At 45.6% G+C, this 114,079-nt stretch overlaps 2 protein-coding genes and 1 pseudogene across 4 annotated transcripts in view; 1 reads left to right on the top strand and 2 right to left on the bottom strand.

Annotated features, from left to right (window-relative positions):
- Positions 1-10,208: 10,208 nt before the first annotated feature.
- LOC140207017 (uncharacterized) lies at positions 10,209-50,677 on the bottom strand (annotated as a pseudogene).
- A 14,871-nt stretch (positions 50,678-65,548) lies between these two features.
- LOC140207014 (uncharacterized) lies at positions 65,549-82,299 on the bottom strand. Of its 3 annotated transcripts, none has more exons than XR_011888455.1 (4): positions 81,961-82,299; positions 76,639-76,882; positions 73,831-75,466; positions 65,549-69,243 (listed from the first exon to the last, which is right to left on the bottom strand). XR_011888455.1 is itself a non-coding variant. In XM_072275335.1 (3 exons), exon 3 carries the CDS (start codon positions 75,058-75,060, stop codon positions 74,038-74,040), a length of 1,023 nt encoding a protein of 340 aa, XP_072131436.1. In that variant the 5' UTR covers positions 75,061-75,466; positions 76,639-76,882; positions 81,961-82,299; the 3' UTR covers positions 71,081-74,037. The 3 variants fall into 3 exon arrangements, 1 of the variants encoding a protein (XP_072131436.1); XR_011888456.1 differs by having other exon boundaries at positions 65,549-66,797; XM_072275335.1 differs by lacking the exon at positions 65,549-69,243 and having other exon boundaries at positions 71,081-75,466.
- A 29,218-nt stretch (positions 82,300-111,517) lies between these two features.
- Positions 111,518-114,079, top strand: part of LOC140207012 (uncharacterized) — a 4,984-nt gene continuing 2,422 nt past the window's right edge. Inside the window, exons 1-2 of the mRNA XM_072275333.1 lie at positions 111,518-111,573; positions 113,065-114,079. The exon at positions 113,065-114,079 is cut by the window's right edge and continues 2,422 nt beyond it. Coding sequence (XP_072131434.1) covers positions 113,624-114,079 — 456 coding nt within the window. The 5' untranslated portion in view covers positions 111,518-111,573; positions 113,065-113,623. The remainder of the gene's footprint in view (positions 111,574-113,064) is intronic.

The raw sequence follows: 114,079 nt of genomic DNA, 5'->3' as shown, positions 1-114,079 counted from the left end.
TGGTCCGGGCCCTGGGGGAAAGCGGCACTAAAAGCCGCCCAATCTGCATGGCCCCCTTGGGCCTAACGCCATTTCTCCTGTTCAACAGGATTAAGGGCCATGTAACAGAGGCAATAAAGGTCCTGGGGAGTAGCCTGATAGATTCAGATTACGCGTAATCGGTGATCTATGAACCCTTCGGGATCGGTCTTTTTGTCAGGGGCCCCTTGCATTATCATGGCCATTTCCCGAGGCTTCCAAGGAGTGTATACCTCAATAGTTGGTCCCTGATTATGCTGGCCTGCCTGGGGATTAGGCACAGTCCTAAATGGGAACTGTCGGGTCAACGGAGGCCAGTCATTCTCGGACTCATGATCAAAATTAGAGTTGGGGTCTGGATCATCAGGGTCCTGGGGATCTAGGGTGGGACCATGGCCCAACAGTCCGTCAGTTGGGTGAGCCACCGCATTGCGCTTCGGCTGGGGCTTTGGGACTGGAAGCTGTGTGGTCCGCCAGTGAGTTCGGGTAGCAATATAGTCCGAAAATTGTGGGGTACCTGATCCACCATCAGTAATAGTCCTGGGAAGTATGGAGGATGCCGGGACGGGGGCCGTCACGGGGGCTGATGTGGGGGTAGGAGAATAGGGGGTGGTTTCGAGACCTGACCTGAAGGATTTGGTAAACCGGGTGGGGGAGGGAGTGGGATTCCTGCAGGGGCTGAAGGAACTATTACATCCTCATTGTCGGTTTCTTCGACGGTGTCAAATAAAATCAGCAGTCCTGACATATCCAAAGGTGCATCTTTCCCGGTTGATTTAATTTGTTGTTTATCAAATAATTCACATAAGGCTTTTAAAACCACATACGGTCGGACCTGGCCCTGATCATCGGTAATAGGGATGTTTCGTTTTTTGGCATTTTCTTCCCAGGATGTCTGTCTGGAACGCTCATTTAATCTGTCCGCTACTTTTACCCACATTGTAATCAAATCTTTCCATTATTGAGAGCAATTTTGCTTCCAGACTTCAGTCTCTGTTTTTTTGCATTTGTCCAGGTCCCAAGTTCCCCCCAATGGCCAATTTCCACCCCCACCACCAATCTTTTATTTAAGCGCGCACTAACACGTCTTAGGTTCTTTTCTAGCTCCGGATTTTCCTTACACATCCTTCCGAGTGGGGTGGTAATGTCCTCCGTATCCAAAGTCTGACCCAAGTTTATCACCTTACTCCCGAATCCACTTCAAGGTCCTGACCTTCGCGTGGGAGATTTCTCCTCTTGACAACCGGTCTAAGGCTGGATGCAGTTTCAGTGAAATATCACCCGTCCCTCCCCGAATCTTTTACTGCAGTACTCGTGAGCGAGGCGACCCCAACTCAGTCAGTCGTAGAAAAGCGAGATTTCCACTAGTTCACAAGTGTACCTAAAACGTTGCTACAGCATCCGGATGGACTGCAGGGGAGAGCCACTTCCCCTGTGTTTGGCCAAACGTCTGCTCTGCCCTGTGCTAATCAATTTAATCTACACACCCCGTCCCCTCCTACGCCAATTAGAATGGTTACCAGCTTCAAAATGTAATAGGATATTGCCACGAACCCGCTGACCAATTTGCTGTAACACACTCAAAGAAAAATGTAATAGGTCACTACCAATGATCCGCTGCCCAATTTATTAGCACCGGCAGGCTTTAATACTCATAATACTTCATCGGGGATTGTAACCCCTCATTGAGGTCCTGGACCTCCAAAACAAATCGTGCGCGTCGGCCCCTGGTCTCGGAGTCCCGGACTTCCTGTTTCTCAGACACTATTTCACTACGTGTCGGCCCCTGGCCCCGGAGTCCCCGACTCCCTGTTTCTCAGACACTATTTCACTACGCGTCGGCCCCTGGTCTCGGAGTTCCGGACTCCCTGTTTCTCAGACACTATTTCACTGCGCGTCGGCCCCTGGTCTCGGAGTCCCGGACTCCCCGTTTCTCAGACACTATTTCACTGCGTGTCGGCCCCTGGTCTCGGAGTTCCGGACTCCCCGTTTCTCAGACACTATTTCACTGCGTGTCGGCCCCTGGTCTCGGAGTCCCGGACTCCCTGTTTCTCAGACACTATTTCACTGCGTGTCGGCCCCTGGTCTCGGAGTCCCCGACTCTCCGTTTCTCAGACACTGTTTCACTGCGTGTCGGCCCCTGGTCTCGGAGTCCCCGACTCTCCGTTTCTCAGACACTGTTTCACTGCGTGTCGGCCCCTGGTCTCGGAGTTCCGGACTCCCTGTTTCTCAGACACTATTTCACTGCGTGTCGGCCCCTGGTCTCGGAGTCCCGGACTCCCTGTTTCTCAGACACTATTTCACTACGTGTCGGCCCCTGGTCTCGGACTCCCTGTTTCTCAGACACTATTTCACTACGTGCCGGCCCCTGGTCTCGGAGTCCCGGACTCCCTGTTTCTCAGACACGATTTCACTGCGTGTTGGCCCCTGGTCTCGGAGTCCCCGACTCCCCGTTTCCCAGACACTATTTCACTGCGTGTCGGCCCCTGGTCTCGGAGTCCCGGACTCCCCGTTTCTCAGACACTATTTCACTGCGTGTCGGCCCCTGGTCTCGGAGTCCCGGACTCCCTGTTTCTCATACACTATTTCACTGCGTGTCGGCCCCTGGCCCCGGAGTCCCGGACTCCCTGTTTCTCAGACACTATTTCACTGCGTGACGGCCCCTGGTCTCGGAGTCCCCGACTCTCCGTTTCTCAGACACTATTTCACTGCGTGACGGCCCCTGGTCTCGGAGTCCCGGACTCCCCGTTTCTCAGACACTATTTCACTGCGTGTCGGCCCCTGGTCTCGGAGTTCCCGACTCCCTGTTTCTCAGACACTATTTCACTGCGTGTCGGCCCCTGGTCTCGGAGTTCCCGACTCCCTGTTTCTCAGACAGATTCTCATACAGAAATCCGTCAACGTTAAAACCACTTCCCCTCGTGGCCTCTACCGACTGTGGTCCGTGGAGTCCGCTGAGCAGCTCAGCAGGAACCCTGAGGGGAACAAGCAACCAAAGGAGACCGTGAGAGGACCGGAGGAAAGTCACCCCGTGGGCCCGCCCGTCTCAGCGGCGTCCAGTGGATCGCTAGTTCACTAACACCAGGGCCGCTGGAGGCTCCCGTTGGGACTCCTGGCTGGCTCGCCAAGTTGTCCTTATCAATTCACCATTCACTCAGAGACCACGATCAATTCTTTATTCAACCTGATCCGAGCAGAGGTAACCACCATACGCTTCTACAGCGTCTGGCAGTCAGCTCTGCCCAGCACGAGTACAAGGTTACATTTATATCCAAAAGAAAGGTTTCAGTTAGCAGCTGTTTCCCCTGTCCACGCTTATGACGGTTTAGTGGTCAGCAATTTCATCAGGGTCACAACAGCTTCAGGTGCAGAGGTACAGGTCAGTCAGCGCTTCTGTTCTGAGAGATGAGCATGCAGTTGCAACACCCTAACCGTGCCCGGTTCTGTTGTCTAGTTCCCGCCGCTGCTATATTTTCCAGGTCACATACACCATTTAACCCTTCCTATCCCATACTCCAACCCCCTTTTCACTTACACAAAGAAGGTTGAAAAGTTTGTCTGGACCGAGCCTTGTCAGGATGCATTTGATCGATTGAAAGTTATTATTTGAGATTAGGCCAATCAATGTAGGGTCGTCAGTGAATTTAATTAGCAGATTGGATCTGTGGGTGGCGACATAAGTCATGGGTGCAGAGAGAGTAAAGGAGGGGCCAGGAGACAGCCCTGTGGGGTATGTGTGCTGAGGGTCAGAGAGACAGAGGTGAGGGAGCCCACTCTTACCACCTGCCGGCAATCTGACAGGAGGTCCAGGATCCAGCTACACAAGGCAGGGTGAGGGCCGAGGTCTCTGAGCTTCTTGTCGATACTTCACGCCTTCGTATGGCTACTGCTCTGCCCATGACTGCAAGGAACTGCAGAGAACTTTGGAGAGCAGAGAACATCAGAGAAACAAGCCTCCCCTCCATGGACTCTTCCTACACTTCCCCTGTCTCGGAAAAGCAGGCCATGTTCTCAAAGATCCTCACAACCCGGACATTCTTGCTGCCAACCCGCTCCCCCATCGGGAAAGAGATACAAAAGCCTTAAAGCGCGTACCACCAGGCTCAAGGACGGCTTCCTGTCTGTGGTTATAAGCCAAATGAATGATAAAATGGGCTCGACCTCACAATGTAACTCGATGTGACCCTGCACCATATGTCTATCTGCACTGCACTTTCTCTGCAGCCATAATGCTTTGTTACAGTTACTGTTTTGTCGTATATTAGCTTAATGTACTGTAGTAATGTATCGATCTGTGTGGATGGTACGTCAGGCAAGATTTACACTGTAGCTCAGTACGTGATGATAATAAACAAATTCCCATTTTAATTGTGTGGAAATATTAGACAGACTGAGCTCCTGCTCTGGAACCACAGAAGGAAACTTAACTGTTGTCATTTCTGAGGAATGCAGATAAATGGAAAAGGCTTCAATCTCGCTTTACGATCTGCGGTGACTGGGATCAGGTGACCGGTGTGGGTCTCCCATATCAATATCAGAATCAGGTTTAATAGCACCAGCATATATCATGAAATTCATTGTCTCTGCAGCAGCAGTAGAACCTAATTCATAACAATAGATTTTAACAATTGTGATTTAAAATAAGAACATACATATTAAGCAGTTAAATTATGTAAGTAGTACAACATAAAAATAAACTATTTTAATTGTGTGGAACTATTTGACTGACTGGGTTGTTGCATTGCAAATTCTGGAGTGAAGCTTAACTAAACTGTACACATTTATGAGAAGCTCAGATAAATAGATAAATGAGCTAAATTCTCACATAAATGGGTCATAGACCCAGAAACATTGGCTGCACTTCAGCAGGTAAAAACAGTGGAATGAAACATGCTGAAAATATTGCAGATAAAAACATATTGCCCACCCACGACGAGAGGACGTGACAGATCCGGATCTCACTGCCTTGTTTGAATGGGCAGAAGATGAAGCTACACGGACACGTAGAGCAGTGACCGGCAGATGCTGCAGATCTGCGGGGAAATGTGAACAGGAAACGGGATCAGGTGACGGGTGGAGGGTCTCCCACCTGAACAGGTGACTCTGCTCCTCGCCCCTCACCCGCTGCCCGACCCATCCGCCGCATTTCCCACATTATTGCATAGTTACATATCCCTCCATATCTTTCCCGTCTCTTTCCCTCCACCTCCAGGTCACAGAGTTACGGGGTCGATTCCCATCCCGATCAAACACACTTTTCAGACACAAACTGGAAATGTGCAGGTTTCATTTAAATCAGTCTGTGTTTATAAACACTAATTTCTATTCACATTCCTCCGGCCTCACTGGACAGGAACACTGAAACATCAAGTGAGAAACAGCAGGAGGTGGCCATTCAGCCCCTCTAACCATCAACAAGATGGCGGCTGCTCTCCCATCTCAGCCACATGTTTCTGCCTGATCCTCATTTCCTCGATCCCTTCAGTCTCCACACATCTGTCAGCCTCTGTTTTATGTGAGGACGATCACTGAGTCTTCACCGCCCTCTGTGGTGGGGATTTACAGACATTCACCACCTTCGGAGTGGAGATATTTCCCCTCATCTCAGTCCCGGACAGTCCACCCCCTTTTTCAGAGACTGGGATCCCTGGTTCAACCGGTAATGATGTTGTGCATTTCAATGTGTTCACCTCTCAGTCCTCGATTCTCCAAATGAAAGGGCTATCACATTTGATCTTTCTTCATATGATGACCCTACCACTCCAGGGATCAGTCTGGTGAATCTTCATTGCACTCTCTATAACAAATACTCTCTAACCTCTCTGTTAATCCTCTACGGAATTAGTTTCCATCTTCTGCAGCCCCGTGTTGCCCCAACCACTCACCTCCCACCCCTGTCACTATTTCCACCTTCCCACCTCCCCCTCACCTGGACCCACCTCTCACTCCCCAGCTCTTGCCCCATCCCCACCCCTCACCTCTTTTCTCGGACTATTTCCCGTCCACTCTCAGTCCAGAGGGAGGGTCTCGGCCCGAAATGTTGACGGTCCATTTCCCTCCACAGATGCTGCCCGACCCACTGAGTTCCTCCGGCAGTTTGTTCTTTGGTCTGTGTGACCCGTGTTAGTGTGGGGAGCGGGATTTTACACCATATTCCCGGTACAGTCTCAACAAAACACAAATAATTGTCACTTTGCCCGGACCATTGGCCCCGCTTGCAGGGCAACAGTCTGCCGGTGTTTGCACCCCAATGTGGTGAATCGCCACCACCGTGGGCTCAGACATTTCCACAGATGAGCCCCTCCTGTCCCCACCGGGACAAACATCCTGTCCGCCCCCTCTCTCACCGTCTTCATCCTCTCCCTCCCCGGGGAACCGGCATCAAACCGACGGGCCGAGCGGTCTCCTCCTACCTCTCAGCGATACATCAGACTCCGGCCGCAGGAGGCGCTTCACAAACGCCCCAACTTCCCTCGGAGGGAAATGGAAATAAATCAGAAAGCGGACATTTACTTTGGGATTTGCTCTGCTTTGAAGCCATAACTGCAGCAGGAGACGGGGTAACGCCCTCTCGGCTGGTCCGCCTCCACTATTGGGTGTAACCAGTGATTGACATCGCTTCGCACCAATGGGAATAGCGCAGCTCTGCAATCAGTTCAATTCCTCTGTTGACTATTCGGGTGGTGGGCGTGCCTCGCGCTCAGTAGCTCAGCCGTTAAACCGAAAAAGCTCGAGCACAGCAGCGCGTGTGTGACGTAAGGCACCGTGCTCGTGACAGCAGATGCAGATACGGGGTGACCACGGGTGACGTCAGGCGCGTGGGGGGTGCTGCTGTGTGACGTCACGTGAGGGGAAGCGCTTCAATTTTAAAACACCTTTTGTTGGGTCCGATCTGGAACAACAAAATAAAATTCGGGTTTCATCGGGAGCGGATCCGGTGTTGTGAGATGTGTCCGGCTGTGCCGTGTTGTTGGTGGAGTGGGCAGCGGAGTGTTTGTCTCCGGGCTCTCCTCAGCCCCGGTTTTCACTTTGCGACCGAGCCCGGGCCGTGGATCAATTCCTTGTGGTTCTGCAGGGGGTTTGGGGCGAAGGGACAGTCTGTCTGTCTGTCTGTCTGTCTGTGTGGGTCGGGGTTATGAGTGGGTCCCGGGACACATTAACTTGTAAACACCGGACCATCTGGTGAATTGGATCAGACAGCTTCGCTCGCCTGTCCTTTCAGGAAACAACAATTCTCTCTTCATATTAATGACTGTCTAAACTTGCTGTGAACAAGATTCTGTGTTACAAGATTGTGAGTTACAGAGTCTAGGACAGCTGTCACCGTCATGGGCTGCGAGTGCAGACAGGGATTGGGGTCACTGAGCTGTGCATCAGAGAAGGACACGGGTTTGTACAGCCTCCTGTGGGGTAGAAATGTCCACACGGTGAATTCGGATCTGCTGGCACATCGGGAGTCTGAAAGGGAAAGGGAATAGGGAAGGGGCTGAGCAGAGAGTTTTAACAGGGGTGGAGGGGTACAGGAGCTGTCTGATAGATCGTTTTAATTGTTTTTTTATAATCTGACAGATGGTGACTGAGGAAGAAGCTTGTTGACGGAGAATACCCGGAGGCGAGCAGCTCAGACACGGAATCAGGAATTGAATTGAATTGACTTTATTTCTTACATCCATCAGGAGTAAAAATCTTTACGTTACGTCTCCATCTAAATGTGCAACGTGCAATCATAGTAATTTATATTAGTTTATAATAAATAAAACAGACAATGTAATATAGAGCACACTCAAGTCAGCGTGAGTTCATCAGTCTGACGGCCTGGTGGAAGAAGCTGTCCCGGAGCCTGTTGGTCCTGGCTTTTATGTTGCGGTACCGCTTCCCGGATGGTATCAGGAGAGTGACAGTGATGTGATTTCCTGTGTCACGGGTACAGACAGTCGTCTCAAGTGAGGAGTTTGTGTGGAGATGCAGCTTCCCTGGAGATGGAGGAAAGAGGACACACCAACAGGTGGAACCAGCTGTGGGAAGACATGGTTTGTCAGGTCTGACGAACAGCTGAATGTACCATAACCTTCAGACTGAATCAGAAAACCATTCTGAGGGTATTTGAAATGTCAGAAGCAGGGGAGATGTGATCACATGTGCAGAGGGCAGGAGTTGTGTCTCCATCAGACCCTCAGTGAGATGGTTCAAGTTACAATGTGCAGGGATGAAAGCACAATGTTTGGGGCCGGATTTAATCACTGATTCTGACAGTGAAAGGGTTAGTTTTGCTGTAAGGAAGCAACATTAATGGAAGACGACACAGGGACTTCATCAATTGCCAGTTGTTTAGCAGAAGTGACCAATTTGTACGTTACCTTGACAGAAACAGATATTCACAGTGGTGACAAAGGGGTTCAGTCTGATTTATTTCAGGTTGGAGAGGGGTGTGGAGTTTTGAAATCAATGCTTTGCAGTGCCACCATCGTTAATTTGTCATGTCCGGAGTGGTGGATCACACAGCACGGAAACAGACCTTTGGCCGGCCATACCTGTTCTGACCATCCACTCACTGTCCATACTGGTCCCATTTATCAGCACTCGGTTCATAGCTGACTGTATCTCGGCAGTTTCAATGCTCATCCACTTCGTAATGTTGTGAAGGGACCTGCCTTCACCACTACCTCGGACAGTGTGTTCCAGATTTCAGCTGCCCTCGGAGTGAAAAATCACTTCCTCAGATCCCTGTAAACCTCTTCGTCCTCTGTTTAAATCTGTGCCCTCTGATCAGTGACACCTCTGTCCCAGGATCGTGGCCGACATGGGCATCAGTGAGGCCTTTGACAAGGTTCAGCATGGTAAGATGCTGTGGAAAGTTAGATCACATGGGATCCAGGGAGAGCTGGCTAACTGGATGCACAGTTGTCTTGATGGTAGGAAGCAGAGAGTGATAGTGGGAGGCTGTTTAGTGGACTCAAGGCCTGGCCCAGTGGGGTTCCCCAGGGTTACAACCATTGCTCTCGTTATTTATTGACATTTAATTATATTTGCAGTTACACAGTTTGTTGAATTATATGCAAACAACAGGAATTCTGCAGATGCTGGAAATTCAAGCAACACACATCAAAGTTGCTGGTGAACGCAGCAGGCCAGGCAGCATCTCTAGGAAGAGGTGCAGTCAACGTTTCAGGCCGAGACCCTTCGTCAGGACTAACTGAAGGAACAGTGAGTAAGGGATTTGAAAGTTGGAGGGGGAGGGGGAGATCCAAAATTATAGAAGACAGGAGGGGGAGGGATGGAGCCAAGAGCTGGACAGGTGATAGGCAAAAGGGGATACGAGAGGATCATGGGACTGGAGGTCCGGGAAGAAAGACGGGGGGGGGGGACCCTGAGGATGGGCAAGAGGTATATTCAGAGGGACAGAGGGAGAAAAAGGAGAGTGAGAGAAAGAATGTGTGTATATAAATAAGTAACAGATGGGGTACAAGGGGGAGGTGGGGCATTAGCGGAAGTTAGAGAAGTCGATGTTCATGCCATCAGGTTAGAGGCTACCCAGACAGAATATAAGTTGTTGTTCCTCCAACCTGAGTGTGGCTTCATCTTTACAGTAGAGGAGGCCGTGGATAGACATGTCAGAATGGGAATGAGATGTGGAATTAAAAGGTGTGGCCACTGGGAGATCCTGCTTTCTCTGGCGGACAGAGCGTAGATGTTCAGCAAAGCGGTCTCTCAGTCTGCGTTGGGTCTCGCCAATATATAAAAGGCCACATCGGGAGCACCGGACGCAGTATATCACCCCAGTCGACTCACAGGTGAAATGTTGCCTCACCTGGAAGGACTGTTTGGGGCCCTGAACTCCCTTCCGCCACTATCAACTCTGCTCTTAAACGCATCTCCCCCATTTCACGTACATCTGCTCTCACTCCATCCTCCTGCCACCCCACTAGGAATAGGGTTCCCCTGGTCCTCATCTACCACCCCACCAGCCTCCGGGTCCAACATATTATTCTCCGTAACTTCCGCCACCTCCAACGGGATCCCACCACTAAGCACATCTTTCCCTCCCCCCCTCTCTCTGCATTCCGCAGGGATCGCTCCCTACACGACTCCCTTGTCCATTCATCCCCCCCATCCCTCCCCACTGATCTCCCTCCTGGCACTTATCCGTGTAAGCGGAACAAGTGCTACACATGCCCTTACACTTCCTCCCTTACCACCATTCAGGACTCACAAGTGAAGTGTTGAATTATATGCTCCACTTGATCTTTCATTGATCCTGTTGCTATTCTATAGATTTGCTAAGTGTTCCTGTAGAAAAAAAGAATCTCACGGTTATATGTGGTGACATATATGTACTTTAATGAAGGCAATGTGCAGGTATTCGCAAATAGGCAGTAAAAACAAAAGCAGGTCAGCATTGACTAGAAGGGCCGAAGGGCCTGCTTCAGTGCTGCTGGACTATGTGACTCCAATAATATTCTGATTTGTAATTTCCACAGTCAGTGCTTTGCTACTAAACACTGAACCCAGAAATTTACCCAAACAAGAATTGAAAGTCTCTTAGCTGGCGACAAAAAGCGTTTACAAGCTGTGATACTTGCCAAAGGGGGTGTTACTAAGTACTGACCATGCAGGGTGCCTAAACTTTTACTTCGGGCCCTTTTCCTTTTTTGCTATTTTGAAACTGTAAAAGATGGAAATAAAAATGTAATCCTGCTTAAAATATTAAAGAAATGTGCCATGTTTGACTTTGTGCCTTTTGGAAATCAGGTAATCTTTTACTCGCTTAACTATTCACAGTAACGGAAATTTAACCAGGGGCACCCAAGCATTTGCATGCCACTGTATATATCCTGTCCCTTCCGAATTGCTTCCAGAAATTCCTGCCATTGCTGCTATGTTTTCATCCTGCCCATGTTCTTTTCAAATCAATTTTGACCAATTTTTCTCTCATCCCTCTCTAATTCTCTTTATTCCACATCTGACTTTAGATTCTCCTTCTCTAATGTCAGGGTGAATTTGATCATATTAAGATCACTTGCCCTTAAGGGTTCTTTGAACTTAAGTGACCTAATTAATTCTGGATCATTACAACACCCAGTCCAGAATAGCTGATCCCCAAGTGGGTTCAACCACGAGCTGCTCTAAAAACGCATCTTGTAGGAATTCTAGGAATTCCTCCTCTGAGACCAACACCATCCTAATTTTCCTAATCACCTGCATGACAATCCCCCATGAGTATTGTAACATTACCATTTCCGCACGCATTTTCTATCTCCCATTGTAATTTGTGGACTACATACTCACTGCTGTTTGGAGATCTCTATACAAGTCCTATCAGGGATTTTTTTTACATTTGCTGTTCCTTAATTCTACCCACGGATTGTACACCTTCCAACCCTATGCCAACTCTTTCTAATGATTTTATTTAATATTTTACCAACAGAGCCACACAACCCCACTACCAGCTTGTTCTTTCAAGAAGCATGTAAGTATCTGATAAGCAGTCGTGATAAGAAAGACAGGCCAGAAAACTTAAATGAGATACTCAGAAAAATGAATCATCACTATGAAAGAAAACATTAACCAGTGGAACGAGTATGACCCTCCGTGATCTGGGCCGTCAATTATGTGTCGGGCAGCACCTAATTAATTAGCATGTTTATTTCCGCTTTTTTCTTAAAGATGTGCTGTGTGCCCCCCCGGCTACCGCTGCATTCTCCGCGAATCACTATCTGTCTGTGATCTGGGGGTTGGGGTGGTGGGACACTGGGGTGTCGTCTGTTTCCATCAGGCAGGCAGCTCATCTTCTCCTATGTCTGCCCACCTCGATGTCGAAGGTCGAGGTTCGTTGTCTGCTGTGGCTGATGTGGAAGGCTTGCTTGACTGCTGAGCCTCGCACCTTTTTAGATCATACAGTTCTTTGTAAGCACTCAAATCATCCTGCAAATATTCCCTAAACCGACGTACCCTTTCAAAATTAAAGTCGTACTTTATCATTGCAGCGAAAATCTCACGCAGTTGCTTCACGTTTATTTCACTGATGAATTCGGTTTTGATTGTGATCCTTTCCTCTTCCAATTGCATCAGCTCTTCATCTATCAGTTCTTGGTCATGGGATGCCAAAACCTCTTCAACATCATCTTCGTCAGCTTCCACAAACCAAACTCATGTTGTCCTTACTTCGTTCACGATGATCAAAACGCTTAATTATGTCTAATTTTACGCTAAGTGTAACACCCTTACGAGCTCTTTCAGGCTTTTCCAACACCTTAGAACTCATCTCGCTAACGGCTGCTCAATGCAACGTGTTTAAGCAATGCCAGCGAGAATGCCATTCCGAATCCGGAGGGAAAGCGGCCGCTCGGGGCGCGCGCTGCCTTTTATGGCTCGCTGATTTTTTCGTGCACTGATTTTTCTGTAACAGTGAAAACACCTTCTGTTAGAGAAAACAGGGAACTAATGTAGGTCTTTTGTAACAGTGAGGTTTCATAAAGCGAACGTTTGAAAAGTGGGGTACACCTGTACAGGACAGGATGGTTAACAAAAGGAAAAAAAAAATCAAAAGTAAATGAAGTACAAACAAACAAGGCAGTAAGTGCAGAAAATGCCAAGAAAAACCAGAAACAATCCAACACATTTCAGAATCCTGCAGCAGTTTAACTCAATGTGATAACTTACAGAGGTACAATCAAGTGGCAAATATCACTCACCAAAATCTTGCTTTAAAATTCAAACTCATGAATGCCCTCCATCACTTCATAAAGGCACCATAAATTCAAGCCTGATCCAGTTTTATAGTCAAAATCTTACAAATTATTTGATAATCAATACATTATTACAGATAGGATAATCCATAATAACCATCTGGATATAATTTTACAGGATAAACAAGCAGGAACAAATCCCTCAATAAATAAAACCATTCCCAACACACATGTTCCTCGACCAGTGGAGCACCTCACCACAGGTATTGTTTGTGTCATCAGTCGGACAACCGAAAGATTTTCTCCATCAATCAGCTTCCAAATGTTGCTAGTCTGACATTCGTTGCCATGCCCCGCTGCTGATTCCCTTCTCCTCGACTTATTCAGTCTACAGAAAGTTCAAGGGAAACCTCTTCACCCACAGAGTGGTGACTGGAACCTATCCCATAGGGAGAGCCAGAGGTGAACAACAGGGGAGGATTTAAAAGGACTGTTGTGGAACTGAATCACTGGCAGAGTCCTGCCGGTCTGAGTTGACTCTCTACTGTACACTAGTCATGTTATGAATTCACTAAGTACCATAGACAGAGTTTAAAATAGAACTGATTTATTTGTCTCAGATCCAGAATATTAAACTCCAGTCCCATTAAAGGTGAATATGCAGCAGAAGAAACTCCTTCCATGCCCAGTGACCAGGGTGCAGAACTGCGTGTGGTGAGCAGCAGCAATAATTGCAGAGTTCAGCACCGACAGTCACTCTCGAAATTGCATTCAGCAACCGTGATGGCCAAACATTCAGCATGCAGCTTATTGAAACTTTCTCCCCAGTGTGAACCCGGTAGCGTGTCACAAGTGTAACATACTGTAAGGTTTCACTGCTCATGTAATGGCCTCTCTGCAATGTTTCACTGCTGAGGTAATGGTTTCTCTGTCGCAGCAATGTTTAGGTTACGACTAGAGATAACAGGGTTTTGGAGTGCAGGGCTATCCACTGACAGAAATGTTCTTCCTTGTGAGTCTGGAAGAGAGATTTTCATGGTCTTTTGTCGGAGAGAGATGAGAAGACACGAATGGAGAGAGTGGGCCCTTTTATCTTTTTTTGTTTACTTCACTAACCACATAGTCAGAGTAAGAATTATAAAGCTCAATCACTTAATCACATATTGTGTACTGTTTGTTATTTTGGGGTACTGATTTGTAACAGGGGACACATCACGAAGCATCCACCCAAATGAGATTTCTTAAGTTTGGCCAGGCTGAGGGGCTATCACCCTCTATATTAAGCAGCTAGCCGAAGCGGGGGTTATATAAGGTTAGATGACTAAGCGAATCGCTTCCCACGGTCAGAGCAGGTGAACGGCCTCTCTCCACTGTGAACTCGCTGGTGTCTCTGTAGTTGACATGACCGAGTGAATCCCTTCCCACAGACTGAGCAGGTGAAAGGCCTCTCCCCTGTGTGAACTCTCTGATGAGTCACCAGTTGAAATGATGAAGCAAATCCCTTCCCACAGTCTGAGCAGGTGAATGGCCGCTCCCCAGTGTGAACTCTCTGATGGACCTTCAGTTGAGATGACGAAATGAATCCCTTCCCACAGTCTGAGCAGGTGAATGGCCATTCCCCTGTGTGGGCTGACTGGTGTGTCACGAGGTGAGATGACCGATTGAATCCCTTGCCACAGACTGAGCAGGAGAACTGCCACTTCCCAGTGTGAACTGACTGGTGTCTCTGTAGGAAGGCTGAATCAGTGAATCCCTTCCCACAGACTGAGCAGGTGAATGGCCATGCCCCGGTATGAACTAACTGGTGTCTTAGTAGGTGAGATGACAAAGTGAATCCCTTCCCACAGTCTGAGCAGGTGAACGGCCGCTCCCCAGTGTGAACGTGCTGATGTACCTTCAGTTGAGATGACGAAGTGAATCCTTTCCCACAGTCTGAGCAGGTGAATGGCCTCTCCCCAGTGTGGAGTCTCTGATGTACCTTCAGTTTAGATGACCGCGTGAATCCCTTCCCACAGTCTGAGCAGTTGAAAGGCTTCTCCCCAGTGTGAACTCGCTGGTGTACCTTCAGCTTAGATGATGAAATGAATCCCTTCCCACAGTCTGCACAGGTGAATGGCCTCTCTCCAGTGTGAACTCTCTCATGTACTTTCAGATTAGATAACCGAATGAATCCCACCCCACAGTCTGAGCAGGTGACTGGCCACTCCCCGGTGTGAACTCGCTGATGTACCTTCAGTTTAGATGAGCAAGTGAATCCTTTCCCACAGTCTTTGCAGGTGAATGGCCTCTCTCCAGTGTGAACTCGCTGATGTACCTTCAGTTTAGATGAGTAAGTGAATCCCTTCCCGCAGTCTGGGCAGATGAACGGCCGCTCCCCGGTGTGAACTCGCTGGTGAGCCATTAGGTCAGATGACCGAGTGAATCCTTCCCCAGAAATTCAGCAGATGACCAGCCTCCGCCTAGTGTGAATTGACTGGTGCGTCCACAGGTGGGAAGACTGACTGAATCCTTTCTCACACACAGAACAGGTGAATGGCCTTGCCCAGTGTGAACCTGCTGATGTTCCTTCAGTTGAGATGACCGAGTGAATCCATTCCTGCCGTCTAAGGAGATGAATGGGTTTTCCCCTGTGTAAAATGACGGACGTGCCAGTTGGTCAGATGATCGAGTGAATCCCTCCCCACAGTCTGAGCAGGAAGGATGTTCGACTGAATCCTTTGCTCCACTTCTTAAATATCTGGACAGAGACAGCAAAACTGGCGTGTTGTGTTCAAGATTCCCGTAGACAAATTCCTTGTCATTTTTAACCTGTAAAAAGATTTACAAAATCCATCAATGTGTGAAGGACAACATTTCTGGTGAGATCACTTGAGTTGTCAAGGTGTAATTCGACATCAAACTGTTACAGAGAATTTCAACCCAAGTTGGAGAGAGAAATTATTTTCTAACTGGGCACAGTGCTGGTATCTGGAATGACCATCAAACTCTCTGATGCTCTTCCTGTCTCTATAAGAATGGGGCATTTCTGCCATCTCCAATCTGTCACCTGGCTCAGTTTGACTCTGTCCATTGGTATTATTCCCTGTTCCTGCTGAGCTGCATGGGTGCCTGGCCCCACAGTAAATGAAACACTCTCACACAAATAGCCTTTGTTGACGTGCAGCTGGAATTTTCTTTTATGTACTGCTAGTTTAAAGTGCCACAGTTTTAACACCATGTAAATATCTCCTGCTCAGATGTATGGTTGGTCTGCACAGCTGTTAAAAGGAATTAGAGTGAATATTAGTGTTATTTCAGGTTCTTGTCACGGTCATAGAGAAGTACAACACAGAAAGAGACCCTTCGGCCTATCTAGTTTGTGCTGAACTATTTAAACTTTCTACTCCCATATCCCTACCATCCAGGTACCTACACAAACCTCTTAAATGTTGAAATTAAGCTCGCATGCACCACTTCCCCTGTTCATTCCACATGTGGATGTTCGTCTGTGTGAAGAAGTTTCCCATCATGTTCCCCTTAAAGTTTCACCTTTCACACTTAATCCATGGCCTCTGATTGTATTCTCATCCAATCTCAGTGGAAAAAGCCTGCTTGCATTTACTCCATCTATAACCCTCATAATGTTGGAACACCTCCATCAAATTTCCTGTCAATCTTTTATATTCCAGGGAATATAGTCCTGATCTGTTCATTCTTTCCTTATAACCCAATTCCTCCAGATGTGACAACATCCTCGTGAATTTTCTCTGAACTCTTTCAACTTATTTTACATTTTCCTGTAGGTTGGTGACCAAAACTGCACACAATACTCCAAATCAGGCCTCACCAATGTCTTGTACAATGTCAATATGACATCCATCTCCTGTACTCAGTACTTTGATTTGTGAAGGCCGATGTGCCAAAATCTTTCTTTCCATCCTGATCAAACTGTGACACCACTTTCAGTGAATTATGGACCTGTATTCCCAGATTCCTTTCTTCTACAACACTTCTCAGAGCCCTACTCAGAGCAGTGTGTAAGACCTTGTTCCTATCAACATGCAACACTTCACACTTGTCCGCATTAAATTCCTTTTTCCGTTTTGCAACCCATTTTTTCAGCAGGTCCAGATCACACTGCAAACCATGATAGTATTTCTCACTGTCCACTACACCACAAATATTGGTGTCATCCACAAATTTGCTGATCCAGTTAACCATGTTACCATCCAGATTACTGATATAGATGACAAGCAACAACAGATCCAGCACTGATCCCTGTGGCATAACACTAGTCACAGACCTCCAGTCAGAGAGGCAACCATCTGCTACCACACTCTGGCTTCTCCCAAAGACAGTGTCTCATCCAGTTTACTATCTCATCTTGAATGCTGAGTGACTGAATCTTCTTGACCAACCTCCCATATGAGACTTTGTCAAGTGCCTTGCTAAAGTCCATGTAGACAACATCCACTGCCTTGCTTTCCTGATAACATCTTCGAGAGACTCTATAAGTTTGGTTGGACATGACCTACCGTGTACAAACCCATGCTGCCTATCCTTAATCAGTCCACATCTATCTAAATAATTGTATATCTGCTTCCTGCATGTATGTTCCAATAACGTTCCCTCTACCGATGTCAAGCTCACCAACATACAATATCTTACTTTATTTTTTAGAGCCTTTCTTGAACAACAGAACAACATTGGCTGTCCTCCAATCCTCCAGTACCTCACTTGTCACCGCGGATGATTTAAATATCTGTGTTTAGGTCCTGACAATTTCTGCACGTGTCTACCTCAAGGTCCCAGGGAACAACTTGTCAGGCCCTGGGGATTTATCCATGGTAATTTTTTCTTACGACAGCAAACACCCCCACCTCTGTAATCTGTACAGGGTCCATGAAGTTGATGTTGCTTTCCCTCATTTCTATAGACTCTGTGTCCATCTCCTGTGTAAATACGGATGCAAAACAAATATTTAAAATCTCCCCCATCTATTTTGTCTCCTCGTATGGATTATCATTCTGATCTTCCAGTGTGGGCATTTTTCTGCACTGACCTTCTCCATGTCTCTATGACAGAGAAGCTGGGCAAATTTGATTGTCAGGGGAAACTGGTAGGAATGACAACAGAGCAGAAAAGGCTGGAGTTTCTGGGAGCAATTCGGGAGCTGAGTGATAGATACATCCCAAAGAACTGGAAGCATTATAAAGACAGGAGAGCACAACCGTGGCTGAAATGAGAAGCCAAAGCCAATGTAGAAGCAAAAGAGAGGGCAAATAATATAAGAAAAAACATTGGGAAGCTTTCAGAAACCAACAGAAGATAACTAAAAAGAAATGTCAGATGAGCTCAGGGCGTGGAATTATGTTATTGTAGTCGCTATGATTCTTGGTTGCACCCAACAGGCTGAGGCATTCAGAGAAACAAAATATCAGGGGCCTCAATATAAGACCATAAGACCATAAGACAAAGAAGCAGAAGTCGGCCATTTGGCCCATCGAGTCTGCTCCGCCATTTTATCGTGAGCTGATCCATTCTCCCATTTAGTCCCACTCCCCTGCCTTCTCACCATAACCTTTGATGCCCTGGCTACACAGATACCTATCAATCTCTGCCTTAAATACACCCAATGACTTGGACTGCACTGCTGCCCGTGGCAACAAATTCCATAGATTCACCACGCTCTGACCAAAAAAATGTCTTTGCATTTCTGTTCTGAATGGGTGCCCTTCAATCCTTAAGTCATGCCCTCACGTACTAGACTCCCCGATCATAGAAACATAGAAAATAGGTGCAGGAGTAGGCCATTCGGCCCTTCGAGCCTGCACCGCTATTCAGTATGATCATGGCTGATCATCCAACTCAGAACCCTGTACCTGCCTTCCCTCCATACGCATTGATCCCTTTAGCCACAAGGGCCATATCTAACTCCCTCTTAAATATAGCCAATGAACTGGCCTCAACTGTTTCCTGTGGCAGAGAATTCCACAGATTCACCACTCTCTGTGTGAAGAAGTTTTTCCTAATCTCGGTCCTAAAAGGCTTCCCCTCTATCCTCAAACTGTGACCCCTCATTCTGGACTTCCCCAACATCGGGAACAATCTTCCTGCATCTAGCCTGTCCAATCCCTTTAGGATTTTATACGTTTCAATCAGATCCCCCCTCAATCTTCTAAATTCCAACGAGTATAAGCCCAGTTCATCCAGTCTTTCATCATATGAAAGTCCTGCCATCCCAGGAATCAATCTGGTGAACCTTCTTTGTACTCCCTCTATGGCAAGGATGTCTTTCCTCAGATTAGGGGACCAAAACTGCACACAATACTCCAGGTGTGGTCTCACCAAGGCCTTGTACAACTGCAGTAGTACCTCCCTGCTCCTGTACTCGAATTCTGTTGCTATAAATGCCAGCATACCATTCGCCTTTTTCACCACCTGCTGTACCTGCATGCCCACTTTCAATGACTGGTGTATAATGACACCCAGGTCTCGTTGCACCTCCCCTTTTCCTAATCGGCCACCATTCAGATAATAATCTGTTTTCCTGTTTTTGCCACCAAAGTGGATAACTTCACATTTATCCACATTAAATTGCATCTGCCATGAATTTGCCCACTCACCTAACCTATCAAAGTCACCCTGCATCCTCTTAGCATCCTCCTCACAGCTAACACTGCCACCCAGCTTCATGTCATCCGCAATCTTGGAGATGCTGCATTTAATTCCCTTATCCAAGTCATTGATATACATTGTAAACAACTGGGGTCCCAGCACTGAGCCTTGCGGTACCCCACTAGTCACTGCCTGCCATTCTGAAAAAGTCCCATTTATTCCCACTCTTTGCTTCCTGTCTGCCAACCAATTCTCTATCCACATCAATACCTTACCTCCAATACCGTGTGCTTTAAGTTTGCACACTAATCTCCTGTGTGGGACCTTGTCAAAAGTCTTTTGAAAATCCAAATATACCACATCCACTGATTCTCCCCTATCCACTCTACTAGTTACATCCTCAAAAAATTCTATGAGATTCGTCAGACATGATTTTCCTTTCACAAATCCATGCTGACTTTGTCCGATGATTTCACCGCTTTCCAAATGTGCTGTTATCACATCTTTGATAACTGACTCCAGCAGTTTCCCCACCACCGATGTTAGGCTAAATGGTCTATAATTCCCTGGTTTCTCTCTCCCTCCTTTTTTCAAAAAGTGGGGTTACATTAGCCACCCTCCAATCCTCAGGAACTAGTCCAGAATCTAAAGAGTTTTGAAAAATTATCACTAATGTATCCACTATTTCTTAGGCTACTTCCTTAAGCACTCTGGGATGCAGACCATCTGGCCCTGGGGATTTATCCGCCTTTAATCCCTTCAATTTACCTAACATCACTTCCCTACTAACATGTATTTCCCTCAGTTCCTCCATCTCACTGGACCCTCTGTCCCCTACTATTTCCGGAAGATTATTTATGTCCTCCTTAGTGAAGACAGAACCAAAGTAATTACTCAATTGGTCTGCCATGTCCTTGCTCCCCATAATCAATTCACCTGTTTCTGTCTGTAGGGGACCTACATTTGTCTTAGCCAATCTTTTTTTCTTTTCACATATCTATAAAAGCTTTTACAGTCAGTTTTTATGTTCCCTGCCAGTTTTCTCTCATAATCTTTTTCCCCTTCCTAATTAAGCCCTTTGTCCTCCTCTGCTGAACTCTGAATTTCTCCCACTCCTCAGGTGAGCCACTTTTTCTGGCTAATTTGTATGCTTCTTCTTTGGAATTGATACTATCCCTAATTTCCCTTGTCAGCCACGGGTGCACTACCTTCCTTGATTTATTCTTTTGCCAAACTGGGATGAACAATTGTTGTAGTTCATCCATGCAACCTTTAAATGCTTGCCATTGCATATCCACCGTCAACCCTTTAAGTGTCAATTGCCAGTCTATCTTAGCTACTTCAAGTCTCATACCTTCAAAGTTACCCTTCTTTAAGTTCAGAACCTTTGTTTATGAATTAACTATGTCACTCTCCATCCTAATGAAGAATTCCACCATATTATGGTCACTCTTACCCAAGGGGCCTCTCACGACAAGATTGCTAATTAACTGTTCCTCATTGCTCAATACCCAGTCTAGAATAGCCTGCTCTCTAGTTGGTTCCTCGACATGTTGGTTCAAAAAAACCATCCCACATACATTCCAAGAAATCCTCTTCCTCAGCACCCTTACCAATTTGGTTCACCCAATCTACATGTAGATTTAAGTCACCCATTATAACTGCTGTTCCTTTATTGCACACATTTCTAATTTCCTGTTTAATACCATCCCCAACCTCACTACTACTGTTAGGTGGCCTGTACACAACTCCCACCAGCATTTTCTGCCCCTTAGTGTTATGCAGCTCTACCCATATCGATTCCACATCCTCCCAGCTTATGTCCTTCCTTTCTATTGCGTTAATCTTCTCTCTAACCAGCAACGCCACCCCACCTCCTTTTCTTTCATGTCTATCCCTCCTGAATATTGAATATCCCTGAATGTTGAGCTCCCATCCTTGGTCACCCTAGAGCCATGTCTCTGTGATCCCAACTATATCATATTCATTAATAACAATCTGCACTTTTAATTCATCCACCTTGTTACGAATGCTCCTTGCATTAAAACACAAAACCTTCAGGCACACTTTTACAACTCTCTTAGCCCTTATACAATTATGTTGAAAAGTGGCCCTTTTTGATGCTTGCGCTGGATTTGTCGGCCTGCCACATTTACTTTTCACCTTACTACTTTTTGCTTCTACCCTCATTTTATGCCCCTCTGTCTCTCTGCACTGGTTCCCGTACCCCTGTTGTGAACTAACCTCCTCTTGCCTAGCCTCTTTAATTTGATTCCCACCCCCCAACCATTCTAGTTTAAAGTCACCTCAGTAGCCCTCACTAATCTCCCTGCCAGGATATTGGGAAACAACTTTGCCACATCCACTCTGTCCATGCCTTTCAACATTCGAAATGTTTCTATGAGGTCTCCCCTCATTCTTCTAAACTCCAAGGAATACAGTCCAAGAGCAGACAAATGCTCCTCATATGTTAACCCTCTCATTCCCGGAATCATTCTAGTGAATCTTCTCTGTACCCTCTCCAACGTCAGCACATCTTTTCTTAAATAAGGAGACCAAAACTGCCCACAGAACTCCAAGTGAGGTCTCACCAGCGCCTTATAGAGCCTCAACATCACATCTCTGCTCCTATACTCTATTCCTCTAGAAATGAATGCCAACATTGCATTCGCCTTCTTCACAACTGACTCAACCTGGAGGTTAACCTTAAGGGTAGCCTGTACGAGGACTCCCAAGTCCCGTTGTATCTCAGAACTTTGAATTCTATCCCCGTTTAAATAATCATCTGCCCGTTTATTTTTTCTACCAAAGTGCATAACCATACACTTTCCAACATTGTACTTCATTTGCCACTTCTCTGCCCATTCTTCCAATCCATCCAAGTCTCTCTGCAGACTCTCCGTTTCCTCAGCACTACCAGCCCCTCCACCTATCTTCGTATCATCAGCAAACTTAGCCACAAAGCCATCGATTCCATAATCCAAATCGTTGTTGTACAATGTAAAAAGAAGCGGCCCCAACACGGACCCCTGTGGAACACCACTGGTAACCGGCAACCAACCAGAATAGGATCCCTTTATTCCCACTCTCTGTTTCCTGCCAATCAGCCAATGTTCTATCCACGATTGTAACTTTCCGGTAATTCCATGGGCTCTTACCTTGTTAAGTAGCCTCATGTGTGGCACCTTGTCAAAGGCCTTCTGAAAATCCAAATATACAACATTCACTGCATCTCCCTTGTCTGGCCTACTGGTAATTTCCTCAAAAAATTGTAATAGGTTTGTCAGGCAGGATTTTCCTTTAAGGAACCCATACTGAGTTCTGCCTATCTTGTCATATGCCTCCAGGTACTCTGTAACCTCATCCTTGACAGTCGACTCCAACCACTTCCCAACCACCGATGTCAAACTAACAGGTCTATAATTTCCTTTTTGCTTTCTTGCCCCCTTCTTAAATAGCAGAGTGACATTTGCAATCTTCCAGTCTTCCAGAACTATGCCAGAATCTATCGACTTTTGAAAGATCATTGCTAATGCCTCCGGAATCTCCATAGCTACTTCCTTCAGAACATACGGGTGCATTCCGTCTGGTCCGGGAGATTTATCTACCTTTAGACTATTCAACTTTCTGAGTACTTTCTCTGTCGTAATTGTGACTGCGCACACTTCTCTTCCCTGCCACCCTTGAGTGTCCGGTATACTGCTGATGTCTTCCTCAGTGAAGACTGATGCAAAATACTCGTTCAGTTCCTCTGCCATCTCCTTATCTCCCATTACAATTTCTCCAGCATCATTTTCCATCGGTCCTATATCTACTCTCACCTGTCTTTTACTCTTTATGTACTTGAAAAAGCTTTTAGTATCCTCTTTGATATTCTTTGCTAGCTTCCTTTCATAGTTAATCTTTTCCCTCTTAATGACTTTCTTGGTTTCCTTTTGTAAGGTTTTAAAAACTTACCAATCCTCTGTCTTCCCACTAATTTTTGCTTCCTTGCATGCCCTCTCCTTTGCTTTAACTTTGGCTTTGACTTCTCTTGTCAACCACGGTTGCATCCTGTTTCCACTCGAAAATTTCTTCCTTTTTGGAACATACCTGTCTTGTACCTTCCTCACTTCTTGCATAAATTCCAGCCACTGCTGCTCTGCTGTCTTTCCCGCCAGCGTCCCTTTCCAGTCAACTTTGGCCAGTTCCTCTCTCATGCTACTGTAATTTCCTTTACTCCACTGAAATAACGACACATCAAATTTCGGCTTTTCTTTTTCAAATTTCGCAGTGAACTCAATCATGTTATGATCACTGCCTCTGAAGGGTTCCTTTCTTAGCTCAACCCATAAAGATTCTGCACCTTCCGATGGGAATTCATTCTCTCTTCAGATTAGCAGTCAGTGCTTCCAAAGGAACTCCAGAAACAAACATCTGATCCCAGACAGAAATACTTGCTCAACACCTCATAAGCCCAAGCAGCTCGATCCCCAGGTCCATTTGACCTGGATCAAAAACTGTGATATCCCAGGACCCAACCTCACAGAGTCACACAGCTGAATCTGCCACTCACCAACCCTGAGAGTCTCACACATTGTCCCCACATCTCACACTGGGTAGTGCAATCCGGGATTTCTCCAAAACAAATGTCCAGCTGCTCGAAATTTCTGCTTCACTGCAGAAGGACGACCATCCAGCCCCATCTGTAGAAGCACTAACCAAAGTCAAAGCCTAAACACCAACAGTTCCATATGCCTGGACTGCAGATCACAGGATTATAACCTAAGCACCAGCTCTCCCAGTACTCTTTGCTGCCAGTAAAATGCTGCAGTGTGTCAGCCAGTCACAGTTCAAAAACCAGCTCTCCCACATCAATGCACAACAGAACTGGTACCTGATGACCCTCTGGCATTCCAGCTAACAAAAACTGATTCTGGAAATAACTCAGCAAGGTCAAAGGTGCAAAAGAACACTTCACAATGAAAACAAGGGTCAGAAGAAAGATTGCTGATATATAACATTGAGGAGGTGGAATACAGGGTGGACCGAGCTTGACCCAGATGGTTGATGTACATCACTGAAGTGGGGCGGGGGGGGGAGTGTGGTTAGGAGACTGGATAGAGGTTGAACAAGATGGGCAGGGATGAGCAGATGGAACCAGGTGAGAGAAGGGAGCAAGGACAATCACTGATGGTCCTCCAGCAATACACAGATACTGAATTAATAGTACATACTACTGTATAAAATGACAAAGTTAGAACAAACAACAGGAACTTTGCCATATACACTTTGACCCTCACCAAATTTTTATCAACACACCATAGAAAGTTTCCCATCCGGACACTTCACGCTTTTGTATGGTAACTACTCTGCCTGTAACTGCAAGGAATTGCAGAGACCTTTGGATACAGAACTTGTCCTGTCTATGCTGAACTAACAGCTGTTGCTGGGTTATAAACGTGCAGGAGCAATGTGTGGTTAAGTGCCTTGCTCAAGGACACGATACGCTGCCTGGTCTGAGGCTTGAACTCAGGAATTTCAGATTGCCAGTTCAACAGCTCAACCACTTGGCCACATGCATATCACAGAAACTATTCTCCCACCCCCCCACCCCCGGAGACTTCCCAGTCCCTCAGTAAAGAAGGCAGTGAGATCAAAGATCCCCACAACCTCGGACATTCTCCTTTCTCACCTACCCCAGTCGGGGAGAAGACACAACAGCTATAAAGCTCAAGGACAAATGTGAGGAGCCTCAGGAAGCGAGACGAGTAGGGGAAGTTAACGGGACTCAGTGGCCAACATCAAATTCCTCAACACAACAGGGAGGAAGCATCCCCATGTATCCAGGTCCGTAAGTCACCACAAGATCACACACCACGTGATATTGCGTCACAAAGCGGAGGGCGGGGCAAATCTGCGGTAAACAGCCTCACGTGACCTGTTGGCGGGACTTCCGTTTCAATTCTGCGGAAATAGACAGCCTGGGCTCCTGGTTTGGATCGTTCAATGCAGATTAAGTGAAGTCTACACGTTTCTGACGAGCCCAGATAACTGGAAAATAAATGAGTAATTGGTCCTCAGTTCGGAGCTCACGGCCAACATCGGATGTCCCCGCTCGGGATCGGTCTCAATACTCACCGATGGGAAAAGTGATATCTTCGGTCCGCAGACAGTGATCCCGACCCAAGAGGTGAGGCACTTTGCCGATCCCTCAGACGATCCGCTTCATCACTGAGCGGAAAGGAAAACACCCCCCACCCGGAGATAGTGAGCATGCCCGGTGGTAATTGCGTCATCCAGAGGGCGGGGCCTCAGAAACACCCGCAGACATTCCAGTTAAAGGAACTTGTGTGGCCATGATGAGGCTAAACTCAGGTTGGAGGAGCAACACCTCATATACCGTCTAGGTAGTCTCCAGCCCCTTGGTATGAACATAGAATTCTCCAAATTCCGGTAATTCCCTCCCTCTCCCTTACTCTATCCCTATTTCACATCACCTCCCTCATAGTACCGCCTCCTTCTACTACTGCGCATTGTTCTCCTGCCAATCACCTCCCTGCCTCCCCTCCCCCACCCCTTTGTGTTTCAAATTACTGTTTTTTTCAACTACCAGCATTCTTCAAACCCTCCCCAAAGTTCTTCCTTCAGTCCTGACCAAGGGTTTCGGCCCAAAACGTCAACTAATCTTTTCAACTGATGTTGACTGACCTACTGAGTTCCTCCAGCGCATTGTGAGTGTTCCTTTGATGTGTGGCAAAAGTATCGCTCAAAATTATTGTGCACACGCTTTCATTTGTGGTGGTGTCAAAGGATGTACAGTCAATACTGGGTCTATCTGGCTGTGAGAGACGTAATTTGGTGAAAAGAGCCTGGACAGTGACACAGAGTCAGAATACAGTGACCTGATGAAAGAGTATCAGGACTTGTTCAAGAGCTTTGTTGTCTTCCAGCAGAGCACACGATTAAAACTGACAACACAGAGCCACCCGCAGTACATCCATGTAGAAAAGTGCCTTTTGCATTACGTGATCAACTGAAAACAGAGCTGAAGCGACAAAATGTTGAATTACAGTCGGCGGAAGGTGATGTAACTCGACTGCAGGTCCAGCTCATGGAGGCAAATGCTGACATGGAGAATATAAAAGCAGCAGCTGCAGTTTCTGAGATGACCAAACAGGAGGCAATTGATGATGTGAATAAGCAATGGCAGGAGGAAGTTGCTTCAATGCAAGAAATCTTGCGATTTGTACAGTATTGCAATAGGCTTTGACAGTTTTTGACATAATTTATATGTGGTTTTCAGCATGATTTATGATCTATTACCACTCCTAAAAATTTTGTGTCAGATACCTTATCAATTTCAACAGCATTTATTCTAAGTTTACTGTATGAATTTGGTGCACGGTTTCCAAATATTGTGTATGTAGTTTTACCTTGATTCAGTGATAATTTGATAGTGTCAAACCATTTCTTTATCATTTTTAATTATTTTTTCCACTTTATCCAAAAGTTGTTTCAGATGTTCCCCACTACAAAACATAATTGTATCATCAGCAAACAATATACATTTTAATGTCTGAGAAACCAAACATATATTGTTTATATACAAAATGAACAGCAATTGATCAAGCACTGAACGTTGTGGAACCTGACAAGTTACCCTCAAAAGTTTTGAATTCCAGTTGTTTGTATGTATATTCTGATACCTATCTTCCAAATAACTACTGAACCAGTGATGTGCCGCCCCTCTAATACCATACATTTCTAATTTTGTTAATAATAATTTATGGTCAATGGAAGGGACACTGAGAGAATATGAGATGCAGTTTCATCACCGTCTAGAGCAAGAACCCTCACAGTGGGCACAGTATAAGGAAGCAGTGGAATGTGATTTGACTGATCTAAGGAAATGCTTGTCTGAAGGACAAGGCGATGAAGTAAGGATGCAAGACAAAATGAACACATGGACACTGAAAGTTACTGTACTTGAAGAAGTACAACCCAGATCATACATGGTCCAAACAGAAGAAGGATCAGTGTTAAGAAGAAATCGCAAAGGCCTTAAGAAAGAGCCAACCTCAGAGTTTCAGTAAACTGATGCAGACCAGACAAAACATGGAAATAACAGTGAAACACAAGAACTGTTTGAACCACTTTAGAAGGTCTATTCGTGTTCATGAATCCCCAGAGAGACTGATAGAGACATGTTATATTACGCATTTGTTCATAAACCCCAGAGAGACTGACAGAGACATGTTAAATTACACATTTGTTCATAAACTCCCAGAGAGACTGATAGAGACATGTTAAATTACGCATTTGTTCTGGTTAATGTTGCTAATTGTTCTTATTTTGAAGGAAAGGAAGAGGCGGTGATAACACGTGTAATGACGTGTCAGATCTCTCAATGTACTGTTGTAATGTATCGATCTGTGTGGATGGTACATCAGGCAAGATCTTCACTGTAGCTCAGTATGTGATAAGAATAAACAAATTCCCCATTTTAATTGTGTGGAAATATTAGACAGGCTGAGCTTCTGATATGGAACCGCAGAAGGAAACTTAATTGAAATGTTGTCATTTCTGAGGAATGCATATCAATAGAAAATGCTTCAATCTCGCATTATGATCTGCGGTAACTGGGATCAGGTGACGGTGGTGAGTCTCCCACATCAATATCGGAATCAGGTTTAATAGCACAGGCATATCTCATGGAATTCGTTGTCTCTGCGGCAGCAGTAGGACCTACTTCATAACAATACATTTAAACAACTATGAATTAAAATAATATACGTATTAAATAGATAAATTATATAAGTAGTGCAAAAATAAAAATAAAAACGTAAAAAAAAATCTTTTAAAAGTGTGGAAATTCTGGAGCGAAGCTCAACTAACTGTACACATCTATGAGAAGCTCAGAAAAATAGAGAAGGCTAAATTCTCATATGAATAGGTCATATACCCAGAAACATTGGTTGTACTTTGGCAGGTCGAAACAGTGGAATAGACTATAAGACCATAAGATATAGGAGCAGAAGTAGGCCATTCGGCCCATCGAGTCTGCTCCACCATTCAATCATGGGCTGATCCACTTCATTTAGTCATCCCCACTCCCCTGCTTTCACCCATACCCTTTGATGCCCTGGCTAATCAAGAACCTATCTATCTCTGTCTTAAATACACCCAATGACTTGGCCTCCACAGCCGCTCATGGCAACAAATTCCACAGATTTACCACCCTCTGACTAAAGTGATTTCTCCACGTCTCAGTTCTAAAAGGACGTCCTTCAATTCAGAAGTCGTGCCCCCTTGTTCTAGAATCCCCTACCATGGGAAATAACTTTGCCATATCTAATCTGTTCAGGCCTTTTAAAATTTGGAATGTTTCTATGAGAACCCCCTCATTCTCCTGAACTCCAGGGAATACAGCCCAAGAGCTGCCAGTCGTTCCTCATACTGGAACATTGAACCCTCTACTATGTCAGTATATCCTTCCTAAAATAAGCCCAAAACTGCACACAATACTCCAAGTGTAGTCTCACGATTGCCTCAACATCACATCCCTGCTCTTATATTCTAAACGTCCAGAAATGAAAGCCAACATTATATTCGCCTTCTTCACCACTGACTCAAACCTGGAGGTTAATGAAACAGACTGCCATACTTTTACCAGATATTTAGTTTCTCCCTCCATACCTTCCCTGTCCCTTTCCCTCCACCCCCAGGTCACAGGTTTCTCATAGTTTCAGCAACATTTTTAATTTTTCCCTCTGTATCTTCCCCGTCCCATCCCTTCACACCCCCGGCTCACAAAGATACGGGTTTCATTCCCATCCCGGTTGAGAACATGTTGTCAAAAGGGTGTCGCTGGGAGCGGACCCAAATGCAAGACACAGACACTGATGTACTAGGAACAGGACTAGGTTAAGCAAGAAAGCAAGGGAAGTGGGATAGAAAGGATGCTGGACATGACACAGGCCCTGGATGAGACAAGGATACAGGACCTGGGCTAGGACTTGACTAGGATAGCGGAACCAAGACATGGAGCTTGGAACTAGGAGCCTGGGCTTGGACTCCGATCCAGTAACTGGACAAGGACCCGAAACCTGGGTCTTGACTCAGGCTTGGACCCCGGATCGAGGCAAAGACTGACGAGGCTTGGGTTCTTTGAGGCTAGGGTACTTCAAGGCTTGGGTATGGACACCGAGCCAATGACTGGGCAAGGACCCAGAACCTGGGACTTGACTCAGGCTCAGACTCCAGAACTAGACGAGGACAAGACGTTGCTACAGGACGAGGAGTGGTAACAGGACTGGACGTGAGACTCCTGGACAGGGCAAGGGAACACCAGCATCGGGCTGGGCAAGGTACTTCTGGGCTGGGCAAGACATGTGTACAAGGCGAGAACACAAAGCCATGGCTTGGACAGGACAAGGTACTTGGACGTGGCTAGGACTGGATGAGACCCCGAAGCTTTGACTTGATCGAGGGAGAGACAGGAAATTGACAGCGGTGCAGGCGAGGCAAAGCTTCAGACGAGGCAAGGTGAGGCAAAGCTTCAGGAGGAAGGTGAAGGGAAGGGATACAGACGGGGGTTTGCACAGGAACAATCCAGAAGCCAGCGACTGAAACCTGAAGCTATTTATGAAGCCAGCCCAAACGAGAATCAGCTGCCTCAATAGAAACTGGGGGAAACCAGAAAACGTGGAATAAGGAACATGAACCGGAATATGGCACCATAAAAGCTGCCGGGGAGGGGTGAAAAGCATTATCAAGGATGCATCTCACCCTAACTATGGACTTTTTACTCTCCTCCCCTGTGACACTGCTGAACCTCACATCACAGCGCTAAGCAGTATTGCACCCATATTGTTCTGTCTCAGAACATTTATATTTGTGTGTTGTGGCACTTACTTTTTAATTCGCAATTATTTTGCAAATAACACCATTCTTTGCATTTCTGGTTAGATGCTAAGTGCGTTTCACTGGCTATGTATCTGTAGTCGGCACAATGACAATAAAGTTGCATCTAGTCTGATCTAATCGCTCAATTCAGACCAAATCAAAATTGTTCAGGTTTCATTTAAATCAGTATATATATATATATAAGCACTAATTTCTATTCACATTCCTCCAGCCTCAATGGACAGGAACACTGAAACATCAAGTCATAAATAGCAAGAAGTGGTCATTCAGCCCCTCTAACTATCAACAAGATGAAGGCTGCTCTCCCATCTCAGCCACATGTTTCTGCCCGACCCTCATTTCCTCGATCACTTCAGTCTCCACACATCTGCCAGCCTCTGTTTTTATGTGAGGACTTTCAATGAGTCTCCACCGTCCTCTGTGGTGGGGATTTACAAACATTCATCACCCTCGGAGTGGAGACATTTCCCCTCATCTCAGTCCCGGACAGTCCACCCCCTTTTTCAGAGACTGGGATCCCTGGTTCAACCGGTAATGATGTTGTGCATTTCAATGTGTTCACCCCTTGGTCCTCGATTCTCTAAATGAAAGGGCTATCACATTTGATCTTTCTTCATATGATGACCCTACCACTCCAGGGATCAGTCTGGTGAATCTTCATTGCACTCTCTATAACAAATACTCTCTAACCTCTCTGTTAATCCTCTACGGAATTAGTTTCCATCTTCTGCAGCCCCGTGTTGCCCCAACCACTCACCTCCCACCCCTGTCACTATTTCCACCTTCCCACCTCCCCCTCACCTGGACCCACCTCTCACTCCCCAGCTCTTGCCCCATCCCCACCCCTCACCTCTTTTCTCGGACTATTTCCCGTCCACTCTCAGTCCAGAGGGAGGGTCTCGGCCCGAAATGTTGACGGTCCATTTCCCTCCACAGATGCTGCCCGACCCACTGAGTTCCTCCGGCAGTTTGTTCTTTGGTCTGTGTGACCCGTGTTAGTGTGGGGAGCGGGATTTTACACCATATTCCCGGTACAGTCTCAACAAAACACAAATAATTGTCACTTTGCCCGGACCATTGGCCCCGCTCGCAGGGCAACAGTCTGCCGGTGTTTGCCCCCAATGTGGTGAATCGCCACCACCGTGGGCTCAGACATTTCCACAGATGAGCCCCTCCTGTCCCCACCGGGACAAACATCCTGTCCGCCCCCTCTCTCACCGTCTTCATCCTCTCCCTCCCCGGGGAACCGGCATCAAACCGACGGGCCGAGCGGTCTCCTCCTACCTCTCAGCGATACATCAGACTCCGGCCGCAGGAGGCGCTTCACAAACGCCCCAACTTCCCTCGGAGGGAAATGGAAATAAATCAGAAAGCGGACATTTACTTTGGGATTTTGTTCCGATTTGACGGGCAGGTCGCAATGCGGCAGGAGACCGGGTAACGCCCTCTCGGCTGGTCCGCCTCCACTATTGGGTGTAACCAGTGATTGACATCGCTTCGCACCAATGGGAATAGCGCAGCTCTGCAATCAGTTCAATTCCTCTGTTGACTATTCGGGTGGTGGGCGTGGCTCGTGCTCAGTAGCTCAGCCGTTAAACCGAAAAAGCTCGAGCACAGCAGCGCGTGTGTGACGTAAGGCACCGTGCTCGTGACAGCAGATGCAGATAAGGGGAGACCATGGGTGACGTCAGGCGTGTGGGGAGGGGCTGTTGTGTGACGTCACGTGAGGGGGAGGGCTTCAATTTTAAAACACCTTTTGTTGGGTCCGATCTGGAACAACAAAATTAAATTCGGGTTTCATCGGGAGCGGATCCGGTGTTGTGAGATGTGTCCGGCTGTGCCGTGTTGTTGGTGGAGTGGGCAGCGGGGTGTTTGTCTCCGGGCTCTCCTCAGCCCCGGTTTTCACTTTGCGACCGAGCCCGGGCCGTGGATCAATTCCTTGTGGTTCTGCAGGGGGTTTGGGGCGAAGGGACAGTCTGTCTGTCTGTCTGTCTGTGTGGGTCGGGGTTATGAGTGGGTCCCGGGACACATTAACTTGTAAACACCGGACCATCTGGTGAATTGGATCAGACAGCTTCGCTCGCCTGTCCTTTCAGGAAACAACAATTCTCTCTTCATATTAATGAGTGTCTAAACTTGCTGTGAACAAGATTCTGTGTTACAAGATTGTGAGTTACAGAGTCTAGGACAGCTGTCACCGTCATGGGCTGCGAGTGCAGACAGGGATTGGGGTCACTGAGCTGTGCATCAGAGAAGGACACGGGTTTGTACAGCCTCCTGTGGGGTAGAAATGTCCACACGGTGAATTCGGATCTGCTGGCACATCGGGAGTCTGAAAGGGAAAGGGAATAGGGAAGGGGCTGAGCAGAGAGTTTTAACAGGGGTGGAGGGGTACAGGAGCTGTCTGATAGATCGTTTTAATTGTTTTTTATAATCTGACAGATGGTGACTGAGGAAGAAGCTTGTTGACGGGGGATACCCGGAGGCGAGCAGCTCCGACACGGAATCAGGAATTGAATTGAATTGACTTTATTTCTTACATCCATCAGGAGTAAAAATCTTTACGTTACGTCTCCATCTAAATGTGCAACGTGCAATCATAGTAATTTATATTAGTTTATAATAAATAAAACAGACAATGTAATATAGAGCACACTCAAGTCAGCGTGAGTTCATCAGTCTGACGGCCTGGTGGAAGAAGCTGTCCCGGAGCCTGTTGGTCCTGGCTTTTATGTTGCGGTACCGCTTCCCGGCTGGTATCAGGAGAGTGACAGTGATGTGATTTCCTGTGTCACGGGTACAGACAGTCGTCTCAAGTGAGGAGTTTGTGTGGAGATGCAGCTTCCCTGGAGATGGAGGAAAGAGGACACACCAACAGGTGGAACCAGCTGTGGGAAGACATGGTTTGTCAGGTCTGACGAACAGCTGAATGTACCATAACCTTCAGACTGAATCAGAAAACCATTCTGAGGGTATTTGAAATGTCAGAAGCAGGGGAGATGTGATCACATGTGCAGAGGGCAGGAGTTGTGTCTCCATCTGACCCTCAGTGAGATGGTTCAAGTTACAATGTGCAGGGATGAAAGCACAATGTTTGGGGCCGGATTTAATCACTGATTCTGACAGTGAAAGGGTTAGTTTTGCTGTAAGGAAGCAACATTAATGGAAGACGACACAGGGACTTCATCAATTGCCAGTTGTTTAGCAGAAGTGACCAATTTGTACGTTACCTTGACAGAAACAGATATTCACAGTGGTGACAAAGGGGTTCAGTCTGGTTTATTTCAGGTTGGAGAGGGGTGTGGAGTTTTGAAATCAATGCTTTGCGGTGCCACCATCGTTAATTTGTCGTGTCCGGAGTGGTGGATCACACAGCACGGAAACAGACCTTTGGCCGGCCATACCTGTTCTGACCATCCACTCACTGTCTGCACTGGTCCCATTTATCAGCACTCGGTTCATAGTTGACTGTATCTCGGCAGTTTCAATGCTCATCCACTTCGTAATGTTGTGAAGGGACCTGCCTTCACCACTACCTCGGACAGTGTGTTCCAGATTTCAGCTACCCTCGGAGTGAAAAATCTCTTCCTCAGATCCCTGTAAACCTCTTCGTCCTCTGTTTAAATCTGTGCCCTCTGATCAGTGACACCTCTGTCCCAGGATCGTGGCCGACATGGGCATCAGTGAGGCCTTTGACAAGGTTCAGCATGGTAAGATGCTGTGGAAAGTTAGATCACATGGGATCCAGGGAGAGCTGGCTAACTGGATGCACAGTTGTCTTGATGGTAGGAAGCAGAGAGTGATAGTGGGAGGCTGTTTAGTGGACTCAAGGCCTGGCCCAGTGGGGTTCCCCAGGGTTACAACCATTGCTCTCGTTATTTATTGACATTTAATTATATTTGCAGTTACACAGTTTGTTGAATTATATGCAAACAACAGGAATTCTGCAGATGCTGGAAATTCAAGCAACACACATCAAAGTTGCTGGTGAACGCAGCAGGCCAGGCAGCATCTCTAGGAAGAGGTGCAGTCAACGTTTCAGGCCGAGACCCTTCGTCAGGACTAACTGAAGGAACAGTGAGTAAGGGATTTGAAAGTTGGAGGGGGAGGGGGAGATCCAAAATTATAGAAGACAGGAGGCGGAGGGATGGAGCCAAGAGCTGGACAGGTGATAGGCAAAAGGGGATATGAGAGGATCATGGGACTGGAGGTCCGGGAAGAAAGACAGGGGGGGGGGACCCCGAGGATGGGCAAGAGGTATATTCAGAGGGACAGAGGGAGAAAAAGGAGAGTGAGAGAAAGAATGTGTGTATATAAATAAGTAACAGATGGGGTACAAGGGGGAGGTGGGGCATTAGCGGAAGTTAGAGAAGTCGATGTTCATGCCATCAGGTTAGAGGCTACCCAGACAGAATATAAGTTGTTGTTCCTCCAACCTGAGTGTGGCTTCATCTTTACAGTAGAGGAGGCCGTGGATAGACATGTCAGAATGGGAATGAGATGTGGAATTAAAAGGTGTGGCCACTGGGAGATCCTGCTTTCTCTGGCGGACAGAGCGTAGATGTTCAGCAAAGCGGTCTCCCAGTCTGCGTTGGGTCTCGCCAATATATAAAAGGCCACATCGGGAGCACCAGACGCAGTATATCACCCCAGTCGACTCACAGGTGAAGTGTTGCCTCACCTGGAAGGACTGTTTGGGGCCCTGAACTCCCTTCCGCCACTATCAACTCTGCTCTTAAACGCATCTCCCCCATTTCACGTACATCTGCTCTCACTCCATCCTCCTGCCACCCCACTAGGAATAGGGTTCCCCTGGTCCTCATCTACCACCCCACCAGCCTCCGGGTCCAACATATTATTCTCCGTAACTTCCGCCACCTCCAACGGGATCCCACCACTAAGCACATCTTTCCCTCCCCCCCTCTCTCTGCATTCCGCAGGGATCGCTCCCTACACGACTCCCTTGTCCATTCATCCCCCCCATCCCTCCCCACTGATCTCCCTCCTGGCACTTATCCGTGTAAGCGGAACAAGTGCTACACATGCCCTTACACTTCCTCCCTTACCACCATTCAGGACTCACAAGTGAAGTGTTGAATTATATGCTCCACTTGATCTTTCATTGATCCTGTTGCTATTCTATAGATTTGCTAAGTGTTCCTGTAGAAAAAAAGAATCTCACGGTTATATGTGGTGACATATATGTACTTTAATGAAGGCAATGTGCAGGTATTCGCAAATAGGCAGTAAAAACAAAAGCAGGTCAGCATTGACTAGAAGGGCCGAAGGGCCTGCTTCAGTGCTGCTGGACTATGTGACTCCAATAATATTCTGATTTGTAATTTCCACAGTCAGTGCTTTGCTACTAAACACTGAACCCAGAAATTTACCCAAACGAGAATTGAAAGTCTCTTAGCTGGCGACAAAAAGCGTTTACAAGCTGTGATACTTGCCAAAGGGGGTGTTACTAAGTACTGACCATGCAGGGTGCCCAAACTTTTACTTCGGGCCCTTTTCCTTTTTTGCTATTTTGAAACTGTAAAAGATGGAAATAAAAATGTAATCCTGCTTAAAATATTAAAGAAATGTGCCATGTTTGACTTTGTGCCTTTTGGAAATCAGGTCATCTTTTACTCACTTAACTATTCACAGTAACGGAAATTTAACCAGGGGCACCCAAACATTTGCATGCCACTGTATATATCCTGTCCCTTCCGAATTGCTTCCAGAAATTCCTGCCATTGCTGCTATGTTTTCATCCTGCCCATGTTCTTTTCAAATCAATTTTGACCAATTTTTCTCTCATCCCTCTCTAATTCTCTTTATTCCACATCTGACTTTAGATTCTCCTTCTCTAATGTCAGGGTGAATTTGATCATATTAAGATCACTTGCCCTTAAGGGTTCTTTGAACTTAAGTGACCTAATTAATTCTGGATCATTACAACACCCAGTCCAGAATAGCTGATCCCCAAGTGGGTTCAACCACGAGCTGCTCTAAAAACGCATCTTGTAGGAATTCTAGGAATTCCCCCTCTGAGACCAACACCATCCTAATTTTCCTAATCACCTGCATGACAATCCCCCATGAGTATTGTAACATTACCATTTCCGCACGCATTTTCTATCTCCCATTGTAATTTGTGGACTACATACTCACTGCTGTTTGGAGATCTCTATACAAGTCCTATCAGGGATTTTTTTTACATTTGCTGTTCCTTAATTCTACCCACGGATTGTACACCTTCCAACCCTATGCCAACTCTTTCTAATGATTTTATTTAATATTTTACCAACAGAGCCACACAACCCCACTACCAGCTTGTTCTTTCAAGAAGCATGTAAGTATCTGATAAGCAGTCGTGATAAGAAAGACAGGCCAGAAAACTTAAATGAGATACTCAGAAAAATGAATCATCACTATGAAAGAAAACATTAACCAGTGGAACGAGTATGACCCTCCGTGATCTGGGCCGTCAATTATGTGTCGGGCAGCACCTAATTAATTAGCATGTTTATTTCCGCTTTTTTCTTAAAGATGTGCTGTGTGCCCCCCCGGCTACCGCTGCATTCTCCGCGAATCACTATCTGTCTGTGATCTGGGGGTTGGGGTGGTGGGACACTGGGGTGTCGTCTGTTTCCATCAGGCAGGCAGCTCATCTTCTCCTATGTCTGCCCACCTCGATGTCGAAGGTCGAGGTTCGTTGTCTGCTGTGGCTGATGTGGAAGGCTTGCTTGACTGCTGAGCCTCGCACCTTTTTAGATCATACAGTTCTTTGTAAGCACTCAAATCATCCTGCAAATATTCCCTAAGCCGACGTACCCTTTCAAAATTAAAGTCGTACTTTATCATTGCAGCGAAAATCTCACGCAGTTGCTTCACGTTTATTTCACTGATGAATTCGGTTTTGATTGTGATCCTTTCCTCTTCCAATTGCATCAGCTCTTCATCTATCAGTTCTTGGTCATGGGATGCCAAAACCTCTTCAACATCATCTTCGTCAGCTTCCACAAACCAAACTCATGTTGTCCTTACTTCGTTCACGATGATCAAAACGCTTAATTATGTCTAATTTTACGCTAAGTGTAACACCCTTACGAGCTCTTTCAGGCTTTTCCAACACCTTAGAACTCATCTCACTAACGGCTGCTCAATGCAGCGTGTTTAAGCAATGCCAGCGAGAATGCCATTCCGAATCCGGAGGGAAAGCGGCCGCTCGGGGCGCGCGCTGCCTTTTATGGCTCGCTGATTTTTTCGTGCACTGATTTTTCTGTAACAGTGAAAACACCTTCTGTTAGAGAAAACAGGGAACTAATGTAGGTCTTTTGTAACAGTGAGGTTTCATAAAGCGAACGTTTGAAAAGTGGGGTACACCTGTACAGGACAGGATGGTTAACAAAAGGAAAAAAAAAATCAAAAGTAAATGAAGTACAAACAAACAAGGCAGTAAGTGCAGAAAATGCCAAGAAAAACCAGAAACAATCCAACACATTTCAGAATCCTGCAGCAGTTTAACTCAATGTGATAACTTACAGAGGTACAATCAAGTGGCAAATATCACTCACCAAAATCTTGCTTTAAAATTCAAACTCGTGAATGCCCTCCATCACTTCATAAAGGCACCATAAATTCAAGCCTGATCCAGTTTTATAGTCAAAATCTTACAAATTATTTGATAATCAATACATTATTACAGATAGGATAATCCATAATAACCATCTGGATATAATTTTACAGGATAAACAAGCAGGAACAAATCCCTCAATAAATAAAACCATTCCCAACACACATACTCCTCGACCAGTGGAGCACCTCACCACAGGCATTGTTTGTGTCATCAGATAGACAACCGAAAGATTTTCTCCATCAATCAGCTTCCAAATGTTGCTAGTCTGACATTCGTTGCCATGCCCCGCTGCTGATTCCCTTCTCCTCGACTTATTCAGTCTACAGAAAGTTCAAGGGAAACCTCTTCACCCACAGAGTGGTGACTGGAACCTATCCCATAGGGAGAGCCAGAGGTGAACAACAGGGGAGGATTTAAAAGGACTGTTGTGGAACTGAATCACTGGCAGAGTCCTGCCGGTCTGAGTTGACTCTCTACTGTACACTAGTCATGTTATGAATTCACTAAGTACCATAGACAGAGTTTAAAATAGAACTGATTTATTTGTCTCAGATCCAGAATATTAAACTCCAGTCCCATTAAAGGTGAATATGCAGCAGAAGAAACTCCTTCCATGCCCAGTGACCAGGGTGCAGAACTGGGTGTGGTGAGCAGCAGCAATAATTGCAGAGTTCAGCACTGACAGTCACTCTCGAAATTGCATTCAGCAACCGTGATGGCCAAACATCCAGCATGCAGCTTATTGAAACTTTCTCCCCAGTGTGAACCCGGTAGCGTGTCACAAGTGTAACATACTGTAAGGTTTCACTGCTCATGTAATGGCCTCTCTGCAATGTTTCACTGCTGAGGTAATGGTTTCTCTGTCGCAGCAATGTTTAGGTTACGACTAGAGATAACAGGGTTTTGGAGTGCAGGGCTATCCACTGACAGAAATGTTCTTCCTTGTGTGTCTGGAAGAGAGATTTTCATGGTCTTTTGTCGGAGAGAGATGAGAAGACACGAATGGAGAGAGTGGGCCCTTTTATCTTTTTTTGTTTACTTCACTAACCACATAGTCAAAGTAAGAATTATAAAGCTCAATCACTTAATCACATATTGTGTACTGTTTGTTATTTTGGGGTACTGATTTGTAACAGGGGACACATCACGAAGCATCCACCCAAATGAGATTTCTTAAGTTTGGCCAGGCTGAGGGGCTATCACCCTCTATATTAAGCAGCTAGCCGAAGCGGGGGTTATATAAGGTTAGATGACTAAGCGAATCGCTTCCCACGGTCAGAGCAGGTGAACGGCCTCTCTCCACTGTGAACTCGCTGGTGTCTCTGTAGTTGACATGACCGAGTGAATCCCTTCCCACAGACTGAGCAGGTGAAAGGCCTCTCCCCTGTGTGAACTCTCTGATGAGCCACCAGTTGAAATGATGAAGCAAATCCCTTCCCACAGTCTGAGCAGGTGAATGGCCGCTCCCCAGTGTGAACTCTCTGATGGACCTTCAGATGAGATGACATAGTAAATCCCTTCCCACAGTCTGAGCAGGTGAATGGCCGCTCCCCAGTGTGAACTCTCTGATGGACCTTCAGTTGAGATGACGAAATGAATCCCTTCCCACAGTCTGAGCAGGTGAATGGCCATTCCCCTGTGTGGGCTGACTGGTGTGTCACGAGATGAGATGACCGATTGAATCCCTTGCCACAGACTGAGCAGGAGAACTGCCACTTCCCAGTGTGAACTGACTGGTGTCTCTGTAGGAAGGCTGAATCAGTGAATCCCTTCCCACAGACTGAGCAGGTGAATGGCCATGCCCCGGTATGAACTAACTGGTGTCTTAGTAGGTGAGGTGACAAAGTGAATCCCTTCCCACAGTCTGAGCAGGTGAACGGCCGCTCCCCAGTGTGAACGTGCTGATGTACCTTCAGTTGAGATGACGAAGTGAATCCTTTCCCACAGTCTGAGCAGGTGAATGGCCTCTCCCCAGTGTGGAGTCTCTGATGTACCTTCAGTTTAGATGACCGCGTGAATCCCTTCCCACAGTCTGAGCAGGTGAAAGGCTTCTCCCCAGTGTGAACTCGCTGATGTACCTTCAGCTGACATGACCGGATGAATCCCTTCCCACAGTCTGAGCAGGTGAATGGCCTCTCTCCAGTGTGAACTCTCTCATGTACTTTCAGATTAGATAACCGAATGAATCCCATCCCACAGTCTGAGCAGGTGACTGGCCACTCCCTGGTGTGAACTCGCTGATGTACCTTCAGTTTAGATGAGCAAGTGAATCCTTTCCCACAGTCTTTGCAGGTGAATGGCCTCTCTCCAGTGTGAACTCGCTGATGTACCTTCAGTTTAGATGAGTAAGTGAATCCCTTCCCGCAGTCTGAGCAGATGAACGGCCGCTCCCCGGTGTGAACTCGCTGGTGAGCCATTAGGTCAGATGACCGAGTGAATCCTTCCCCAGAAATTCAGCAGATGACCAGCCTCCGCCTAGTGTGAATTGACTGGTGCGTCCACAGGTGGGAAGACTGACTGAATCCTTTCTCACCCACAGAACAGGTGAATGGCCTTGCCCAGTGTGAACCTGCTGATGTTCCTTCAGTTGAGATGACCGAGTGAATCCATTCCTGCCGTCTAAGGAGATGAATGGGTTTTCCCCTGTGTAAAATGACGGACGTGCCAGTTGGTCAGATGATCGAGTGAATCCCTCCCCACAGTCTGAGCAGGAAGGATGTTCGACTGAATCCTTTGCTCCACTTCTTAAATATCTGGACAGAGACAGCAAAACTGGCGTGTTGTGTTCAAGATTCCCGTAGACAAATTCCTTGTCATTTTTAACCTGTAAAAAGATTTACAAAATCCATCAATGTGTGAAGGACAACATTTCTGGTGAGATCACTTGAGTTGTCAAGGTGTAATTCGACATCAAACTGTTACAGAGAATTTCAACCCAAGTTGGAGAGAGAAATTATTTTCTAACTGGGCACAGTGCTGGTATCTGGAATGACCATCAAACTCTCTGATGCTCTTCCTGTCTCTATAAGAATGGGGCATTTCTGCCATCTCCAATCTGTCACCTGGCTCAGTTTGACTCTGTCCATTGGTATTATTCCCTGTTCCTGCTGAGCTGCATGGGTGCCTGGCCCCACAGTAAATGAAACACTCTCACACAAATAGCCTTTGCTGACGTGCAGCTGGAATTTTCTTTTATGTACTGCTAATTTAAAGTGCCACAGTTTTAACACCATGTAAATATCTCCTGCTCAGATGTATGGTTGGTCTGCACAGCTGTTAAAAGGAATTAGAGTGAATATTAGTGTTATTTCAGGTTCTTGTCACGGTCATAGAGAAGTACAACACAGAAAGAGACCCTTCGGCCTATCTAGTTTGTGCTGAACTATTTAAACTTTCTACTCCCATATCCCTACCATCCAGGTACCTACACAAACCTCTTAAATGTTGAAATTAAGCTCGCATGCACCACTTCCCCTGTTCATTCCACATGTGGATGTTCGTCTGTGTGAAGAAGTTTCCCATCATGTTCCCCTTAAAGTTTCACCTTTCACACTTAATCCATGGCCTCTGATTGTATTCTCATCCAATCTCAGTGGAAAAAGCCTGCTTGCATTTACTCCATCTATAACCCTCATAATGTTGGAACACCTCCATCAAATTTCCTGTCAATCTTTTATATTCCAGGGAATATAGTCCTGATCTGTTCATTCTTCCCTTATAACCCAATTCCTCCAGATGTGACAACATCCTCGTGAATTTTCTCTGAACTCTTTCAACTTATTTTACATTTTCCTGTAGGTTGGTGACCAAAACTGCACACAATACTCCAAATCAGGCCTCACCAATGTCTTGTACAATGTCAATATGACATCCATCTCCTGTACTCAGTACTTTGATTTGTGAAGGCCGATGTGCCAAAATCTTTCTTTCCATCCTGATCAAACTGTGACACCACTTTCAGTGAATTATGGACCTGTATTCCCAGATTCCTTTCTTCTACAACACTTCTCAGAGCCCTACTCAGAGCAGTGTGTAAGACCTTGTTCCTATCAACATGCAACACTTCACACTTGTCCGCATTAAATTCCTTTTTCCGTTTTGCAACCCATTTTTTCAGCAGGTCCAGATCACACTGCAAACCATGATAGTATTTCTCACTGTCCACTACACCACAAATATTGGTGTCATCCACAAATTTGCTGATCCAGTTAACCATGTTACCATCCAGATTACTGATATAGATGACAAGCAACAACAGATCCAGCACTGATCCCTGTGGCATAACACTAGTCACAGACCTCCAGTCAGAGAGGCAACCATCTGCTGCCACAGTCTGGCTTCTCCCAAAGACAGTGTCTCATCCAGTTTACTATCTCATCTTGAATGCTGAGTGACTGAATCTTCTTGACCAACCTCCCATATGAGACTTTGTCAAGTGCCTTGCTAAAGTCCATGTAGACAACATCCACTGCCTTGCTTTCCTGATAACATCTTTGAGAGACTCTATAAGTTTGGTTGGACATGACCTACCGTGTACAAACCCATGCTGCCTATCCTTAATCAGTCCACATCTATCTAAATAATTGTATATCTGCTTCCTGCATGTATGTTCCAATAACTTTCCCTCTACCGATGTCAAGCTCACCAACATACAATATCTTACTTTATTTTTTAGAGCCTTTCTTGAACAACAGAACAACATTGGCTGTCCTCCAATCCTCCAGTACCTCACTTGTCACCGCGGATGATTTAAATATCTGTGTTTAGGTCCTGACAATTTCTGCACGTGTCTACCTCAAGGTCCCAGGGAACAACTTGTCAGGCCCTGGGGATTTATCCATGGTAATTTTTTCTTACGACAGCAAACACCCCCACCTCTGTAATCTGTACAGGGTCCATGAAGTTGATGTTGCTTTCCCTCATTTCTATAGACTCTGTGTCCATCTCCTGTGTAAATACGGATGCAAAACAAATATTTAAAATCTCCCCCATCTATTTTGTCTCCTCGTATGGATTATCATTCTGATCTTCCAGTGTGGGCATTTTTCTGCACTGACCTTCTCCATGTCTCTATGACAGAGAAGCTGGGCAAATTTGATTGTCAGGGGAAACTGGTAGGAATGACAACAGAGCAGAAAAGGCTGGAGTTTCTGGGAGCAATTCGGGAGCTGAGTGATAGACACATCCCAAAGAACTGGAAGCATTGGAAAGGCAGGAGGGCATAACCGTGGCTGAAATGAGAAGCCAAAGTCAACGTAGAAGCAAAAGAGAGGGCAAATAATATAATAAAAAACATTGGGAAGCTTTCAGAAACCAACAGAAGATAACTAAAAAGAAATGTCAGATGAGCTCAGGGCGTGGAATTATGTTATTGTAGTCGCTATGATTCTTGGTTGCACCCAACAGGCTGAGGCATTCAGAGAAACAAAATATCAGGGGCCTCAATATAAGACCATAAGACCACAAGACAAAGGAGCAGAAGTCGGCCATTTGCCCCATCGAGTCTGCTCCGCCATTTTATCGTGAGCTGATCCATTCTCCCATTTAGTCCCACTCCCCCGCCTTCTCACCATAACCTTTGATGCCCTGGCTACACAGATACCTATCAATCTCTGCCTTAAATACACCCAATGACTTGGACTGCACTGCTGCCCGTGGCAACAAATTCCATAGATTCACCACGCTCTGACCAAAAAAATGTCTTTGCATTTCTGTTCTGAAAGGGTGCCCTTCAATCCTTAAGTCATGCCCTCACGTACTAGACTCCCCGATCATAGAAACATAGAAAATAGGTGCAGGAGTAGGCCATTTGGCCCTTTGAGCCTGCACCGCCATTCAGTATGATCATGGCTGATCATCCAACTCAGAACCCTGTACCTGCCTTCCCTCCATACCCATTGATCCCTTTAGCCACAAGGGCCATATCTAACTCCCTCTTAAATATAGCCAATGAACTGGCCTCAACTGTTTCCTGTGGCAGAGAATTCCACAGATTCACCACTCTGTGTGTGAAGAAGTTTTTCCTAATCTCGGTCCGAAAAGGCTTCCCCTCTATCCTCAAACTGTGACCCCTCATTCTGGACTTCCCCAACATCAGGAACAATCTTCCTGCATCTAGCCTGTCCAATCCCTTTAGGATTTTATACGTTTCAATCAGATCCCCCCTCAATCTTCTAAATTCCAACAAGTATAAGCCTAGTTCATCCAGTCTTTCTTCATATGAAAGTCCTGCCATCCCAGGAATCAATCTGGTGAACCTTCTTTGTACTCCCTCTATGGCAAGGATGTCTTTCCTCAGATTAGGGGACCAAAACTGCACACAATACTCCAGGTGTGGTCTCACCAAGGCCTTGTACAACTGCAGTAGTACCTCCCTGCTCCTGTACTCGAATTCTCTTGCTATAAATGCCAGCATACCATTTGCCTTTTTCACCACCTGCTGTACCTGCATGCCCACTTTCAATGACTGGTGTATAATGACACCCAGGTCTCGTTGCACCTCCCCTTTTCCTAATCGGCCACCATTCAGATAATAATCTGTTTTCCTGTTTTTGCCACCAAAGTGGATAACTTCACATTTATCCACATTAAATTGCATCTGCCATGAATTTGCCCACTCACCTAACCTATCAAAGTCACCCTGCATCCTCTTAGCATCCTCCTCACAGCTAACACTGCCACCCAGCTTCATGTCATCCGCAAACTTGGAGATGCTGCATTTAATTCCCTTATCCAAGTCATTGATATACATTGTAAACAACTGGGGTCCCAGCACTGAGCCTTGCGGTACCCCACTAGTCACTGCCTGCCATTCTGAAAAAGTCCCGTTTATTCCCACTCTTTGCTTCCTGTCTGCCAACCAATTCTCTATCCACATCAATACCTTACCTCCAATACCGTGTGCTTTAAGTTTGCACACTAATCTCCTGTGTGGGACCTTGTCAAAAGTCTTTTGAAAATCCAAATATACCACATCCACTGATTCTCCCCTATCCACTCTACTAGTTACATCCTCAAAAAATTCTATGAGATTCGTCAGACATGATTTTCCTTTCACAAATCCATGCTGACTTTGTCCGATGATTTCACTGCTTTCCAAATGTGCTGTTATCACATCTTTGATAACTGACTCTAGCAGTTTCCCCACCACCGATGTTAGGCTAAATGGTCTATAATTCCCTGGTTTCTCTCTCCCTCCTTTTTTCAAAAAGTGGGGTTACATTAGCCACCCTCCAATCCTCAGGAACTAGTCCAGAATCTAAAGAGTTTTGAAAAATTATCACTAATGTATCCACTATTTCTTAGGCTACTTCCTTAAGCACTCTGGGATGCAGACCATCTGGCCCTGGGGATTTATCCGCCTTTAATCCCTTCAATTTACCTAACATCACTTCCCTACTAACATGTATTTCCCTCAGTTCCTCCATCTCACTGGACCCTCTGTCCCCTACTATTTCCGGAAGATTATTTATGTCCTCCTTAGTGAAGACAGAACCAAAGTAATTACTCAATTGGTCTGCCATGTCCTTGCTCCCCATAATCAATTCACCTGTTTCTGTCTGTAGGGGACCTACATTTGTCTTAGCCAATCTTTTTTCTTTTCACATATCTATAAAAGCTTTTACAGTCAGTTTTTATGTTCCCTGCCAGTTTTCTCTCATAATCTTTTTCCCCTTCCTAATTAAGCCCTTTGTCCTCCTCTGCTGAACTCTGAATTTCTCCCAGTCCTCAGGTGAGCCACTTTTTCTGGCTAATTTGTATGCTTCTTCTTTGGAATTGATACTATCCCTAATTTCCCTTGTCAGCCACGGGTGCACTACCTTCCTTGATTTATTCTTTTGCCAAACTGGGATGAACAATTGTTGTAGTTCATCCATGCGATCTTTAAATGCTTGCCATTGCATATCCACCGTCAACCCTTTAAGTGTCATTTGCCAGTCTATCTTAGCTACTTCACGTCTCATACCTTCAAAGTTACCCTTCTTTAAGTTCAGAACCTTTGTTTATGAATTAACTATGTCACTCTCCATCCTAATGAAGAATTCCACCATATTATGGTCACTCTTACTCAAGGGGCCTCTCACAACAAGATTGCTAATTAACTGTTCCTCATTGCTCAATACCCAGTCTGGAATAGCCTGCTCTCTAGTTGGTTCCTCGACATGTTGGTTCAAAAAACCATCCCGCATACATTCCAAGAAATCCTCTTCCTCAGCACCCTTACCAATTTGGTTCACCCAATCTACATGTAGATTGAAGTCACCCATTATAACTGCTGTTCCTTTATTGCACACATTTCTAATTTCCAGTTTAATACCATCCCCAACCTCACTACTACTGTTAGGTGGCCTGTACACAACTCCCACCAGCATTTTCTGCCCCTTAGTGTTATGCAGCTCTACCCATATCGATTCCACATCCTCCCAGCTTATGTCCTTCCTTTCTATTGCGTTAATCTTCTCTCTAACCAGCAACGCCACCCCACCTCCTTTTCTTTCATGTCTATCCCTCCTGAATATTGAATATCCCTGAATGTTGAGCTCCCATCCTTGGTCACCCTGGAGCCATGTCTCTGTGATCCCAACTATATCATATTCATTAATAACAATCTGCACTTTTAATTCATCCACCTTGTTACGAATGCTCCTTGCATTAAAACACAAAACCTTCAGGCACACTTTTACAACTCTCTTAGCCCTTATACAATTATGTTGAAAAGTGGCCCTTTTTGATGCTTGCGCTGGATTTGTCGGCCTGCCACATTTACTTTTCACCTTACTACTTTTTGCTTCTACCCTCATTTTACGCCCCTCTGTCTCTCTGCACTGGTTCCCATACCCCTGTTGTGAACTAACCTCCTCTTGCCTAGCCTCTTTAATTTGATTCCCACCCCCCAACCATTCTAGTTTATAGTCACCTCAGTAGCCCTCACTAATCTCCCTGCCAGGATATTGGGAAACAACTTTGCCACATCCACTCTGTCCATGCCTTTCAACATTCGAACTGTTTCTATGAGGTCTCCCCTCATTCTTCTAAACTCCAAGGAATACAGTCCAAGAGCGGACAAATGCTCCTCATATGTTAACCCTCTCATTCCCGGAATCATTCTAGTGAATCTTCTCTGTACCCTCTCCAACGTCAGCACATCTTTTCTTAAATAAGGAGACCAAAACTGCCCACAGAACTCCAAGTGAGGTCTCACCAGCGCCTTATAGAGCCTCAACATCACATCTCTGCTCCTATACTCTATTCCTCTAGAAATGAATGCCAACATTGCATTCGCCTTCTTCACAACTGACTCAACCTGGAGGTTAACCTTAAGGGTAGCCTGTACGAGGACTCCCAAGTCCCGTTGTATCTCAGAACTTTGAATTCTATCCCCGTTTAAATAATCATCTGCCCGTTTATTTTTTCTACCAAAGTGCATAACCATACACTTTCCAACATTGTACTTCATTTGCCACTTCTCTGCCCATTCTTCCAATCTATCCAAGTCTCTCTGCAGACTCTCCGTTTCCTCAGCACTACCAGCCCCTCCACCTATCTTCGTATCATCAGCAAACTTAGCCACAAAGCCATCAATTCCATAATCCAAATCGTTGTTGTACAATGTAAAAAGAAGCGGCCCCAACACGGACCCCTGTGGAACACCACTGGTAACCGGCAACCAACCAGAATAGGATCCCTTTATTCCCACTCTCTGTTTCCTGCCAATCAGCCAACGCTCTATCCACGATTGTAACTTTCCGGTAATTCCATGGGCTCTTACCTTGTTAAGTAGCCTCATGTGTGGCACCTTGTCAAAGGCCTTCTGAAAATCCAAATATACAACATCCACTGCATCTCCCTTGTCTGGCCTACTGGTAATTTCCTCAAAAAATTGTAATAGGTTTGTCAGGCAGGATTTTCCTTTAAGGAACCCATACTGAGTTCTGCCTATCTTGTCATATGCCTCCAGGTACTCTGTAACCTCATCCTTGACAGTCGACTCCAACCACTTGCCAACCACCGACGTCAAACTAACAGGTCTATAATTTCCTTTTCGCTTTCTTGCCCCCTTCTTAAATAGCAGAGTGACATTTGCAATCTTCCAGTCTTCCAGAACTATGCCAGAATCTATCGACTTCTGAAAGGTCATTGCTAATGCCTCCGGAATCTCCACAGCTACTTCCTTCAGAACATACGGGTGCATTCCGTCTGGTCCGGGAGATTTATCTACCTTTAGACTATTCAACTTTCTGAGTACTTTCTCTGTCGTAATTGTGACTGCGCACACTTCTCTTCCCTGCCACCCTTGAGTGTCCGGTATACTGCTGATGTCTTCCTCAGTAAAGACTGATGCAAAATACTTGTTCAGTTCCTCTGCCATCTCCTTATCTCCCATTACAATTTCTCCAGCATCATTTTCCATCGGTCCTATATCTACTCTCACCTGTCTTTTACTCTTTATGTACTTGAAAAAGCTTTTAGTATCCTCTTTGATATTCTTTGCTAGCTTCCTTTCATAGTTAATCTTTCCCCTTTGAATGACTTTCTTGATTTCCTTTTGTAAGGTTTTAAAAACTTACCAATCCTCTGTCTTCCCACTAATTTTTGCTTCCTTGCATGCCCTCTCCTTTGCTTTAACTTTGGCTTTGACTTCTCTTGTCAACCACGGTGGCATCCTTTTTCCACTCGAAAATTTCTTCCTTTTTGGAACATACCTGTCTTGTACCTTCCTCACTTCTTGCATAAATTCCAGCCACTGCTGCTCTGCTGTCTTTCCCGCCAGTGTCCCTTTCCAGTCAACTTTGGCCAGTTCCTCTCTCATGCTACTGTAATTTCCTTTACTCCACTGAAATAACGACACATCAAATTTCGGCTTTTCTTTTTCAAATTTCGCAGTGAACTCAATCATGTTATGATCACTGCCTCTGAAGGGTTCCTTTCTTAGCTCAACCCATAAAGATTCTGCACCTTCCGATGGGAATTCATTCTCTCTTCAGATTAGCAGTCAGTGCTTCCAAAGGAACTCCAAAAACAAACATCTGATCCCAGACAGAAATACTTGCTCAACACCTCATAAGCCCAAGCAGCTCGATCCCCGGGTCTATTTGACCTGGATCAAAAACTGTGATATCCCAGGACCCAACCTCACAGAGTCACACAGCTGAATCTGCCACTCACCAACCCTGAGAGTCTCACACATTGTCCCCACATCTCACACTGGGTAGTGCAATCCGGGATTTCTCCAAAACAAATGTCCAGCTGCTCGAAATTTCTGCTTCACTGCAGAAGGACGACCATCCAGCCCCATCTGTAGAAGCACTAACCAAAGTCAAAGCCTAAACACCAACAGTTCCATATGCCTGGACTGCAGATCACAGGATTATAACCTAAGCACCAGCTCTCCCAGTACTCTTTGCTGCCAGTAAAATGCTGCAGTGTGTCAGCCAGTCACAGTTCAAAAACCAGCTCTCCCACATCAATGCACAACAGAACTGGTACCTGATGACCCTCTGGCATTCCAGCTAACAAAAACTGATCCTGGAAATAACTCAGCAAGGTCAAAGGTGCAAAAGAACACTTCACAATGAAAACAAGGGTCAGAAGAAAGATTGCTGATATATAACATTGAGGAGGTGGAATACAGGGTGGACTGAGCTTGACCCAGATGGTTGATGTACATCACTGAAGTGGGGGGGGGGGGAGTGTGGTTAGGAGACTGGACAGAGGTTGAACAAGATGGGCAGGGATGAGCAGATGGAACCAGGTGAGAGAAGGGAGCAAGGACAATCACTGATGGTCCTCCAGCAATACACAGATACTGAATTAATAGTACATACTACTGTATAAAATGACAAAGTTAGAACAAACAACAGGAACTTTGCCATATATACTTTGACCCTCACCAAATTTTTATCAACACACCATAGAAAGTTTCCCATCCGGACACTTCACGCTTTTGTATGGTAACTACTCTGCCTGTAACTGCAAGGAATTGCAGAGACCTTTGGATACAGAACCTGTCCTGTCTATGCTGAACTAACAGCTGTTGCTGGGTTATAAACGTGCAGGAGCAATGTGTGGTTAAGTGCCTTGCTCAAGGACACGATACGCTGCCTGGTCTGAGGCTTGAACTCAGGAATTTCAGATTGCCAGTTCAACAGCTCAACCACTTGGCCACATGCATATCACAGAAACTATTCTCCCACCCCCCCACCCCCGGAGACTTCCCAGTCCCTCAGTAAAGAAGGCAGTGAGATCAAAGATCCCCACAACCTCGGACATTCTCCTTTCTCACCTACCCCAGTCGGGGAGAAGACACAACAGCCATAAAGCTCAAGGACAAATGTGAGGAGCCTCATGAAGCGAGACGAGTAGGGGAAGTTAACGGGACTCAGTGGCCAACATCAAATTCCTCAACACAACAGGGAGGAAGCATCCCCATGTATCCAGGTTCGTAAGCACACCACAAGATCACACACCACGTGATATTGCGTCACAAAGCGGAGGGCGGGGCAAATCTGCGGTAAACAGCCTCACGTGACCTGTTGGCGGGACTTCCGTTTCAATTCTGCGGAAATAGACAGCCTGGGCTCCTGGTTTGGATCGTTCAATGCAGATTAAGTGAAGTCTACACGTTTCTGACGAGCCCAGATAACTGGAAAATAAATGAGTAATTGGTCCTCAGTTCGGAGCTCACGGCCAACATCGGATGTCCCCGCTCGGGATCGGTCTCAATACTCACCGATGGGAAAAGTGATATCTTCGGTCCGCAGACAGTGATCCCGACCCAAGAGGTGAGGCACTTTGCCGATCCCTCAGACGATCCGCTTCATCACTGAGCGGAAAGGAAAACACCGCCCACCCGGAGATAGTGAGCATGCCCGGTGGTAATTGCGTCATCCAGAGGGCGGGGCCTCAGAAACACCCGCAGATATTCCAGTTAAAGGAACATGTGTGGCCATGATGAGGCTAAACTCAGGTTGGAGGAGCAACACCTCGTATACCGTCTAGGTAGTCTCCAGCCCCTTGGTATGAACATAGAATTCTCCAAATTCCGGTAATTCCCTCCCTCTCCCTTACTCTATCCCTATTTCACATCACCTCCCTCATAGTACCGCCTCCTTCTACTACTACGCATTGTTCTCCTGCCAATCACCTCCCTGCCTCCCCTCCCCCACCCCTTTGTCTTTCAAATTACTGTTTTTTTCAACTACCAGCATTCTTCAAACCCTCCCCAAAGTTCTTCCTTCAGTCCTGACCAAGGGTTTCGGCCCAAAACGTCAACTAATCTTTTCAACTGATGTTGACTGACCTACTGAGTTCCTCCAGCGCATTGTGAGTGTTCCTTTGATGTGTGGCAAAAGTATCGCTCAAAATTATTGTGCACACGCTTTCATTTGTGGTGGTGTCAAAGGATGTACAGTCAATACTGGGTCTATCTGGCTGTGAGAGACGTAATTTGGTGAAAAGAGCCTGGACAGTGACACAGAGTCAGAATACAGTGACCTGATGAAAGAGTATCAGGACTTGTTCAAGAGCTTTGTTGTCTTCCAGCAGAGCACACGATTAAAACTGACAACACAGAGCCACCCGCAGTACATCCATGTAGAAAAGTGCCTTTTGCATTACGTGATCAACTGAAAACAGAGCTGAAGCGACAAAATGTTGAATTACAGTCGGCGGAAGGTGATGTAACTCGACTGCAGGTCCAGCTCATGGAGGCAAATGCTGACATGGAGAATATAAAAGCAGCAGCTGCAGTTTCTGAGATGACCAAACAGGAGGCAATTGATGATGTGAATAAGCAATGGCAGGAGGAAGTTGCTTCAATGCAAGAAATCTTGCGATTTGTACAGTATTGCAATAGGCTTTGACAGTTTTTGACATAATTTATATGTGGTTTTCAGCATGATTTATGATCTATTACCACTCCTAAAAATTTTGTGTCAGATACCTTATCAATTTCAACAGCATTTATTCTAAGTTTACTGTATGAATTTGGTGCACGGTTTCCAAATATTGTGTATGTAGTTTTACCTTGATTCAGTGATAATTTGATAGTGTCAAACCATTTCTTTATCATTTTTAATTATTTTTTCCACTTTATCCAAAAGTTGTTTCAGATGTTCCCCACTACAAAACATAATTGTATCATCAGCAAACAATATACATTTTAATGTCTGAGAAACCAAACATATATTGTTTATATACAAAATGAACAGCAATTGATCAAGCACTGAACGTTGTGGAACCTGACAAGTTACCCTCAAAAGTTTTGAATTCCAGTTGTTTGTATGTATATTCTGATACCTATCTTCCAAATAACTACTTAACCAGTGATGTGCCGCCCCTCTAATACCATACATTTCTAATTTTGTTAATAATAATTTATGGTCAATGAAAGGGACACTGAGAGAATATGAGATGCAGTTTCATCACCGTCTAGAGCAAGAACGCTCACAGTGGGCACAGTATAAGGAAGCAGTGGAACGTGATTTGACTGATCTAAGGAAATGCTTGTCTGAAGGACAAGGCGATGAAGTAAGGATGCAAGACAAAATGAACACATGGACACTGAAAGTTACTGTACTTGAAGAAGTACAACCCAGATCATACATGGTCCAAACAGAAGAAGGATCAGTGTTAAGAAGAAATCGCAAAGGCCTTAAGAAAGAGCCAACCTCAGAGTTTCAGTAAACTGATGCAGACCAGACAAAACATGGAAATAACAGTGAAACACAAGAACTGTTTGAACCACTTTAGAAGGTCTATTCGTGTTCATGAATCCCCAGAGAGACTGATAGAGACATGTTATATTACGCATTTGTTCATAAACCCCAGAGAGACTGACAGAGACATGTTAAATTACGCATTTGTTCATAAACTCCCAGAGAGACTGATAGAGACATGTTAAATTACGCATTTGTTCTGGTTAATGTTGCTAATTGTTCTTATTTTGAAGGAAAGGAAGAGGCGGTGATAACACGTGTAATGACGTGTCAGATCTCTCAATGTACTGTTGTAATGTATCGATCTGTGTGGATGGTACATCAGGCAAGATCTTCACTGTAGCTCAGTATGTGATAAGAATAAACAAATTCCCCATTTTAATTGTGTGGAAATATTAGACAGGCTGAGCTTCTGATATGGAACCGCAGAAGGAAACTTAATTGAAATGTTGTCATTTCTGAGGAATGCATATCAATAGAAAATGCTTCAATCTTGCATTACGATCTGCGGTAACTGGGATCAGGTGACGGTGGTGAGTCTCCCACATCAATATCGGAATCAGGTTTAATAGCACAGGCATATCTCATGGAATTCGTTGTCTCTGCGGCAGCAGTAGGACCTACTTCATAACAATACATTTAAACAACTATGAATTAAAATAATATACGTATTAAATAGATAAATTATATAAGTAGTGCAAAAATAAAAATAAAAACGTAAAAAAAAAATCTTTTAATAGTGTGGAAATTCTGGAGCAAAGCTCAACTAACTGTACACATCTATGAGAAGCTCAGAAAAATAGAGAAGGCTAAATTCTCATATGAATAGGTCATATACCCAGAAACATTGGTTGTACTTTGGCAGGTCGAAACAGTGGAATAGACTATAAGACCATAAGATATAGGAGCAGAAGTAGTCCATTCGGCCCATCGAGTCTGCTCCACCATTCAATAATGGGCTGATCCACTTCATTTAGTCATCCCCACTCCCCTGCTTTCACCCATACCCTTTGATGCCCTGGCTAATCAAGAACCTATCTATCTCTGTCTTAAATACACCCAATGACTTGGCCTCCACAGCCGCTCATGGCAACAAATTCCACAAATTTACCACCCTCTGACTAAAGTGATTTCTCCACGTCTCAGTTCTAAAAGGATGTCCTTCAATTCAGAAGTCGTGCCCCCTTGTTCTAGAATCCCCTACCATGGGAAATAACTTTGCCATATCTAATCTGTTCAGGCCTTTTAAAATTTGGAATGTTTCTATGAGATCCCCCCTCATTCTCCTGAACTCCAGGGAATACAGCCCAAGAGCTGCCAGTCGTTCCTCATACTGGAACATTGAACCCTCTACTATGTCAGTATATCCTTCCTAAAATAAGCCCAAAACTGCACACAATACTCCAAGTGTAGTCTCACGATTGCCTCAACAGCACATCCCTGCTCTTATATTCTAAACCTCCAGAAATGAAAGCCAACATTATATTCGCCTTCTTCACCACTGACTCAAACCTGGAGGTTAATGAAACAGACTGCCATACTTTTACCAGATATTTAGTTTCTCCCTCCATACCTTCCCTGTCCCTTTCCCTCCACCCCCAGGTCACAGATTTCTCATAGTTTCATCAACATTTTTAATTTTTCCCTCTGTATCTTCCCCGTCCCATCCCTTCACACCCCTGGGTCACAAAGGTACGGGTTTCATTCCCATCCCGGTTGAGAACATCTTGTCAAAAGGGTGTCGCTGGGAGCGGACCCAAATGCAAGACACAGACACTGACGTACTAGGAACAGGACTAGGTTAGGCAAGAAAGCAAGGGAAGTGGGGAAGAAAGGATGCTGGACATGACACAGGCCCTGAATGAGACAAGGATACAGGACCTGGGCTAGGACTTGACTAGGATAGCGGAACCAAGACATGGAGCTTGGAATTAGGAGCCTGGGCTCAGACCCCGGATCGAGGCGAAGACTGACGAGGCTTGGGTTCTTCGAGGCTAGGGTACTTCAAGGCTTGGGTATGGACACAGAGCCAATGACTGGGCAAGGACCCAGAACCTGGGACTTGACTCGGGCTCAGACTCCAGAACTAGGCGAGGACAAGACGTGGCTACAGGACGAGGAGTGGTAATAGGACTGGCCGTCAGACTCCTGGACAGGGCAAGGGAACACCAGCATCGGTCTGGGCAAGGTACTCCTGGGCTCGGCAAGACACATGTACAAGGCAAGAACACAAAGCCATGGCTTGGACAGGACAAGGTACTTGGACGTGGCTAGGACTGGACGAGACCCCGAAGCTTTGACTTGATCGAGGGAGAGACAGGAAATTGACAGCGGTGCAGGCGAGGCAAGGCTTCAGACGAGGCAAGGCGAGGCAAAGCTTCAGGAGGAAGGTGAAGGGAAGGGATACAGACAGGGGGTTTGAACAGGAACAATCCAGAGGCCAGCGGCTGAATCCTGAAGCTATTTATGAATCCAGCCCAAACGAGAATCAGCTGCCTCAACAGAAACTGGGGGAAACCAGAAAACATGGAATAAGGAACTTGAACTGGAATACGGTAACATAAAAGCTGCTGGGGAGGGGTGAAAAGCATTATCAAGGATGCATCTCACCCTAACTATGGACTTTTTACTCTCCTCCCCTGTGACCCTGCTGAACCTCACATCACAGCGCTAAGCAGTATTGCACCCATATTGTTCTGTCTCAGAACTTTTATATTTGTGTGCTGTGGCATTTACTTTTTAATTCGCAATTATTTTGTAAATAACACCATTCTTTGCATTTCTGGTTAGATGCTAACTGCGTTTCATTGGCTTTGTATCTGTAGTCGGCACAATGACAATAAAGTTGCATCTAGTCTGATCTAATCACTCAATTCAGACCAAAGCAGAATTGTTCAGGTTTTATTTAAATCAGTCCATGTATATAAGCACTAATTTCTATTCACATTGCTCCGGCCTCACTGGACAGGAACACTGAAACATCAAGTCAGAAACAGCAAGAAGTGGCCATTCAGCCCCTCTAACTATCAACAAGATGACGGCTGCTCTCCCATCTCAGCCACATGTTTCTGCTCGACCCTCATTTCCTCGATCACTTTGGTCTCCACACATCTGCCGGCCTCTGTTTTATGTGAGGACGTTCACTGAGTCTTCACCGCCCTCTGGGGTGGGGATTTACAGACATTCACCACCTTCGGAGTGGAGACATTTCCCCTCATCTCAGTCCCGGACAGTCCACCCCCTTTTTCAGAGACTGGGATCCCTGGTTCAACCGGTAATGATGTTGTGCATTTTAATGTGTTCACCTCTCAGTCCTCGATTCTCTAAATGAAAGGGTTATCACATTTTATATTTCTTCATATGATGACCCCACCACTCCAGGTGAATCTTCATTGCACTCTCTATAACAAATACTCTCTAACCTCTTTGTTAATCCTCTATGGAATTAATTTCCATCTTCTGCAGCCCCGTGTTGCCCCAACCACTCACCTCCCACCCCTGTCACTATTTCCACCTTCCCACCTCCCCCTCACCTGGATCCACCTCTCACTCCCCAGCTCTTGCCCCATCCCCACCCCTCACCTCTTTTCTCGGACTATTTCCCGTCCACTCTCAGTCCAGAGGGAGGGTCTCGGCCCGAAATGTTGACGGTCCATTTCCCTCCACAGATGCTGCCCGACCCACTGAGTTCCTCCGGCAGTTTGTTCTTTGGTCTGTGTGACCCGTGTTAGTGTGGGGAGCGGGATTTTACACCATATTCCCGGTACAATCTCAACAAAACACAAATAATTGTCACTTTGCCCGGACCATTGGCCCCGCTTGCAGGGCAACAGTCTGCCGGTGTTTGCCCCCCAATGTGGTGAATCGCCACCACTGTGGGCTCAGACATTTCCACAGATGAGCCCCTCCTGTCCCCACCGGGACAAACATCCTGTCCGCCCCCTCTCTCACCGTCTTCATCCTCTCCCTCCCCGGGGAACCGGCATCAAACCGACGGGCCGAGCGGTCTCCTCCTACCTCTCAGCGACACACCAGACTCCGGCCGCAGGAGACGCTTCACAAACGCCCCAACTTCCCTCGGAGGGAAATGGAAATAAATCAGAAAGCGGACATTTACTTTGGGATTTGTTCCGCTCTGATGAGGAGTTTGCCGCTTTGAGGATCTCGGAGCTCGAGCGGGAAACGGAGTCAGCGGGGGTAACGCCCTCTTGTCCGGCCTGCCTCCGCGACTGGTTGTAACCAATGATTGACATCGCTTCGCACCAATGGGAATAGCGCAGCTCCTGAATCCTCTGTGGACAGCGGTGGGGGAGGGGCTGGTCACGTGATTTGTAGCCCAGCCATTAAACCGATAAAGCTCGAGCTCACCAGCGCGTGGGTGACGTAAGACACCGCGCACGTGAGGGCAGATCCCGGTGTGGGGGACCCATGTGGGACGTCAGGCGCGTGGGGGGGGGAGCCTGTGTGACGTCACCTGTGGGGGAACGCTGGTATTTAAAAGCACCTTAATGGACGTTTCTGATGATTTCAGTGGGACAACAACATTAATCACGGGTTTCATCACTGAATTCAGTGTTGTGAGATGTAAAGTCCCTGTTATGTGTCCGGCTGTGCCGTGTTGTTGGTGGAGTGGGCAGCCTGGTGTTTGTCTCGATTCGGGTCACAACACCAGAATTGCCAGCGGGGTCCACACACAGTGTATTAGTGACCAGAAAACCTCTCGTCCCTGCAGTCTCTGTCTCCTGGTAAACTCAACACCCCGACAATGTGGACCATAGACATCCCTTCCTCTCAGGGTCAGGGAATCACTCAGACAGTGATCAAAGAGAGGAATTATATTCATTGGTCATTAAAGTTCACCCAGATTCGTGTGTATGAATTTGATGTGGAGTTCGGGGGTCACAGTGAAAGGGCGGCAAGGCTGAACTCTCTCCCTTGTCCAAACAGTCTTTCCAGCTGAGGCAGCAATTCACAATTTACTTCCTCTGACCTTTCATTCCTCTGACCTGCTTTTCACTTCTCCCTGGGACCACCCTCCATCCCTTTCTCCTCCTGTCTAATCTCCTCTGCTATTAGATATTTTTCCCCTCCTGCTTTTGAGGTTTCCCACCGACCTGGCTTCAACTATCACCTTCGAGCGAGCTTTTTCCTCACCGCTCCGTTTTTATTCAGATATTTCCCCCGTTCCTTCTCAGTCCTGAAGAAGGATCTGAATCGTAATCGTATTTTTCTGTGAGGGAGGAGACCCGGAGGTGAGCTGGTCACACACGGTATCAGGAGAGTGACAGTAATGTGATTTCCTGTGTCACGGGTAGAGACAGAAGTCTCATGTGAGCAGTTGGTGAAGGTACAATTATCAGTTGTTTAGCAGAACTCGTTTGGTGTTTGTATTGTCCAGGTGATCTAAGGCCGTGTGGAGAGCCATTGTGATCACATCTGCCATAGACCTATCGTGGTGAGGGAGGAGTTCATTCTCACCATGACCAACCCTTCAACATCTCATCACCAGAGGTGTGAGAGCCACTGGATGATAGTCATTAAAGCAGCTCACTCTGCTCTTCGTGTTACTTGTCATCTGTAATCAGTAATTTGATTGAGAATGTACAATGGATAGTAAGTTTGCAGCAAGTAAGTTCAAACTACTATGTTTTCGAAAAACAGCACGTATAAACACTGCCCTCCCTTTCCTTGTCCCCAATCAGCCTCTCCCCTTCCTTACTGCCTTCCATCTCCACCCCATCTTCCCTCTTACCCCCACTTTGGACATAAGTTCAGGGTGAAAGCTGAAATATTTGAGGGGAATCTGAAGGGGAATTCTTCACTCAGAGTTTGGTGAGAGTGTGGAATGAGAGTTAGGTGAGAATGCCAGCAGAAGTTGTGGATGTGGGTTCTATTTAGACACTAAAGAGAAATTAGGGTGACGACATGGATGGGAGGTGTATGGAGGCTATGGTGCAGGTAGTTGGAACTGGGCAGTGAAAACAGAAACAGGTCAGCATTGACTAGATGGGCCGAAGGGCCTGTTTCAGTGCTGCTGGGCTCTGTGACTTCAATAATATTGTAATTTGCAATTTCCAGTCAGTGCTTTGCTGCTAATGACTGAGCCTGGAAATTTACAGTGTGGGTGAAGAGGCTGCCCAGTGACTGTTCCTGTGCTCAAAGTCACTGGGACATCCCATCACTGAGCAGATATTGTCATCTCCATTCTCTTTCACTCAGTCTGTCATTCAACACGTTCACTGTTCACAGGAAATCACAGAACTCACAGAGAAGGGAACCCCGACAGAGGGTTCCCCGCTCTTCTTCTGTCTGGTGATGGGGAAAGGCTCCCAGTCCCAGGGAGTGATGTGGGAATCCTTTGTGGAAATGAGGAATGGGTTGGCAAAGTTGGACACAATGCTGAAAGACGTTCTGGAGGTTGGTATGTTAAAACAAGACACTGAACTGAAAATCACATTGACACATTGCAGACTGCACAATATTACAGAACATAGACAGTACAGCACAGGGGCAGGCCAAAATATTGTGCTGGATTGAATAAATTAGTAACCAAATGGCCAACTAAACTACACCCTCAATGTGCTCATATAACATGTGAATGGTTTTATGGTACATTTCAGGAGCTGATGCTATTCCAAATGGAAGCCGAAGAAAATGGTATCTGGCAAAAGGAGTGTTAAAGGTACACAACTTTGAACTCGGTTCATCTCATTTAAGTTGCCAGAATCCAGAGGATGCATCTAATTTACTAAAGTACTTTGCATTAGCAAGCTGTGACATAATTTCTTCACGAGTAGGCAATTTGAAATGCTCTCTTTCAAAGGTCCAATTCAAGTCTCTCTGGTCTAAGCAAATCCTCAGTTTTCTATTTTTCTTATCAACCATGACAAGCAAATTGACCCTTTTAGTCAGTTCATCAATATTTGTTATGACTCCGAGCCGTTCCATTCTGTCAACCTCTGTTTCAGTTGATGATGTAATGCAAAAGGTACCCTTCTACATGGATGTACTACGGGTGGCTCTGTGTTGTCAATTTTAATTGTGTGCTCTCCTGGAAGACAAATAAGCCCTTTGAACAAGTCCTCATACTCTTTCATCAAGTCACTGTATTCTGACTCTGTGCCACTGTCCACGACTAATTCTCTTTTCACCAAATTCAGTCTCTCACTGGCAAATAAACCCCAGTATTGACTGTACATTCTTTGGCACCACCATAAATGAAGCGTGTGCACAATATTTTTGTGTGATACTTTTGTGGCACTTGAATACCCAGTCACTTTTATATTTGTCTTATGTAACTTTGGTCTTGGCTTTCATGCATTAAACTCAGATTCTGCAAGAACATTTACTTATGCTCCAGTATCAAGTTTAAACAGAATATTGTTTTGGTTCACTTGCAATGGAATAGTCCAGTCATTTTTACTTTGATTGTTTTCACAAAGCACATCTATATAAAACTGAAGTTCATTTTCAAGCACTGCATTTACTTGTTTTAATTTCTTTCTACTTCTGCAACAGTGTGAAAAATGATTACTCTTACTGCAGCTGTTGCACATTTTCCCGGATGCTGGACACTGTTTTGGCCTATGCCGCTGCCCACAGCGAGCACATAGCTTTTTTCTCTCATATGACATCTTGCTCTCTGTCGGTTTTGTTGTCCTTTTATTATTTTTTCTAATTTGTTCACTGTTCCTCACTGCGTCTATGCTGGAGCTCTCAATGAAAAGTTCTTTAGCATGTGACATCACGGTTTTGGAAGCTTTGCAGAGCACCAAGGCTTTTTCCTAGTCTATGTCTTGTTCTCTTAACAGTCTTTCTCTCAGACCATTATCCAGAATGCCACAAACAATTCTGTCTTTAATGAGAGAGTCTGTCAGTTCTCCAAACTCACATGTTTTACCCCGGTGCCTCAACTCAGGAACATATTGATCAATATGTTTACATGTAAAAAGTTTATACCGCTCATACGTCACATTACGCTTCAGTATACTAAATGCTTCAAATTTGTCCATTATCAATTTAACTTTAAATTGTCTCCATTTTCAAAAATAAAATGATTATATACATCAGTTGCATCATCGCCTATTACATGGAGTAGAAGGGCAGCTTTTGTTTTTTCCTGTTTTTTATCCGCTTCGATCGCCGATAAAAACAGTTCAAAACATTGTTTAAATCTTCTCCAGTTGTTAGCTACGTTCCCAGACAATTGAAGTGTTGGTGGGGGCTGCAACCTTCCATTTGTAAAACTGTTAGCAAACACCAAAACAGTCCAAACTCTTTTTTTATCTTCGATTCTCCCATGTTAGGAAATGTATTATTCTTCAAGAGCGACTTCTGACACCATAATATAAAAATTGCTGGTGAACGCAGCAGGCCAGGCAGCATCTCTAGGAAGAGGTGCAGTCGACGTTTCAGGCCGAGACCCTTCGTCAGGACTAACTGAAGGAAGAGTAAGGGATGCCCCACCTCCCCCTCATACCCAATCTGTTACTTATTTTTATGCACACATTCTTTCTCTCACTCTCCTTTTTCTCCCTCTGTCCCTCTGAATATACCTCTTGCCCATCCTCTGGGTCCTTCCCCCCCACCGTCTTTCTTCCCAGACCTCCTGTCCCATGATCCTCTCATATCCCTTTTGCCTATCACCTGTCCAGCTCTTGGCTCTATCCCTCCCCCTCCTGTCTTCTCCTATCATTTTGGATCTCCCCCTCCAACTTTCAAATTCCTTACTCACTCTTCCTTCAGTTAGTCCTGACGAAGGGTCTCGGCCTGAAATGTCGACTGCACCTCTTCCTAGAGATGCTGCCTGGCCTGCTGCGTTCACCAGCAACTTTTATGTGTGTTGCTTGAATTTCCAGCATCTGCAGAATTCCTGTTGTTTCTGAGACCATGTTGTGTTCTTTATATTAATACAGTACGTATCCTGGGTTATTAATAAAGAACCATATTCTGAAAGAAATAGAACTTTTATTTCACAAGCACCACGCTTTTACAAAGCCACGTTCACGATCATTCTATCATTCCTGCACAAGCTCAGAACTCTCCCCAATCATGTTCTTACACATCATATCACCACAATTGCAAACAAGAGAAAATCTGCAGATGCTGGAAATCCAAGCAACACACACAAAATGCTGGAGGAACTCAGCATTAGTACTTTTTTCCATAGATGCTGCCTGGCCTGCTGAGTTCCTCCAGCATTTTGTGTGTGTTGCTTGTTCTACCTCCTCTTGTTTTGGACCTTTCTACCCGTGGGAACATGTTTTGACCCATTCTCTCTGGGTACATAATGATATCAAACACCTTTGTCCTGGGCAACAAGTAGCTTTCACATCACAAATGTGCCGGATTCCAATGAGACAGACTACTGCCCTTCCCTTCATATTCATTGGCATTGCCATCACTGACTTCACCACCGTCAATCACCTGGGGGAGGGTTCAGGGGAAATATTTATGTACAATATAGAAACTGGTCTTACCTGTGTGTAATGTGGTGATGCAAAAGTTGCTGGAGAATTTGCAAGTGAGCAGAAGTGGAGTGATATTTGGAAATCTGACTTTTTTAAGTGTCACTTGGAAATCTGACTTTTTTAAGTGTCACTTGGAAATCTGACTTTTTTAAGTGTCATTTGGCAAGTAAATCACATATGGATGGTGTGAAAAAGCTCTGGCGAGAAAATCCTCCATTATCCATTACAGGCCTGCTACAGAGGTTGTGTGAGAGTGCAGATGAACTTGATCAAACCCAGAGGATATCAAAGTTCTTATTGACAGTGTTTGCTAGCAATTAAAATGAATACCTCTCTACATAAAATTCACAGTGCACATTTTGTCACTCTGTAAAAGGATGTACAGTACAAGATTTATGTGCACACTAGTCATTACAAATTAGAGGGGACATTGGTGGGAAGGTGGGGAGACCTCCAGTGTCCCTGATGCCCTCACCTACAAGATGTGCATCCAGCTGCAGCTTGTAACCCTGCACTCAAGGAGTTGGAACTTGAAATGGATGAATTCCAGATTATCCAGGAGTTGGAGGGGGTGATGGATATGACATGAAGAGAGGTGAGTTACACCCAAGGTGCAGGACACAGGAAACTGGGTGAGAGGAAGAGGAATGAGGCTAAATAGCCATCGCAGAGTACTCTTGTTGCTATCCCACACAACAACAGGTAGACAACAGGAATTCTGCAGATACTGGAAATTCAAGCAACACACATCAAAGTTGCTGGTGAACGCAAAAGGCCAGGCAGCATCTCTAGGAAGAGGTGCAGTCGACGTTTCAGGCCGAGACCCTTCGTCAGGACTCAACAACAGGTAGACCACTTTAGAAACTGTTGAGGGGGATTTCCTGGCAGAGGAAAGTCAAAGGGGCGATAGGGGATTCGTTAGTTATTCATTATTGTCCCACTGGGAAAATACACTCTAGTTTCAGCCTTCAAAAGGGGTAGAAACTTGAAAGACATACTAGTCAGAACCAAATTACGAGCAGCACCAAACTGTGAGGTGGGAAACTGCAGAGTATGCACATACCTGCGAATTTCAAAAAGCACACACAACAGAGCTACAGGAAAGTGGGCTGCAATAGAGCAGAGGATAACTTGTGAACAAAAGAATGTAGTATATGCAATCCAGTGTCAACAATGCCATATTATACACATAGGGGAGACAGGCAACAGCTTGAGAACCAGACTCACAGGGCACCTCCGTAATATCACAACAGGAAACCAAAACAGACCAGTTAGTAGGCACTTCCTGAAGCACGGAATGTACTCCTTGGCAATCCTGGGCCTGGAAACTCACATAAACTGGTCAAAGCTCCGAAGAAAAAGAGCAGAGAGGATATGGATTGAAAGACTACAGACGTATTTCCCAAATGGCCCAAACGAGGCCTAAAAAGCTCGGCCAGTAAAATAAAATATACCCACTGGAGGGCCAAAACTACACCCAATAATTAAGGAAATTATTGAGAAAACCAGAGTAGGGAGGAAGAGGATGATTCCCTTCAGTCACCCACCCAGAAACAAAATTAAGACAGGTGACCATTAAATAGGAAAAGTATGTCTTATTTTGGAAATAGAGCCTAACAACTAGGCCTCAGAACAGAACCTAACTCCCCAAATAGTAACATCTAAACAGAATAGAGAGAGATAAAGATAGAAATTATAACTCTACAAGGGACAACGACTGGGAAGGATAGACTCGTAACGACCAGTTTGATCCAGACTCAGCACTCACTCTAACCTCCCAGCTTCCCCCCATGGGGAAGAATGCGTACCCATCACATGGCCCTGCCCTGAAACCTAACATCTTCAAACCCCCATAAACACAAGTCCTCTTCTCACCAGGGTGCCTAACTCACCCCACACCACTAATTCTACCTCCCGCCACCCAGCGGACATCCCTCGACCCTACCCCCCCCCCCCAACCTAATCCTAACATCCAAAGGACCACACACCCTAACTAAACCGGACAACATCCCAGTTAACCCTGGCCACACCCCCACAAAGGGGCTTACTTAACGCTGGGACCCATGCCCCTTTCTTCCCCCCACCCCATGGGGAGGCCTGCATCCACATTCCTCAGCCATAGCCCTAAACATAACAACTTCACCCATCCTACACACCCCCATCGACCTGAGCCCTCTCTCCACCGGGAGGCCAGGTTTACCCCACTTCACCATTGGTTTGGGTGCTCTTTCAACTCCTCCCACCACCGCAAGGTCCCGTGGCCCCACCACCCAGCCATACACCTGAGTCTAACACTTCCAACCCCCCTGCACACCCCCATAAACCTGTGCCTTCTCCCCACCAGGGAGCCAAGTTCACCTCACAAACATTCCCAACCCTACCCTTCACCCTAATCCTAACTTCCAACTGACCGTGCACCCGAACTAAACTGGACAGTGCTCCAAATAATCCAAGCCACATCCCATAAAAGGGCTTACATAACAGCCCTTTGCCCTGCCCCTAAACCTAACATCTCCAACCCTCCTACACACCCCCATAAACCCAAGACCTCAACCCACCAAGGGGCCAAATTCACCCAATATCACCAGCAGTTCAGTTCCTGTTTCAGCCCTCCCCCCTACTGCAAGGTCCTCCAGAAACCCCACCCCCAGCAATGCCAATTGCCACCCCACCCCACCCCCTTTCGCTGTGAATCCTCCACCCCCATTACCTAACTCTACCTCCGGGCCTGTCCCTCCCCACAGCACCCCTCAATAAGCTACTGCACAACCCCCAGATTACAGCACTCAGTTCCTATAAAGCCCACCACCCCCAAAACATTATCCATAAGCAATAACTCCACCATTTTAGCAAACTTCAAAATGGAGGTTAACGAGGAGCGAGATCCCAAGAAAGGCAAGTCCGGGACCAAGATGATGACAATCTGGGCCAAAAACAAAGTGGCAGGGTGAAGTGACACTCATCTCCAGTACGAGATGTACAAACACTAGAGGGATATTTTGCCCACTACCCGCACACTCGCATCCTAACTCTGTGGACAGTGTTTGATGGTTGTAATGGTTATAAATGGTTATATAATAAACCCCACGGTTCCAGAATGTTCTTGCCATTTTCAGTTTCAATAAAATATATTTAAATCATTATGGCTGTTATGTCTGCATGTCAAGGGTAAAATAGGACATGATATTGTGTGATAGTAGATGTTTTTTCTCCATGAACGAGTGGTGTAAAACCTAAAAAAATACTCTCCCTCCTCTCTGAAACATTAATTAAGGATTAATCACCCATTTATTAATGTCAGATAGGCTGTTTTAGCATTCTGAATAGATCTGTCGTTCAAACTTTGGTAAAGACACTTGTTATGAGGGGATTCTTGGGCCGGGTCAAAATTGACCCAGACCATACTGTGAAGGTATAGAATAGGAACAGTATTGAAGGGTTAAAGATATATGTGTTCATGCCATCGGGTTGTAAACTACCCGGATGTAATATGTGTTGTTCCTCCAACCTGAGAGTGAACTCATCGTGTTAGTTAAACAATGAACTGGAAGGGAGAGTGGATTCATAGTTTTCCCCTGGGATCCCTATTAAATCAATCCTCTCTCACCTTAAACCAGTGCCGTCAGGTTGTTGATTCCACAAAGGAGGGGAAAGGACTGCGCACATTCCCCATTTCTGTTGTTACATACCCTGTAACGGATTAAAGAACCAGCCGAAATGGAACACACCTGGAGTCTGGTTTTGCTGTTAACTATTTCTATTTTTATGAGTAACTGCACAAAACAGTAATATATAACCAGAGAAATCAAACAGGTTAGCAGAACCTATGCATATACAGGTGTGTAAATACAGAACCCAAACTTCTTCAAGTTTAGGTGGTGAGGGATACAGTCTGATTGTTCAGTTCAATGCTCATGTTAATTAATGCAAGGTGTTTGTAGTCTAAAAGGTGAATGCTGTGAGAAGGCAATTATGTCGAAATTCCACAGATTCCATGACAGCAATACAAGATAACAATAGTAGTAGGTTTCATCTCCGAAGTTGTTCCACTCCACACATGAAGTATCACCGACAGTGATCTTCAACAAATATCCTTTCAACACAAGCGGTACCACACTCAAATTCAGCTACGGGTCATCCCAAAGTGGTGGCCACAGGATACTCAAACCAAATCGGTGTATGGATTATCTTCACAGTAGCTTATCACAAAGGGAACCCTCTTCAAGGGAACCACCACCCAGGCAAGGGTAGACACACCAGTAGATTCCACAAGGTTACCCCAAACACACAATGCGATAGCCACTTATCCAGCTCCACGACATACGAAATAACTCCAACGGTGATTTGCCACAGGGGTGTCTTTCTTCAGTGAACTACCACACCCAGACAAGGGTAACACACAAGTGGTATTCACAAAGGTTTCCCCCTCACCAGAGAATCCTCTCTTGTGGATTAACTACGTGACAATCACACCTTCGTATTCAAATGGAACTCAAACTCACCCTTTACGGGCTACAGAGGAGAGAGTCCAAACAGTGACCTCTTTGTCACTCGGTTTCTTCTGTTTCAAACCTTTCTCTCCCCTCTTCTCTTCCTGCAAACTTGTTCTAGTTGCAGAAAACTTGTGAGTCATTCATCAATACCAGGATCCATCTCAACTCAGCCCTTTTGGGCTACTGACCGACTCACTGGTGTCTTCCATTGACCAAATCCATCTTGACTCTGAGCACGCGCTTTTCTGTGTCCGTAATTGTTCTTGTAGAAAGTAAACACGCTGCAGAGAAACCATAACATCAAATGTCCATCAAATAACTCCACCTCTCTCTCTCTTTCTCTTTCCATGGCAACCCACAAGCTGACAGCAATAGTCCGTGTCCTTGTAAAAGTGTAAACACGAGCTAAAGGCAGTTCCGCCCCTCTCACTCTCAACAGAAATCCAAAAGTTAGTCTCAGTTCTCTGTTGTTCCTTAAAGTGACAGTCCACAGCAAAAAATAACCTTAGGGGTTCATAACACTGTACATTCATGGTTTGGAACACCTGCATCATGTCAGCCTCAATCTCCTGCACTTCAAGGTGTGAAGTCCCAACCTGCCCAGCCTCTCTCCAGACCTCAGTCCCTCGAGTACCGGCACCATTCTCGTAAATCTCCTCTGCACTCATTCCAGCTTGATGTCCTCTCTCCTACAGAACGACCAAAACTGAATACAATAATCCAGGTGCTGATACCCTAACAAACACTAATGCAACCTCACTGGCCTCTTCTTCAGGCCTTGAGCCATGAGATATGAAACACAGGCTGCTCAGCCAATCGAGTCTGCTCCATCATTCCTTCGTGTCCAGTTGATTCTCTCTCTCAACCCCATTCTCCTGCCTTCTCCCCATAATCTTTCAACATCATTTAAAATACATTCAATGACTTGGCATCTACTCAGTCCATGGCAATGAATTCCAAAGATTTACCGCTCCCTGACTACAGGAATTGCTCCTCATCTCTGCTCTCAGTGGATGCCCTGTATGTTGAGGCCGTGGCCTCTGCTCCCAGACTGACACAGTGTAGGGTGCATCTTCTTCACAGCCACTCTGTCCAGGCCTTTCAGTATTTAATAGGTTTCAATGAGATCCCCTCTCTTTCTTCTGGACCAGCGAGTACAGGGTCAAAGCTGTTCAACGCTCCTCATACATTAACCCTTTCATTCCTGGAATCATTCTGGTGAACCTTCTCCCGACCCGCTCCAATACGAGCACATTTTTTTCCTCAGTTAAACTGCTCACAATACAGCAAGAGCGATCTGACCAATGAGTTATAAAGCTACAGTGTCACATCCTTGCTCTTATATGCTAACGTTACAGTTGTTATCCTTAATCAACTCAATCTGCAAGCAAATGTTTAGGGCCTCCTGCTCAAGCACTCACAAGTACCCATACACCTCTGATTTTTGAATTTTCTCCCATTTAATTTTTTTTCTACACCCTTATTCTTTCTACCAATTGTACGTGACCGTACACTTGCAGACACTGTATTTCATCTGATACTTCGTTGTCTGTTCTCCAAATCTATCAAAGTCCTTCTGCAGACTCCCGCTTTGCTCCAAACTACCTATCCCGTACCTATCTTTGTATCAACTGCAAAGTTTGTCACCAAGGTATCGATTTAACATTAAAAGATGCAGTCTCAATACTGACCCCCACGGAACACCATTAGTTACTGACAGCATAACGGAATTCTCCACATTATTCTGACTCTTTCTCCCTTGTCAGTCAGCCAATCTTCCATCCATACAAGCATCTTTCCTGTAAATCCATGAGCTGTGATCTTGTTAAGCAACCTCACGTGCAGCACCTTAGAGACATAGAAAACCTACAACACAGTACAGGCCCTTCGGCCCACAAGGCTGTGCTGAACATGTCCTTACCATAGAATTACCTAGGCTTATCCATACTCCCCTATTTTTCCAAGCTCCATGTACCTATCCAGGAGACTCCTAAAAGACCTCATCGTTTCCACCTCAACACTGCCACTGGCAGCCCATTCCACGCACTTACTGCTCTCTGCGTAAAAAATTCACCCGATATCTCCTCTGTACCTACATCCACGCACCTTAAAACAGTGCCGGCTCGTGTTAGCCATTTCACCCTGGGAAAAAAAAACCTGTCTGTCAACATGATCAGTGCCTCTCCTCATCTTATACACGTCTATCAGATCACCTTTCATCCTCCGTCACTCCAAGGAGAAAAGGCTGGGTTCACTCAACCTATTCTCATAAGCAGTGCTCCCCAATCCAGGCAACATCCTTGTATATCCCCTGTGCATTGCCCTTTCGGCGTGCATTTCCTATCCCCCATTGTAATTTGTGGACCACATACTCACCACTGTTTGGAGATCTCTCTACAATTCCCATAAGGGATTTATTTTTTTTAACATTTGCTATTCCTTAATTCTACCCACAGATTCGACACCTTCCAACCCTATGCCACCTCTTTCTAATGATTTTATTTAATATTTTACCAACAGGGCCACACAACCCCACTACCAGCTTGTTCTTAGCTTGTTCTTTCAAGAAACATACAAGTATCTGGGAAACAAGAGGACCTGCAGATGCTGGAAATTTAGAGAACTACACACAGTGCAGGAGGAGCTCAGCATGTCAGGCAGCATCTATGGATGGGAATCAACATTTTGAGCCAAGACCCTTCATCGGGACTCTTGATAGCCACGTATCTGGAATATCAACAAGCAAAGAAAATAGAAAGTAGTGTGAAATAGGGAAAACCTTTGACAAAATTTAGTTGAAGGCTTAAAAAACCTGCCAAACAGTTCAATAGTTAACAAATACAACAAAGACAGTAAATACCTTCATCAATACCAACATTGACTTTTTTAATGAAAATATCTTGCTCCCACTTCAATCAGTAAAATTTACAAAGATCAATAAGAACTGAAATGACAACTTTAGAAAAGACTATTTACACTCAAACCCACTTAGATTAACACTACCTTGGACAGAAGGAGGAAGAGAAATAACACACATGAAAAAAAAATCACACAACAGTCAGATAAAACATCTAAGTATATATTTTCATCAAAAATGAAGAGGATTCAGCACTCCATGTGTGTTTCTGCAATCATGATAAGAAGTACAGGCCAGAAAACTTCAATGAGAGGCCAACTCAGAAAAATGAATCATCACTATGGAAGAAAACATTAACCAGTGGAATGAGTATGACCCTCCATGGGAGACATCCCAATGATCTGAGCAGACGAGATGGTGACAAGGAAGCATCGAGCACCTGACTGAGAGTTGGAGACCTCTTCCCAGAAACAGAGGGGTTCCTTGCAGAAATACAGGACAAGGTGTTTAAACAAAGGAAAAAAAAATCAAAAATACATACAATACAAACAAACAAGGCAATAAATCCAGCAAATGCCGAGAAACCAGACACAATCCAACACATTCCAGGATCCAGCAGTTTGAATCAATCTGATTACTTATGAAGGCACAATGAAATGGCAAATATCAGTCACCAAAATCTTGCTTTAAAATACAAACTCATGAATGACCACCATAACTTCATTAAGGCACCATAAATTCAAACCTGATCCAGTTCGGGACAGAATCTCACATTTCATATGATAATCAATAAATTATTACAGACAGGACAATCTCAAATAACCATCTGGATATAATATCACAGGATAAACAAGCAGGAACAACTCCCTCAATAGATAAAACTATTCCCAACACACACATGTTCCTCGAAGTGGAGCACCTCACCACGGGCATTGCTTGTGTCATCAGTCAGACAACCGAATTATATTCCCTGTCAATCAGCTTCCAAATGTTGCTACTCTGTCATTCGTTGCCACGCCCCGCTGCTGATTCCCTTCCCCTCATCATACATTCTTACCCTGACCATCGTCCAGAGCCCCAAACTCTGCCCTGTGCAGACCCGCCTCTGGTTTCTGACTCTGCTCCGTTGAACATCCAACTGACAGTTTCCCATTCTGCTTTCAGTCTTTAGAGGACAGTGGTGTTTTCTAACAAACCTATACAAGCAGGGAAAGTGACCCATAATGTGGAAATGAGCCCTGAATAAGGAGGTTAACTACCAATGTCATTCTTCCTCAGCCCAGAGATTAGAGGGGCGAAGAACATCTCAGACAGAGCTGCAGTCAGCTCGACGACTTCAGTCTGCAGAGAATTCAAGCAAAACCTCTTCACCCACAGAGTGGTGACTGTTTGGAACCCATCACCACAGGGAGAGTGAGAGATGAACAACAGTGCAGGATTTCAAAGGACTGTTGTGGCACTGAATCACTGGCAGGGTCCAGCCGGCCTGAGTTGACTCTCTACTGTACACTAGGTGTGTTATAAATTCACTAAGTACCGGAGACAGAGTTTAAAATAGAACTGATTTATTTGTCTCAGATCCAGAATATTAAACTCCAGCCCCATTAAAGGTGAATATGCAGCAGAAGAAACTCCTCCCATGCCCAGTGACCAGGGTGCAGAACTGGGTGTGGTGAGCAGCAGCAATAATTGCAGAGTTCAGCACTGACAGTCACTCTCGAAATTGCATTCAGCACGGTGATGGACAAATATCCAGCATGCAGCTTATTGAAACTTTCTCCCCAGTGTGAACCCAGCAGTATGTCACAAGTGTAACACGCTGTAAGGTTTCACTGCTAATGTAACGGCCTCTGTGCGGTGTTTCACTGCTGAGGTAATGGTTTCTCTGTAGCAGCAATGTTTAGGTTATGACTGGAGATAACAGGGTTTTGGAGTGCGAGGTCATCCAGTGAGAGAAATGTTCTTTCTTGTGAGTCTGGAAGAGGGATTTTCGTGTTCTTTTGTTGGGGAGAAATGAGAAGATGCGAATGGAGAGAGTGGGCCCTTTTTTTTTTGTTTACTTCACTAACCATATAGAACCACAGAACACTACCACACAGAATGCCCTTCTTGGCTCTGCTGAACCATTTTTCTGCCTAGTCCCACTGACCTGCACCCGGACCAATTTACCACATTATCATCCAGATCATTGATATAGATGACAAATAACAATGGACCCAGCACTGATCCCTGTGGCACACCACTAGTCACAGGCCTCCACTCAGAGAGCATTCCTCTACTACCACACTCTGGCTTCTTCCATTGAGCCAATGTTTAATCTAATTTACCACCTCTCCATGTATACCTAGCGACTGAATTTTCCTAACTAACCTCCCATGTGGGACCTCGTCAAAGGCCTTACTGAAGTCCATGTAGACAAAATCCACTGCCTTCCCTCCATCCACTTTCCTGGTAACCTCCTCGAAAAACAGATTGGTTAAACATGACCTACCACGCACAAAGCCATGTTGACTCTGCATATTATGTCCCTGTGTATCCAAATACTTGTAAATCCTATCTTTTAGTACTCCTTCCAATAACTTACCTACTACCGACGTCAAACTTACCGGCCTATAATTTTCCAGATTACTTTTAGATCCTTTTTTAAACAACGGAACAACATGAGCCATCCTCCAATCCTCCAGCACCTCACCCGTAGATACCGACATTTTAAATATATCTGCCAGGGCCCCTGCAATTTCAACACTAGTCTCCTTCAAGATCCGAGGGAATACCCTGTCAGGTTCTGGGGATTTATCCACTCTAATTTGCCTCAAGATAGCAAGCACCTCCTCCTTTTCAATCTGTACAGTTTCCATGATCTCACTACCTGTTTCCCTTAATTCCATAGACTTCATGCCAGTTTCCTTAGTAAATACAGACGTAAAAAACCCATTTAAGATCTCCCCCATTTCTTTTGGCTTCACACATAGCCGACCACTCTGATCTTCAAGAGGACCAATTTTATCCCTTACAATCCTTTCACTCTTAATATACCTGTAAAAGCTCTTTGGATTATCCTTCACCTTGACTGCCAAGGCAACCTCATGTCTTCTTTTAGCCCTCCTGATTTCTTTCTTAAGTTTTTTTCGCACTTTTTATACTCCTCTAGCACCTTATTTGCTCCCTGTTTCCTATACATGTCATACAACTCTCTCTTCTTCTTTATCAGAGCTCCAATATCCCTTGAGAACCAAGGTTCCTTATTCCTATTCACTTTGCCTTTAATCCTGACAGGATCATACAAACTCTGCACTCTCAAAACTTTCTCCTTTGAAGGCTTCCCACTTACCAATCACACCCTTGCCAGAGAACAAACTGTCCCAATCCATGCTTTTTGGATCCTTTCTCATTTCTTCAAATTTCGCCTTTTTCCAGTTTAGAACCTCAAACCGAGTACCAGATCTATCGTTATCCATGATCAAGTTGAAACTAATGGTGTTATGATCACTGGAACCAAAGTGCTCCCCTACACACACTCCCGTCGCCAGTCCTAACTCATTTCCGAATGGGAGATCTAATATTGCATCCTCTCTAGTTGGTACCTCCATATATTGATTTAGAAAACTTTCCAGAACACATATTACAAGCTCTAACCTGTCTAGACCTTTAACAGTATGGGAGACCCAATCAGTATGTGGAAAATTAAAATCCCCTACTATCACTAATTTTTGCTTCCTGCAGTTGTCTATCTCTCTGCAGATATGCTCCTCCAATTCTCGTTGACTACTGGGTGGTCTATAATACAACCCCATTTATGTGGCCATACCTTTCTTGTTTCCCAGCTCCACCCATATGGCCTCAATAGACAAGCCCTCTAATCTGTCCTGCCTGAGCACTGCTGTAACATTTTCCTGACTAGCAATGCTACCACCTGCACCCCCCACCCCCTTTCATTCCTCTGCCTCTATCACGTCTGAAACATCAGAACCCTGGAACATTAAGCTGCCAGTCCTATCCCTCCTGCAGCCAAGTTTCACTAATTGCTATAATGTCGTCATTCCATGTGTCAATCCATGCCCTCAGCTCATCTGCCTTCCACACAATACTCCTTGCATTGAAATAGACACACCTCAGAAGATTGTTTCCACCATGCACAACCCTTCTAATTGTGGCTTTGCATGAGCTTTTAACATCATTTATTTTCACCCCCGCTCCACTATCTGCTCTGGCACTCTGGTTCCCATCCCCCTGCAAATCGAGCTTAAACCCTCCCCAATAGCACGAACAAACCTCCCCGCAAGGATACCGGTCCCCTTGTAGTTCAGGTGTAACCCGTCTCTCTTGTACAGGTCCCACCTGCCCCAGAAGAGATCCCAATGATCCTGAAATCTGAAACCCTGCCCCCTACACCAGTTCCTCAGCCTTAGTCAAAGTAAGAATTATAAAGTTCAATCGTTTAATCAGATATTGTTTACCATTTGTTATTTTGTGGTACCGATTTGTAACAGAGGAGACATCACGCAGCATCCACCCAAACGAGATTTCTTAAGTTTGGCCGGGCTGGGGGGCTATCACCCCCTATATTAAGCTGCTAGCTGAAGCGAGAGTTACATAAGGTTAGATGACTGAGTGAATCCTTTCCCACATACACAGCAGGGGAACGGCCTCTCCCCAGTGTGAACTCAGTCATGCACATTTGGTTGATTTGGCTGAGAGAATCTCTTCCCAAAGTCTGAGCAGGTGAACGGCCTCTCCCCAGTGTGAAGTCGCTGGTGTCTCTGTAGGTGGAATGACCGAGTGAATCCTTTCCCACAGTCTGAGCAGGTAAACGGCCTCTCCCCAGTGTGAACTGACTGGTGTCCCTTCAGTTGAGATGACTGAGTGAATCCCTTCCCACACACTGAGCAGGTGAACTGGCTCTCCCCAGTGTGAACTGACTTGTGTACAAGTAGGTGGGATGACCGACTGAATCCCTTCCCACAGTCTGAGCAGGTGAACGGCCTCTCCCCAGTGTGAACTCGCTGATGTCCCTTCAGATGAGATGAGTAAGTGAATCCCTTCCCACAGTCTGAGCAGGTGAACGGCAGCTCCCCTGTGTGAACTCGCTGGTGTGCCTTCAGGTTGGATGACCAAGTGAATCCCTTCCCACACACTGAGCAGGTGAATGGCCTCTCCCCAGTGTGAACTCTCTGATGTACCTTCAGTTTAGATGACTGAGTGAATCCCTTCCCACAGTCTGAGCATTTGAACGGCCTCTCCCCAGTCTGAACTGACGTGTGTACCAGTAGGTCGGATGACCGAGTGAATCCCTTCCCACAGTCTGAGCAGGTGAACGGCTTCTCACCGGTGTGAAATCGCTGATGTCCCTTCAGTTCAGATGACGAAGTGAATCCCTTCCCACAGTCCGAGCAGGTGAACGGCCGCTCCCCAGTGTGAAATCGCTGATGTATCTTCAGTTGAGATGACGAACTGAATCCCTTCCCACAGTCTGAGCAGGTGAATGGCCTCTCTCCAGTGTGAACTCTCTGATGTACCTTCAGTTTAGATGAGCAAGTAAATCCCTTCCCACAGTCCAGGCAGGTGAACGGCCGCTCCCCGGTGTGAACTGACTGGTGTCTCAGTAGGGCGGATGACCGAGTGAATCCCTTCCCACAGTCTGAGCAGGTGAACAGCTGCTCTCCAGTGTGAACTCGCTGGTGAGCCATTAGGTCAGATGACCGAGTGAATCCTACCCCACAAATTCAGCAGATTACCAACATCTGCCCAGTGTGAACTGACTGGTGTGTCCATAGGTGGGAAGACCGATTGAATCCCTTCTCATATACAGAACAGGTGAATGGCCTTGTCCCAGTGTGAACTTGCTGATGTACCTTCAGTTGAAATGACCGACTGAATTCATTCCCACTGTCTGAGCAGATGAATAGGTTCCCCCCTGTGAAGTGATGGGCATGCCAGTCGGTCAGATGATCGAGTGAATCCCTCCCCACAGTCTGAGCAGGAAGGATGATCGAGTGAATTCCTTGCTCCACTTCTTAAATATCTGGACAGAGACAGCAAAACTGGCGTCTTCTGCTCGAGATTTCTGTAGACAAATTCCTTGTCCTGTTTAACCTGTAAAATTATTTACAAAATTCATCAATGGATGTAGGTCAACATTTCAGATGAGATCACTTGATTTGTCAAGGTGTGATCTGACATCACACTGTTACAGTGAGTTCAACCCAAGTTGAAGAGAGAAATCATCTTCTAACTGGGCACAGTGCTGGTATCTGGAATGACCATCAAACTCTCTGATGCTCTTCCTGTCTCTATAAGAATGGGGAATTTCTGCCGTCTCCAATCTGTGACCTGGCTCAGTTTGATTCTCTCCATTGGTATTATTCCCTGTTCCCACTGAGCTGCACGGGTTCCTGGCCCCACAGTAAGTGAAACACTCTTACACAAATAGCTGGCAGTGCATTCCACGCACCCAGAACTCTCTGTGTAAAAAACTTACCCCTGACATCCCCTTGGTATTTATTTCCAAGCACTTTAAAACTATGGCCCCTCTTGTTATCCATTTCAGCCCTGGGAAAAAGCCTCTGGCTATCCACAAGATCAATGCCCCTCATCATCTTATACGTCTAAAAAAGGCTCTAAACATAAACAAGGAAATCATACATTGAAGATTTGTTAGAAGTATACAAAATTATGAGGGTATAGATAGGGTTAATGCAAGCAGCTCTTTCGACTGAGGTTGGGTGGGATGACAACCAGAGGTCATGGGTGAAAATTTAACGGGAACATTTGGAAAATCTCTTTACTGAAATGGTCATGAGAGTGTGGAATGAAATGCCAGCACAAGTGGTGAATATGAGCTCGACTTCACCATTTCGAAGAGGTTCGGATGGGAGCCTGGATGGTAGGGGTACGGAGGGCAATGGTCCAGGTGCAGGTGGTTGCATTAGACAGCCTAAATGTTTTTCGGCATTGACTAGATGGGCCAAATAGGCTGTTTCCGTACTGAACTACCCCATGTTTCTATGACAGAGAAGCTGGCCAAACTTGTTTGGAAGGGATACGGTAAGAGTGATAACGGAGCAGCAATGGCTGGAGTTTCTGGGAGCAATTCCGGAGCTGAGTGATAGATACATCCCAAAGAAGTGTAGGCTGTGGAAAGGCAGGAGGACAAAATCCTGGCTGAAATGAGAAGCCAAAGCCAAAATAAAAGCCAAAGAGAGGGCAAACAAAAGAGCAAACATGAACAGGGAATGGACTTGCACAGTGTGAACTTGCTGATGTACCTTCAGTTGAGATTACTGACTGAATCCATTCCCACTGTCTGAGCAGGTGAATGGGTTCACCCCTGTGTAAAATGTTGGGCGCGTCAGTCAGTCAGATGATCGAGTGAATCCATCCCCACAGTCTGAGCAGGAAGGATGATCGAGTGAATCCCTTGCTTCCACTTCTTAAATATCTGGACAGAGACAGCAAAACTGGTGTGTTGTGTTCGAGATTCCCATAGACAAATTCCTTGTCATTTTTAACCTGTAAAAAGATTTACAAAATTCATCAATGGGTGCAGGACAACATTTCAGATGAGATCACTTGAGTTGTCAAGGTGTGATCTGGCATCACGCTGTTACAGTGAGTTCAACCCAATTTGGAGAGAGAAATCATCTTCTAACTGGGCACAGTGCTGGTATCTGGAATGATCATCAAATTCTCTGATAGTCTTCCTGTCTCTATGAGAATGGGTTCAGAGGAGATGTGAGGGGTATGTTTTTTTACGCAGAGAGTGCTGAGTGTGTGGAATGGGCTGCCGGCAACGGTGGCAGAGGTGGATACAATAGGGTCTTTTAAGAGACCCCTGGACAGGTATATGGAGCTCAGAAAATTAGAGGTAATTTCTCAGGTATGGACATATTCGGCACAGCTTTGTGGGACAAAGAGCCTGTGTTGTGGGGTAGTTTTTTTTCTATGTTTCTACCCTCCCCAATCTGTGACCTGGCTCAGCTTGACTCTCTCCATTGGTATTATTCCCTGTTCCCACTGAGCTACATGGGTGCCTGGCCCCACAGTAACTGAAACACTCTCACACGAATAGCCTTTGTTAACATGCAGCTGGGATTTTCTTTTATGTATTACTAACTTAAAGTGCCACAGTTTTAACACCATATAAACAATTCCTGCTGAGATGAATGGTTGGTCCACACAGCTGGTAAAAGGACTTAGAGTGAGTTTTTGTATTATTTCAGGTTCTTGTCACAGTCATAGAATAATACAATACAGAAACAGGCCCTTTGGCCCATCTGGTTGGTGCCGAGCTACTTAAACTTTCTACTGCCATACCCCTACCATCCAGGTACCTGTACAAACCTCTGAAATGTTCAACTTGAGCTTGCAGGCACCAGGTGTGCTGGCTGCTCATTCCACACCTGGATGACGGTCTGTGTGAAGAAGTTTCCCCTCATGTTCCCCTACCGTTTCACCTTTCACACTTAACCCATGGCTTCTGGTTGTAACCCACCCAATCCCAGTGGAGAAAGCCAGCTTGCATTTACCCTATCTATGCCCCTCTATCACAATCAAATCTCCCCTCAATCTTCCACATTCCAAGCAATAAAGTCCTGATCTGTTCAATCTTTCCTAATAACCCAAGTCCTCCAGACCTGGAAACATCCTTGTGAATTTTCTCAGAACTCTTTCAACCTCTTTTACATCTTTCCTGTAGGTAGGTGACCTCAAGTGCAAACAAGACTCCACATTAGGCCTCACCAATATCTTCTACAAGTCAACATAACATCCATAAAACCGAAAGAAGCTGCAGAAGATCGTGAACACAGCGCAGCGCATCACACAAACCAATCTTCCGTCCTTGGACTCACTTTACACCGCACACTGCCGGAGCAGTGCTGCCGGGATAATCAAGGACACGACCCACCCAGCCAACACACTTTTCGTCCCTCTTCCCTCCGGGAGAAGGTTCAGGAGCTTGAAGACTCGTACGGCCAGATTTGGGAACAGCTCTTTTCCAACTGTGATACGACTGCTGAACGGATCCTGACCCGAATCTGGGCCGTACCCTCCAAATATCCGGACCTGTCTCTCGTTTTTTTTGCACTACCTTACTTCCCATTTTTCTATTTTCTATTTATGATTTATAATTTAAATTTTTAATATTTACTAATTTTAACTATTTTTAATATTTAATATGTGTAATCCAGGGAGTGTGAAGCGCAGAATCAAATATCGCTGTGATGATTGTTCGTTCTAGTTCCAATTGTTTGGCAACAATGAAGGATAAAGTATAAAGTATAAAGATCTATCATTGTCACTACTTTGGTTCATGAAGGCCAATGGGCTGAAATCTTTCTTTCTGTCCGTATCTAACTGTGACACCACTTTCAGTGAATTAAGGACGTGTATTCCAGATCCCTTTCTTCTACAACACTCCTCCATGCCTGAACAGTCACTGTGAAAGTCCTCCCTTGGTAGGTCCTACCAAAGTGCAACACCTCACACTTGTCTCCATTAAATTCCATTTTCCATTTCTCAAACCATTTTCCCAGCTGGACCAGATCGCACTGCAAGCCATGATAGTCTTCCTCACTGTCCACTGCACCACCAATCTCGGTGTCAGCCACAACTTTGCTGATCCAGCTAACCATGTTATCATCCAGATTACTGATATAGATGACAAACAACAACAGATCCAGCACTGATCCCTGTGGCACACCACTAGTCACAGGCCTCCGGTCAGAGAGGCAACCATCTGCTACCACAGTCTGGCTTCTCCCAAAGACAGTGTCTCATTCAATTTACTATCTCATCTTGAATGCTGAATGACTGAACCTTCTTGACCAACCTCCCATATGAGACTTTGTCAAGTGCTTTGCTAAAGTCCATGTAGACAACATCCACTGCCTTGCCTTCGTCCACTTTCCTGATAACTTCCTCGAGAGACTCTATAAGATTGGTTAGACATGACCTACCGTGCACAACGCCATGCTGTCTATCCTTAATCAGTCTACATCTATCCAAATACTTATATATCTGGTTCCTGCACATACATTTCAATAACCTTCCCCTACTGATGTCAAGCTCACCAAAGTACAATTTCTTAGTTTATTTTTAGAGCCTTTCTTGAACAGCAGAACAACATTGGCTGTCCTCCAATCCTCCAGTACCTCACCTGTCACTAAGGTTGATTTATATATCTGTGCTTGGGCCCCGACAATTTCTGCACTTGTCTTCCGCAGAGTCCTGGGGAACAACCTGTCAGGCCCTGGGGATTTATCCACGGTAATGTGTCTTAAGACAGCAAACACCTCCACCTCTGTAATCTGTACAGGGTCCATGAAGTTGATGCTGCTTTGCCTCACTTCTATAGACTGTGTCCAACTCCTGTGCAAATACGGATGCAAAAAAAACTATCTCCCCCATCTACTTGGTCTCCTCATATGGATTATCATTCTGATCTTCCAGCGGATTAACTTTCCCCTTGCAATCATTTTGCTCTTAACATGTCTGCAGAATCCCTGAGGAGTCTCCTAAATCTTGTCTGCTGGGGCAACCTCATGCCTTCTTTTATTTTAACTTGAATTTCCTGTATTTCATAAGTACCCCATTTGTTCCTATCTGCCTGTACCTGGTATGCACCTCCTTTTTATTGACCTGGGAGAAGAAGCACAAAGGGGTGATGGAGTTGCATGGTGGGAGCTGGGGAAAGGGGTTATTTAAATTAAAGTTGCAGGGGGAATGGGAGCCTGAATAACAGAACAGATAGTAGAGGGGTTGTGGAGACAGATGTTGTTCAGTCCTCAGACAAAGTCAGGAATGAAAAACGTTGAGCATGGCGCAGTGAATATGCTGAGCCCTGTATATTTCAATACAGGGAGCAGCGTAGGAAAGGCGGATGTGTTCACAGCGTGGAACAACACTGGAATTATGACACTAGGATCTGGCAACTGTGGATTGTGACAGGCTGCTTTATGGCAAAGGTGTGCTTGGTAAATGGGAGGCCTTCAAAGCAAAATTTTGAAAGTACAAGGCGGGTATGTGCTTGTCAGAATAAAAGGTAAAGTTGGAAACTGTATCTCTTGGTTTTCAAGAGATATTGAGAACCTGGTGAAGCACAAAATGGAGTTGCATAACAGGGATAGGCAGGTAGATTCTTATGGAGTATAAGAAATGCAAGAGAACAAGGAAGAAATAAATCAGGATGGTTAAAAGAAAGCATGAGATTGCCCTCACAGAAAAGACGAAGGGTAAGCCTCAGGGATTCTAGAGATAGATTGAGAGCAAAAGGATTGCAAGGCACAAAGTTGGTCCTCTGGAAGACTGGAATGGCAATCCACGTGTGGAACCAAAGCAGATGGGGGAGATCTTAAATATTTTTTTCATCTTATTTACTCAGGAGATGGACACAGTGTCAATGAGAGTGTGGAAAAGCAGCATTAAAATCATGGACACTGTACAGATTAATGAAGAGGAGATGTTTGCTATCCTGAGGCAGATTAGGGTGGATAAATCTCCAGGGCATGACAAGGTGCTCCCTCGGACTCTACAGGAGGCAAGTGCAGAAATCGTCAGGGCCCTAGCAGAGATAATTAAATCATCCTTTGTGCCGGGAGAGTTATCAGAGGATTGTAGGATAGCCAGTTATTTCGCTGTTCAACATAGAACATAGAAATCTACAGCATATTCCAGGCCATTCAGCCCAATGTTTTGCCAACCATGAAACTTACTCTAGAAACTGCCTAGAATTTCCCTAGCACACAGACCTCTATTTTTCTAAGCTCCATGTACCTATCTAACAGGCTTTTAAACGACCCTATTGTATCTGCCTCGACCACCACTGCTGGCAGTGCATTCCACACACCCATCACTCTCTGTGTAAAAAACTTACCCCTGCCATCCCTTCGGTACCTATTTCCAAGCAGCTCAAAACTATGCCCCTCATGTTAGCCATTTCAGCCCTGGAAAAAGCCTCTGGCTATCCACACGATCAATGTCCCTCATCATCTTATACACCTGAAAAAGGCTCTAAGCATAAACAAGGAAATTATACAATGCTTTGAGGATTTGTTGGAAGTATACAGAAGTAGGAGGGTATAGATAGGGTAAATGCAAGCAGTTTTTTCCACTGATGTTGGGTGGGACGACAACCAGAGGTCATGGGTAAGTGACTTCCCCATTTATACAACACAATACAATACAGCACAATACAGGCCCTTCAACCCACAATGTTGTGCCGAACATTACTTACTTTAGAAATTACCAAGAGTTCCCCATAGCCCTCTATTTTTCTATGTGCCATGTACCTATCCAGGAGCCTCTTAAAAGACCCTATTGTATCCAGCTTCATCACAGTGGCCGGCAGCCCACTCCACGCACTCACCACTCCGTAAAAAACTTACCTCTTGAGGTGATATCACGTGTCAGGACGTGACTGGACAGAGTTCCTAACGTGAGCAGAAATGAGAGAATGATCGAGAAGCATGGCAGTGTAAAACGTGGTTTTGTTGTTGTCAAATAAAAGTTCAATTCTGCCAGAATATGTTTGTTATTAGTAACCCACGGTACGTATAAAGAACACAACACCCCTGACATCTCCTTCGTACCTGCTTCCAAGCACCTTAAAACTGTGCCCTCTCTGCAGATTTCCTCTCGTTTGTGACTGGAGGCAGAACAAAGGTGATTTTCTCAACAGCTGATGTAAAAGATTTTGTTCCCTTTCTCCGAGTTCCCAGTCCTTGCATTCAGACAGCTGGAGCTCAGCTCAGTCTGAGAGATCCATCGGTTCCCATTCCCTCATCAGCCGGAAGCTCCCCGGGGTCCGTGCACGGATCGTGGGGATGAGAGAGAGGGAAGAGAGCAGGACTGTCCCGAGTTTGCAGGCCACAGTTTCCGGGAGTCACAGCAATTGCCCCTCAGTCGGTAGTGAAAACGGTCGCCCAGAGAAACACTTACCGGCAGCGATATCCGAGGCCTTTTGTGTACTACGCATGCGTGATATTCGGGACCAGCCGCAACCCTGACGCCTGCGCATTCGATCGGTGCTTCAGCGACGGCGAAAGGTGTTACGCAGAGCTTTCAAGTTAATCACAGAGCCATTGAAAGTTTCTGCAAGCACCGGTTCAAGTACATACCTCAGTTTTTGTGTGTAGAAAACTCAGCAGCTCGTTTAACACAGAATGCAGCTCCCATAAAACATTACACTTAACATCAGCAAACGTTCCGCATGTTTAATGCCAAAGTAGAACGTTCTTACAACTGCAGATATGAAACACAAGAGATTCTGCTGTTACAGGAGATGTGGACACATTCACACAAAATGCTGGAGGAACTCTGCAGTTCAGGCAGCAACTAAGCAGAGGTGTACACAGCCAATGCATGCTGAAGGGGTTCGGCCTAACCGTTGTTTATTTGTTCCTCTCCACATTGACTGCCTGATCTGCTGATTTCCACCAGTATTTTGCAGAAATTAACCACTTTTTTTTTGATCAACCAGCTTCCAAATGTTTTTGATCTTTCATTTGTAGCCACATCCAGCTGATCTGATTCCTCTTCTTCCCCCTCCTTGTAAACTCTCGGTCCCATCTCTTTCTGGAACCCCAAACCCCTGACTCAGGCTGGCAACCCTTGGGGTCTGACTCTGGTCCATCGAAGATTCACTCTCTAGTCTGCTGTCAGACTTCAGCAGTGCATTGCAACAACCCAGCTGTCGATGGCACAGTCGTTTGAAATTAGTGAAAATGGCCCAAAAAGTTAAAAAGAGCAGGAAAGAAGGAGTTTAACCACCTTAGTCCAGAGCCCTGGGGAACGGCAAAACCACAGTGAGCTCATTGTCTTATTCAGTCTGGAGAAAATCATGCAGGAAATTCATGCAGGTGTATAAGATGATGAGAAGCATTGGTCGGGTAGATAGCCAGAGGCTTGTCCCAGGGCTGAAATGACTAACACGAGGGACATGGTTTTAAGCTGCTTGGAAGTAGGTACAGATGAGATGTCAGAGCTAAGTTTTTTAAACAAAGAGTAGTGTGTGTGTGGAATGCACTGCCAGCGACGGTGGTCGAGGCGGATACAACAGGGTCTTTTAAGAGACTCTTAGATAGGTACATGGAGATTAGGAAAATAGAGGCCTATGCGATAGGGTAATTCTCGCTGTTTCTAGAGTAAGTTACATAGTCGGAATAATGGACCCAAAGGGTCTGTAATGTGCTGTAAATTTCCATGATTCCATAATATTCAAGGGAAATTTCCTATCCCACGGGGTGGTGACTAGTTGTAAACTGTCATCACAGGGAGAGTGAGAGGGGAACGACAGGGATAGATATTGATATACTGATATGGAACATGAAACATTGGCAGGGACCAGATGGGCCGAGTGGCCTCTCTAGTGTACATTGTGAATGTGGTAGAGACAGCAAGTACCTGAGACACGGGAGTGAATACAGAACTGATTTATCTTTCACAGATCCACAATATTAAACACCAGTCTAGTTTAAGGCTAACATCAGCAGAATGGACTCCTCCAATGCTCAGTGACCAGGGTTCAGTCCTGGGTGCGATGAGCAGCCGCAAGAACTGCAGAATCTGACAGTAACAGTTCCTCATGAACCTGCAGCTGCCTTCAGTCACCGTGATGGTTAAACATTTGACATAGAGCTGATTTGAACTTCCTCCCTGATGTGAAGTTGCTGCTGTTGCAGCAGCTGGGATGATTGAGTAAAACTCTTTGTTCACTCCGGACAGAAATGTGGCCTCTATTTATTGTGAATTCACCAGAGCATCACAAGGTGGGTTAACTGAATGAGCCTCTTCACACACATGGAGCAGGTGAACGGCTGCTTCCCGCTGTTAATGTATCTGTGATGGCATGGTTTTCCCTTCACTTTGAGCAGATTAGGTTCCTCTGATTTGCAGAGTAAGAGGTTATCTGTGTACTAGTTGAAGTGTTTCCTTCAATTTTGGAGGGACAATTATCTCCCAATTTGTGTAAAGGAAATTACAGTTCTACTGGATTTGCAAATGCAATATGCAGTTATGGGTGGGCTATTGATGGGAATCCAACTCTTTTGAATTTTGGATTTCCTGTGGTGTAGAAAGATGGGTGAGAATGCACACAATCTAAAACTGGAAACACCCTTCAGAACAGGCAGCACTGGGAAGGACAACCAGACTTAATGCTTCATCTCAAAGAACCTTTGTTGGAAGTATAAAGGAAACAGGAAGGTATGGGGAAGACAAGTGTGGCTCTATTTGAGAGACGAGAATACATTGCAATGAGAAAGGCAGTCTGATGTAGGAAAATTAATTTACCTGTCTGGAGGGGCTTATGGAATATCCTATATTAAGGGAGTAGGAAATACTCCCTTGTTTTTTTTTTTCTGGGGACGGGGTTTATGGAATATGCTATATTGAGGGAGTAGGAAATACTCCCTTGTTTTTTTTTCTGAATAATTGGTTTGAGATGGAGATCTGTTTTCTCCCGAGTCAAGGGAAATTGGAATACATATTCCGTAAGAAGGAGTTAAATTACATCTAGTTTTTAAAATTATTATAAACAGGTTTGCTCCATCTAACACACGGACACCCCAAACATGACTTGCTCTGCTCACTCACCAGGAACTCCAGTGACGGCAATGACCGTGTACAATATTTTCTGCACAGTTCCGTACCTAACCCACATTTCAGACATTTTGTCCATCCAGTGATTTGACCCCAGACACCACAGACGATCTCTATGAACAAAGCATTAAGTCTGTGATTTGAAATACCACTTAGCCACTCCAAAGTGACAGATTTCAACAGATTTAAAAATAAAGATTTTGAACAAGCCATTACGTCACACGAGTGTAATCCCTGCACTGACAGATTGTGATTAATTTAGTGAATTATTTTAGGTACTACTTGTGTGAGTTGGTTTGTTCCAACAAAGATTTGTGTCTGATTACAGAGGAAAGGATAGTCTTGTATGCAGAGTGAGGGATCTTCACAGGTTTGGAAAACAGGATTCCTTGGTGTGATGTGGAAGTTGATTCCCCTGGTGTACACACAGGGAGATTTCCATGAACCGTGAGGGAGGGGTGTTCTCTAGTGTTTTGGAAGGTGATTTGCTCTGGTGAGGGAAAAGTTGGTTGGTGATTAATGAGGAACATGAATAATCTGATTTGGAAGCAATTAAGTCTCGCAGTGTTTTGGGGATGTGGGTCTTGGTGTGAAGGAAGGGGATTCTCTTGGTGTTAAGTGATGGATTTCTGTGGATGATGGTGAGTGGAGGAAAGCTCTCTGCTGTCTGGCTGGGGGTCATGAGCCTACGAGTGCAAATTAACCATGTTTCTTCACCCATTTCTCATCATCAATTGCCCTGATCCACAGACAGATACGTGAGATGCTGATAGAGCAGACACCCTGTAAGTACGTCCTGTCTAAGTGCAGAAGATAAACGGAACAGAGAAAGCAGGAAGATGGAAAAGAGTTGATACAGAAGATACTGGATTATGGTCATGCATGTATTATTCCATTCAATGTATTGATGGGGTGGGGATGGTGGTGAGGAATCTGGGACAGTGGGGTAATCTAAGTAAAAAATGCATAATTATCCATGCAGTCTTTCTTCTGCATTTCCTACATCTTTTTGATAAACAAGTTATTTTTTTTCCAATTTTAAAGTAAAATCTATTATTAAACCACATATATGTTACCATAAACAATCCTGAGATTTACTTTCTTGCATATCAATAGAATAACAATCATAACCAAATCAATGAAAGACCGCCCAACTAAGGTGTTCACCAGAGTGCAGAAGACAACAAACTGTGTAAATACAAAATGAAGAGATGATCATAATAAATAAAAACGTACTGAATATTGAAAACATGAGATGAAGAGCTCTTGAAAATGTATCAATTGGTTCAGGAAACATTTCACTGATGGAGGAGGTGAAGTTGAGTAAAGTTATCCCCTTTGGTGCAAGAGCCTGATGGTTGAAGGGTGGTAACTGTTTCTGAACCTGTCCTTGATGTTAGGTGTTCCTGTTGACAGCGGCAGCTTTCCTGCCATAGCACTTCATGTAGATGTGCAGAATAGCTGGGAGGCCTCTATCGCTGACTGATTAGACTGTATCCTTTACTTTTTGTAGCATTTTTTGTTCAAGTGTTTCCATTCTGCAAAGGCCAGTAAGTTGTCAATGATGGAATGCAAGGACAGATGCATTCATGACATTCTTATCTGTTTCAGTAATTGTTTCTGCATCTGTTGATACAAGGCATATGTTCCCATTTTACTTCAGTGTGACATTATGCTTATTTATCTACTTTGTGAAAGTCAATGTAGTAAAGACACAGAATAATGCACAAATGTTTCCAGATAACTTTATGACAATGGGAACCAATCTAAACAGATTGCAGATAACATAATATATGGTGGCCATGTCCATCGGTAGGATAGTCTTGGGTTACAGGATGATATTGATTACTGGGGAAAATCGACAGAAAAACTTGCCCAACTCTTCTTGAACTCTCCCTCCCATCCCCTGCATGATCACGAACTCCTTGGTTAATGGTTTTGGCTGTTAAGAAAAAAAAAGTTGGCAACCCCGGTCTACATGATAATTTCTCCATAATTTTATCAAGTTCTATCAAGATTCCTCTCAGCCCCGAGCATTCCAATAAAAGCCCATGATTGTTGAAACTCTAAACTCTGTTTATAAACCTTGGGACAGGCAACATCCTGGTAAATCTTACCTGTACATTTTGAAAGTCACCTTAGGAAGATCGGAATTGCACAACTGTATTCCAAGTGGAAACCGGAATGTTTCATGGAGCTGCTGTTGACCTTCTCCAACCAATAATGACAGGCGTGTCAATAAAAACAGGCCTTCACCATTTTGTTGACTTGCATACCTTTGTTCACTTTTAACCTATTCTAAAATCAAACTGAACTCTTCCTGCATGGTCATTAAATGTTTAATGGGGTAGTAAGTCTGGAATTTGATTGTAAATAAGATGGGGCACCAGAAAACTGATTGAATGAGGATGAACCAATCAGGATGGATGGACGACGGAGACCATGCTGTCTCCCTTTTTTGGGGATATGCTCCCATGGTGGAAGGGGTCGGGTAGGTTAAGCATCTGCTACTCGTTGTCCAAGGGTGACCTGCAGACTAGAGAAGGGAAGGAGCACATCAGGAAGAAGCGTGTGTACTACCCTTGTGGGGTTCAAGTTTAGGGGTTCAGGCTCAGGTGTTGTAGGAAGGATCTTTGTTTCGTCAGCCACTCCTGTCACCACTCACAGTCCTGGCAGTGAGGCAGTGGGATACATGTGCTTAAGCACCTGGGAGGGTAGCGGATAACAGTCTATTAATCCCGAGCTTCTAAATAATCTGGAATAAACCAGCAATGGCAGACAAGAAGATCAATGCGCCTTGATGTACCTTGCAAGATTGGTTTATTGTTGACACCTGTACCGAGGGACAGTGACAGTCTTGTCTTGAGTACCGTACACAACAATCAGAACACTACACTGTGCACTGCGGTAGAACAAGGTAAATCATAACAGAACGCAGAATCGAGTATAACTGCCTCAGATAAAGAAATAAAGTGCAGTGCAGTTAAACAATAACGATATTGTGGCGCATCGGACGGCAACTCGTTAAACGGCAATACGGAGTCGAACAGCGATTCCCGCCACGACTCAAAGTTTCTTCTCATCGAGGTTGTCCGAGTGCGCGCTCTTGTCACAGAATCTTCTCGGAGCCAGCAAAGCGCTGGATCACTCAAACCATCTCCAGGCTGTAAATCGCAACATTTACCTGTCCCAGAAACACATTAAAGATAAAAAAAAACAGACATAAAAGAAGTAAAAAATATATATATATATTTGTGTCCTATGAGAGATGTCGACCGAGAGAGCGTTTCTCCAGCATTTGTGTCTGTTTTGGAAGAAGATGGTTGGATCCTAATCCAGGATCATTCCTCCCCCGAAGTCCAGTGCGGATGCCACTACATCACTGGCCAGATGGACAATAAGGTGCAAGATGCTAATCCAGTACATTGAGGTCGAGTCCATCTAGTTATAGTAGGGATATTCTTATCGCATAAGGATATTATAAAACATAATCATTGTCCTTATAACAGACTGTCCATGAGCCTGGCAGTGTGAGCTTTCAGGCTTTGGTATCTTCTGTCCGGTTAGAGGGGAGACAGGATGTCCGGGGTGAGTGATTATACTGGCTGCTCTACAAGGCAGTGGGAAGTGAAGACAGAGTCCACGGAGGGGAGGTTGGTTTCCGTGACGTACTGAGATGTGGTCGTAACCCTCTGCAGTTTCTCACAGTCACAGGAGGAGTATTTTGCTGTACCAAGCCATGATATCAGGATGCTTTCCACCAAGGTCAAGGTGGACGTGGCTACAGGGGCGTGGGCTGCCACATTTACCTGTCTGGATAGGGGGAGGAAATCGCGATGTGGTCCCACAGATGTCTCCACGGCCTGTGGTGGGGAGGTGGGTGATCTTACGTCTGGCTCTGTGTATGAACCTCTCAGTCCACGACGGGAGTCCAGCTCCTTGTGTTCGAGGGAGGAAGTGCAGTGGCCGTTCACTTCGGCTGATCACTGTATCCACCTGTCCGGGTGCAGAACAAACATCCTCCAGCAGTTCTCCCACCTATTGCTTGTCGGGACATCGCAGACTCAGCCCACCCGTAGGTTCCTCTTGACCGGAAAACTCTGGTTTTCTATAGAACTCTGGTCAGATTACACGTGGGGTATTGCATTTAGTTTCGGTCGCTCCATATCAGATGAATGCCGAGGATTTGGAAAAGGCATAGAAGAGGTTGTAAGGAGGACCTTTAGGAGGAGATCTAGAAGGTGGAGTTGCACAAAGTTGGATTGTTCTTTCCGGAGTGGTGGGAGCCAAGGGGAGAACTGAGAGGATCATTATTGTCAGAAAAGGAAGTGATGTTACAGCTTTATCAATCTCTGGTTAGGTTGCATCTGGAGTTTGCAGTCACCCCATTACAAGAAGGAGGCCAAGGCTTTGGAGAGGGGAAAGAAGAGGTTTATAGGGAGGAGATCTATAAGGAGGATTTGCAAGAACTTGTGTTATTCTTTCCAGAATGGCAGCTACCAAGGGGAGATAGAGAGGCCTATAAGAGTCATAAATGCGGTAGGCAACTGTGATCTTTCTCACAATATCAAAATACCGTATAACAGAGGACACACAGTTAAGGTGAGAGAGGAAAATGTTCAAAGGAGGTCTGCGGAGAAATGTTTAATATAAAACAAAGCTGAGAGTTGCGGTTTCTGGAATGTATTTCTAGCTTGGTAGTGAAGGCAGTGGTGTGTTTCAGATTCTGTGATAGACAAACAAACACACAGAGAAAGGATGGATATAGACAACACGCAGGCAGGGTGATTAGTATAATTAGGCATCATCGGCTAAATCATATCAACCCAACATCACAGACTGAATTGTCTCTTCCTGTCCTACAATGTCTAACTGGAGAAATAATCACTGATGAGGGAAATTTATTTTCCACTTCATCGTGAATATCAGTTCCTTCATTCTGAGTCTGTGACCGATGGTAATAGAATTCTCATTCAGGGGAAACGTCCTCCCAGCCATCGGTCCGAATTATCTGGAAGAATCCATCAATTCTCCTCACAATTCCAGAAAATACAGGCCTAGCTCATTCACTCTCCCCTCACACAGACAGCTTGCTATCTCTTGAAGCAGTCAAGTCAGTGTGAGGAACTGTGATTAGACCTGGAAATAATATTCAATGTGCATTCAGGCAGAGGGATTAGTTTAATGAGGCTTAATTACATCAGCCCAACATCACAGACCAAATAGCCTTCTCCTTTCCTGCACTGTTGTATGTTTTAACTGGAGAAAGAATCACTGATTAAGGACATTTGTTTTCCACTCCTTCCTGAATATCCATTCCTTCATTCTGGGACTGTGACACATGGTATTAAAATTATCATTCAGGGGAAACATTCTCCCTGCAATTGGTCTGAATGACCTGAAATAAGCCAGCAATTCTGCTCACAATTCCGGAGAATACAGACTCAGTCTCCCCGCACGCAGCAAGTGTGTCCTCCCAGGAACGAGACCTGTCAGTGTGAGGAATAGTCTCCGCACCCTCTCTTCAATAGGGATAACTTTCCCAAGGAAATGCGGCAAAACCTGGAACTAATATTCAACGTACATTCTGACCACACCCTGTAGGACCCCTCCCAGTCAGACATCTCTATACCTCTTCTCCAATCCTCCTGTATCACGGCACAGAATATCATTTGGCTCCCTAATTATTTGCGATACCTGAATGTTAACTATTAGTGATTTGTTGACAAAGACTGTCGGGTCCCTATGAACCGGTCACTCTGTCCCCATGTAAATATGGATTTTCTAGTTTGTTCCTCTGGGAATGAATGGCCTCGCATTCCCCCATATTCTGTCTGTCTGCCACATCTTCACTCCGTCACTTCTGTCTGCATCCCCAAACTCTCGCTGCGTCCTTCTCAAACCTTGCCTTTCAGCTCTGTACAACAGCCAACAGGGATATAATAAAGTTGGTCCTCACATCCAAATCGCCAATGTAGACTATGAACAGCTGGGGTCTCAGCCACAAACCCTGAGTCACCTAAATGTTGAACGTGTTCCATTTACTTCCTCTATCTGACCTTCACCTGCTGACTAATTCTCACACAGGCATAGTGTCCCGAACCCCATGTGCTTATCCGATCCTTTCTTCGGTTCTTCCAATAGCACATTCATCAGTTCTCAATTCTGTTTGTCCAACCCTGAATCCACACTGACTCTGCCAGCCCCAGTGAGTATTTGGGGACTTGGTCTGTGTCTCTACCTGTAAGATACTGGTACAGAATACAATGGGAATATTACCCATCTGTGGTTCAGTGTTACCGTTGTATTGGTGACCTGTGTCGGGGTCTTGGGTTCAGTGTGGGACTGAATCTGAATATCTCTGCTGTCTGAAACTGTGGAACTGATGAGCTGTCGGTGTCTCTGTGCTCTGTAACATATCTTGTGTGTCAGACAGGAGCGGCTGATCTGGTGCCTCGACAGGAGGGAATATCGTAGTTGATTGCAGTTTGTTTTTTCCTGTGGGTACGAGAAAGAAACTCGGTCAGTGAGGGAGAGGTAAATGTCATGTGGTTCTGTGAAGTGGCCGTTGCAGCCTGTGCCATTGTCAATATGTCGGTCTGACTCTCTCTCCCTCTCTCTCTCTCTTTTTCACACATATATAACATTGCATCTGATGCTTGTCTTTCTTTCATTCACTTTCAGCCATCCTGCGTCGATTCACCTCCCAATTTATTAGATTATGAAGACATGCAGCCCCACTTGCCTGTGCAATCCCATCTTGTTAAAATGATTCTTCTTTGAAAATAAAATGTGCGTACGTGGGTGTCAGCTGGGTTGGTGGTGCATACGGTCTGAGGGTGCTTACAGATTTGGGGATGTCGGTCGATTTTGAGTTGTAACGAATCTCAAGGTTGTTTCATTGATAGGTACTTCATTAATAAATACACATTTAATGTTCTTCTCTGCTGTTACTATGATTTTTTAAGATGGAGGTTGCTACTGAGTGGACTATTTGAAATTATTCCTCCTCCGGGATAAGCTGATGTGTATCTGGAGGGTGTTGGCGGGTTCGCAGTGAGCAGCGATATGGGTGTCCATCCGTATTTGTGAGTGCATCTCGATTTGTGGGTCTTGGTGGATTTGGGTTAATGACAAATATCAAGGTTGTTTCGTTTAGAGATACTTTAATAAATAATGCACTTCAACAGCGAACTTTGTTCTTGCTATTTTCAATGTGGATTCAGCCATCTTGTGAAAAAGATCGAAATGATTCTCGCTCCAGGATAAACAATCGTCCTTACGGGAACGCACTCGTATTTGAAGGTGCACAGACATTTGGAGATGTTCACGGCGAGTTTGAGTACAGATGGATCTGGGGATGTCTCAAGGTCTTTTCGATATTTCAGTCGACTTAGCTGAATATTAAGTTGAAAAAATGGTCCTTAAATCATAAACAAATGTATGTATTTTGTTTTAAAATCCCGTGTAAGGAATGAGGTAAATAAGTCAAAAATCACATGTGATTCTTCCTTGGTGTGTGTAAAATAAGAAATGCAAAACAGCGGTTCTGAAACAGCGCATTAGCTTAGGACGTGTTAATTTTTATAAGAGAGAAAGACTATCAGCCTTTCTCGAAAAGGGGTTCCCTTTGTAGCCGGGAGTGGCGAGTAGACAAGAGCGGCAGACATGTGGAGAGGAGGAAGACAGAAGGTGAGGGAGAGAAAGTCAGAAACAGAGTCAGAGAATGATGGAATTAACTGTCGGCAACTGGGTTCCCTCCAGCACAGTGTGGATCAGATCACCGAGTGGCCGCTAAGTATTCATTGCACACAGTCTTACTGTGCCTCTACAAGTGGCTGATTAGTATTTCTCATGTCATCCTGATATAGTAGTAGATTAATAATCTTCAACATGTGTACTCTGTCTCACTTTACTGCGAATTCTTAATGCTGTTAAATCAGAAAGAAGCAAGGAAAAAAAAAAGTCCTTACTGTCCATTCCCGTATCCCACACAAGAGGCCAGGACGCATTCATACATGCATTATCACTCTCCGGCAGCTGATGCAATTCCGCTGGGTGAAAAGAGTCGATGTGACAGAGAACACTTAAATCCAGGAGCATCAGCACCTTTCTATGAAATGACTTTGTATTTATTGGCAAGCAAAGGTGACGCTGTACGTTTGTACAATTTACCCTCCATTGAAAATCACACAAAAAAACAAAAGACACCAGTGCTCTAAATCGGTTATTCGGTTTACTTTATTATGTTTCTCCCTTTTATGTGCCTTCATGCAATGTTTCCTGTTCTTTAACAGTATCTGCCTTCATATATTATTTGAAAATCTTTGGAAACTGGTGTTATTTTCATTTCCCTGAAGAATGTCATGGCATATTTGTGAGACTGCAAAGATCGAACGAGAACTAGTGAAACACGTCTCTTCTTGACTGTTATTAATCTCAGTTGTGGTTTGCAATGAGCTCCTCTTAAAGCTTAGAAATGTAGAAACAGCAGAACGGGCACGTTTATTCACAATGGTCACCGCAATAAATTTGACAGAATGGTGTTCAAAGCGGTAAGCTTTTGATTAAAAGCGTACACGTTGCAATAAAACTTATTTCTTCGTCACACAAAACATCAGGCAAGCACAGTTGTGCACAGCAGGTGTCGAAGTAAAGGTATTCTTAGATTTCTTTTGTCGGCACCATTACGTCCAGCCACTAAATACAAGCGGCACATAGTTCTTTATCTGCTAATCAACTGAGCAGTGATCAGATTTAGATTTGTGCATATAAATCACACATTTCAACAAATTCTTTTTACAGATGTGTAACCCTGTGCGATAAACACTCGTTTTCCCTGCTGTGCTCGGAGTGTAACCACGTCTGATGTGATGATAACGATAAAACACAGCGAGCGTTATTCCCCAACAGCATGTGTTTACTGATATTCTAGTGTAAAAAATATATATCTAGGTCTCCCATCAATGATACCAATCCTGAGCCACTGACTCTGCAGTTTTGTATCTTGCTCAAACAGCTGTTATATTTGCCTGCATGTGAGCGGCCATTGACAATCGAATATATTATGAATATTTTCATATTTGCCTTTCGTAACCCGTGACAATGGGATCACTGATAATTGGACATCATCTTTAGTCGAATAGTTCTGCTGAGTGACGTGTTTAAAGACAGAGCTTCGCACTGCCAGTGACGGTGTTGGAGTAGCAGCGACATTACTAGTGTGGAACATAATGAGATTGAGCAAGCAGCTTAGTTATCCTTGCGGAGAGTGATGGGACTGGATATGCAGTGAGATTATCACTGTGGTCAGGGATGTGGATTTGATCAGTCGTGACTCTGTCAGTCTGGTCAGAGATGTGTCTGGATCTGCAACGATAACAAGGAATAGCATATTTCCCTCAGCAATCAGGATTCTGAAAGGGCATTGAACCCAACAATACTCCCACACAACATGTTGTCCTCTTATTTCACTAATTAAATTTAGATTTTTTTTACATATTATCTTCCAACTGTGATTTACAGATTTTATTATTATGTATTGCAACGCATATCGACACGTTTCACGACATATGCCAGTGATATTCAACCTCATTCCGGTTCTGATTTTGTACACTCTGTGATTCGCTTCTAAGATTCGCGGCTGCTCCATTTATTACTACTCGGGTCCATTTCAGGAATAAACTATGCCTCTGATAGCCGTCACGTTCCAGAAGTGCAAACGATTTTTCTCCTTCAGATCTGACAACTTTCTCTATCTACTGTGCAATATTACACTTGTAAATGTTTTGAGTTTACACTCTAACACGAATCACCTTATTCAGAACATTTGAGATTCCTCTGACATATGTTTGGAAGAGTTTTTCCTCAGATCCTGCTGTATTACCAATCCCTTTACACAGTTCTATTGTCGAAATACTCTCCCGTCTCATCGGGTGAGAAAGCTGTCCGGTTTTGAGTATTTCACCACCAGATGCAATGAAGAAGATATTGATTATGACTTATCTTGTGCGTAAGTCTATACTACACACGCGGAGTTTGAAACATTGACTGCACAGAAGCTAAAGCTGAAATTAGCAACATGTTTTCCACCAAGTTGCATTACTGCTTTGCTCAATCGCTTCGCTCCGTCGTCCGAGCTATAACACAAGTTATTTCTGTTGGTGTCTGTTTCATAGAATTGGCAATCAGGTGTGCGGTGGCTTACCTATATAGATTCCAGGCCAGATGCAGTTTAATAATTTGCAATCTATTGGCACTATAATAACGACATATGGGCTGCACGTTTAAGATAAAAGCCGATGTTCGGGCTGGGGGCTGATCCTGCACCTGAGATTAGCGCTGAATCTACAGGACAGTAGATGGAGCAGTAATGTAGAGCATCTATTGACGCCTTTGATCAATATAATCGCGATCATCTGACTGCAGGGAGCTCTCACTTGATAATTCTCAACTTGGATTCCACGCAAAGTGGAGGAATTTAAAATATGGGTGCCCTGACAATGACCAGGACACGCTGTTACATAACCAGTACTGTCAGTGTTAAGGCCACAGAGACAACAACATTATCATCATGGTCAACGGTAGTAATGACGCGGCAGCTTGGCCTGCAGTGAGATCATCCAGTCAGCTGAGCTGAGTTCCAGAGAAGCAATGACAACACCAGGGTGTTCAGTGACGTGCTTTGAAAGTGCAATCCATTCTGCGTATTGAATACAACAGCCCGTAGCGGTTCTGACGCTCCAGCATTACACTCAATGTGTCGGCATCGTGCCTGCTGTTCTGCATTTCCAATGCAGGGAGTGGATCTCCTGGAGGTCGGAGAGATGAATCTGACCGCGTTTAGTGGAGACTTCGGCCAAATTTATCAAGGCTGTGTTTTACATCCGTCCCCATCTGCAGAGTCCTTCTCCATAGAATATTGACTCCCATTGCAGTAAACATTTCAAATTATTGCACAATACTTAGTAATAACATGTCGTACTCTCATTTTATACCAGCATATGGCTCATTCCATATTTCTACATGTACTGAACTACATCTATTTCTGACTGCAGTTAATCTGATTTGTGATGTGCAATAATTCTCTTTGTTGTTGTACACTGCCTGGCTGGCACAGTACAAACCCCAACATTTATTTGCAGCACTCTTTGCAATATGTTGACGCGTTTAAACATGTGAAACGTATGTTTACGTGCATACAGGATATTTTAATAATTATATTCACAATGTTATTGCCAGTATGGGAGACCAGAAATAAAGAAGCAGCTGTATAAAGCTGAAAGCGATGTAGACTTGGTATTTTTCGGTTCCCCGGTGAGTTCTGTTACCTGCACCTCTGAACACAAGCTGCATCTCTTTTCATACGTGATGCTCTTTATCCACTAATCCACTGAAAATTGTTCGGAATTATTTTTGTGCAGATAGACCAAATAAAAGAGATGTACGCGGCTCCTTCCCTCTGCCAGTTTGCAGGTTACTCTTGAGCATGGTTCGCCCACCTACTTAAACAATTACTCTGCTTCTCCCTCCGCCCGACAGATCAGGGGGACATGCAGTCTTGGGACTTGGTAGAGTATGGCCGTATTTGCAGCTAACGTACATCACAGGACCTCCGGTCATGCGACCACTAGCACCAGGCTCTGAAGAGTGTAAGTCATGCCTCGGGTCCTCAGTTACAGGGACGATTTGTTGGCTTTTTGGTCATTGGCATTAATGTTATGAATGAGTTAGTTGTTGAGACTGTGGTTGAGATTCTGGGGAGGGTACGACCGGTACCGGAGGGATGGGTTACAACTGAACCCGAAGGATCCAATATCCTAGCGGGCAGGTTGGCCTAAGTTGCTCGGGTGGGTTTAAATTAATTTGTTACAGAAATGGGAACCTGCAAGATGGTGTTGAAGATGCAGTCGTTGGTTTACAAGCAGAGGCAATGTATAGAGAGACTCCTTGAAAGGAAAGGCCGCTGAAAGGACAAAATTGCAGTTAGGAGGACGAGTTGCAACATCAAAGCGGGAAAATTCGAAGTGTCTGAATACAGGAATGTTGGTGTGATATTGAATGCACGCAGTACACTGGATATGGTAGAGGAACTTGTAGCACAGTTACTCATTGTCATACATGCATATGCAAAACGGAATCATAGTTGAAAGAAGTTTATAGCTTGGAGATTAATATCAAGGATACACCTTGTAGCAAGGGACAGGCAGGAAGCTAGAGGGGGCGGCTTTGCTCTGTTCTGCAAGATTAAAGCAAATCATTTAAAAGAGGTCCCACAGGATCAGAAGGTGTTAATTCATTGTAGATAGATCTATGATCGAATTCATCCTGAAATTTGAGAAGGAAAAGCGAATGTCAGATGTATCAGAACTTCAATGGAGTAAATGAAATTACAGAAGCATGAGAGAGGAATTGGCCAGAATTGATTGGGGGAAAAAGACACGAGCAGACATGGCGACAGAGCAGCAGTGCCTGCAATTACGGAAAGGATTTAGAAGGCACAGGATTCGTGCGTCACAAGAGAAGCGGTATTGTAAAGAAAAAAATGACAAACTGTCGAACAAGAGAAGAGAAAAACAACTTAATATCCAAAAATTAGGCACATAAAAGAGCAAGAATTAGTGGGGTTAGATGATTGGGACGTTTTTAAACATTCAACAGAAGGCAACTAAAATGTCAATAAGAAGGCATCGAAGGAATGCAAAATAACGTTAGCCAACAATATTAAAGACGGTACCCACATTTTTTTAGATATATAAGGTGAAAGAGAGTGACCAGACTGGACATCGGACAGCTGGAAAACGATGCTGGACAGATAGTAATGGGGAACAATGAAATGGCGGACGCGCTGTAACATTTTGCATCAGTTTTCACCGTGGAAGACAGCAGCAGTGTGGCGGAAGCTCCAGATGTCAGGATTCATAAGTGAAACCAACACTCTCCCCAATAATCCCAAAATCAGAGTTGCTAAGTATATAATGTTCTGCATACGTGCGAGTAAATTTCCTGTCACATTACAAGTACTTCAATGCTACGTGATCTATCATGACAACAAACGTTCAGTAGTCTCTTCATTATAGTAGCACATTAGGTGGTGCATGGCGTTTCTGAAATTGTGAATGTTGGGGAAAATTTGATAGACCGGGCAATACTATGTACAGCACTGAACAGACCATTTGGCGCACAATGTTTGCCGACTTTGACACTAAGTTCCGCTTTTATTTTCAAACGGATTGCACACAAAAATGAACCTGAGATTCACGTGAGAAAAATGTCACCAATGATGGACATAACTACGTGTCGGGAAACCACTCCATCACATTCGATCCCTCCAAGTGTAAATATTTTGAAGACTAATAATAATACAGCGAGTTTTTCAGTCAACGGACTGTGCCATTCCCGATATTATAGCGAATAGAATATAAAAGTTAATGCTGAATGCTTCTGTATTCCTCTGTCATATCCGTAAATATCTCTCCTCAGATCTCTAGATTATCAAGCTCATAACAACTTCCCGGACAATTCTGTCCGCGGCATCGGTAGTATTTTGGTCTGACAGGGATTGGAAACGTCATCATTACTGTCAATGGGTTTTGTCGATTGTAGCTTGGATTAGATTAGATTATGAGGACACGAAGTCCTCTTTTATTGTGATTTAGTAATGCATGCATTAAGAAATGATACAATTTGTTCCTCCAGTGTGATATCACAGAAACACAAGACAGACCAAGACTAAAAACTGACGAAAACCACATAATTACAACATACAGTTACAACAGTGCAAACAATACCGTAATTTGATAGAAGAACTGACCACGGACCCGGTAAAAATAAAGTCTCTCGAAAGTCCCATCATCTCAGGCAGACGGTTGAAGGAAGAAAACCCTTCATGCCAAGAGCTTCCAGCGCTGCAAACTTGCCGATGCAGCATCCTGGAAGCACCCGACCACAGTCCGACTCCGAGTCCGTCCGAAAACTTCGAGCCGCCGACCAGCACTCCGACACCAAGCACCGAGCACCATCTCTACCGAGCGCTTCGATCCCGGCCTCAGCAACAGACAACAGGCAATAGGCAAAGCCGAGGATTTGGGGCCTTCCCCTCGGAGACTCTCGATCGCACAGTAGCATCGGCAGCGAAGCAGGCATTTCAGAAGTTTCTCCAGATGTTCCTCCGTGCTTTTCACAACTGTCTCCATCAAATCAGGATTGTGCACGGCATCCTACTTCACAAATAGGATATCAATTCGGAGCGGTCGCGCGCACTGCGTCACGCCGTCATCTGGAAATGAAGTATGTTACCATTGTGGTCTCCGTTGTGCTTGAATAACCAGTGTCCGTGTGGAAATAATGTCTGGAGTATGGTGACAGTAATAGGGGGGACTTGTGGGCAACGACGAGTAAACAATAGAGTCGCGCAGAAAGCGATCTTTGGAAACCGGAGATGGGGGAGGGAAAGTCTTGCCGGGTGATAGAGTCGCTATGGAGATGGTGGAAGTTATAGAAGCTATCTTGCATGCGAAGGCTCATTGCGTGTTACCTGAGGACCAGGAGACCCCATCACTTCTGTTATTTTGGGAGGGATGGAGTGTTTTACCTGCGTGAAATGCGACAGGGAGTGGTGATGGCACCTTCGATCGTGGTGAAAGAGAATCTCCATTTACTGTAAAATGACTTGAGAGGAAAGTCTCATCTATGCAAATGATAGAATGGAATAACACTTTTGCCAGTATCCGTGCGGCAGGAGGTATCGTCAAGATAACTGTGACAGACAGTAGCTTGGCTTTGTAAAATATTTCGTTAGATAATCTGTCTCTGGAATTTGGGACAGAAAGATCGATAGATGAGAAAGATGTCAGAATGGAAACAATCTAATCTGAGGTCCATGTGGGAAATTGTAGGCAACGTAGATGAAAATGACGAGATCAGCGAGGCTGCAGGAAGCATCTCCAATTGAGTCGTCAATGGACTCGCGGCACCAATTCAGTCGTCTCTGTAGGGGGTGAACGGGTTGTTTCGGGAACACAGACGCCCTCGGAGGAGTATGGCCTTGCAGGTGAATCAAAGTATCCGGGCGGCCAGAAAGAATGCACGTGGAACCATGGAGCAAAATTCACTAACATCTGTAGGGCAGTGATGGGAAGATAGGCCGGCGAATGAGGATAGAGCACTGCGGCTATGTAAGGGAACCTTCTATGTAATTGCCGCGGAGGTGTGAGTGGAAGAAGGATAGCGCCGGACCCAGAGGAACAGAAAGTAACCGCAATGTATGGGACGTAAATTGGGTCAGACCGGAGAAACCGCTAATTCACGACTTCCTCACAACAATGACAGCAAGCGCAGAATTTACCATATTCTGTAGCTGCTCCCTGAACTTGGTCTGTGTAACGGCGTAAAGGGTCGTGTTTGTACAACAGCTCAGAAGCTGCAGAATGATGCCCAGCTCTCGCAGCGATTCAGGCGGACGCACAGGGTTGATAAAATCATTCAGCCGATACCACGCAGAATAAACGGTGAAAGGTGCCCATAGCACAATAAAATTCCCCGAAGTGATCAGCAATAAAACGAGGCATTTCCTTCGTTTCTCCATCTCCGGGTCTCTGGTATTCTGTCCATTGCCGGGAACCCTGAGTCTCCTGCGAGCTCTGCTGGTGACTAAGACGTGCCTGGCGGTGAAACCGTTCGTTACTAGAACCAGCACAAATGTCAATACAGGGTCGAGGAAGTAATAAAATAGGTCAATTTGAGTTATGAAACTGAAAACAAGAACTCTCTGTGAACAAATGAATGGGTTGATTGTCCACGTGCAGTTCTCTGAGAGCCGAAAACACCAATAAATATTCTTTAAACAGCTGCTCACAGTCACTGTCCCCAAAACCACGGCCACAGTTTTCCCGGTGCAATATTTTGTTTTCAGTTTCTGGCAATAAATGGCGACAAATCGATCAAAGGTGAACGTGACGGTGAACCAGACCAAACAGTCGGTGACGGTGTAAATCAGAGCAGCGTGGATATTACACCGTGGTCATTGAGCGGAAGAAAGCGCCGATTGACATGTACGTAAGTGAAACCTTGCTCAGTATCAGATCCAGGATAAGAACCAGCAGATCCGCCACGGCCATGGCAACCAGGTAGCATTTGACAACTCTGGAGAGGCCACACTTTCCCCGAGACAGGATGAATATGGTCACTATCTCTACTAGAAGCAGCAGCAGAGAGTTTTTTTTTTTTTCTGACGGGAGGCGGAAATGCGTGCCCTGTAGTGGCCAAATGTGGTGGAGGACCCGTTTGTTCTTTATGGCGTTCTCGGAGACGATTGTCCAACCAGGTGGAAAGGGAGATCAGGGAATCCGGGCTGTCGGTGTCATCTCTTGCCGCCAACTTGTTTTTCACCATGTCAATGAGACCGTTCCGAAATACGTTTTGGAGTGCCTTATTGTGGGCCGCTAACGTCCGGAACGCCACGGAATATTCGGCAACGCTGCGTAAGCCCTGGCGTAGTGTGAGTAGGCGCTTAGCCGTATCTGTACCACGGACGGAGTCGTCAAAGATCTTTCTCATTTCCGCGATAAAGGTGGAAAAAAGAGCAGATATCCGGTTGATTATATCAGACAGCTGTAGCCCACGCTAAGTCACTTCCCCGCAACAACCCCATGATATAAGCAATCTTTGATGTATCCGTGGGGTACGTGGATGACGGCTGCTATAACACCAAGGAGCACTTCAGCAGGAAGTCCCGACACTTTCCCAAATCCGCACGTGCTCTGGTTCAGGTACGTGCGGCTATCTTGGTGGTGGTGTTGCTGATACGTAGGGTGTTGGCACTACAGGCTGTCTGGGCTGGTTAGACAGAGTTCCAGGAGTGGACGGGGTAAAATACACGGTCCACCTGGTCACCGATCTTCGTTACGTCAGCAGGGAGAACGGATGTTCTCCATGACCTTCCGGAGGAGTTGGTCATGCAAACCCAGTTGGGAGCTCTGGATGGTGAGGTCTTGTTGCAGGTTATTCGTGTCCGCTACGTCAATAGTGGCCAGATCTTTCTGTTGCAACGAATGAGGCGAACCCAAGCGCAGGACACAGGCACGGAGATTTAGTTAGGATGCAGACGTGAACGGCAAACAGGAAGGAGAGCAGGAAGGCAGAAGACGGACAGAATTTATCTTGACTCGGAGCGTAGAGAGAGAAACGTCTGACAAAACTCTTCTTAGCACGGAGAGATGGAGTTACGCAGGCAAGCCTTGGTGCTGAATTAAAACTTTAAAAGACTTATTTTGACGCGGGGAGGCTGGGTTTCACAGGTAAACCTCTGAACTGGAGTTGAACTTAGAAAACTGATCCTGGCACGAAGAGATTCAGTTTCACAGGTAATTTTCGATACTGGGCAAAACCTAGAACATACAGCCTTAAGCGTCCGGGAAACGTTAATTACCACACACGCAAAACCAACAATCTGGCAACTACTGGTTGTAACGCCGGGGTTCTTATGCTGCAGGTCCTGATGGAAACCAGGTGTGCCGTCATCAAAGAGAATTAGGAGCAAGTGGGAAACTAACGATCGGAACCCTGGCACTATCAAAGGAGATTAGGAGAAAATAGGGAATTTACGATCCGGACAGCGACAGGCACATTGTATCGAAAGGAAAGGCATGGAAGCAAAGCGCACAGCGCACTTCTGTTGCTACAAAACTGAAATCTAATCATTAGAAAGGGAGTACATAGGGTCAGATGATGTTGTATCTTTATTCGTAGGGCTAAGGGACAGCAGGGTAAAATGATCCAGATGGGAGTTATGTAAAGATCCCCAAACAGTGGCTAAGATGTGTGAGATAGAAAATGCATGGCAAAAGTGTAGTGTTGCGATAGACATGAGGTATTTCAATATATAGAAAGATTGGGAAATCAGATTTTCCAAAAACGCTTCCAAGAGGAGACATTTGTAGTATGCTATGATATGGCTTTTTCGAGCGGCTGGTGGTTAAGCTCACTTGGGGATCAGTTATGCTGGACTGGCTGTTGTGCAGGGAAGAGAAATTGATTAGATAGCTTAACGTAAAGCAACCTTTAAGGTGGTAAATATGGAGGATAGGTAGAGAGATTTACCGATGCATTATTGATTCCAAAGGAATTTACAGATGTCACATTAATATTACAAGTGCTCAGATACACAAATATTGGAGGAGAGGTACGAAGGAATAGAAGTAAGTACCTCAAAATATAAACTTTCCAGGAATTATAAGTCAAAGATGACAATATTCGCAAGATTTACAAGTTTACACTGATAAGATGGTAGTGCAAGATTTGCTGTGAATTTATATAATAGTGGTGCACATTCACACAGTCCAAATAATAAGCGACGGTAAAATTGCATAGTATTGCAGTCAGTGTCCGCAATACCTGGGAATGGTAAACAGTGCTCAAACTGAGCTCTGTCGAACAGAGTTTAACAAGAGTCTAACAGTAAGGGACATTCACTTGGAGAATTGTGAGCAATTTTGTGTCCCTTTCTTATAAAGGTATGCTGACATTGTGGAGGTCAATCAAAATGGTTCCGCCTTTGAAAGGCTTGTCATATGAGCGGCATTATATGGCTCTAACACTGTACTGTGTAATTCAGAGGAATAAGGCTGAACCCCTGCCTCAGCAAGGACCCATTGCAATTTGCCTATCGCCACAATACGTCTTCGGTAGATGCAATTTCACTGGCTCTTCACGCGGCCTCTGACTACCTGGACAGCACAAACAACAAAGATGCTGTTAATCGACAATATCTCAGCATGTAATACCATCACTCTCACAATCCAGATTGAAAAGTTGCAGAACCTGGTCCTCGGTACCTCCCTCTACAATTGGATCTTCGAATTCCTGACTGGAAGACCACAATATTTGCTGATTGATGAAGAAATCTCCTACTCGCTGACGATCAACACTGGTGCGCCTCAGAGTTGCGTGATTAGCCCACTGCTCTAAAATCTTTAATGCTCAAATACCGTCTATAAATTTGCTGATGACACAACCATTTTCTGGTAGAACCTGACATGGAAACGAGAGGGCGTTCAGGAGCGAGATGTCCCAACTGGAAGAGTGGCGTCGTAGCAACAACCTTGCACTCAACGTCAGTAAAACCAAAGAGCTGATTGTGGACTCTGGAAAGGTAAGAGAAAGGAGCACTTTCCAATCCTCAGAGGGATCAGAAGTGGAGAGAGTGAGCATTGTCATGTTCCTAGGTGTTAAGATCTCTGAGGACCTAAACTGGTCCCAACATATCCATGCAGTTATAAACAAAACAAGAAAAAGACCATACTTCATTCGGAGTTTGAAGAGGTTTGATGTGTGAACAAGTACAAATGCAGTTTAAAAAAATCCTCTTTAGATGTACCGTGACGCGCATTCTGACAGGCCACATCGCTGTCTGGTATGATGGTCGGGGGTTGTGGGGTGGTGGTGCTGTGCTACTGCACAGGACCGGAAGTCTCTGCAGGCGGTTGTAAATCTCGTCGACATCATCTTGGGTACCAGCCTAACAAAGTACCCAGGACATCTTCAGGGAGCGGTGTCCCAGAAAGGCAGCGTCCGGTATTAAGGACATCCAGCACCCAGGACAAGCCATTTTTCCACTGTCACCATCCAGGAGCTACAGAAGCCTAAAAACACACGCTCGGTGATTCAGGTAATTTTCCTCCCTTCTGTCATCCGATTCGTAAATGGGCATTCAACCCGTAAGCACAACCCACTTTTTAATATCTTATTTCTCTTTTTTGCACGATTTTTAACTGTAATTGATGTACTTATGCCTTTGTTGCTATTATTATAATTTATTATATTCGTTATGTATTGCATTGAAGTGCGGCTGCTACTTTAACAAATTTCACGACACATGCTGGTATAACGGCCTTTGCCGCAACTGGCTCCCGTTGCCTAGGGCGAATAGCCGTCGACCCCGCCAACAGTGCAATTGCTTTGGTGCGGATACGGTGTGAGGCACCCAGTGATCAGCCACGACACAAATATCAAACAATATGCCAAGTGCGAGTAAAGATTTATACGTTATAGCAAGTTTTGGTGATGGGTTAGTGGCAACAGCTAGAAGAAAATGTGCCCCGTTAGTAACATATCAGTCCTGTGCGCATAATATTTTAATACTTTGGAGCTCACGCCTCCGATTCCATCCACAACGTCTTTCCGAGACTCCGGCCACCATCCGAACCCCCGAGGTCCGGTATCTGCCGCCCTGGAACCGCTATCCGTTCCCCGCACGTCTGTCCTGTCGGCTCGCCTCCCGAAAAAGCCCGCGCTCCTCAACTCAGCACACATATACAAGATAACATAACATGACTTGCATTGGCTAGCAAATGAAGACAATTTCCATTATCACTACGTATATTCCAAACACGCTGTACAGAGAACACCTTGCTCAGCATTTAACAGTACGAGAAGTCATTTTGGTAATAAGCAATTAACAGTTAACTGTCCATCTAGTATTACTGAGAACCCTACATTCTCCCCCCACCGAAGTAAGTCATGCCGTCATGACAGTCAGATAATTCGCCACGCCTTCCTGCAAAACAAACAGCCCAATCCACGTGCAGAAAGCAGTGAAATAACTTCCCAAAACAGTAGAGATCACACCCTGCTCCCCGGGTGCAACATAGGCCAACTTCTCCGGGGGGTTCCGACTTCTATGAGACCTACGTATCCCCGCTTCTGACTCTTCCGCCTCGGAGACTATAGGGGACCTTTTGAAACTACGAGGCGAACCCACCTCCGAGCGGTCACCCAAACCCCTCGGCGCCTCGGAACCCTCTATCTCTGGTTCAAACCCTACATACTCTCCTTCAGCGCCCTGCGGTACCACGGACTGCCTATCACTAGCCCCCCTTACCCCGTCTAACACAGTGGGGAAATGCCAGGACTCTCTTCCTCGATCACGGGAGTATAAGCGAACGGCAGAAGGTACCAACCATCCCAGTCATCATCCTCCGAGTCAGTATCCCGCACAGGGGCTGGACCTGGGCCCGTCTCTCCCGGGGTAGGCACGTCCTCCACCCTGCGGGGACGCAGAGTCCTGATACTGGGTGCAGCCGCCGCTTCAAGCTCCCGTTTTATCTGTACGTCTTACCCCAGGGGCAAAAGGTGATTCTGATGGAGAATCTTGACAGGCCCCTTTCTATCCTCGGGCCGGACCCGGAAAACCGGTAAATTTGGCATCTGACTCTCCACCACATAGGGCGTGGCTGCCCAGTGATCAGCCAATTTGTGCTTTCCAGTTAATCCCAGATTCCTTATGAGGCTTCGTTCTCCCGGTAGGAGTTGGGAGAACTTTACTTTCGTGTCATATCTCCTCTTATTTCCCCGATTCTGCCGGACGGCCGCCTCCCTGGCTAACTCGAAAGCCCATTTCAGCTCTTTCCTCATATCAGACACATACTTTAAGTAAGGCGTCGGCGATGCCTCACCCGCATCAGTCCCGAAACAGAGGTCAATGGGCAACCTGGCTTCGCCCCCAAACATAAGATAATAGGGGCAGTAACCAGTAGCTTCATTCCGTGTACAGTTGTAACGGTGAACCATTTGCCTAATATGTCGACTCCAGCGGTTCTTTTTGCTGATCTCCAGAGTCCCGATTAAACATCTCCGGCTGGGGACCGCCCTGCGGATGATAGGGCGTGGTCCTCGATTTCTCAACCCCGAGCATGCCCAGTCACTCATAGATGAGTTTACTCTCAAAGTCCCGTCCCTGGCCACTATGTATCCGCCGGCGAAAAATATTCTCTCATTGCATTTTCGCCACTGTAGTCGCTCCCTGATCCTTGGTAGGAAAAGCTTGAGCATACCTGGTGTTTTGGACCGTGGTGACCAAGATATTCGTCGTGTTGCTGGCATCGGGTTCTATGGCCACGAAATCCATGCACACCAGGTCAAACGGCCCCGCAATCTGCAAGTGGGACAAAGGGACAGCCTGCCCAGGCAGCGAATTCCGCCGTATGCAGGATTAGCAGTACTCTTCGACCTCCGTCCTCATTCGGGGCCAGTAAAACCGGTCCTTGGGCAATCCTTAGGTCTTTTCCACCCCCACATGTCCAGAGCCATCATGGAGGGACTTCAAGACAACCTCCCGATACTTCTCAGGCAGGACCAGCTGCCAACACCGAGGTCTGTCCGAGAGTGACCTTACCCGCTATAAATTTTTGTTTTTCAAACTCAACCGTAGTTATTCGCTCAATAACAGAAACACTGAAACCTGTTCAGTCTTCTCCATCTGTGTCACATCCCCCTCTTCCACGGCGTGCCAGACAGGGCCAATGCCCGGGTCATCTCGCTGAGCAGCGGCCACTTCCCCAGGGTTTAACTCCGGCAGCTGCGTGGTCTTCAGAGCAGTGAGATCACTGTAAACTAGGGGCACGGCATCATTGGACGCCCCGAATGAGTCCACTGCTCGATCTGGCCTCTCCTTCTCCTCAGCCTGCACCGTGATAGCAAGATGGCCCATCGCCTTCACCCCGGATGCAGAAACACTCTCATACTCCGCGTACTTCTTCAGTTCCTCATGCCTCCGTCGGGACAGAGCATCCGTATCGACATTCCGGCTCCCGGGGCGGTACTTCAGGCTGAAATCATATACAGACAAGGCTGCCAGCCACCGACGGTCTGTGGCATCCAGTTTATCCACCACCGCCCATTTCAACGCCAGCAACTCCAACTTTTGAGTGGGATAGTTCCTCTCCAAAGGTGACAAACACTGGCTGACAAATGCCACAGGCCTCAGGCCAGCGCCCTGATCCTGATATAGAACGGCCCCTAACCCTCATGACTGGCGTCAGTGTGTAGCACGTAGAACAATCGGGGGTTTGCAAAAGCCAGCACCGACGCCTGAGTCAGCATCTCCTTCAGTAACAGAAAAGACGCTTCACATTTGTCATCCCATCTCTGTCCGAAGGGCTCTGACGGGTTCAAATATTCTCCCATCTCCCGTCCTTCCCCCACCCCCCTCTGTCCCAGGGGAGGGTAGCCACGCAGAGGCTGGTTCAAGGGATGACTCACCTGGGCGTAGCCCTTCACGAATCTCTGGTAGTACCCATAGAACCCTAGGCACGAACGCAGAGCACTCACGGTCTGGGGCCTTGGCCAGGTGGTCACTGCTTCGATCTTAGCCGTGTCCTTCGCTACACCATTCCGCGAGATAATGTGTCCAACATAGCTAACAGAACTGGCACTTGTCCAGGGAAAGCTTCAACCCTTCCTGCTTCAGCCGGTTGAGCACCTTCAGTATTCTCGCTTCTTGTTCTTCCAAGATGGATCCAAATACTGAGTCAACCAAATATACTAACATTTCGAGCAGGTTCCTATCTCCCACTGTCTTCTCCATGACCCTCTAGAAGGTGCCAGGGGCCCTCGATATGCCCTGGGGCATCCTTTCGAACTGGTAAAATCCCAGAGGGCAAATGAAGGCTGTATTCTCCTTATCGGCCTCACTCATCGGGATCTGGTAATATCCAGTCCTCAAACCCACTTCGCCCCACTCAGACAGGCCAGCGCGTCTTCGACCCGGGGTCTGTGTTCTGATCAAGGACCCTGCGCCTGTTCAGTGTTCTATAGTCCACACACATATCAACCTTCCCATTCTTCTTCTGGGCCACTACGATAGGAGAGGCATAAGGTCTTCGGGACTCTGTAATGATCCCAGCCTCCTTCAACTTGCCCAAATGCTGCCGCACGTCTTCCACATCTGCAGCAGCCAGTCGCCACGATCTTTCACTAAACGGAGTATCCTCAGTTACCCGTATGGTGTGGTGAATGCTCTTGGAACAACCCACATCAAACTCGTCAGTGGAAAAAACACCTGTCAGCGTCATCATCTTCTGCACCAGCCTCCGCTTCCAACCTTCCTGGACAAGTGATGCCCCAAAGTTAAAAGCTTTCAGCGGTCAACTTAGGCCCTTGTCCCAACAGCAATCTCCCAACTGGCCTCACGGGGGTGCTATGCATCACCATCATGGGGAACAAATGTTCCAGAGGCATCTCTCGCTTAAAGGTGACATCCCGTTTCGTAGTGTTCCTGACGAACACCACCAGCCTGCGTGCCTGCACCACCGAAGCAGACTGGAAGACGGTTTCAATGAACAACTACCCACTGGCCCCCAGAGAAAGCAGATCTCCCAGTGGCCACACATTTTAATTCCACATCCCATTCCCATTCTGATATGTCTATCCACGGTCTCCTCTACTATCAAGAAGAAGCCACACACAGGTTGGAGGAACAACACCTTATATTCCGTCTGGGTAGCCTCCAACCTGATGGCATGAACATCGACTTGTCTAACTTCCGCTAAGGCCCCACCTCCCCCTCGTACCCCATCTGTTACTTATTTTTATGCACACATTCTTTCTCTCACTCTCCTTTTTCTCCCTCTGTCCCTCTGAATCCAGATCCATGATCCTCTCATATCCCTTTTGCCAATCACCTCTCCAGCTCTTGGCTCCATCCCTCCCCCTCCTGTCTTTTCCTATCATTTCTGATCTCCCCTCCACCCTGCCCCCCCCCCACTTCCAAATCTCTTATTAGCCCTTCTTTCAGTTAGTCATGATGAAGGGTCTCGGCCCGAAACGTCGACTGTACCTCTTCCCAGAGACGTTACCTGGCCGGCTGCGTTCACCAGCAACTTTTACGTGTGTTGCTTGAAATTCCAGCATCTGCAGATTTCTTCGTGTTTGCAGATACACCAATAGCTTCACACTGGGAAGCGGCCGTTCACCTGCTCGGTGTGAGCGAAGAGACTCATTCAGTTAACCCACCTTGTGATGCTCCACTGAGTTCACTATAAATAGAGGCCACATTTCTGTCCGGAATGAGCAAAGAGTTTTACTCAATCATCCCAGCTGCTGTAACACCAGCAACTTCACATCAGGGAGGAAGTTCAGATCAGCTCTGTGTTAAATGTTTAACCATCACGGTGACTGAAGGCAGCTGCAGGTTCATGAGGGACTGTTACTGTCAGATTCTGCAGTTCTTGCGGCTGCTCATCGCACCCAGGACTGAACCCTAGTCACTGAGCATTGGAGGAGTCCGTTCTGCCGATGTTAGCCTTAAACTAGACGAGTGTTTAATATTCTGGATCTGTGAAAGATAAATCAGTTCTGTATCAAATCCCGTGTCTCAGGTACTTACTGTCTCTGCCACACTCACAATGTAAACTAGGGAGGCCACTCAGACTATTTGATCCCTGCCCATATTTCCGTTCCATATCAGTATATCAAAATCTATCCCTGCCTTTCCCCTCTCACTCTCCCTGTGATGACAGGTTGCAACCAGTCACCACTCCGTGGGAGAAGAGATCTCCCTTGAATTTCAGAGAATCATAGAAATCTACAGCACATTACAGACCCTTTGGCCCACAGTTTGTGTCGACCATGTAACTTACTCTGGAAACTGCCTAGAATTACCCTACCGCATAGCCCTCTATTTTCCCGAGCCCCATGTATCTAGTCTCTTAAAAAACCCTATTGTATCCGCCTCTACCACCGTCGCTGGCAGTGCATTCCACGCACACACCACTCCTTGTTTAGAAAAAAACTTAGCTCTGACATCTCCTCTGTGCCTATTTTCAAGCAGCTTAAACATATGCCCCCTCGTGTTAGCCGTTTCAGCCCTGGGAAAAAGCCTGTGGCAATCCACACAACCAATGCCTCTCATCATCCTATACACCTGCATGAATCTCCTGCATGATTGTCTCCAGGCTGAATAAGACGACGTGCTCACTGTGGTTTTGACGTTCTTCAAGGCTCCGGACGAAGTTGGTTAAACTCCTTCCCCGCTCTTTCCAACGTTTTGTGTCATTTTCACTAATTTCAAAGGACTGTGCTTCAGACAGCTGGGTTGTTGCAACGCGCCTCTCAAGCCTGACAGCAGACCAGCGAATGAATTTTCGACAGAGCGGATTCAGAAAGAGTTGGCAGTGTGAGTCAGGGCTTTAGGGCTCCAGAGAATTATGGGGTCTAGAGTTTACGAGGAGGAGGAGAAATCAGACCAGCAGGATATGGCTACAAATTAAAGATCAGAAACATTTGGAAACTGGTTGAATGAAAAAAATGGTGGTTAATTTCTGCAAATTACTGGTGGAAATCAACAGATCAGGCAGCAAATGTGGAGAGGAATAAATACACAACGTTTAGGCCGAGCTCCTTCAGTATGCTTAGCCTATGAACTCCGCTGCTCATTTGCTGCCTGAACTGCAGAGTTCCTCCAGCATTGTGTGTGTGTGCGTCTCTGTATTTCCAGCAACTGCAGAATCTCTTACATTTGTAAGAGGATTGTACTTTGGCATTAGATACACGGAATACCTGTTGATATTGAGCAAATCGTTTATGGGATCCGCTTTCTGTGTTAAAACAGCTACTGAGTATTCTACACAAAAAAAAACTGAGGTCTGGACATGGAACCGAAGCTTGCCGGAACTTTTAATGGCACCGTGATTATCCAGAAAGCTCTGCATAACAATTATCGCCTTCGCTGAAGCACCGATCAAATGCGCAGGCGTCAGGGTTGATGTTTGTTCCCGAATATCGCGCATGCGCGCAGTACACTAAAGGCCTCGGAAAATCGGCTCCTGGTAAGAGACAGTTTGCTGGTGGGGTTTTCAACACCGAATTCGGGATAATTACTGTGAGCTCCGGATACCGTGACCCGCAATCCCGGGACAGTCCTGTTCTCTTCCCTCTCTCTCTCAGCCCCACGACCCGTACACGGACCCCGGGGAGCTTCCGGCTGGTGAGGGAATGGGAACCGATGGATCTCTCAGACAGAGCTGAGCTCCAGCTGTCTAAATGCAAGGATTGGGAACTCGGAGAAAGGGAACAAATCTTTTAAATCACCTTTGTTCTACCTCCTATCACAAACGAGAGAAAATCTGCAGATGCTGGAAATCCAAGCAACACACACGAATTGCCGGAGGAATTCAGCATTAGTACTCTTCCTTAGATGCTGCCTGGCTTGCTGAGTTCCTCCAGCATTTTGTGTGTGTTGTTTCTTCTACCTGCTCTTGTTCTGGACTTTTCTACTCGTGAGAACACGTTTTGACCCACTCTCTCTGGGTACATAATTATATCAAACACTTTTGTCCTGGGCAACAAGTAGCTTTCACATCACAAATGTGCCGGACAGAGTACTGCCTTTCCCTTCATACTCATTGGCATTGCCATCAATAAGCTCAGCACCGACAGTCACCTGGGGGGAGGGTTCAGGGGAAATATTTATGTACGATACAGAATCTGTGTTTATTGTGGTGATGCAAAAGTTGCTGGAGAATTTGCAAGTGGGAGGAAGTGGAGTGATATTTGGAAATCTGACTTTTAAAAGTGTCATTTAGCAAGCAAATCAGATATGGATGGTGTGCAAAAGCTGGAGTGAGAAAATTCTTCCTAACCCTCTACAGGCCTGCTACATAGGTTGTGTGAGAGTGCAGATGAACTTGATCAAATCCAGAGGATATCAAAGTTCTTATTGACAGTGATTTACTAGCTGTTAAAATGAATACCTCTATTTAAAGTTCAGTGTGCACATATTATTGTCACTGGGTAAAAATTGCACAGCCCAAGATTTTTTGGCACACGGCTCATTACAAATTAGATGGGACATTGGTGGGAAGGTGGGGAGACTTCAAATGTCCTTGACATCCTCACCTGCTAGGTGTGCGTCCAGCTGCAGCTTGTAACCCTGCATGTTAGGGAGTTTGAGCTAGAAATGGATGAATTCCAGATCATTTGGGAGTTGGAGGGGGTGATGGATATGACCTGAAGAGAGGGGCCAGGCACCCATGCAGCTTAGCAGGAACAGGGAATAATACCAATGGAGAGAGTCAAACTGACCCAAGGCACAAATTGGAGACAGCAAAATGCCCCATTCTTACAGAGACAGGAAGATCATCAGGGAATTGATGGTCATTCCAGATGCCAGCACTGTGCCCAGTTTGAAGATAATTTCTCTCTTCAACTTGGGTTGAACTTCACTAACAGTAATACCAGATCAAACCTTGGCAACTCAAGTAATCTCATCTGAAATGTTGTCCTACACCCATTGATGGATTTTGTAAATTTTTTTACAGGTTAAACACAAGAAGGAATTTGTCTACAGGAATCTCAAACACGACGCGCCAGTTTTGCTGTCTCTGTCTAGATATTTAAGAAGTGGAGCAAGGGATTCAATCGACCATCCTTCCTGCTCAGACTGTGGGGAGGGATTGACTCGGTCATTTGACCAACTGGCATGCCAGTCGTTTTACACGGGGAGAGGCCATTCACCTGCTCAGACAGTGGAAATGGATTCACTTGGCCATCTCAGTTGAGGGTCATCAGCAAGATCACACTGTGCAAGGCCATTCATCTGTTTTGTGTGTGAGAAAAGATTCAGTCAGTCATCCCACCTGTAGACACACCAATCGGAGGCTGGTCATCTGCTCAATTTCTGGTAAAGGATTCACTCGATCATCTGACCTAATGTTACACCAGCAAGTTCACGCAGGAGAGAAACCATTTTCCTGCTCAGTCTGTGGGAAGGGATTCACACTGTAATCCACCCTACAGAGTCACCAGCACATTCACACTGGGGAGAAGCTGTTCACCTGCTCAGTCTGTGGGAAGGGATTCACTTTTTCATCTAGCCTAATGGCTCACCAGCGAGTTCACACCAGGGAGAGGCCATTCACCTGCTCGGACTGCGGGAAGAGATTCACATTGTCATCTCAACTACTGTCACATCAGCGAGTTCACACTGGGGAGAAGCCGTTCACCTGCTCAGTCTGTGAGAAGAGATTCACTGATTCATCCACCCTACAGAAACACCATCGAGTTCACACTGGCGAGAAGCCGTTCACCTGCTCAGTCTGTGAGAAGAAATTCACTCACTCTTCCACCCTACAGAGACACCATCGAGTTCACACTGGGGAGAAGCCGTTCACCTGCTCAGTCTGTGGGATGTGTTTCACTGATTCATCTGCCCTACAGAGTCACCAGCGAGTTCACACTGGGGAGAAGCCATTCACCTGCTCATTCTGTGGGAAGGGATTCACTCAGTCATCCAACCTGCAGAGTCATCAGCGAGTTCACACTGGGGAGAAGCCA

Source organism: Mobula birostris, chromosome 13 (genome assembly GCF_030028105.1).
Source record: "Mobula birostris isolate sMobBir1 chromosome 13, sMobBir1.hap1, whole genome shotgun sequence".
Classification (NCBI taxonomy): domain Eukaryota; kingdom Metazoa; phylum Chordata; class Chondrichthyes; order Myliobatiformes; family Myliobatidae; genus Mobula; species Mobula birostris.
Note: the sequence above shows the minus strand (reverse complement) of the source record. Positions and strands in the feature narration are given on the sequence as shown.

Excerpts from the sequence above, each read along its gene's own strand:
- LOC140207014 (XM_072275335.1), bottom strand. The coding sequence starts at position 75,060 with ATGGCTCACCAGCGAGTTCACACTGGAGAGCAGCTGTTCACCTGCTCA.